A 103,781-nucleotide genomic window follows, 5' to 3' on the forward strand; every position below is an offset into this window, starting at 1 on the left:
CTTTATAGCTAAACTTTGTCCCAGGTCGGTAGCTCTTTCTCTCCATCCCCTCCGTGGGGGAGGGGAGAGCCTTTGCAGACTGGGGGCTGTTGGCTTGGGTCTGCCTTTTGTTCTTATCTAAGCCTTGCTGTGCAAAAGGAAATTGGAGAATATTTTCCTTCTTGCTAATGTCCCCTCCTTTCCTTCACTGTGCCCTTACCCCATTACAAATGAATCAGCTTTCTGCTCACCTCGATTTGTTTATATCTAAATTGGAAAAATGTCCACCTACCTTCCCAAGCACCAGCATAGACAGCTAAAGCTGTAGGGTCTATGTTTATGTTTCTCATGGGATGTGTTTCTTCTCTTGATCTCTTTTCTTGGACAGAGAATGAAGAAATCGATGTTGTGACAGTAGAGAAGAGGCAGTCTCTGGGTATTCGGAAGCCAGTCACCATCACAGTGCGAGCAGACCCCCTGGATCCCTGCATGAAGCATTTCCACATCTCCATCCATCAGCAACAGCACAACTATGCTGCCCGTTTTCCTCCAGAAAGCTGCTCCCAAGAAGAGGCTTCAGAGAAGGGTCCCCAAGAAGAGGCTCTGGAGAGAGATGCTGCAGGGGAAAAGGAAGATGAGGAGGATGAAGAGATTGTGAGCCCCCCACCTGTAGAAAGTGAGGCTGCCCAGTCCTGCCACCCCAAACCTGTCAGTTCTGATACTGAGGATGTGACCAAGAGGAAGAACCACAACTTCCTGGAGCGCAAGAGGCGGAATGACCTGCGTTCGCGATTCTTGGCCCTGAGGGACCAGGTGCCCACCCTGGCCAGCTGCTCTAAGGCCCCCAAAGTAGTGATCCTAAGCAAGGCCTTGGAATACTTGCAAGCCCTGGTGGGGGCTGAGAAGAGGATGGCTACAGAGAAAAGGCAGCTCCGATGCCGGCAGCAGCAATTGCAGAAAAGAATTGCATACCTCAGTGGCTACTAACTGACCAAAAAGCCTGACAGTTCTGTCTTACAAAGACACAAGTTTATTTTTTAACCTCCTTCTCCGCTTTAGTAATTTGCACATTTTGGTTATGGTGGGACAGTCTGGACAGTAAATCCCAGAATGCATTGCAGCCGGTGCACACACAATAAAGGCTTGCATTCTTGGAAACCTTGAAACACAGCTCTCCCTCTTCCCTGACTCATGGGAGTGCTGTATGTTCTCTGGCGCCTTTGGCTTCCCAGCAGGCAGCTGACTGAGGAGCCTTGGGGTCTGCCTAGCTCGCTAGCTCCGAAGAAAAGGCTGACAGATGCTATGCAACAGGTGGTGGATGTTGTCAGGGGCTCCAGCCTGCATGAAATCTCACACTCTGCATGAGCTTTAGGCTAGGAAAGGATGCTCCCAACTGGTGTCTCTGGGGTGACGCAAGGACAGCTGGGCCTGGATGCTCTCCCTGAGGCTCCTTTTTCCCGAAGACACACGAGCTGTCTTGGGTGAAGACAAGCTCGCAGACTTGATCAACATGGACCATTACCTCACTGTCAGACACTTTACAGTAGCCGAGGAGTTGGAAACCTTTAATATATATATTATGATGTTAGCTGACCCCCTTCCTCCCACTCTCAATGCTGCGACCCTGGGAACATTTAAAAAGCTTGGCCTCTAGATTCTTTGTCTCAGAGCCCTCTGAGCTCTCTCTTCTGAGGGAGGGACCTTTCTTTCCTTACAAGGGACTTTTTTGTTCCATTATGCCTTTGTTATGCAATGGGCTCTACAGCACCCTTTCCCACAGGTCAGAAATATTTCCCCAAGACACAGGGAAATGGGTCCTAGCCTGGGGCCTGGGGATAGCTTGGAGGCCTGGCTCATGCATGAACTTGATCCCTGCCCAGGTATTTTCCGAGGGGCACTTGAGATCCAATCTTTTCTCAAGGCAGGTGTAAGACACCTCAGAGGGAGAACGGCACTGCTGCCTCTTTCCCACCTGCCTCTCGTCTCAATCCTTGACCGGCGAGTTTGAAGTTCTGGAACCATGCAAATCTGTCCTTCTCATGCAACTCCAAGGAGCTTGCTGGCTCTGCAGCCACCCTTGGGCCCCCGCCAGTCTGCCATGAATCAGATCTCTTTTCCAGAATCTGGGCCTTTCTGAAGTTTTGGGGGGAGCTGTTGGGACTCATCCAGTGCTCCAGAAGGTGGACTTGCTTCTGGTGGGTTTTAAAGGAGCCTCCAGGAGATATGCTTAGCCAACCACGATGGATTTTACCCCAGCTGGACTCGGCAGCTCCAAGTGGAATCCACGTGCAGCCTCCGGTCTGGGGAAGTCACCCAACCTAGCAGTTGTCATGTGGGTAACCTCAGGCACCTCTAGGCCTGTCCTGGAAGAAGGACCAGCAGCCCCTCCAGAACTCTGCCCAGGACAGCAGGTGCCTGCTGGCTCTGGGTTTGGAAGTTGGGGTGGGTAGGGGGTGGTAAGTACTATATGTGGCTCTGGAAAACCAGCTGCTACTTCCAAATCTATTGTCCATAATGGTTTCTTTCTGAGGTTGCTTCTTGGCCTCAAAGGACCCCAGGGGATGTTTGGAAATCGCCTCTCTACCCTTCTGGAGCATGGTTTACAAAAGCCAGCTGACTTCTGGAACTGTCTATGGCAGACAGTTTGGGTGTAGGTTACTGATGTCTCACCTGAATAGCTTGTGTTTTATAAGCTGCTGTTGGGTATTCTGCTGGGGGGAGTCTTTTTTTTTATATTGTATTTTTGTATGCCTTTTGCAAAGTGGCATTAACTGTTTTTGTACAAGAAAAAAAACTCTTGGGCAATTCTCCCATTGCAAGGGTCTGATTTATTTTGAAAGGCAAGTTCACCTGAAATTTTGTATTTAGTTGTGATTATTGATTGCCTGATTTTCAAATGTTGCCTTCTGGGACATCTTCTAATAAAAGATTTCTCAAACATGTCAGAGTGGGGGCAGCTTATGCCACCTGAGTCCTCCTCAACCACGGAAAACTATTTCAGGGTAGCCACAAGTGATCCAGAGGGCTGTATTTCTCTAACCATGTTGCTAACCTGGTCATTCCACTCTGGGTTCCTGAAATGCCATTTCAGACATGTTGAAACAATGTAGGCTCAGTACTCAGTGAACACGGAATTCTCTTGTGAATTGCAAAGAGTGCTGAATTTGTACTTTAGAAGGCTTGAAATCCTGGCTCCACTACTTCTGCGGCCTTTAGCTTTATCTTTCTGAGTCCTAGTTTCCTTATCAGTAAAATGGGGATAAATGCTACTTCACTGGGTTTTTGCAGGTATTGAATAAAGTGGTAGACTTTAAACTGCTTTCTAAACTATAAAGCCTTATACTCTTTAGGATGGTGTTATTCTTATCTTAGTGGTATGATGACCTTCTGCAAGACGTGTTTTAAACATTTTTCTGAGAATTTATGTTGCAATGTACTTTTTTCTTACAGAAAGATAGTTCTAAAATTCTTTCTCCTGGCTGGGTGCAGTGGCTTATGCCTGTAATCCCAGCACTTTGGGAGGCTGAGGCAGGCAGACTGCTTGAGCTCAGGAGTTCGAGACCAGCCTAGGCAACATGGCGAAAATGCATGTCTATAAAAAATACAAAAATTAGCCAGGCATGGTGGCACACGCTTATAGTCCCAATCACTCAGGAGGCTGAGGTGGGAGGATGGCTTGAGCCTGGGAGGCAGAGGTTGCAGTGAGCCGAGATTGTGCCACTGCACTCCAGCCTGGGCAACAGAGCCAGACCTTGTCTCAGAAAAAACATTCTTCCTCCCTTAATTAATGAAATAAAGTTTAAGCTTCGTTTTCCTCCCACAGTTCTCATAAACTTGCTGTAAATGCAAGAGAGGGGAATTCAGTAATAGCTGTTCCTCATAGGTCGCTGCTTATGTCTGAACACTCTGCCATATCAACCATGTGTCAGGGCTACAGATGAAGAAACTGAGGTTCTAAGAGTAAACAAAGCTATGCAAATTCACAAGCTTGTAAGTAAGTTGTGATTTGAAACCAGCTCTGCCTATCTCCAGAGCAAGAGGTCTTAGTCACTACATTATGATGAACAGCTTGTTTGTTAGCATCAGGTATGTGGTGGAGGTAAACATGGAATTCTATCATTTAACTGCTCATTGAAACTCTCTCTTTGGGGCTATTGTGCCTGCCACTTATTGGGATGAAATGGAGCAAATGTCCCATGACCAGCAACTCTGAGGCATATGTGTGCTGGGTGGGATAGTCTTGCTGCCAAGGGGCCCCATCTGGGACTGAAAAGAAAACAGTTGCTGTTCAGGATGGCCATGAGCATCATGGTGAAAGACGCCTCCACTAACTCCTCCTTACAGATGGGACTTGGGTTGGTATTGCCCACCCAGATTCCTATGGAGCCTCAGTAGGGTCAAAAAGCTCCTCTTAATTCCTCACATTTACAAAGTGACCCTCTTGTGACCCTCCAACCTGGTAAGTAAACAATATCTGCCTGATGGTACTGGAGCCCAGAGAGTTTTCTTGCTCAAAGCCATGTAGCAAAATCAGGATCCCAAGCCCAGTCTCCTATCAGGTAAGCTTTTTCCACTTAGTCCCCCACTGCACATAGGTAACAAACTTAGAACCTAAGAAGCTGTTCGGTAAAACTGACATGGATTATTGGAACTCTTTTCTTAAAACTCCCAGTGTATTTATCTTCATTTTTTGAGGCCATTAGTCAAGGGTCTGGTTTGTAGGACGTATCTCCCTTTATTGGACCTTGAAAGAATTCAATAACATTGTTGAAAGCTCTTAGTACAATAGTATGGACCCATGGGTACAGGCATGAATGTTAGTAGTTTTGGGTATCTTAATTCTTTTTTTTTTTTTTTTTGAGACGGAGTCTTGCTCTGTCACCCAGGCTGGAGTGCTGTGGCCGGATCTCAGCTCACTGCAAGCTCCGCCTCCCGGGTTCACGCCATTCTCCTGCCTCAGCCTCCTGAGTAGCTGGGACTACAGGCGCCCGCCACCTCACCCGGCTAGTTTTTTGTATTTTTTAGTAGAGACAGGGTTTCACCGTGTTAGCCAGGATGGTCTCGATCTCCTGACCTCGTGATCCGCCCGTCTGGGCCTCCCAAAGTGCTGGGATTACAGGCTTGAGCCACCGCGCCCGGCCTTTAATTCTTACAATAACCTGGAGAGCAGGATGCCGTCAGCCCCATTTCACAGAGAAGCCAACTGAAGCTCAGAGACATTTAAGTCGTTTGTCTAAGCCCACACAGCTAGTACCAGCTGCCTGACTCCAAGCTTCAGCTCTTTTGAGTCAACTCTGCTGAGAAAGGAGTGGGAATAAAGCCATCTCCTGGGGGAAGGGAGGGTGTTTCTGGAATGTGAAGTATTTTAAGCTCCTTCCTAGCTCATTTCTACAGACTCCTACCTCTATCTCTGTCTGAAAATAGTCAGGAGTTTATTCCTGGATTTCAGAGGACGATTTCTACAAATTAGGTTTGCCTCTGAATAATGCACCTAAGGGATCACACTCCCAACTCGGGACATAGACCATATGGGGTGACCCAGAAGCTACACTTGGTAGCAAAGAGAGAAGGACATCATCTCTGTTAGACAAAAAAAGGCTAAAGTGTATGTTTAACTTCTGCCTCTGTTGGCAGTTATTTTGGGGAACTGAGACAGGTTGAACTATCTTAGATGTGCTGAATTTGTCTACAGTGCTCCCAAGGTCAGGATATTCCAGAATATTAACTTTAAAAGGGGAAAAAGAGGATGGGGATGGCTTTGCTGATCTGTGATAGTGATAGGAGGGAGTGTGAGAGAGGTTTCTTTTAAGGATAAGATAACCAGCTGGGAGATGATTGATGACCGGGTGACTGGGAAGGGGGAAGGAGGAGGTGTCTAAATGTGTCAGCTAGAGTTCTGTTGGTTGGTGTGTGGGCATTTCTACCGTAAGCCCAGTGGGCGGCTTTTGTTAATGTCTGTTTATTTACACTCCTGGCCAAAGGGAGCAACTGTATTAATGTTACCATTCTCTTGGCAAGGAAATGTAATATTTAAAAAAGAAAGTCTCTAATCAGGTATGTTATTAAATGATTAGGCTCAGTGCCAAGGGTCCAGGAGGTGCCCAGTAAATAATGGATTGCCTTTAAACTTGTGGGAAGCAGTATGATTAAGTGGTCACCACATCCAACAGGTCTCAGTTCCAAATCTTGGCCCTGCATTTTCTAGCATTTTCTTGACCTTGGACAAATTATTAACCTCTCCTAACCCTAGTTTTCTTATCTATAAAATAGGTAGAAATAATAGCATGCACTTCATTGGGTTGTCAGAGCAATAGTAAGTGCTCAGTAAATGATTAGTATTATTTAAACCATGTTAACAAGCCACACCTAGAATATAGATTAGTCATATGTGAAAGGTGATAGAAGGATAAGAAATCTTGGCCGGGCACGGTGGCTCAAGCCTGTAATCCCAGCACTTTGGGAGGCCGAGACGGGCGGATCACGAGGTCAGGAGATCAAGACCATCCTAGCTAACACAGTGAAACCCCATCTCTACTAAAAAATACAAAAAACTAGCCGGGCGAGGTAGCGGACGCCTGTAGTCCCAGCTACACGGGAGGCTGAGGCAGGAGAATGGCGTAAACCCGGGAGGCGGAGCTTGCAGTGAGCCAAGATCCAGCCACTGCACTCCAGCCTGGGCGACAGAGCGAGACTCCGTCTCAAAAAAAAAAAAAAAAAAAGAAATCTTCCCAGAGTGCACATATTGATGCTTCGAGAGGTGGTAAATTATTAGGGAAGAAATAGCCAGGTTTGGGGAGCTTGAGATAGGCAATGGAGGAAGGAGGGCAAAGACTGGAGCCTCAGACTAGTTCACAGCCTCCACAGCCCATAGCCAGCAGAGGTTGTATATCAGCGAAGCCATTGCACATACAAACCCTCTACTTTTCCTTACAGGGCACTGTAGTGCCTTTAAACTGAGCTACAGTCAACTGACTCCATGTAGTCATTAATGCCTATATTATTAAGACAGTGATTCTCAAACCTAAGTGTGTCTTAAGAATCTACCCACCTGGCCAGACGCAGTGGCTTATGCTTGTAATCTCAACACTTTGAGAGGCTGAGGACGGCGGATCACGAGGTCAGGAGTTCGTGATCAACATGACCAACATGGTGAAACCCCATCTCTACTAAAAACAAAAATTAGCCAGGCATGATGTCATGCACCTGTAATCCTAGCCACTCAGGAGGCTGAGGCAGGAGAATCACTTGAACCTGGGAGGCGGAGGTTGCAGTGAGCTGAGTGCCATTGCACTCCAGCTTGCGGGTGACAGAGAGAGACTCAGTCTCAAAAAAAAAAAAATAATCTACCCACCCTAGGTCAGGGCCAGGAATCTGCATTGCTAACAAGCAAGCAGGGAGTTGAATTCCTGAGTCCACACTGAGACAAACACTGATATAAGGAGTTGGAGCCCAGGTTTTGCAAAGATAAAAAGTATTCACAGAAGGTGGTGTAGATGCCATAGTTAAGAACTTGGGCCCAGGCACAGTGGCTCATGACTGTAATCCCAGCACTTTGGGAGGCAGAGGTGGAAGGATCACATGAGTTCAGGAGCTTGAGACCAGCCTGGGCAACATAGCAAAATCCCATTTCTACTAAGAAATTTTTAAAAAAAGTCTGACAAGAAGGCTTGTGCCTGTAGTCCCAGCTACTCCGGAGGCTGATGCTGAGGTGGGAGGATCACTTGAGCCCAGGATTTTGAGGAGGCTGCAGTGAGCTATAATTGTGCCACTTTACTTCACTCCAGCCTGAGTGACAGAGTGAGACCGAATCTCTAAAACAGCAACAACAACAACAACAACAACAAGAAACAAGGACTTGGGATTACTACCTGTGTGATGTTGGGCAAATCGCTCAACCTCTCTGAGTCCTACAAGTAGCCTTCTTCTGTAAAATGGAGATAATGATATCTATGCCACAGGACTGTTGTGAAGATTAAAGGAGCTGTTACATGTAAAGTGCTTAGAACAGTGCCAGTTACATAGTGAGAGCAATATGTTTGCAATGATACATGAAACTATGGTTCCTTCCTTCTGGAAGTTTATGAGCATGGAAACATGATCAGAAAATATTCTGGTCTGAAGTAATATAATAATAACAAAAAGATTACAAACATGATCACAAAATAAGGCAATATGTGTCTCAAAAAGTGCTATGAGCCTCAGAAAGGGAAGAGAACATTTTGTTTGGAGTCATCATGAAAGTTTTTGTTGGAAATTGTGACATTGACCAGAACTAGAAGTACAGGTAGTATTTGGCTAAGTGAAACGAAGAATGTTCTAGGCTAAGAGAATAGCTCTGGAGAAGAGCAGTTAAGAAGGTTGTGTCAAATCTGGGGACAGGGGAGAAATCTGGTCTGATGTGCTGGCTGGGTAGTCTCATTTTTACAAAATAAGGAGGATTGCACTAGATTTCTAAGGGGATCCTTTCAAGAGCAAACATCCTCTTTGAAATAGGGAAGTCAGGGGAAGAAACTGATTGTGGTTTGGGACATGATGAAATTAAGGTGATGGGGTCATCCGAAATGAAGTACCCAGCAAGTTGAAAATGTGATACCGAGGCTTTAGAAAGGGATTTGAATGCAAGATACAGGCTTGAGACTCATCAGGATATAAAGATGGCAGGGTAAAGTGGCTCATGCCTGTAATCCCAGCACTTTGGGAGGCTGAGGCAGAAGGATCACTTGAGGCCAGGAGTTCAAGACCAGGTTGGGCAACGTAGTAAGACCCTGTCTCTACAAAAGAAAAACAAATTAATTAAAAAGCTGTTATCCTTTTTTTTTTTTTTTCTAGACAGAGTCTTGCTCTGTCACCCAAGCTGGAGTGCAGTGGCACAATCTCAGCTCACTGCAACCTCCGCCTCCCAGGTTCTAGTGATTCTCCTGCCTCAGCCTCCCAAGTAGCTGGTATTACAGATGCCCACCACCATGCCCAGCTAATTTTTGTGTTTTTAGTAGAGATGGGGTTTCACTATATTGGCCAGGCTGGCCTCGAACTCCTGACCTCAGGTAATCTGCCCACATCGGCCTCCCAGAGTGCTGGAATTACAGGTGTTAGCCCCCCCACGCCCAGCCCTAAAAAGCTGTTATCTTGACACTGGGAGGCTGAGGCTGGAGGATCACTTGGGGCCAGGCATTTGAGACCAGCCTGGGCAACACAGTGAGACTCTGTCTCTTAAAAAAAAAAAAAAAAAAAAGGCCGGGCGTGGTGACTCATGCCTGTAATCCCAGCGCTTTGGGAGGACCAGGTGGGTGGATCACCAGGTCAGGAGTTCAAGACCAGCCTGGCCAACATGGTGAAACCCCGTCTCTACTAAAAATACAAAAATTAACCAGGTGTGGTGGCGCAGCCCTGTAATCCTAGCTACTCAGGAGGCTGAGGCAGGAGAATTGCTTGAACCCATGAGGAAGCAGTTGCAGTGAGCCGAGATCATGCCACTGCACTCCAGCCTGGGCAACAAAAGAAGACTCTGTCTCAAAGGAAAAAAAAAAAAGGATATACAGATGATTAAGGCCCAGGATGCCAAGCTAAGAGAAAGAGAAGGGGCCTGGGAAGTAAAGGAGAGAGCTTGAAAGAGCAATGAGATTAGAACTGGAAAGGATGTCTGATGCTTCTTTCCCTTTTGCACCTCCCCCACCCTGATTTTGCAGCCTTCAGGGATCCTCTGTTGGGTTGCAGGCTGTCTTAGAGGGCTGCACAGGCTAGAAGTAAGCCCCCTTTAAGAATATTCTGGGGTGCTCTGGAGCAAACCCTACAACTTAACTTTAGGTATAACACAAACCCTGTAACAAAGTGAGCTCTACCCTCTTCTTCTTCGCACTTGCTTTGAGCAATTCTGATGCTCCCCAAAATTCAAATTCAAATTGGCCAATAGCCAATGGAAATAGTAATGTAAATAGCAATTCACTGACTCAATGTAAGATATTGTGATTACTCATAGGCACTGTACTAGGGGATGGCAATATTGTCATCCCCTCCCCACCACCAAAATTCATGTCCTTGCAGAACTGTGAAGGTGACCTTATTCAGAAATAGGGTCTTTGCAGATGTAATCAGGTTAGATGAGGTCATACTAGATTAGGATATGCCCAAATTCAGTCAGTGATGTCCCAAGAAGAGGGAAATTTGAACACAGACACACATAGAGGGAAAACGTCCATGGTAAGACAGAGGTAGAGATTGGGGTTATGCTGCCACAAACCAGAGAACAACGAAAGTTTGCTGGCAACCACCAGAAGCTACAGGAAGAAGGGAGGGATTCTTCCCTAGAGGGAAGCACGGGGGCATGGCCCTGTGGACACCTTGATTTCAGACTTCTAGACTCCAGAACCACAAGAAAATTAATTTCCCTTGGTGTTTTTTTTTTTTCTGGTTTGTTTTTGTTTTTGCTTTTTTGAGATTAAAAGAAACAAAAAACAAAACAAAAAAAACCAGCCTGTTGCCCAGGCTGGAGTACAGTGGTACAGTCTCTGCTCACTGCAACCTCTGCCTCCCGGGTTCAAGCGATTCTCGTGCCTCATCCCTGCCCCTGACTGAGTAGATGGGGTTATAGGAGTGCACCATCATGCCCGGCTAATTTTTGTATTTTTAGTAGAGATGGGGTTATAGGAGTGCACCATCATGACCGGCTAATTTTTGTATTTTTAGTAGAGATAGGGTTTCACTATGTTGGCCAGGCTGGTACCGAATTCCTGGCCTCCCACTTTGGCTTCTCAAAGTACTGGAAATACAGGGGTGAGCCACCATGCCCTGCCAATTTCCCTTTTTTTTTTTAAAGTGTTAGAATTAATGTTTTATTGTCACGCAGATGGCAACTGGGTTTATGTCTTCATATTTTATATTTTTGTAAATTAAAAAAATTACAAGTTTTAAATAGCCAATGGCTGGTTATGTTTTCAGAAAACATGATTAGACTAATTCATTAATGGTGGCTTCAAGCTTTTCCTTATTGGCTCCAGAAAATTCACCCACCTTTTGTCCCTTCTTAAAAAACTGGAATGTTGGCATGCATTTGACTTCACACTCTGAAGCAACATCCTGACAGTCATCCACATCTACTTCAAGGAATACCACGTTGGAATACTTTTCAGAGAGGGAATGAAAGAAAGGCTTGATCATTTTGCAAGGCCCACACCACGTGGCTGAGAAGTCAACTACTACAAGTTTATCACCTGCGGTGTTCAAGGCTTCCTGAAAAGCAGCCTTGCTCTCGATCTGCTTCACCATCTTTGCTGCTGGGGTCTGAGGAGCGGCTGTAAGGACCGATGGAAATGGATCCAAAGCACCAGACCGAGCTTGAGTCGCCGCTTGCTCTCCCTTTATAAACGGGCACGCCCGGCGTGCGTGTGGCGGGGGCGCGCGCGCCCAATTTCCCTTGTTTTAAGCCACCCAGTTTGTAGTAATTTATGACAGGCCTAGGAATCTAATATAGGAACCACATTCATCATAAAATATCTCCCACAGGAAATATTTTTTTGGGGGGTAGATAATTAGCATGAAGATTGGGCTGCAAAAAAACAAAACAAAACAAAACAAAACCATCTTAGGTTGTATCAAAAAGCTAATGTTGGCCAGGTGCCGTGACTCACGCCTGTAATCCTAGCTCTTTGTGAGTCTGAGGTGGGCAGATTAGTTGAGGCCAGGAGTTCGAGACCAGCCTGGCCAACATGGCAAAACCTCATCTCTATTATAAACTTTTATAAATAAATTTTTAAAAAACTAGTGTTTGTCTTTGACCCAACTTTCTTCCTTACCTTGGAGATAGATGCTTCAGGCCTCCCACAGCATGTTCCTTTTTCTGTCCTAAATGTCAGCACATCCTCTAAAATTCCATCTGGAACCTTTTGGATGATCTGCTTTAAATGGCCCTTTTACTCTAATGGCTTTATCTTTTGCCTTCTCCCTGTATATTTCTTTCTTTCTTGAAAGATTTTGAATGAGTTATTTAAAGTATACAGAGGATAGGAAATACTACTGAATAAACACTCATGGGTCATCACTGAGATTTTCCTCCCTATCTTTCTGCACCCCCCACGTTCTCCTTTTCTGCCATCTTTCTGTGCCCATCCCACCCTATGCATTGCTCTCAATCTCCTAAAGAAGGTGAGGTAGGTGCAGAAATCCTAACTCTATGTCTGCCCTTGGGGTATAACTCACACATAGTGGGCGTGAGAATTAAATGACTGACTGTGGGCTTTCTGTAGGACAGGCAAGGAATTACTACTCTCCAAGTAATTAGAGTATCCCTGGTACCTCATTTCTGCATTTTAGATATGCTCTTCCAGACTGAACTTATCCTGGCATGTTTGCCTTTATTTTATTTTATTTATTTTTTTTTATTTTTATTTTTTTTGAGACGGAGTCTCCCTCCGTGGCCCAGGCTGGAGTGCAGTGGCTGGATCTCAGCTCACTGCAAGTTCCGCCTCCTGGGTTCACGCCATTCTCCTGCCTCAGCCTCCCAAGTAGCTGGGACTACAGGCGCCCACCACCTCACCCGGCTAGTTTTTTCTATTTTTTAGTAGAGACGGGGTTTCACCGTGTTAGCCAGGATGGTCTCGATCTCCTGACCTCGTGATCCACCCGTCTCGGCCTCCCAAAGTGCTGGGATTACAGGCTTGAGCCACCGCGCCTGGCATGTTTGCCTTTAAAACCAGATTTCTTTGTCCATAATAATCTGTAATGCGTGGAGCATGTTGGAGATGGGATTCTGCATCCATCACCTCTAGACATATACATACATTTTAAGTGAGAGACTCTTTCTTTTTGAGCCTCCCTTCCAGAACACAGTGAGCTACTTCCCCTCTGGCCTCACAGAAAGGGGAGGGGAGTCAGAGCCAATACCTAGGCATGAGTACAACTAGCTTCCCTGACTCCCTATTGCCTTCTTTTGTCTCTTTTTCACTCTGCAAAGCTTCCCATTAGAGGGTTTTATGTAGTTTTTAAAAGAAATACTTATTATCTCTTGGTCATAGACTTCAATTTCCCAATTTTCCCTTGAACTTAATGTCTCCAATTAGGATTTCAAGTTACAGAATATCTTTCAGGACCTATTTTTAGTATAATTTAGAGTTCAGAAGATCACTAGGGAGACAAACAAAGCTACAAATAAAATAGCCTAAGGTATTTTTAAAAATATGTTCTCATTCTCTTTTGGTAGGACTAATAGAATTACGATGAATGGAAATGGTACTTTTTTTTTTTTTCACTTCTCCTCATTTGTTTTGGACCACAGGCTCCATTCTGATTTAGGAGTCTTTCCTGCTCAGCATTTCAGTGATAATTCTCCCCATGGTCTATAGGATCCCTGTTCTCCTTGTTTCTATAGCAACAGTCCTGTGTTGCTTGGCTAGAAGCAATTTTCTGCTGCTATGGTGAAGCTCCATTTTTCCATTCCTTTCTCCCTAGTTGCCTTGGTAACGAGTCTCTTCATCTTCTGGTCTCTTGGTGGTAAATTCCACCCCCATCTTTTTTTCTCTTTCTAGTAATAGTCACCTGGTCATGACTTGGACAGTGCTATCCCATCTGTGAGTGAGCATACTCTGTCATGGTCAGATTGTCATCATGAAATCAGCCTCCCTTTTCCTTTAATTGCATCATTTCTCTGGCCTGCCATCTTTCTGGTGGTTGTCATGGTAACTGTACCCTCTGAAAGTCTCTAGGCAAAGGTTCTACAGTTAACAACCATCATGTGAGAGTGTCTGCCAATATGTGGCCATGCATCTCCATTTTAAACCCAGCCCCAGGCGGGTACCACACATTGGAGAGAACAGGACTTTTGATCAAAGCAGGCTGGATTGAGAAAAGGAGGGACAGGGGACCCATAACTGGAAACTGGTATTCTCCAAACGATATATGTGGCAACAAGGTTTAGGCTGGGTCTGCGAGAGTGGTCATTATGCCAATGGGGATTCAAGTGATTGAGAAATGTATTAGCAGTCATTCCAGCAGGCCTGTCAAGGGCTTGAAACTTGCAGGGGTCATTCCTTTGGCCCAGGGGATCCTGGTGATATGACCTGAGAGTTAGAGCCAATCTCAGTGAAAAAGCAATTCGAACTCTTAAATTGGCTAACAAGGGGTTAGTAGAATAGGTATTTAGGCACCTTTACACATTACTGAACATTTCTATGCCCGTAGGCTGCTTCTTTTACCTCTTTAGAGAGGCCGATGGGGTGTTACTATTTTAATAATACAAACTGTTCAACAAATGGTGGGTGATATGTGCCAGGGCATTGTAGCAGGCACTTTTCAGACATTACTTCATTTTCTCCTCATGGCAATCTTGAGAGGAATTTAAAGATAAGAACACTGAGGTTAAGAGGTAAAGTTAGACCAGAAGTGCTGGTTCACTCCTATAATCCCAGCAGTTTAGGAGGCCCAGGCAGGAGGATCACTTGAGGGAGGCGGTCACCAGCCTGGGCAACTTGCAAGACCTCATCTGTCAAAAAGAAAAAAAAAATAGTGGGCGTGCAGTACCAACTGGGGTGGGGTGATGGGGTGCTGAGGTGGGAGGATTGTTTGAGCTCAGGAGGTCAAGACTGCAGTGAGCTGTAATTGATTGCACCACTGCACTGAAGCCTGGGCAACAGAGCAAGATCCTGTCTCAAAAAAAAAAAGAGGTGAAGTTAATGAAGTTCACAGAGCTGATAAATGGCAGAGCTGGGATTTGAACCCAGCTCTATATGACCCCAAAGGCCTTTCTTAAACTGGTGTGGTCTCTGGAATTCTACTCCTGTCTGGTCCTAATTTTTTCCACCTCCATTTTAACCTCAGGGTTGCTACGACTTTAATCCTTCCTTTTTTTTTGAGACTGAGTCTTGCTCTGTCGCCCAGGCTGGAGTGCAGTGGCTAATCTTGATTTACTGCGACCTCCTTCCTGTTTCAAGCGGTTCTCCTACCTCCCCCATAGCTGGGATTACAGGCACATACCACCATGCCCTGCTAATTTTTGTATTTTTAGTAGAGATGGAGGTTTCACCATGTTGGCCAGGTTGGTCTTGAACTCCTGACCTTGTGATCAGCACAACTTGGCCTTCCAAAGTGCTGGGATTACAGGGGTGATCCACCGTGCCTGGCTATTTATTTATTTATTTGAGAAGGAGTTTAGCTCTTGTTGCCCAGGCTGGAGTGCAATGATGAGATCTTGGCTCACTGCAACTTACGCCTCCCAGTTCAAGCAATTCTCTGGTCTCAGCCTCCTAAGTAGCTGGGATTACAGGTGTGCACCACCATGCCTGGCTAATTTTGTATTTTTAGTAGAGACAGGGTTTCACCAGGTTGTTCAGGCTGGTCTCAAACTCCTGACCTCAGGTCATCCACCTGCGTCAGCCTCCCAAAGTGCTGGGATTACAGGCTGAGCCACGGTTCCCAGTCAACTTTAATCCTTTCTACCAGACTTCCTTTTCCCTTTCCTATTTTGCAGATTGTAGTTTACTTGCTTGTTTTTCTCTGTTCTCACCCCATCTGTTGCATTCTTTGGCCAAGGAGAGGAAAAGGTTTGCTTTCTGTTTTTTTTTTTTGTTTTGTTTCTTTGTTTTTTGGGACGGAATTCTGCTCTTGTTGCCCAGGTTGGAGTGCAATGGTGCGATCTCGGCTCACTGCAACCTCCACTTCCCAGGTTCTCGTGCCTCAACCTCCCAAGTAGCTGGGATTAAAGGCGTGCGCCACCACACCCGGCTAATTTTTTTATTTTTAGTAGAGACAGGGTTTCACCATGTTGGTCAGGCTGGTCTTGAACATCTAACCTCAGCCTCGGCCTCCCAATATGCTGGGATTACAAGCATGAGCCACTGTGCCGGGCCAAAGGTTTGCTTTGTGATTGAGTGTGAGGTTGTATTACGGGATGAAAATATTAGAGCGGCTGCCCTGGCCTGAGAACTGGGCAGACCTCATTCTGGAGAATGCCACCTCTGACCGGCAAGTCATTCTCCTCTTCATTTAACAAGTATTGGATGTCTCTTCGGTACCAGGTACTGTGCTAGGCACTGGAGATACAGCAATGATCTAGGCAGAATTTATCCCAATAAGTTAGACAAAAAAACAAGAGACCTATTTATAATTTTATATTGTAATAAGCACTATGATAAAAAATAACTTGAGTGCTGTGAAAGAATAATAGGGACGGATCTATTTAGATAGGGTTGCCATCTACTATTCAAGATGGCAGGTGGCCCGGCGCGGTGGTGCACGCCTGTAATCCCAGCACTCTGGGAGGCCGAGGCAGGTGGACTGCCTGAGCTCAGGAGTTCGAGACCACCCTGGGCAACATGGTGAAACCTCGTCTCTACTAAAATACAAAAAATTAGCCGGGCATGGTGGCGGGCGCCTGTAGTCCCAGCTACTCGGGAGGCTGAGGCAGGAGAATCGCTTGAACCCAGAAGGCGGAGGTTGCAGTGAGCCGAGATCGCGCCACTGCACTCCAGCCTGGGCGAGAGAGGGAGACCCTGTCTCCAAAAAAGAACAAACAACAACAACAAAAGAGACGGCAGGTAGTTGAGGTTCTGACACCAGCTAGTTGACTGCAGTCATGTCGCCTGGGTCCTGCAGCTCCCTCCTCCCTAAGCAACCTAGCTACAAAGCCTGAGATCCGCGCAGGCGCACAGACGGTTGCTATGGGGACAGCTGCTCCGGCGCAAGCGCAGACTGCCACAAGATGTCGTCCGTGGCGGCTGCACGAGCAGTTCCTGTGGGCCGTGGGCTCCGGGGCCTGCAACGGACCCTACCTCTTGTAGTGATTCTCGGGGCTACAGGCACCGGCAAATCCACGCTGGCGTTGCAGCTAGGCCAACGGCTCGGCGGTGAGATCGTCAGCGCTGACTCCATGCAGGTATGGCAGTGCGGCTGGCCCGGGCGCCTGGGAACCCCGGAGGCCGCGTGGACACCCTGTGGCAAAGGTCTTAAAGGGTGAACCCCGAGGCTGTAGGGGCGGAGGGAGTAGATAAAGGGAGCCCATACTTACTAAGCGCCCGCCGCATGCCAGACACAGTGCCAGAGGTTTCCCTTATCATCGTCTCATTAACTGCTCACGACGTTACTGTTTGGTAGATACTGTGATCTCGTTTTATGGAGAAGGGAATAGGGGCTTAGGAAGGTGAAACGACTTTTTCCATGTCATATAGCGAGTAAGTAGAAGACATGGTATTTGAACCTACAAGGTCGACATATAGGTATCCAGTAAATATTTTTTGAATAAAAATGATTCCAGAGCTTTTGTTATAACTCTAACTCTAACCCTAACCCAGCGAGATCAGGATAAATTGGATACCACCTATAGTGTCTGCTGGGGGAGTGGAATAGGGTTGACAGTCAGGAGACCTGGATTCTAGTCCTGAATCTGCCATAGGCCATGTGACTTCGGATCAACAATGTCGTTTATATGGACGTTATTTTATGTAACTGTGAAGTGAGGAAAATGTCACCTACCGCACAAGGTTATAGTGCTTAATAAATGGGATCATGAGCGTTAGAACGAAGAACAGAGTCCCTGTCCGGAGTAAGGTCAGACTCGTGGTAAATGGGTTTTTAAGCGGAGGTTTTAAATCATGCTGGCTGATTTAAAGTTGAAGGGGCTTTGTCCTCTTTGAACTGGGAGGCCCAGAAGGGGTGTACATCACATCTGGGAGCATTTTGCTCCATTAAGAGTGGGTAGTGGGTGACATTTTGGGTAAATCTCTGATGGAGGAACTACAGCAGCTGTTTGTTGATGATAATTTACAGTTATGAGTCTTCACAGAGTAAACGAGATGTTGAGCATGAAATAACCTGGCACTGAACATAGCACCTGATGAGTACTCAGCAAAGAAGGGCAGTTCCTTTCCCCAATTCACCCAGAAGCCTACGGGCATAGTTTCTGCTTTCATTAGTTTATTTGGCATGACAAGACCATCAGCACACATGAAACGATTGGATAATTCAACAAATAATTTGTTTGCAGTCCACTTTGTGCCAGCTTCAGAAGACAATTTACCTCAAATCCCAGCTGTCTTTTCCAGGATATGCAACTATAGCCTAACCTCTTCATGCCTTTGTTTCTTCTTCTGTAAAGTAGGACTAATAATATCAATAACATAACATTATTGTGACGATTAAATGAGATAAAGTATGTGCAGTACTTAATACAATATATGGCACATAATAAGAGCTAAAAATACAGTAGTTGCTATTTTCTGCAAGGCCCTACTGAAGAGACAAAATCGTAATTTCTGCCCTTGAGTTTTAGTCCAGCTGAACATAAAACAAGGCAGAGCTAATAAATGTTTGGACAAATATTTTAATGGATTTGCAAGATGTTGGGAGGAGAGAGGCTACAAATGCTAGATTTTATGACAAGTATTATAGAATTACTGAGACAGGAGAAATCATTGAAGGCTGGCTTAGTACAGAAAGCTCTCTGAAAAAGGGCTTGAAAAATAGGTCAAGTTGCGATAGGTAAGAAAGAAGAAAAGACTTATTAAAGGAAAACATGAAGTTGGTCCAAAGGTATTGAGTTGTCTCAGTTGATTGTTCACAGTCAGTTACAGATGGAACTCCTTTTTCTACTCTTTGGCCCCTTCTCACTGCTGTACATGACTAGTCTTTTTTTTTTTTTTTTTTGAGACAGAGTCTCGCTCTGTCGCCCAGGCTGGAGTGCGGTGGCCGGATCTCAGCTCGCTGCAACCTCCGCCTCCCGGGTTTATGCCATTTTCCTGCCTCAGCCTCCCGAGTAGCTGGGACTACAGGTGCCCGCCACCTCACCCAGCTAGTTTTTTGTATTTTTTAGTAGAGACGGGGTTTCACCGTGTTAGCCAGGATGGTCTCAATCTCCTGACCTCGTGATCCGCCCATCTTGGCCTCCCAAAGTGCTGGGATTACAGGCTTGAGCCACCGCGCCCGGCCTTGACTAGTCTTAAAAAAAAAAAAAAAAAAAAAAAAAGGAACATGAATGAAGATGAAGATTTAGAAAGTGAAATGGCCATAGTGTGTAGGAAGGATAGTAAAAGGAGACTGTTCAATTGTAGATATGGAATGTGAGATGAGTAACATGATGAAGGTAATGTGTAAGGAACATTCATTTGTGAGCAGTATGTATGGTACTTGGATAAAAAATATCCAAGAATGGTATAATAATAGATCTTTGGTCTGATACTTCAGAGACTTAAGTAATAATAGTTTCAGTAAGATGGAGTTACACTGATGACATCTAAGGTCCATGCCAATATTTATGTTCTATAATTTCTTTTTTTTTTTTCTGGAGACAGAGTTTCGCCTTGTCTCCCAGGCTGGAGTGCAGTGGCGTGATCTTGGCTCAATGCACACTCTGCCTCCTGGGTTCAAGGATTCTCCTGCCTCAGCCTCCCAAGTAGGGATTACAGGCACCTGTCCAACACCCAGCTAAGTTTTGTATTTTTAATTGTATTTTATTTTTATTTTTTATTTTGAGACAGTGTCTCGCTCTGTTGCCCAGGCTGGAGTGCAGTGGCGCCATCTCAGCTCACTGCAAGCTCCGCCTCCCAGGTTCACACCATTCTCCTGCCTCAGCCTCCCAAGTAGCTGGGACTACAGGCGTCCGCCGCCACGCCCAGCTAATTTTTTGTATTTTTTGTAGAGACGGGGTTTCACCATGTTAGCCAGGATGGTCTCGATCTCCTGACCTCGTGATCCACCTACCTTGGCCTCCCAAAGTGCTGGGATTACAGGTGTGAGCCACTGCGCCCAGCCAGTTTTGTATTTTTAGTAGGGACGGAGTTTTGCCATGTTGGCCAGACTGGTCTTGAACTCCTGATCTCAGGTGATCCATCCTCCCCACCCTCCCAAAGTGCTAGGATTACAGGCGTGAGGCACTGCACCTGGCCTTACATCTATTTTTAAGTAGGTTACTGGGTTCTGTCAGTGAGGGTTGGATATAGCTCTATAATAGCTATTATGTCTTGTTACTCATAGCTGTGTACCATAGAAATGTTTCTTTCTTTTTTCTTTTCTTTTTTTTTCGAGATGGAGTTTTGCTCTGTCGCCCAGGCTGGAGTGCAGTGGCATGATCTCTGCTCACTGCAACCTCCACCTCCCAGGTTCAAGCAATTCTCCTGCCTCAGCCCCCCAAGTAGCTGGGATTACAGATGTCCGCCACCACGCTCGGCTAATTTTTGTATTCTTAGTGGAGATGGGGTTCCACCATGTTACCCAGGCTGGTCTCAAACTCTTGACCTCGTGATCCGCCTGCCTTGGCCTCCCAAAGTGCTGGGATTACAGGTGTGAGCCACCGCACACGGCCCAATTTGTGTTTTTAACCAGTGAGAGGAGATGCTGCTTTTCAGTGACTTTAGGTTGACTCAAAAGTATTTGGTAAACATGTAAACAAAATGATATTGTAGATGTTGAATCACCAGCTACTTGAAATAACATTTTCAATTTCAAGTAACTCCACAGGCCAAGCAATAATAAATATCAGCAACTCAAATTTGCATAGCACTGTTTACCAAATGTTTAGTTTCTTCTTTTTCTTCTTCCTTTTTCTTGTTGATTTGAGGTCTTGCTCTATTGCCCTGGCTGGAATGCAGTGGTGCATACATAGCTCACTGCTCTAACTTTGTTTTTGTTGTGTGTTTTGTTTTTTTTTGAGATGGAGTATTGCTCTGTCACCAGGCTGGAGTACAGTGGCACTATCTCAGCTCACTGCAACCTCCACCTCCTGGATTCCAGTGATTCTCCTGCCTCAGCCTCCCGAGTAGCTGGGAGTACAGGCACATGCCACCAGGCCCAGCTAATTTTTATATTTTTAGTAGAGACGGGGTTTCACCATGTTGGCCACGATGGTCTCGATTTCTTGACCTAGTGATCTGCCTCCCAAAGTGCTGGGATTACAGGCGTGAGCCACCACGCCCAGACTTTTTTTTTGTTTTTCAGATGGAGTTTCGCTATTGTGGCCCAGGCTGGAGTGCAATGGCACCATCTTGGCTCACTGCAACCTCCGCTTCCCAGGTTAAGTGATTCTCCTGCCTCAGCCTCTCTAGTAGCTGGGACTACAGGCATGTACCACTGTGCCTGGCTAATTTTGTATTTTAGTAGAAATGGGGTTTCACTGTATTGGCCAGGCTGGTCTGGAACTCCTGACCTCAGGTGATCCGCTTGCCTTGGCATTCCAAAGTGCTGGGATTACAGGTGTGAGACACCGCGCCTGGCACTGCTATAACTTTGAACTCCTGAGTTCAAGCAGTCCTCCTGTCTCAAGTAGCCGGGACTATAGGCATGGAACACTGTGATGGTGAGAGAGAGAGAGAGAGAGAGAGAGAGAGAGAGAGAATTTTTAAAAAATCCTCACAATAGCCTCATAAAATGGATATTATCACTTCACAGTTAAGAAAATAGGCCTAAGGTCTTAGAATAAGTAGCAGACCTGGAGTCTGAACATAGGTTTCTGCTTTCCTTGTCCAGAGGCATATCTACTACACAAAGCCATTTCCTTTAAGATGAGCAGGAGCTGTGGGGTTCAATCAGTAGGGAGTTTTTTGTTTGTTTGTTTGTTTGTTTGTTTGTTTTGAGATGGAGTCTCACTCTGTCACCTAGGCTCACGATCTTGGCTCACTACAACCTCTGCCTCCCTTTGGCTCACTACAACCTCTGCCTCCTGTATTCAAGCAATTCTCCTGCCTCAGCCTCCCGAGTAGCTGGGACTGACTATAAGCATGTGCTACCACGCCTGGCTAATTTTTTGTATTTTTAGTAGAGACGGGGTTTCACTGTATTAGCCAGGATGGTTTTGATCTCTTGACCTTATGATCCGCCAGCCTCAGCCTCCCACAGTGCTGGGATTACAGGCATGAGCCACTGCGCCAGGCCAGGAGTTTTTAACTTGTATGCCATTCATCCTTCATAGGAGTGTGCAACATTTTGATCAGGATATAAGATGTATTTTAGGATTCATATTGTAAATCACAGTGTTAATTCATAGTGGTATCTGTCAAGTGGAGTGTTGAGCTGACTGGAAGCCACCTGATGTACTTTGGGGATAAAATTCGCTGCAGCTAAGAGATATTAATAGAATCTAATGTCAAGTTCGTATCAAAGACAGATAGTGTTTATTGGAACAAAGGGTAAACTTGGACTTGTGGAGAGCCTAGACAGAACAGTAAACTTCTTTGTTGTAACACACCAAAGGGTGACCAAATAGAAGGTGTGATCACTAGAAAGTTTTTTCAAGTTTCCAAATTGGGTTTTTTAAAACCAATATTTGCATTTTAATAATTCCTTTTGGTGTGCTGCTGAAAATTTTCTATTCAGAAGTGTACCAGTAACTCAAAAACTATTGTACAACACTATCTTAAATGTTAAATTGTCTCGTACCTTATACTGCTTTTGTCACCCCTTTGTCCTGCTTTAAACTGTAGGGTCATCCCAGGCAACACCTACCCAAGGTCAACCCTACAGCACCTACAGGGCAGTTCCTATCCAGAGAAAGTATTTGTTTTTGTAAACATTGAATAAGTGCTTTAAGCTTTGAGGTAAAACTACAACGGGGTTGTTAAAGGTATTGTGTCTATAGTGATAATTTCTTCATGTAGCCTGATATGCAGTAACTTGCTTCTGTAGCCATCTAGCAGCTGAAGGTCCTGCCTGTCCTCTTGCATCCCAGTGTTCTTTTTTTCTTTTTATTTGTTTCCTATGACACAGCCCCAGGAGGTCCTGAAAACACATGCCCTTCCATGATTCTTATGCAAGATAGTTGTGAATTGGGAAGTCAGAATTACTTTCTGAGAGGATTACCTTCTTTGGGATTTCTCTTGGGTTTTGCTGAGGATTTCTACATGGCAATTCTGACAGAAGTGAGAAACAACATTTGTGCTTTATTTTCTGAGTCTTCTGAATGCTGGTTGTTTCACAAATTATAGAAATAAAAATATTCTCTTTCAGTAGTAAGAGTCTGAATTCAAGGAGGGACAGGTAATACAATCCCTGTTTTCCAGGATGGAAAAACGGGAGGTACAGAAAGATTAAAGAGCTGTCTAGAGATCACAGTGCAAGACATGGGGAATTGGATCTGGGTCTTGTAACTCATTTGTAGAGTCTGATATATTTCAGGAAGATGATACCGAAGGTCTTCTTTTCAGTCTGAGTCTTTTTCTTGGCTTGTAAATTCAAGGTACAATGCCGGGCCTTCAGTGACTGGATGAAACATTGTACTGAGAAAATTGAAGGCCCTTGCCAAATATGTACAATGATGGCCTGGAAATACGAACTACCAACTATATGCTAAGAGAAAAGAAACAAAGTGTTCTGTTTGGGTTTATAGAGAGGAAATGTCTCTAATGCCTCAGTTTTTCAAGTCCTGTGGAGAAGCAGTAGCCATACATAGGAGCATAGTTCCTTTTGTGTTTGTTTAAATCTACAAGAGGAGAAGCAAATGATTTTTGGCAGTCTGACTAGTAAGCAAGCAGAATATGTGTCATCTTGTCATCTAATAGATGTGGAGCTCTTTGTTCTTTTTAAAAAAAAAAAAAAATAGGCCGGGCGCGGTGGCTCAAGCCTGTAATCCCAGCACTTTGGGAGGCCGAGGCGGGTGGATCACGAGGTCAGGAGATCGAGACTATCCTGGCTAACATGGTGAAACCCCGTCTCTACTAAAAATACAAAAAACTAGCCGGGCGTGGTGGCGGGCGCCTGTAGTCTCAGCTACTTGGGAGGCTGAGGCGGGAGAATGGCGTGAACCCGGGAGGCGGAGCTTGCAGTGAGCCGAGATCACGCCACTGTACTCCAGCCTGGGAGACACAGCGAGACTCCGTCTCAAAAAAAAAAAAAAAAAAAAAAAGAAACAAGGTCTCGCTATGTTGCCCAGGCTGGTCTTGAACTCTTGGCCCCAAGTGATCCTCCTGCATTGGCCTCCCAAAGTGCTAGGATTACAGGCATGAGCTACCCCACCTGGCCTCTGTATTCTTTTTGTCTGCTTTGAGACATACTCTAAGAGCCGTGTTTGTACCAAAAGACAGTCTGATCAAGGGATATGGGATGCTTCGGGGAGGGATATGAAAGGAGAGATGGGATGGTGGATCACAGTGGCTTAATAAAATGTGAAATAAAAGGCTTGAAGACCTGTGGTTTTGTTTGTTTTTGTTTTGTTTTTGTTTTTGTTTTTTTTCTTAAGACCTGTTAACCAGGAGAAATGGGGTCTATCTGGAAGCTATTTGACACAACCGACAAAGGCAGTCTTTTTTTTTGAAATGGAGTCTTGCTCTGTCACCCAGGCTGGAGTGCAGTGGCGTGATCTCGGCTCACTGCAAGCTAAGCCTCCCAAGTTCTAGCGATTCTTCTGCCTCAGCCTCCTGAGTAGCTGGGACTACAGGCGCGTGCCACCACACCTGCTAATTTTTTGTATTTTTAGTAGAGATGGGGTTCCACCATGTTAGCCATGATGGTCTCGATCTCCTGACCGCAGGTGATCTGCCATCCTCAGCCTCCCAAAGTGTTGAGATTACAGGCATAAGCCACCGCACCCAGCCAAAGGCAGTCTTTTAGAAGGACTGAGACTTACAAGAGGCTAAAAAGGAAATCTCAAAATTTTCAACTTATCATTCATATATATATACACACACACACATATAAATAATGAGTTTCTAGGTCCCTTGGTTCACTTCCATTGTAAATGAATTTAGTTTTCCTTTGGCTACAGTATTAAGCTGTGTATTTTGTACATATGTGGTCATGTTTTTGCACCTACAGGGAGAACTTTGGAGTCAAATCTGTGTTATATAAGGAAGGAGAAGTGACTACTGGCCAAATAGGAAACCACAGGAGAGAACAAATGAGGCTTGCAGATTCAGATTCATGAGGATGAGTGCTACCCTGATGTTTCAGTGCCTGGGGCAGGGTGTTGAAGCAGCTCCACTTCAAAAATAAATACATATTTGAGGAGTAAAAGTTACTTAGGGCATAAAGGAATTCACATATGTGCTCCAGTGTGGTTTAATGGAATTGGTTTTGTTTTTTTGTGTAGTTCTGGATTCCTTGGAAACTTGAATCAGACCAGGACCCTGCTTGCCTCTTGATTCCTTTGGGGCTCTGCTTGTGAGTAGCAGCCTCCCTGTACCTCCCTCATTGTGGCAGTCAGAGTTCAAGCCCTCACTACAGGAATGATCATAATAATTATACTACTGAAGATAATAGCAAGAATAATATATGTCAGGCACTGTTCTAAAAGTTTGACAAATATTATCTAATATCCTCACCATAACCTTTTGACGTGGGTACTGTTATTGTCTCATCCCTACTAAAAATTACTTTCTTAAATCCTCATCTCCATGCTGTTTTATACTTTTCCCTCTAACTCTTATTTATTTATTCATTCATCCTCCATCCCATTCTTTTCCTCTGTACCACTGTGTACATTTTATTAAGCAGAGAAGTGGAAGGAATAATATTACTGACAAAAGAACAGTATGGGCAAAGTTAAGAAAATGCATAGTATGTTTTCAAGGAATGACCAGCAACTATCTGGCATAGAAGGTACTTGAGGGACAGTGGTAGGAGGTAAAACTAAAAATATAGACCCTGGGAACAAATTTTTGAGGCCCTCAAAAGTCATGCCATGAGGTTTGAGGTTTTAAAGAGGGAAGTGATAGTAAATCTATTTTTTTTTTTTTTTTAAGACGGAGTCTCGCTCTGTCGCCCAGGCTGGAGTGCAGTGGCCGGATCTCAGCTCACTGCAAGCTCCGCCTCCCGGGTTCACGCCATTCTCCGGCCTCAGCCTCCCGAGTAGCTGGGACTACAGGCGCCCGACACCTCGCCCGGCTAGTTTTTTGTATTTCTTAGTAGAGACGGGGTTTCACCGTGTTAGCCAGGATGGTCTCAATCTCCTGACCTCGTGATCCACCCGTCTCGGCCTCCCAAAGTGCTGGGATTACAGGCTTGAGCCACCGCGCCCGGCCTTTTTTTTTTTTTTTTTTTTTTTTTTTTTTTTTTTTTGAGACAGAGCCTCGCTCTTTCGCCCAGGCTGGAGTGCAGTGGCGCAATCTTGGCTCACTGCAACCTCCACCTCCCGGGTTTAAGCCAGTCTCCTACCTTAGCCTCCTGAGTAGCTGGGATTACAGATGCATGCCACCATGCCCGGCTAATTTTTGTATTTTTAGTAGAGACGAGGTTTCACCGTGTTGATCAGGCTGGTCTTGAACTCCTGACTCGTGATCTGCCTGCCTCGGGCTCCCAAAGGGCTGGAATTATAGGCGTGACCCACTGCACCTGGCCTGTAAATCTATTTTACGAAGTAACTGGATGGAGAATGGGTTAGAGAAGGAAAAATAGTTTAGGATTCTGTTACATTAACCTGGGTGAGAGAGGCTGGAGTTGGGCTTTGGCTGGAGAGAATAGGTAACCATTTTGATATTTTGGAAACAGAACCAGTAGGATTTTGGTTATTGAATTGGAAGGACTATGAAAAAAATGAGAACAAAGCATTTTTACTGACAAATTTTACTCAGAAAAATGAGACATGCGGGGGCTGGGCACAGTGGCTCACACCTGTAATTCCAGCACTTTGGGAGGCTGAGGTGGGCAGATCACCTGAGGTCAGAAGCTCGAGAGACCAGCCAGACCAACATGGAGAAACCCCATCTCCACTAAAAATACAAAAAAATTAGCCAAGCGTGGTGGTGCATGCCTGTAATCCCAGCTACTCAGGAGACTGAAGCAGGAGAATCACTTAAACCCGGGAGGCAGGGTTGCAGTGAGCTGAGATCACGCCACTGCACTCCAGCCTGGGCAACAAGAGCGAAACTCCGTCTCAAAAAAAAAAAAAAAGAAAAGAAAAATGAGACATGCTTATTAAAAAAATCCAGTAACACTGAAAAGTACAAAGACAATATAACCATAGTCTTAGCATCCTGGAGTAACCATTTTGGTTTACATCCTTCCAGACATTTGTATATATATTTAAGCACATGTGTCATGTGTATATATGTTATTACATAAATTGACTCAGAGGTTAGATGCTATTCTATTTTCTTTTAACAGTATGTATATAGCTATATCAGTAGTCTCAACTTGGGGTGATTTGGTCTCCTAGGGGACATTTGGCAATCCCTGGAGACATTTTTGGTTCTTTTTTTTTTTTTTTTTTGAGACGGAGTCTCACGCTGTCACCCAGGTTGGAGTGCAGTGGCGCAATCTCGGCTCACTGCAAGCTCCGCCTCCTGGGTTCACGCCATTCTCCTGCCTCAGCCTCCTGAATAGCTGGGACTACAGGCACCCGCCACTGCGCCCGGCTAATTTTTTGTATTTTTAGTAGAGACGGGGTTTCACTGTGGTCTCGATCTCCTGACCTTGTGATCCGCCCGCCTCGGCCTCCCAAAGTGCTGGGATTACAGGTGTGAGCCACCGCGCCCGGCCTGACATTTTTGGTTCTAATAACTGGGGAGGTGCGTTCCTGGCATCTAATGGGTAGAAGCCAGAGACATTGCTAACATTCTAGTGGGCACAGGACAACTTCCCATAACAGAATTATTTGGCCCCAAATATTAATTGTACTGAGGTTAAGAAACTGTCCTATATTATTGTTTTTATAATTTTTTATTTATTGATTGATTGAGACAGGGTCTCAGTATGTTACCCAGGCTGGTTTCAAACTCCTGGGCTCAAGCAGTCCTCCCACCTCACCTCCCAAGTAGCTGAGATTACAGGTGTAATTTTGATTTTGAAATAGTTGTAGATTTTTATTTTTATTTTTATTTTTTTGAGACAGTTTCCCTCTGGTTGCCCATGCTGGAGTGCGATGGTATGATCTTGACTCACTGCAACCGCCACCTCCAGAGTTCAAGTGATTCTCTGCCTCAGCCTCCCGAGTAGCTGGGACTACAGGCATACGCCATCACGCCCAGCTAATTTTGTATTTTTAGTAGAGATGGGATTTCTCCATGTAGGTCAGGCTGGTCTCAAACTCCTGACCTCAGGTGATCCATCCGCCTCAGCCTCCCAAAGTGCTGGGATTACAGGCGTGAGCCACTGCACCTGGCCCGAAATAATTGTAGATTTACACAAGAGTTTCAAAGATAGTACCAAGAGTTCCTGTATACCCTTCATCTACTTTGTCCTAATGTTAATATCTTACATCATCATGGTACATTTATTAAAACTAAGAAATTGATATAGGTACAATACTATTAACCAAACTGTAGTCTTAGATTTCACTAGTTTTTTCACTCATGTTCCTTTTCCATTTCAGGATTCAGTTTAGGATACCATACTGTAGTTAGTCATCATGTATCCTTAGTCTCCTCTAATCTTTGACAGTTTTCAGTCTTTCCTTGTCTTTTATGACCTTGATACTTTTGAAGGGTACTGGTCAGCTCTTTTGTAGATGTCTCTCCATTTGGGTTTTGGTTTCTCATGATTAGACTTGGCATTATGGATTTTGGGAAAGTATACCACAGAAGTGAAGTACCCTTCTCACTGGATCACATCAAAGTATGATATCAACATAGTATTAGCATGGCTTATTACTGGTGATGGTAACTTTTGATCATTTGGTTGAGATTGTGTACACGTTTCTTCACTGAAAAAGTCACGATTTTTCCCTTTTCGTGTTATTTTTCTTTTCCATTTCCATAAAATGACAGTACCTAGTCATATTTGTTGGAAATCAGTTGCCAAGTCTGGCCCACTCTGAATAGAAGAAGAATTAAGCTTCACTTCCAGGAGGAAAGCATATCAAAGAATTTGCGGACATATGTTAAAAGCACCACAGTAATTAATAAATATTTTAGGGGAGATACTCTCAGGCTATGCAGATGTCCTATTTCTCCTTAAAGTTTCACCCTCTGATTTTAGCATTCATCGGTCTTTCCTGTCTTTGTTTTCTTCCTTTTTTCCTTTTCCTTCCTTTCCTTCCTTCCTTGCTTCCTTCCTTCCTTCCTTCCTTCCTTTCCTTCCTTTCCTTCCTTTCCTTCCTTTCCTTCCTTTCTCTCTCTCTCTCTCTCTCTCTCTCTCTGTGTTTGTGTGTGTGTGTGTTTAGTACTTCCTGTCTGGTACTACAAGATGCTTCTAGTCCCTTTCAGTGGAAAGAGCTAGGAAATGTATGTATATATATTAATCTATTTATACACACATCTATATTTATTTCTCTATCTGTATGTATATTAAAATAAGCATGGGATTATACTGGTATCTCTGACTCTAATCCAGCACCACAAGATTCATTCTCGTCTTCCCCCTTGCTTATTTGTGACTTCTTTGTAAGAAATTTAGCTCTCTCCGGGCGCGGTGGATCAAGCCTGTAATCCCAGCACTTTGGGAGGCCGAGACGGGTGGATCACGAGGTCAGGGGATCGAGACCATCCTGGCTAACACGGTGAAACCCCGTCTCTACTAAAAAATACAAAAAACTAGCCGGACGAGGTGGCAGGCGCCTGTAGTCCCAGCTACTCGGGAGGCTGAGGCCGGAGAATGGCGCGAACCTGGGAGGCGGAGCTTGCAGTGAGCTGAGATCCGGCCACTGCACTCCAGCCTGGGCGACAGAGCGAGACTCCGTCTCAAAAAAAAAAAAAGAAATTTAGCTCTCATTCTCTACAGTGTATTTATTTATTTGTGTAACCTGTAGTTTCAGTGATTACTCCTGTGAGAAACAGATTTACCAACTAGAGTACAATGTTTGCCTACAGTTTGTTTGTTTTTATCCTTACAGTATCCAGTAGTAACATTGTTTTATGAAGCTACTTAGATCAGCTCCTTTTGTTTTCCTCCCTGAGGTTATATCAGACGTTTGTTACGCAGTTAGATTTCGTTTGTTATAGTCTGCAGTCTATCCTGGGTTCCCAGATATTCTGGTTATTTTTAAAAATTTGCATACAGTGGGCAGCTGCAGTGGTTCATACCTCTAATCCCAGCACTTTGGGATGCCAAGGAGGACGATTGCTTGGGCCTAGAAGTTTGAGATCAGCTTGGGTAACACAGTGAGAGCCCATCTCTACAAAAAAAAAAAATTAGCCAGGCATGGTGGCACATACCTGTAGTCCCAACAGGAGGATTGCTTGAGCCAGGGAGGTCAAGGCTGCAGTGAGTCATGATGGGGCCACTGCACTCTAGCCTGGAAAACAAAGTGAGACTCTGTCTCAAAAAAAACATTTTCTAAATTTTTTGCATACATACAGTAAAGTGTACTTTTTAGGATGTTTAGTTGTATGGATTTTGACAGATGCATAGAGTCAGATATATACCCCACAGTACCATACTGAACAGTTCTATCACCCTAAAAAATCCCTTATAATGGCCCCTTTGTAGTCAACCCCTCTATCTCCCCCAATCTCTGGCAATGACTTACATGTTTTCCATCACTATCGTTTTGCCTTTTCCAGAATGTCTTAAAATGAAATCATGCAATATGCAACCTTTGAGGTTTGGCTTTTTTCACTTAGCAAAATACATTTTTTTTTTAAAGATAGATAGATAGATAGATTGATTGATTGATTTGAGACAGGGTCTCACTCTGTTGCCCAGGGTGGGGTGCAGTGGCACCATCTCAGCTCACTGCAGTGTCAACTTCCTGGGCTCTAGCAATCCTCCCACCTCAGCCCCCCAGGTAGCTGGGACTATAGGCGTGTGCCACACCACACCTGGCTAATTTTTGTATTTTTTGTAGAGACAGGGTTTCACCATGTTGCCCAGGCCGGTCTGGAACTCCTGAGTTCAAGCAATCCACCTGCCTTGGGCTAGGATTATAGGCATGAGCCACTGCGCCTGGCCAGCAAAATATGTTTAAAATTCTTCCATGTTGTTGCATGCGTCCAGTGCTCTTTATTGCTGAGTAGTATTTCATTGTTTGCATGTACCATAGTTTGTCTATTCACCTTTTTTTTTTATTCAAGACAGAGTTTCACCCTTGTTGCCCAGGCTGGAGTGCAGTGGTGCGATCTCGGCTCACTGCAACTTCCGCCTCCTGGGTTCAAGGGATTCTCCTGCCTCAGCCTCCCGACTAGTTGGGATTACACGTGCCTGCCACCGCACCCAGCTAATTTTTATATTTTTAGTAGAGATTGGGTTTTGCCATGTTGGCCAGGATGGTCTGGAACTCCTGACCTCAGGTGATCCTCCCACCTTGGCCTCCTAAAGTGCTGGGATTACAGGCGTGAGCCACCATGCCCAGCCAATGTTGAGCTTCTTTTCATATCCTTATTTGCCATCTGTCTATCCTTGGTGAAGTGTCTGTCAGATCTTCCGCCCACAGGAGTGGGGTTGTTTTCTTATTGTTGAATTTTAAGAGTTTTTTTTTTTTTGAGAGGAAGTTTTGCTCTTGTCGCCCAGGCTGGAGTGCAATGGCATGATCTCGGCTTACTGCAACCTTCACCTCCCGGGTTCAAGCAATTCTCCTGCCTCAGCCTCCTGAGTAGCTGGGATTATAGGTGCCTGCCACCACACCTGGCTAATTTTTTGTATTTTTAGTAGAGACGGGGTTTCACCATGTTGGGCAGGCTAGTCTCGAACTCCTGACCTTAGGTGATCCACCTAACTCGGCCTCCCAAAGTGCAGGGATTACAGGCATGAGCCACCGTGCCCGGCCAAGAGTTCTTTATGTATATCCTGGGTACAAATCCTTTATCAGTATGTTATTCACAAATATTTTCTCCCAATCTGTGGCTTATTTTTTCATTCTCTTCACACTATCTTTCACAGAGCAAAAGTTCTACATTTTTATAATGCCCTATTTAATTTATCTTTTTTTCTTTTATGAATTGTATCTTTGAAGTCATTTTAAAAACTCATTGTCAAGCCCAGGATCATGCAAGTTTTCTGTTCTTTTCTTTTCTTTCTTTTTTTTTTTTTTTTTGAGTCGGAGTCTCGCACTGTCGCATGGGCTGAAGTGCAATGGCATGATCTCAGCTCACCGCAACCTCTGCCTCCTGGGTTCAAGAGATTCTCCTGCCTCAGCCTCCCAAGTAGCTGGGATTACAGGCGCCCATCACCATGCCCGGCTATTTTTTTTTTGTATTTTTAGTAGAGGCCGGGGTTTCACTATGTTGGCAGGCTGGTCTTGAACTCCTGACCTTGGGATCCACCTGCCTCGACCTCTCAAAATGCTGGGATTACAGGCCTGAGCCACTGCACCTGGCAAAATTTTCTTTTTTTAAAAAAAGAAGTTTTATAATTTTTATAAGTTTTATAACTTTATAAGTTTTTATAAGTTTTATAATTTTGCATTGTACATTTAGGTCTGTGATCAACTTTCAATTAACTTTTGTATAATGTGGTATATCAGATACATATGGATATTCATTTGTAACACCTTTTTTGAAATACTATCTTTTCTCCATTGAATTGCCTTTGTACCTTTGTCAAAAATCAGTTGATTATATTTGTGAGTCTGTTTCTGGTATCTCTGTTGTGTTCCATTGATCTGTGTGTCTGCTCTTTCACAAATACCACATTGTCTTGATTGTTGTAGCTTTATTTATTTATTTATTTATTTATTTATTTATTTATTTTTTGAGACGGAGTCTCGCTCTGTCGCCCAGGCTGGAGTGCAGTGGCGCGATCTCGGCTCACTGCAAGCTCCGCCTCCCGGGTTCACGCCATTCTCCTGCCTCAGCCTCCCGAGTAGCTGGGACTACAGGCGCCCACAACCGCGCCCGGCTAATTTTTTGTATTTTTAGTAGAGACGGGGTTTCACCGTGGTCTCGATCTCCTGACCTTGTGATCCGCCCGCCTCGGCCTCCCAAAGTGCTGGGATTACAGGCGTGAGCCACCGCGCCCGGCCTTGTTGTAGCTTTATAATAAATCTTGAAATTGAATAGTGTTAGCTCTCCAGCTTATCTACATTATTGTTTTAATCCCTGTTATAGATGCATCATGATTTACTTAACCAGTTTTCCACTGAAGGACGTTTGAAGTGTTCAGTTTCTTGCTGTTATAAATGATGCAGAGATGAACATCTCTGCACTTACGTATTTTTGCCCTTATATGATTCTCTCCTCAGGGTAAATTTCTAGAATGATATTATTGGTTGAGAGGCTACACACATGAGTTTTTTTTCCCATCTTCTTCCACTTCAACAGCTTTAGTAGAGGGTATATTTTGTATTATTGTTCTTATTGAGGTTAAAATCACCTAACATTAACCATTTAAAAATGAACAATTCAGTGACATAGTACAATCACAAGGTACTACAACCACCACATCTATTTAGTTGCAAAATAGTTAATCACCCCAAAAAGAAAATCGCATACTCATTAAGCAGTTACTCCCCATTTCTCCTTCCATGCAGCCTCTGGAAACCTCCAGTCTGCTTTCTCTCTCTATCGATTTACCTACCTATTCTGGGTTATTCTTTTTTTTTTTTTTTTTTTTTTTTTTTTGAGATGGAGTCTCACTCTGTCGCCCAGACTGGAGTGCAGTGGTGCGATTTCAGCTCACTGCAAGCTCCGCGTACCAGGTTCACACCATTCTCCTGCCTCAGCCTCCCAAGTAGCTGGGACTGCAGGTGTCTGCCACCACGCCCAGCGAATTTTTTTTATATTTTTAGTAGAGACAGGGTTTCACAGTGTTAGCCAGGCTGGTCTCGATCTCCTGACCTGGTGATCTGCCCACCTCAGCCTCCTAAAAGTGCTGGGATTACAGGTGTGAGCCACTGCACCCGGCCTATTCTGGGTTATTTCATATAAATGGGATCAGGGATCAGACAACGTGTGATCTTTTGTGTCTGGCTGTTGCTGCTGCCTTTTTTTTTTTTTTTTTTTTTTTTTTTTTAAATATAGAGGTGGAGTCTTGCTATGTGGCCAAGGCTGGTTCCAAACTCCTGGGCTCAAGCGATCATCCGACCTCTGCCTCCCAAAGTGCTGGGATTACAGGCGTTAGCCACCACTGTGTCTGACTTCTTTCACTTACATTAGCTGTAGCATGTATTGGTACTTTATTCCTTTTAATAGTTGAATAATTTTCCATTGTATATATATATACTATAGTTAGTTAATCTGTGGATAGACATTAGCACCTTTAGGCTATTGTAAATAACACTACTGTGAACTATGTTATTACAATACTATGTTATTGTAAATAACACTACTATGAACATGAGTGTACATGTTTGTTTTAGTACGTGTTTTGAATTATTTGGGGTATATACTAGGGAGTGGAATTGCTACATCATATGGTAATTCTGTATTTAACTTTTTAAGGAACTGCCATATTGTTTTTCACAGTAGCTATACCATTTTACATTTCCACCAGCAAAGTACAAGGGTACCAAATTTCTCCCTATCTATTCTAACACTTACTATTTTCCTTTTTAAAAAATTGTAACCATCTTAGTGGGTATGAAAGTGGTATCTTACTGTGGTTTTGATTTATATTTCCGTAATGACTAACGATTTTGAACATTTTCTGGTGTGTTTGTTGACCATTTGTATCTTCTTTGGAAAAATATCTATTCAAAGTCCTTTGCTCATTTTACACGTGAGTTGTTTTTTTGTTGTTGAGTTGTACACATTATATTTTGAAAGATATTGCCGTACTACTTTGGAGACCATGAAACAGACATACCAGTAGGATGTCTGTTTCACCTCACACGTGCAGTTCTGTGTATTCCCTGTCTTTTTCATCTTTGTCAATCTGGTAAATAAGAAATGGATTTCTTTTTTAATTTCATTTCCCAGGGAGGTTAATTATCTTTTCAAGGATATATTGGCTATTTGTGTTTCTCCTTAATTTTATTTTTGTAGAGATGTTGTCCCTTTGTTACCAGGGGTGGTCTTGAACTCCTGGCCTCAATCAATCCTCACACCTTGGCGTTACAAAGCACTGGGATTACAGATGTGAGCCACTTTACCTAGCTTGGCCATTTGTGTTTTTCTTTTTTGTGTTTTCTGTTTGCTCTGCCTTTTATTTATTTATTTCTTTGAGACAGGGTCTTATTCTGTTTCCCAGGCTGGAGTGCTGTGGTGTGATCTCTGCTCACTGCAGCCTCCACCTCCTGGGCTCAAGCGGTCCTTCCACCTCAGCCTACCGAGTAGCTGGGATTACAGTTGTGTGCCACCACACCTAATTTTTTTTTTTTTTTTTTTTTTTGAGACAGTCTTACTCCGTGGCCCAGGCTGGAGTGCAGTGGCGTGGTCTCGGCTCACGGCAGCCTCTGCCTCCTGGGTTCAAGCAATTCTCCTGCCTCAGCCTCCCAAGTAGCTGGGACTACAGGCACGCGCCACCACAGCCAGCTAATTTTTGTATTTTTAGTAGAGACAGGGTTTCACCATGTTGGCCAGAACGGACACCTAACTAATTTTTGTTTGTTTGTTTCTGTAGAGATGGGGTTTTGCCATGTTGCCCAGGCTGGTCGTGAACTCCTGAGCTCAAGCGATCTGCCTATCTTGGCCTCCCAAAATGTTGGGATTATAGGCGTGAGGCACCATTCCTGGCCAGTCTTTCAAAAAATATATATATATATAGACCAGCCTAACCAACATAGACAATCCCTGTCTCTACTAAAAATATAAAAATTAGCTGTTCGTGGTGGCGCATGCCTGTAATCTCAGCTACTTGGGAGGCTGAGGCAAGAGAATCACTTGAACCCAGGAGGCGGAGGTTGCAGTGAGCTGAGATCGTCCCACCGCACTCCACTATGGGTGACAGAGTGAGAAAAAAAATAAATAAATAAAAATTAGCCGAACATGGGTGTGGTGTGGTGGTGCACACCTGTAGTCCCTGCTACTTGGTAGGCTGAGGTGGGGTGATCACTTTAGTCCAATTTAGATCAATTTAGTCGACGGAGCAACATACCATCTCAGAAAAAAAAGTCATTGATTGCTAGTGTTGCTAGTGTAAATGAACACATACCCAGGGCTTTCATGCCTTTATTGCCCCTGTTGCTCTTCCCTACGTACTTGTAGATAATTGGAGATTAACTGTGGGGTCCTGTGTTATCCAGGCATACTTAGGTCTGGATATGTTTGGTTAGCTACTCAATTTCCTTGCCTTTTCTTTTTTTTTTTTCTTTTTCTTTTTTTGGTTTACTTCTCGCTACTTAACACAGTACTTGTAATAGTGGTTTTCTTTTTTTTTTCTTTTTTTTCTTTTTTTTTCTGGTTTTTAAGAGACAGGGTCGTGCTCTGTTGCCCAGGCTGGAGTGTGGTGGTGCGATCTCAGCTGACTGCAGCTGTAACTTCCCAGGCTCAAGCGATTCTCCGACCTCAGCTTCCCAAGTAGCTGGGACCACAGGCGTGTGCCAGCAGGCCCAGCTAATTTTTTAATTTTTTTATGGAGACGGAGTTTCATCATGTTACCCAGGCTGGTTTCTAACTCCTAGGCTCAAGTGATCCACCCACCTCCGCCTCCCAGAGTGTTGGGTTTACAGGCATGAGCTACCCCCACACCAGCCATCTAACAGTGGTTTTCAACCCCAGCTTCGTATTATAATCACCTGGAGAGCATTAAAAAATACTGATGCCCACTTTGGGAGGCTGAGGCAGGCAGATCATGAGTTCAAGAGATCGAGACCATCCTGGCTAACTTGGTGAAACCCCGTCTCTACTAAAAATACAAAAATTAGCTGGGCACATTGGCGCGCGCCTGTAGTCCCAGCTATTTGGGAGGCTGAGGCAGGAGAATCGCTTGAACCGGGGAGACGGAAGTTGCAGTGAGCCGAGATCGTGTCACTGCACTCCAGCCTGGCGACACAGCGAGATTCTGTCTCAAAAACAACAAAAAAATAGTGATACCTAGGCCTATACTTAGTGAGGGTCTATTGATTAGATTATTTTTCTAACTCGAAGATGCCACTAGTCTCCTAATTTATAGTCTGTCTTTTTTTGTTTGTTTGTTTGTTTTGAGACAGAATCTCGCTCTATCACCCAGGCTGGAGTGTAGTGGCATGATCTTGGCTTACTGCAACCTCCTGGGTTCAAGCAATTCTTGTGCCTCAGCCTCCCCAGTAGCTGGGACTACAGGCGCATACCACCACACTCAGCTAATTTTTTGTATTTTAAGTAGAGACAGGGTTTCACTATGTTGGCCAACCTGGTCTTCAACTCCTGGCCTTAAGTGATCTGTCTGCCTCAGCCTCCCTAATCCTGGGATTACAGACATGAACCACCGCATCTGGCCTATAGTCTGTCTTTAAGGTCTTCATTTAGCCTGGTAGGCAGTTATATTTTTTGGGAAAACTGGGTTTTAGTTCCAGCTGTGCCACTCACTCACTGTATGTATAACCTAGGACAAGTTACTGACCCTCTCTAGGCCTTAGTTTCCTCTTTGGTTGTATTAAGCAGAGAAGACTCATTGGATTAGATCAGGTATTAGAAACTTTTTCAATGAAGAGATAGACAGTAAATATTTTAGGCTTTATGGGCCATACATTATCTGTCTTGGTGTCTAAAGCTCCTTTCAACGCTGGTATTTTGTGTTTCTTTTAGGCCCTAGCCAGGGTAACAAGAGCGAAACTCTCACAAAGAGCCAAGGAAAATCTTGTTTAACCACTACCAATTAAATATAAATAATGTCAAGCACTTACATAGTGCTTATCTGCCTGGCATCATTCTAAACATTTTGCATGCACTAACACTAATCTTCAAATAACCCAATAAAGAGTGTAGGTGCTCATATTATCCCCATTTTACAGATGAGGACACTTGAAGCAACGAAAAATTAGGTATTTAAATAATCTGCTAACTGAAGGCCACCGCTGGATGGTAGAGGCAAAATTTGAACCTAGATGGTCCACTCCATTATCCTATATTATCTCCTCATAACTTAGATATGCACCTCCAAATACTGAAGTACCTCAGCTATCATACGCTATTTGAGGTATCCTGAGATAAAATATCACTGAACTCATCAAAGATGGGCCAATCTTGAGGCTGTACAGATGGCCAAAGAATGGAAACTTTATTATGAACCTTATTTTCTCTCTTAAGCCCTTTGTTTGTGTGTCAGCATTATGGTCACATGGTGTTGTCTGTGTGTATATTTGTAGCTTTCTCTCTTGCCTACTCTTCAGAACCTTGAATGGCTGGGCACGGTGGCTCACGCCTGTAATCCCAGCACTTGAGGAGGCCGAGGTAGGTGGATCATGAGGTCAGGAGATCGAGATCATCCTAACATGGTGAGACCCCATCTCTACTAAAAATACAAAAAAATTAGCCAGGCTTGGTGGCAGGCTCTTCTAGTCCCAGCTACTTGGGAAGCTGAGGCAGGAGAATGGCGTGCACCCGGGAGGCGGAGCTTGCAGTGAGCCAAGATGGAGTCACTGCACTCCAGCCTGGGCGACAGAGTGAGACTCCGTCTCAAAAAAAAAAAAAAAAAAAAAAAAGAATCTTGAAGGGGTTCAGTGTGTGGTAACTGTCTTTTCCTCAGTTTCTGGAATTTAATTTCACCTCAGGAGGAATTCATTACTTAAAGCAAACAAACACACCAGAGTCAAATGGGGATAAAAATTCTACTAAGTGGCAGCAGAAATAGCTTGGGTTATAGGCAGAGCAGCCTGGCATTAGTCCTGTCTCTGCTTCCCGCCAGTTATATGGCCAGGGGAGCCTGAGTATTCTCGAATATAAAATGTTGGGTGTTTGGACTGGATGGATGTTCTGAATTGCTTCTCCAGTGTTTGTTTGCAGGTGGACTCCAAGCAGCCATTGCAGAAGCTCTGTGTTGCAATTTCTCATGTTTTAACTTAAAAATGTGAGCCGATTTTGCATTCTCTGCGCTGTTTAGATGTAAAAATGTTTCAATTTTTTTTTTTTTTTTTACTACCTAGTAAGATTGATACTTCAGAAGAATGTATCATATGTATGTTATACATGTCTCAGTTTGAAAACTATGGCCTTGGCCAGGCGCAGTGGCTCACGCCTGTAATCCCAGCACTTTGGGAGGCTGAGGCGGGCGGATCACCTGAGGTCAGGAGTTTGAGACCAGCCTGACCAACATGGAGAAACCCCGTCTCTACTAAAAATACAAAACTAGCCGGGCATGGTGGTGGACGCCTATAATCCCAGCCACTCGGGAGGCTGAGGCAGGAGAATCCACTTGAACCCAGGAGGTGGAGGTTGCGGCAAGCCGAGATTGCACCACTGCACTCCAGCCTGGGCAACAAGAGCGAAACTCCATCTCAAAAAAAAAAAAAAAAAAAAAAAAAAGGCAGAAAACTGTGGCCTTATATGAAGTCCCTTTTCCCTTAAAGAGAAGAGCCATAGGAAGGAATAAAAGTCGTAATCTGCATTATAAATTCCAAACCATGAGTCTCATCACACTGACTCAACAGATCAGGCACAGATTCTTCTGCTTTTTTATTTTATTTTATTTTATTTTATTTTATTTTATTTTTTGAGACAGTGTCTTGCTTTGTCACCCAGGCTGGAGTGCAGTGGTGCAATCATGGCTCACAGCAGCCCTGACCTCCTGGCTCAAGCAATCCTCCCACCTCAGTCTCCTGAGTAGCAGAACTATAGGCACGTGCCACCACGCCTGGCTGGTTAAAACTGTTTTTTTGTTTTTGTTTTTGTTATTTTTTGTAGAGATGGGGTCTTTGTGTTGCCCAGGCTGGTTTCAAACTCCTCAGCTCAAGCGATCCTCCTATCTTGGCTTCCCAAGGTGTTGGGATTACAGGTGTGAGCCACTGTGCCTGGCCTTCTGCTTTCTGAGCATCTTAATGTGTCCAGTTTATTCAGCATATCTACAGTTGAATTTCTGCCAGAGTTAAAAAGAGTAATTGCCTTGATGTTCCTGCAGCAAACTTATTAGTCCTAACCCACTGAAGTTATGTTAAAAAAAAGTTTTCTTTTAATTAAAAAAGTAAAGTTAGTCAAGAAATCAGCCTTTCCCCTACTCTTCAAAATCTCTTCAGTTGAGTTTGTTTAAAGGAAAATCAACTTCTCAGTGAGTGTCAACATCTTAATTTTTCCTTTCATCTACATATGCTAAAACCATCTTTTCTCCTGAAGCTTGAACTATTAAAACTAGAAGAAATTAGCTGGGCGTGGTAACAGGTGCCTATAATCCCAGCTACTTGGGAGGCTCAGGCAGGAGAATCTCTTGAATCTGGAAGGGGGAGGTTGCAGTGAGCCAAAATCATGCCACTGCACTCCAGCCTGGGAGACAAAGACTCCATCTGAAAAAAAAAAAAAAAAAAAAAAAAGAACTAGAAGAGATGTCAGATGTGAGAAACTTGAGGTTCCAGAAGAAAAACTTGACCGACTTCCTTCCTTCCTTCCCTCCTTCCTTCCTTCTCTCCCTCCCTCTCTCCCTCTTCCCTTTTCTTTCTTTTTTCTTCCCTTTCTTCCCTTTCTTTCCTCCCTTTCTTTTCCTTTTTCTTTCTTCTTCCTTTCCTTCCTTCCCTCCCTTCCTTCCTTTCTTTTTCTTTTCTTTTCTTTCCATTCTTTATCACTCTCTTTCTTTCCTTTCCTTTTCTTCTTTCCTTCCTTTCTTTCTTGTCTTGTTGTGCTGCCCAGGCTGGAGTGAAGTCGTGCAATTATGGCCCACTGCAGCTCGACCTCTTGGGCTCAAATGACCCTCCCATCTTAGCCTCCTGAGTAGTTGGGACTACAGGTGCACGCCACCATGCCTGACTGATTTTCTTGTTTTTGTTTTTTTTTTTTTTTTTTTTTTTTTTTTGAGAAACAGAGTCTCACAATGTTGCCTAGCTGGTCTTGAACACTAGGCTCAAGTGATCCGCCTGCCTCAGCCACCCATGGTGCTGGGATTGCAGGCGTGAGCCACCATGCCTGACGAGAATCCTTACTGTTAACCACTTTTCTATATGCTATGTTCCTCTCGATGATGGAATGTCCACTGGACAGTTGAATATACAGGTCTGGCACCACAAAAAGAGAACTGGATTGTGGATATGGATTTTGAGAGTTATCAACACAACAGTGGTTGTAGAAGCCATGGGTGTCACTCAGAGAAAGTTCATAATACAAAAAGGCAGATGGATGCCATAAAGACTGCCATTTCTCAGTATTGTTTCTGACAGATACTGCTAATAGATTGAAGGGGTGGCCTGCCCCTCCACACCTGTGGGTGTTTCTCGTTAGGTGGAACAAGAGACTTGAGAAAAGAAATGAGACACAGAGACAAAGTATAGAGAAAGAAAAAGTGGGCCCAGGGGACCAGCGCTCAGCTTACAGAGGACCCATGCGGGCACCGGTCTCTGAGTTCCCTTAGTATTTATTGATAATTATCTTTACCATCTTAAAGATAAGGGAGTGGCTGGACAATAGGATCATTGTAGGGAGGAAATCAGCAGTAAGACATATGAACAAAAATCTCTGTGACATGAATAAGTTTAAAGGAAAATGCTGTGCCTTGAGATGCATATGCAAACATCTCCATAAACCTTTTAGCAGCATTGTTTCAGCCTATCACATGGGGAGAAACCTTGGACAGTACCTAGCTTTCCTAGGCAGAGGTCCCTGCGACCCTTGGCCGTGTACGTGTCCCTGGGTAGTTGAAATTAAGGGAATGGTGATGACTTTTAACCAGCAAGGTGCCTTCAGGCACTTGTTTAACAAAGACACATCCTGCACAGCCCAAAATCCATTAAACCTTGAGTCACCACAGCACATGTCTCTTGCAAGGACAAGGTTGGGGGTAGGGTCACAGATTAACAGCATCTCAAATACAGAACAAAATGGAGTGTCTTATGTCTACTTCTTTCTATATAGACACAGTAACAGGCTGATCTCTCTTTTCTCCAGATAGATCAGTGGCTGGCCTCAGTAAAGTAGATGGAGGAAGGTCTAGTGGGATAGGAAGAAAAACCTGGAAAGAATGGTGCTCTTGAAGCCCCAAAGTGGAGTGATTTATGAAGGAGAGAGAGCTCAGTAGTATCAGATTGTTGCTTTTTCCATTACTTGTTTTGAGAGCTTTGTAGAAAAGTGTTATATTTGGCAGTTAGGGTTCATTAATTATCTCAGTGAGATATCCATAGGGCAGTGGAGGGCAGCAAGCAGTGGATGATTATACTGAGCCATAATCCAAGGTTGTGGTTTTCAAGGCAGGTGTAATCCACTGAGGCAGGAAAGTGATTGAAGGACTTTAGGATCTAATTTGAAATGGGAAGGACATAAGTGAAAAGGTGGAAGATAACTTATAGGGAAGGAACCAACAAGGGGTGGGGGCAGCTTTTCCTTTTGCTTATAGACAGCTATGTGGGGACATCACAGCCAGCACTCAGAGCTCTGGGATTTGCCCACTGCCACGGACATTGCTGCTGATTAGCACACTCAGGACCACCCTATAGCAAGGCAGCCCAAAGGGATGGAGGCTTAAAAGGATGGGATCTTTGGCTGTACACTTAAAAAACTCAGGGGAGTACCTGCAAGGTGATATTTCTTTAGATCAGGGTTTCTCAATTTCAGGACTGTTGACATTTTGGGGCCAGATAAATTTTTTTTTTGTTTTTTTGGGTTTTTTTTGAGACGGAGTCTCGCTCTGTCGCTCAGGCTGAAGTGCAGTGGTGCGATCTTGGCTCACTGCAAGCTCCGCTTTCTGAGTTCATGCCATTCTCCTGCCTCAGCCTCTCGAGTAGCTGGGACTACAGGTGCCTGCCACTACGCCTGGCTAATTTTTTGTATTTTTAGTTGAGACAGGGTTTCACCGTGTTAGCCAGGATGGTCTCAATCTCCTGACCTTGTGATCCGCCCGCCTCGGCCTCCCAAAGTGCTGGGATTACAAGCGTGAGCCACCGTGCCCGGCCTGGGGCCGGATAATTCTTTGTGTTTGGGGCTGATGGCTAGACCAGAGTGCATCATTGGATGTGTAGCAGCATCTTTGGCCTCTACCCTCTAAATGCTAGTAGCACCCCCCAGCCCTGTAGTTGTGACAATCAAAAATGTTTCTCACTGGGTGCAGTGACTCATACCTGTAATCCCAGCACTCTGGGAGACCGAGGCTGGTGGATCACCTGAGGTCAGGAGTTTGAGACCAGCCTGGCCAACATAGCAAAACTCCGTCTCTACTAAAAACACAAGCATTAGCCAGGCACGGTGGCAGACACCTGTAATCCCAGCTACTCGGGAGGCTGAGGCAGGAGAATTGCTGGAACCTGGGAGGTGGAGGTTGCCGTGAGCTGAGATCACACCACTGCACCTTAGCCTGGGCAACAGAGCAAGACTCTGTCTCAAAAAAAAAAAAAAAAGAAAAAATTTCTGGACATTGCCAGATGTCTCCCAGTGAACAAAATCACTTGAGTTGAGAACCATGGCTCTGGATTCTGCTGGTTTTCTTCTTCTAGGTCTCTGTTGTGGATTTCTTTTTTTGTTTTTTGATTTTTCCATATCTTTTGTTGTTGTTTATGGGTTTATTTTTTTTCATATCTTTTTTTTTTTTTTTTTTTTTGAGACGGAGTCTCGCTCTGTCGCCCGGGCTGGAGTGCAGTGGCCGGATCTCAGCTCACTGCAAGCTCCGCCTCCCGGATTTACGCCATTCTCCTGCCTCAGCCTCCCGAGTAGCTGGGACTACAGGGGCCCGCCACCTCGCCTGGCTAGTTTTTTGCATTTTTTAGTAGAGACGGGGTTTCACCGTGTTAGCCAGGATGGTCTCGATCTCCTGACCTTGTGATCCGCCCTTCTCAGCCTCCCAAAGTGCTGGGATTACAGGCTTGAGCCACCGCGCCCGGCCTTTCATATCTTTTTTTTTCTCTGTTGTAGATTTCTTTTGCCTTCATTAGTTCTTCCAGGCGCTTCAGCTCTGTTGATCTGGAGAGTTAAGGTTATTTCAGCCTTGCACCATTTTTCCAAATTTTTTTTTCAGTCTGGAAATAAACCATCAATAGAGGTGAAACAAAGTGGTATATTTTTCTATAATGCCCAGTTTAATGCCTAGAACATTAAATGTTTAGTGATTATGGGCTTTTATATCATGTGTCTTCTTTTATTATAGCTGTTTGTGTCTAACTTGGACTCTCTGAGGACTAGGACTCTTTTTTAAGAGACAGGGCCTTGCTCTGTTGCCCAGGCTGGAGTGCAGGGGCACCTTTTTAGCTCACTACGGCCTTGAACTCCTGGGCCCAAGCAGTCCTCCTGCCTCAGCCTCCCAAGTAGCTGGGAGGCACGTGCCACCACACCCGACTAATTTTTAAATTTTTGGTGGAGATGGAGTCTCACTATGTTGACCAGGCTGGTCTTGAACTCCTGGTCTCTAGTGATCCTCCTACTCAGACTTTTAAAGTGCTGGGATTATAGGTGTGAGCCACCATGCCCGGCCATGGGACTTTCTTAATCTTCTTATCGTAACTAACATGTTGCAGTATACCTAACACATAGTAGACGCTTAGTAAATGTTTGTAGAGATAAGTCAATTATGTTAGATAATTGATGAAGTGGATTAAACCTGGAATTTTTCAGAATATTTCAGTCATCAGGACTTACAAAGAAGCCAGTAGTTCCTTAGTATTGTCAAAATATGGTTTGTGCAGAGAAAAGCATTTTATTCCAAATCATTTCTTTGTACTCAGATCACAAGTGTCCTTTGGAAGGGAGAAGGGGAAATGGAGCAGAGTGACTTGCTGTCTTTGAAAGATAACACAGATCCTTCTGGCTCTTCCCAGCATTCAGGCTGATTGTAGGTAGAGTGATGCTGAAACTGTAATTGAAGCTGAAAAATAGGGAAAATGTAAGGCATTCAGCTACAAATCTCACATGTGAATGTTTTCTAGGCTGGTAATAAAATCATAAGCCTGATTGTGGCATTTAGAGAGCATGGATGTAACTTAAACCTCTGGACCAAATGTGGTATTTACAAAACTGATTGATTTCTAAGTTTGTTTAGATATTTATGCTTGGTACAACTGTGAAAAATGTTGTGTTTTTGCTTCTTAACTGTTCAGTATGATTTTTTTTTTGATAAATAAAGGATACCCATAAAAACACCTAATTCATAACTATACAGCTCAATACATTATCAAAAAGTTAAAATACCTGTGTAACCACAACTCAACTGAATTTCAGTTCAAGAAAAAGAGCATTACAAGAAATAGAACATTACCAGCTCTCAATAATTTTGAAAATTTTATTTCATTGATGCTATTCACTAGTTTCTTATTATGCCTAAAAGCTATCATCCAAGACTTTTTTTAATTGTGATATAACATTGACCATTAACCATTTCGGTGGCCATTTTAGCCATTTCAGTGTTTCAGTGGCATTAAGTACAATCACATTGTTCTGCAGCCATTACCACCTTCCATCTCCAATAGGTTTTTATCTTCTTAAAATGAAACTCTGTACTAGTTAAACAATAAATCCCTATTCTCCCCTCTCCCCAGCTCCTGGTAACTAATATTCTACTTTATGTCTCTATGAATTTGGCTACTCTAGGTACGTCATATACGTGAGATCATACGGTGTTTGTCCTTTTGTGATTGGCTTATTTCACTTAGCAGAGTATGTTCAAAGTTATCTATGTTGTAGGATGTGTCATAATTTCCTGCCTTTCTTTTTTTCTTTTTTTTTCTTTTTTTTTTTGAGACAGAGCCTTGCTCTCTTGCCCAGGCTGGAGTGCAATGGTGCGATCTCGGCTCACTGCAACATCTGACTCCTAGGTTCAAGCAATTCTTCTGTCTTAGCCTCCTGAGTAGCTGGGATTACATGTGCCTGCTACCATGCCTGGCTAATTTTTATATTATTAGTAGAGATAGGGTTTCACCATATTGGTCAGGCTGGTCTTGAACTCCTGACCTCAGGTGATCCATCCACCTCAGCCTCCCAAAGGTCTGGGATTACAGGCATGACCCACTGCGCCCGGCCAGTTTCCTACCTTTCTTAAGGCTGAATAATACTCATTGTATGCATAGACTGTATTTTGTTTGTCCATTTATTTGTGGATGGATACTTGGATTACTTCACCTTTTGGCTATTGTGGATAATGCTGCTGTGAACATGGATGTGTAAATATCTGTTCAACCCCCTGCCTTCAATTCTTTTGGGTATATACCTGAAGTGGAATTGCTAGGTTGTATGTTAATTCTGTATTTTTTTTTTTTTTTTTTTTGAGACGGAGTCTCGCTCTGTCGCCCAGGCTGGAGTGCAGTGGCCGGATCTCAGCTCACTGCAAGCTCCGCCTCCCGGGTTCACGCCATTCTCCTGCCTCAGCCTCCCGAGTAGCTGGGACTACAGGCGCCCACCACCTTGCCCGGCTATTTTTTTGTATTTTTTTAGTAGAGACGGGGTTTCACCGTGTTAGCCAGGATGGTCTCGATCTCCTGACCTCGTGATCCACCCGTCTCGGCCTCCCAAAGTGCTGGGATTACAGGCTTGAGCCACCGCGCCCGGCCGTTAATTCTGTTTTATTTTTTTGAGGAACTGCCATACTGTTTTTCTTCCAGTTTTTGTTGTTGTTTTTAAGTTCTAGAGATGGGGTCTCGTTATGTTGCCTAGGTTGATCTTGAACTCCTGGGTCTGCCTCAGCCTTCCAAAATGTTGGGATTACAGGCATGAGCCACCTTGCCCTTCCCGAAACTGCCATATTGTTTTCCATAATAGCTGCACCATTTTACATTCCCCTCAGCAATGCACAAGGGTTCCAGTTTCTCTACATCCTTGCTAACATTTGCTATTTTCTGTTTCTTTTTTTCTTTTTCTAATAGCCATTATAATGAGTGCAAAGTACATCCATGTCTTTTTTTTTTTTGAGACAGACTCTCGTTCTGTTACCCAGGCTGGAGTGCAGTGGCACCATCTCCGCTCACTGCAACCTCTGCCCTCTGGGTTCAAGCGATTCTCCTGCCTCAGCCTCCTGAGTAGCTGGGATTACAGGTGCACACCACCACTCCTGGCTAATTTTTTTATTTTTAGTAAAGACGGGGTTTCACCATGTTGGTCAGGCTGGTCTCGAACTCCTGATCTCATGATCTGCCTGCCTCGGCCTCCCAAAGTGCTGGAATTACAGACGTGAGCCACCACAACTGGCTGTCTTTTTCTAAATAAACTTTTTGTAATGGAAATTTCCCAACATATAAAGAAAGTAGGGCAAATAATGAAATGAACTACATATATCCATTATATATGAACTATATATATCCATATATCCATCACCTAGAGTCGATAATTATGAGCACTTGGCCAATCGTGTTTCACTTATAGTCTTGTCTCTCCTTTCCCTATTGTTGCAATGCAGGTCACAGTCATATACTTTAATTTATTGTACTTTAATATACTATTATACAGGTTGAGTATCCATTATGCAAAATGCTTGGGACCAGAAGTGTTTTGATTTCCTAGTTTTTTCTGATTTTGGAATATTTGCATTATATTTACCAATTAAACATCCCAAATCTGAAAATCTAAAATCCAAAATACTCCAGTGAGCATTTCCTCTGAGTGCTGTGTTTGGTGTTCAGAAGTTTTCAGTTTTGCATTTAGTTAATGACTATAAAACATACCCATAAAACCATATTAAATGTAAATCAGATGTCTAGTCTTTATCACCCACATCTTTATGTCCCATTTCTTTTCATCTGAATGTGTAAGAGGCAAAGAGTTAACAGATCACCCAAAGATGACAATTTATATTAGTAAGCAAGATTTAGTACTTTTGTGAGTTATAGTTTTTGTTAACTCTGTGAGTAAGAGCTCTGCTTTCTTTAAACCATTAATACTCTTTTCTTCTTCCTCATATTTGGTGGCATTTGTATTATCTATCATAAGCAGTAAAATAGGCCACTTCCTTTAGTAAATAAGGTGAGCTAGCTCTGGGTTACCTTCTGTTTGAATTATATTTGTGTGTCCATTTGTTTAAACTCACCATTTTAAGGGCCTCTAGAAGATACACCTAAAGGCAGATTACAGGAAGAAATTTTATCTAGCCTTCTAGGGTTTGTGATAGAAGGTGCTGGTAGAGATATTTATATTTTGACCTTGTTGGAAGTGTGGGTAATTGTACATTTGCAGCTATGGATTTGACACTGATTAACATTAATTAACATTAATCTCAGTGTAAAAATTTAGAATCCTTTTTACCGTAACATACTTAACAGGGGTTAGAAATCCTCTACTAGCAAAATCAAGTTGTTGCTGTGTGAGCTCTTTAAAATGTGATCATTTGGAATTCTAAGCTACAGCAGAGTCAACCAAGGGCTGTGGGAAAAGAGGGAGACAGAGAGGAATAAACAGTTATTATTAACTCTTTCCTCCCTTTAGTTTTCTTTTCTTTTTTTTTGAGACAAAGTAGTGCAATGGTATGATCTCAGCTCACTGCAACCTCTGCCTTCCAGGCACAAGGATCCTCCCACCTCAGCCTCCCCAGTAGTGGAACTACAAGTGTGTGCCACCACACCCGGCTAATTTTTGCATTTTTTGGAGAGACGCAGTTTCGCCATGTTGCCCAGGCTGGTCTTGAACTCATGAACTCAAGTGATCTGCCTGCCTCAGCCTCCCAAAGTGCTGGGATTACAGGTGTGAGCCTCTACACCTGGCCTCTTTCATTGTTTTTTTGTTTTTGTTTTTGTTTGAGATGGAGTCGAGTCTCGCTCTGTTGCCCAGGCTAGAATGGCGTAATCTTGGCTCACTGCAAACTCTGCCTTCTGGGTTCAAGCGATTCTCCTGCCTCAGCCTCCTGAGTATAGCTGAGATTATAGGCACACGCCACCACACCCAGCTAATTTTTTGTGTGTTTTTAGTAGAGATGGGGTTTCACCATGTTGGTCAGGCTGGTCTCAAACTCCTGACATCGTGATCTGCCTGCCTTGGCCTTTCAGAGTGCTGGGATTACAGGCATGAGCCACTGCATCCGGCCTCCCCTTTGCTTTTCTTAATTTGCACAGAAGACAGCAGTGTATAATAACCATATGACCTTGTATAACATTAGAAGGAAGTCTTGTTCAAGATACACAGAAAAGAATACTCTATGATTTATGATTCCATTAATTTTCAGGTATGAGAATGTGAGTCTGCTGTCAGGCACAAATTAAATGAGTTTAAAAGGCAGAATTGATACTCCTTATGGCTCTAATTTACGTTATTTTTTATTTATATGCTGTTTTACTATTTACTGATTTTATTTCATTGAAGATAGCTTATATCCTTGCTTGGTAAATGACCTCAGTCGCTAAGAGCATAGAGGCTTCTGAGTATTAAACAGTAACACTAAAATTATTTCCCTTTCTCTTTTAGTTATAGTGATAGTAGTAGTGATAATGACAGCGATTAGGTAGTAGTGACCCTCACGTGGCCCTTACAATGTGCCAGGCAAAAACCAAGTGCTTTTTAGTAGTAACTCATTTAATCCCCACAACAACCCTATGAGATAGATATTATTATTTTCATTTTATTGATGAGGGATTAAGGCCCAGAGAGGTTAGTAACTGACTTCTCCAACTACAAATAACTAGTAAGTGGCAGAGCTAGGACATGAGCTGAGGCAGCCTGGCGCCAGGGTCTTTCCTCCTAACCATTACACTGTACCGTACTTATTTGACACCCATGTAAGTAAAGGGAAACGTGAGATAAAAATGCTTTTAACATCTTTGTGGGCTCTACAGAACTTATTATTTGTTCATTCAGTGCTCCCTGTAGAATCAGTGATTACAGAGAACATTTAATCTCAAAGTATTCATCCCTATTTTCAAACTAGTGTTTTCAGATCTGTTCTTGGAGACCTTGCATTTAGAAAAAGTACACTTGAACTTTTTAGTCGAATTGGCAGATCAAGAGCCCACAGACAGGATATTGCCTTTGAGTATTGAGATTGTCCTTGCTGACCCCTGAAGCAGTAATTTTGATAGATCACAATGTTTCCACTAGAGTACAGCAGTATTAGGGGTTCTGACTTCAAAGTGTGTATATGTATGTTTTCTGTGTATTTTTGTAGACTCCTTCTCCACAAAGGGAACCAATCTTATACAAATTCTGAAGACCTTTTCGAGCCATTTAAATCCAAGAAATACCTAAGCATTTTGAAGTAGAACTATGAGCAATGAATGCAAAATGTTACCTTTCTGGAGTCTTGTGATAAGCAAAATAAATAAAACACCCTGCCCAATTTGCAGGGCTTTAACGTTCTGGCCATGCGGCATTCGTTTTTACTAATTCTGGGCATGTATTTACATATCCTTCTTACCTTTAAATCTGAGCTAATAGCTACTATTTGATAAGAAAACCAATGCTCTGTTTTCTTCTTTCTTTCTTTTGGGTTTCTTGGATCTGACTGTGCCCTCTGTTAGAATACGTCTGGTGCTTTGGGTCAGTGAAGTGTTTGGCAGGAGGGAGAAACAGATTAATATTTCTGTTCATAAGTATGCATTTTGTATGGATGTGGTTGACTTTCTCATGTAAATTTTCTTTCCCCTAGGTTTATGAAGGCCTAGACATCATCACCAACAAGGTTTCTGCCCAAGAGCAGAGAATCTGCCGGCACCACATGATCAGCTTTGTGGATCCTCTTGTGACCAATTACACCGTGGTGGACTTCAGAAATAGAGCAACTGCTCTGATATCCTTAGGAAAGGCAGCAGCTGGGTTTGGTGGGTGAAAGCAGCCCAAGCCAAGAGAGAAGTTTTCCTTCTAGTGGCAATTTCTTCTCAGAAGGGGCACCCAAGGCCTAACTACTGATAGATGCCATCCCCATCAGACTATGGACTGAAAGATACAGTGTCTTTGTCACTCAAATTCTTGTCCTTAGACTGTGGCATCATCATCCTCTGGGAACTTGTTAGAAATGCTGATTCTTGGGCCCCACTCCAGACCTACTGAATCAGAATCTGCATTGTAATAGGAGTCCCCAGTAATTCATATGCACATTAAAATTTGAGAAGCACTGTTTTAGTGATAAGAACACTGATTTAAGAATCAGAAAATTTGTGTTACAGTCCTAGAACTGACTTTTTTACCATGTGAATTTTACTGGGTAAAGCATTTCCTTAACCCCACTGAGCTTCGGTTTTCTATCTTTTAAATGGAGATACGAAGTTAATCTATAAATATAATGGAGTTATAGTTAGAATTTCAAAGGGATTGTTAGATGGGAGAGGACTGGAAAATATAGTTCTGGGTAAAACCAAGAAATTTTTGCAAAAAGAATAATGTAAGGGGGATTGCCCTTATGTCTTAACATGCAGACTGCCTTTAGTATCTGGATTGCTATATATTAAAAGATTGAAAAGTCATAATAATTATAATAGCATGGAACTTATTTAGTACTAGTATATTTGTGGCACAGAATAGAAAACCCAGATATAGATTCAAATGGAAGTGTGTAAATTTTTTTTTTTTTCTCCTAGAGACAGTCTCACTCTGTTGCCTAGGTTAGAGTGCAGTGGCACTGTCATGGCTCGTTGCTGCCTTGACCTCCTGGGCTCAGGTGATCCTCCCACCTCAGCCTCCCAAGTATCTGGGGCTACAGGTGCTTACCACCACACCCAGCTAATTATTTTTATTTTATTATCATTATTTTTTGAGACAGAGTCTTGCCCTGTCACCTAGGCTGGAGTGTAATGGCGCAATCTTGGATCACTGCAATCTCCACCTCCCAGGTTTAAGTGATTCCTCTGCCTCAGCCTACCGAGTAGCTGGGACTACAGGCATGCGCCACCATACCCGGCTAAGTTTTTGTATCTTTAGTAGAGACAGGGTTTCACCAGGCTAGTCTCGAACTCCTGACCTCGTGATCCACCTGCCTCGGCCTCCCAAAGTGCTGGGATTATAGACGTGAGCCACCGCACCAGGCTATTTTATTTTTTGTAGAGATGGATTTCGCTATGTTGCCAGGCTGGTCTTGAACCCCTGGGCTCAAGTGGTCCTTCCGCCTTGGCCTCCCGAAGTGCTGGAATTACAAGTGTGAGCCACCACGCCTGGCCCCAATCAGCCGTCTTGATTCAACAGGTGAAGGTACTAACTACTGAGGCCCAAAGGGTAGAAGGGTGATTGTTCAATATCACAGTCATTTCATGGCTTGCACAAATAAGTTAAACCTTTTCCCGTGAAGTATGTCCTATCCCATCTTCTTTCCTCTTTCCACTCTCTCCTCTTCTGGAATCTTGACATTTTTCCCTTCCCCTTTTCATTGCTCACTTTCCCTTTGTTAATCATACTACAGGTTGAACATCTGAAAATCTAAAATCCAAAAGACTCCAAAATCCGAAATTTTTGGAGTGCTGAGATGATGCTCAAAGGAGATGCTCATTGGAGCATTTCAGTTTTCAGATTTTCAGATTTGGGATGCTCAACCAGTAAGTATAATGCAAATAATTCAAAATCTGAAACATTTCCTTGATCCCAAGTATTTTGGATAAGGGATATTTAACTTGTATACAATTTCCACTTTGCTCCCTATACTTAATTTAAAGGGGCAAATAGAGAATTTGTTTTCTCTTTTTAAAACAAGTGATGTTTTCTCTTTATGATCCTTGATTGATAACATCTTTCTTCCCACTCCACCTTAACTGCTTAAGGGTTAGTGAGATTCTAGTAGAAATGAGGTGGTCTGTTTCTATGCTGGCAAGTTGGCCAACAAGGAGAAGAAGTGTGTAAATGATTATTTCCTGGATATTGAAAGTCTTTTTAAAAAAATTATTTTCAGCCAGGCACAATGGCGCACGCCTGTAACCTCAGCACTTTGGGGGGCTGCAGTGGGTGGATTGCTTGAACTCAGGAGTTGAAGATCAGCCTGGGCAAGCAACATGGTGAAACCTTAACCTCTACAAAAAATACAAAAATTAGCTAGATGTGGTGGTGCATGCTTACAGTCCCAGCTACTTGGCGGCGGGAGCTGAGGTGGGAGATAACTCGAGCCCTGGGAGGTCGAGGCTGCAGTGAACTGTTTTCGCGCCACTGCACTCCAGCCTTGGTGACGGAGTGAGACCCTGTCTCAAAAAAACAAAAATTATTCTCAGGAGCGAAGGCCTTCTTAAAGCAGATAATTATCTGTTCAATGGAGATTCTAAAGAGAAAAATGTAAAGTAGCAGAGATATAAAAACAATAGTGGCTAAAGTAAATTGAGTGCTTATTATTTTTTAGGCATTGTGGTAGGGGATTTCTGTGCATTGTCACATTTAATTCTTATGGGGATTTTTACAGATGAGAAAACTGAAGCTCAGACAGGCTGAGTAACTTGCCCAACAACTGAACCTGGAAATTGAAGTCTATTTATCTTCAGAACCTGTGCATCTCACTTAATTTGGTGAAGCCTCAAGTGGCAAAAATGTGATAGTCTCTCCTGATGGTAGAGACTGACTGAGTCTAAGAATCTTAGAGAAACCAGCTTGTGTTTTGCCTTAGAAGGCAAAGTCATGCAATGGATGCCACCTTGATGGCCTCCTGAGCAGCTGACACTTGGTTCTTTGAGAGTCCTCGGGCTTGTGCTTGTTGAACTGATTTGGAATACTAATAAAACTTTGACTTTTAGCAGCAAGACCTAGAAAGTTCTAGAACTGGAAGGAATTACCACTATGCATTTATTTCTGGTTTCTGCAAGTCCCTCCAGAACTGATTGGACATGATTCTGGAAATTTGTTGGAAACATTGAGGGCTGGTATGAATGCATTTTGGTTCCCCCCCTTTCTCCTCTGCTCTGCAGATAAATGAATGTGGTTTCTTGCTAATAGTGTCCTTCCCAAGTGAGTCAGGATTCCCTTGATATTTAATATCGTGGTATCTTTCTTAATGTTCACATTGAAGATATATTTGCTCGAGACAAAATTCCTATTGTCGTGGGAGGAACCAATTATTACATTGAATCTCTGCTCTGGAAAGTTCTTGTCAATACCAAGGTAAGTTTAGTTCACTTGTAACTCACTGAGGAAGTGGGTTGCTCTTTCTTGCTGGCTAATTTTAGTGGGAGAAAGGTTGACTCTTGCCTATTTCTTATACTCAGCAACTATAATTTTCCTACTTAATATTCTCAAGCAAATGCCACCTCCATATGTGAAGTGAGTTCCTCCAGGCTGGTCTATGGGAAGGGGCTGTGTGTGGGAAAAATGTTGCTGTGTGGATTAATTAGCATCTCCATATAAATTAACAGTGCATTAGGCCGGGCGTGGTGGCTTACTCCTGTAATCCCAGCACTTTGGGAGGCCAAGGTGGGCAGCTCACCTGAGGTCAGGAGTTTGAGAGCAGCCTGGCCAACATGGTGAAACCCCGTCTCTACTAAAAATACAAAAATTAGCCAGGCGTGGTGGCACACACCTGTAATCCCAGCTACTAGGGAGGCTGAGGTGGGAGGATCACTTGAACCAGGAGGTGGAGGTTGCAGTGAGCTGAGATCGTGCCACTGTACTCCAGCCTGAGCAACAGGGCGAGACCCTGTCTCAAAAAAAAATAATAATAATAAATAAAGAGAGAGAGAGATGTGATTCAAGATAAAATATGTATAATTCTTTATAAAAATTATATTTAAAAAAACCCAGTACATTAGCCTGATTCAGTATTTCCTGGCTGGCAGCACAGTATGTATATCAGGGAGATGTCCAACACTGACCTTATTTACATACGTGCTACTATGTAGGGTAAGACTATGTAAACTGTAATTTGCTGGCAATCCTGGTCTCCTTGTTTACCCTTGCTGAGAAGACTAGACTCCTGGATATGTTAAAATACATATATTAGCCCTGGTACCTGTTTGAACTTCTGACAAGGAAGCAAATAGCCAAGTGTTTCCCTATGTTGTAAGTCTTCTTTTTTGTTTGCTGTGGCCTCACAGCACTTACCACAGCATATTGGAATTTTCTGTTTATGATCTGTCTCTCACTGTATGGCAAGATCTTCTGATTATTCTGTATTCCTGACACTTAGCAAAGTGCCTGGCACGTACACTGTCTCAGTGTTGGTTGAATTAAATTTGCTTCTAAACCATCATTTATTAGCCCCAGCAGATGGGCACTGAGAAAGTGATTGACCGAAAAGTGGAGCTTGAAAAGGAGGATGGTCTTGTACTTCACAAACGCCTAAGCCAGGTGGACCCAGAAATGGCCGCCAAGCTGCATCCACATGACAAACGCAAAGTGGCCAGGTAAGAAAGCCTGGCCTGCTGACCCCAAATTCCTTTACAACTAGGGAACAGTCAGTTCTTCGGTTTGCCCAGGTGATGAGAGAGATTTGGTAATAGCAGTTAGTGGAGATGGATGTGTTGTTCTAACTCAGCAGGTTGGGAGGCCCTGAGTTATTGCTTCAGTTCAGCTCCCTCAATAAATAATTGCACCCTACTTTGTTACGTTTTAAATGCATAGTACAATATCATTTTCCCCTAGGGCCTATATAATGTTGCTTCATTTTCTATTTGATCTTTGCTTGTATAACAGTTTTCATATACATTTTTTCTGGCATGCAGTTTGTTTACATTGTGATTTGGATTTCATAATTGATTATGCAATGCCGTGTTCTGCCCCAGCAGCTTTCCCAGTGGGAGGTGGATTTTATAAACTGTCTCACAGATCAGCTCACCTTTGCACATGGAAACTATCTGGTAGGGAAGAAAAGTAGTGAATGAACTCACAAGGTCATGTTTTTTTAGGTTGTTTTGAAATTGCAGCCTCATGTTAGGTTTATTTTTCTGCAGAATTAGGAGTGATACCACTTCTGGCATAGTAGAACATCTAATGAAGGACCTACTCTATTGATGGTTGTGCAGATTAAATATTAAAGTAACATCTCATATTCATAGGGGTTGTGAAGTACTCCACTGAAATGAATTTGATATTTTTCATCCTGATTTTACCCCCCTCAATGAAACTCAATGTTAGAATATAGGATTTAAAACATTCATTATTATTATTACTTTTTTTTTTTTTTTTAAGAGATAGAGTCTAACTTTGTTGCCCAGGCTGGAGTACAGTGGCACGATCATGGTTCACTGCAGCCTTGACCTCCTGGGCTTAGGTGTCCTCCTGCCTTGGCCTCCTGAGTAGCTGGGACTACAGGTGTGCACTGCCATACCTGGCTAGTTTTTAAAATTTTTAATTTTTAGTAGAGATGTTTTGCTTTGTTGCCCAGGCTGGTCCCAAACTCCTAGGCTCAAGCGATCCTCCTGCCTCAGCCTACCAAAGTACTGGGATTATAGTCATGAGTCACAGTACTCAGCCAAGAAAAGGATTTCTTCAGGTAGGGTTGTCCTTTGCACGGCGAGCGGGTGGGGCACAAATTGTATTATCTAAGTTTTCTCACCCCCGTAAAGGCAATATAACCCCATTAAGAATGCATGTTTTAGATTAACGAAGTTTATACTTTTCAGTATCCAAACATTTTAAACACTTTAATAGAAAACATTCAGTTTTTTTTAAAACTTAGGAACATTATGATAAACATTCATTTTTATATTGTTTTATTACATGATTCTAGAGCTTGGTGTTTATTATTCTCTCCTTTTACTAGTCAGTTCTTTTTTATCACCTCTTCTCATTTTGCTGCTTCTAAATGAGTAATGAGTTTGAGAATTTTTTCTTAGTAAGAGTCAATAGGTTCTAAGCAAGAGCTCTAGAGTCTCATTTAGAGAATGAGAACTTTTTTTTTTTTTTTTAATCTTTCTTTTGGCTTGAGGCTGTATTTTAACTCCAGATAAGTGAGATATTATCTATTCCTACATTTTTTTCTCATAGATCTTCTTTGAGAAACCAGTGATACTGAAAGACAAGGGGTCTACACTCTTGCGTTAGGGTTTCAGGAAGTAGAATTGGGTCAGGAAGAGAAAGATCACTTTCAGGCTGATAAGTTGCAATCACCCAGAGTGGTAGAGTATAGATTGGGGAGTTAAATTACCTAGTGCTGCATAACATAATAGATACAGACAGAAGTGGATGGTGGCTTAAGAATAAGTATGTGAGTTCTTTTCTCAGTGATCTTTGTGCCAGTAGAGCACTGGATTAGCCAGGAGCATTCTTCATTAATTTGACATATTTAAAAAAGAAAGCTGATGAGCTGGACGTACAACATGCTTTTGTACTGTGGGAAAGGCACGCCAGCGAGACCAGACTTGTTGGCTTGTTACAAAGTGTCCCAAACAAGCTCTTTTACTGTTTATCTGAAAGGGAGTGAGTACCATTCTGTTTGTATAGAAGAAATCTCTTGTTTCTGAACCTATTTAACTGATTTCAGAATAATTTATGTATCTTTAGAAAAATAGAATTATTTTTTACTTTACCTAAAGTTTTCTTTAGTACCCTTTTCTAAGTAGCTGTAGGACTGGAGTAACCCTAGACCTTCATGTCTTTTGGAACTTAATGCAGTGAAAATGAGATTAAGCCTTTCTGCGTCCCCCCTTTTTGAAGAGACAGGGACTGTTGCTGCTTAGGTTGGTCTTGAACTCCTGAGCTCAAGCAGTCCTCCCAGTTTGGCCTCCTGAGTAGCTGGGACTACAGACGCGCACACTGTCATGCCTGGCTTTCAAGAATGAGGCTTTCTATAATAAACAGCCTTTCTCCTTGTTTTACCTGAGAATGAATATTTTCTATTGGTTTTTATGGGTGTGCCCCCTCCCTCCCCTTTTAAATTACTTAGGAGCTTGCAAGTTTTTGAAGAAACAGGAATCTCTCATAGTGAATTTCTCCATCGTCAACATACAGAAGAAGGTGGTGGTCCCCTTGGAGGTCCTCTGAAGTTCTCTAACCCTTGCATCCTTTGGCTTCATGCTGACCAGGCAGGTAACAGCCCTTTGATGCCCTAGAGTCCATCTGTGATGGAACTTAGAGTAATAAGTTACTGTATAGAAAATGCTTAGAACCATGGGTGGCTCGTAATAAACCCTAAACAAGTATTAGCTATTAATTTTATTATCATTATCATTATTTGTTGACTTAGGCACAGTGCCATTCCCCCTAGATATCTGTTTGGAAAGGGAGAAAGGATAGCCCTGGCACTAGGAGAAGACATCATGGGTAGAGTGGGATGGGATGGACAGAATGGGAAAGAGACTGCCATCCAGGGAAGGTCCAAAGGAGAAAAAGAAGGAAGTCTCTTGTGGAAGGTTGGCTGGAGGCTAGAATGTTCTAGAAGCAGTACGCCTTATAATTAGCTTGCTAGCCTGATGGTATTTTGTTGCTAAAGTATAATTATGCCCTGTGATAGTAGTAACTTATTCATCCAGCAAACGTTCAGTAAGCATTCAGTGTAGTGCTGGGTATTCTGTGTGGTACTTCGTTTTCAGAGTTGAAGAGGCAGTGCCTTTTCTTAAGGAATTCCCAGTCTAGTGAGACAACAGACAAGGAGATAGATACTATCTGTGTGTCTATTATTTATTTGACAAATGCTGGGCTAGATATATTTTCAGGGTGCTGTAGGGTCACAGAGAAGGGATGATGAACATTATCTGGGGGGAGTCAGAGACCAGTTTGCAAAGGTAGCCTATGATAGACCTGAAAAGATGACATCATTATGTGGAGAAACAGTAGAGTGTAGCACTGAAGAGCACAGGCTCTTGAGGCAGACTGTCTAATAGCAAATTCCTGATCTACTGGCTTCTAGTTATGTGAATTGTAAGACAAATTAGTTTACCTTTCTGTGTCCCAGTTCTCCTGTAAAATAGAGATAATAGTAATAGTACATATCTCATAGCTTCATTAAGGATTAGATGAATTAATACATGTAAAGTGCTCAGAATGTGTCTGACACATGACAGGTCCTCAATAAATGCAAACTTTCTAGGAAGGTTACTGTTGCTGTAGGCCAATAAATCACAATGGTAGAGATGTAGAAGAATATAATTAAAATGGTGACAATCTATTGTTAGATTAACTGCCATAAATTGATTTAAAAAGGGAATTTTTCAATAATGAAATTTTGTAAATAAAATCTTCTACTCTACAATTCAGCATAAAATAATGGTGTCTGATTCATAGTAAAGCTGTTTGTCACATCTGAACAATTACGACCTCTCACTCTGCTCCTTTGCTTGGCTCAGTAGTTTAGAATGTATCTAGGATGTCTTTGGATGAAAGTTCCATATTCTTATCCGAGGTGTTATCTAGGGGTTCTTAAACAAAGTAACACTGAGTTACAGTATAATGACATATTAAATTAAAAATAAGAAAGGTAAACCAGGGGATCCTCAGCCACCTCTAAAACACATTGGGATATACATTCCATGTGAGAATAAAATATTTGTCCTTCACAATTGCTGTAGTTGTATGCTTTCTCTTTTTTTTTTTTTTTTTTTGAGACAGAGTCTGGCTCTGTTGCCCAGGCTGGAGTGCAGTGGCTGGATCTCAGCTCACTGCAAGCCCCGCCTCCCGGGTTCACACCATTCTCCTGCCTCAGCCTCCCGAGTAGCTGGGAGTACAGGCGCCCGCCACCTCGCCTGGCTAATTTTTTTTGTATTTTAGTAGAGACGGGGTTTCACCGTGTTAGCCAGGATGGTCTCGATCTCCTGAACTCGTGATCCACCCGTCTCGGCCTCCCAAAGTGCTGGGATTACAGGCTTGAGCCACTGCGCCCGGCCTGTATGCTTTCTCTATATGATGAGGAGGCATGTGCTTCATTCTGGCTGTTTTTATTTGGAGCTGCAAAGTCTTAAATGTGAGTAAATAAAGTATGAATTATTACAATAATCTTTGGAATCTGAATTCTTTCTTCTATTTGGATAAATTCTCTTTTTTTTGTGACCACCTGTTCACTCATGATGTAAGTATATAGTAGGTACGTACAACTTGCTTGCTGATTGATGGGCTGATTTGTTTCAAGTTCTAGATAAGCGCTTGGATAAGAGGGTGGATGACATGCTTGCTGCTGGGCTCTTGGAGGAACTAAGAGATTTTCACAGACGCTATAATCAGAAGAATGTTTCAGAAAATAGGTGAGGATTTGGCTGTTATTCTGACCTACTGTCCATCTTTTGCCTACAGTCAAAAGACCATAATGCTAATACTAGCTTTGGGTCTACCTGTTTATCAGCCTTCATTACAGATGCAGTTTTTTAATCTTTCAGACAGTCCCAGGAGTTAACTTTTTAAGAAAGTAACCTGGTGGGTAGGGGAGGGGAAAATTTCAGAGAATCAGTAACTGCTCAGGATCTCAATTTCCTTATCTGACAGATGAAATGGTTCAACTAGGTCCATCTCCAAAGCGCCTGCTAGCTTTTAGGAGCAATGGCTCATCTGCTGATGCCCTCCTATTCCCAGCCAGGACTATCAACATGGTATCTTCCAATCAATTGGCTTCAAGGAATTTCACGAGTACCTGATCACTGAGGGAAAATGCACACTGGAGACTAGTGACCAGCTTCTAAAGAAAGGTGTGAATTCTTCCATCTGACCTAGTCTTGGACATCTTTGGGTGGCAGGGTACTCTGCTGGTATGGTCTGAGAAAGAGCCAAGGCTCAAAGCGTCCCAAGTAGCCTTCAGCTCAGAATTGAGATTTTTGTCCACCAAGTCTGACATTGTACTGCCATGACTGACTTTCTCCTGCTGGGCTGGGAGGGCCTGCCTCTCTGCAGGGTAAGGAGTGCTTACCTAGATGCTGTTAAATCTACTGTATCTTTCAGGTATCGAGGCTCTGAAACAAGTAACTAAGAGATATGCCCGGAAGCAAAACCGATGGGTTAAAAACCGTTTTTTGAGCAGTAAGTCTCATGTTTTTCCTTATACTATGGGTCTGTTTTCAATAGAATATAGATGTCCTCAGCTCACCCAGAAAATGAATTTTAGATTCCAGGCCTGTTCTGAGATTCTGGATCTGACCTAGGGGAAGTTCTATAACATAAATGATTATCCAGGGATATTTTCTTGTGATGTCTCAGAAAAAAAAAAAAAAAATTATTTGCATTGAGGAGTCTGCCTTCTGCCTTGAACAGATGGATACTGGCTGCAAACAGCTAAGAACAACAGCAGCATTTTCTTAGAAGAGTTGGTGTTCAGGGCTGATTTTTAGCTTCAGTTTCGTACCTGAAGAGCAGTCAGATTTCTGTAGGGAAGATTTCCTAATTACATTGTTTTTTGGGGGCCAGATGAGTAGTATAAAAAGACACCTTCACCATTTCTCCCAGCATCTCCACATGGTGCTTCAGATTGCTTCAAATGAAACTTTAATTGAACAGCATTTTTAAAGGAAAAGAAAGGAAATTTTTATTCATTTGGCCCTGTACTGTGTCTTTGGCACTAAATTTGGTGCCATACATATATTATTGAGTCTTCAAGGTAGGTGTTATTCTTTTCTTTTTACAGATAAGAAAATGAAGCCCTAGTGAAGTTAAATAACTTGCCAAAAATCACCCAGCTAGTCGGCAGTAGATAACTGAACTCAGGCCTGACACAGAGTCCACACTCCTTTATACTGCTACTCTTACTTCCTTAGCTGTAACTTTAGCAAGACAGCATTAGTATTGGACTGTGGGTAAAAACTATGTGGTTATGAGCGAAAGGAGATTAATTTAAGCATAAGTGAAACTTCAGTTTTATCTTGTGGACACATTTTAAATATGCTTCTGAATCATCCTGTGTTTACCTTTTGCTGGTAGACTTCTGCTCTCAATTACAGATAGGGCCAGCTGAAGCGTCTGCCCCACTCGGTGCCTCTGAAAATATATACCTTGATCTCTGCTGTTTACCACTAAACTGCTAACATTCTTTCTCCCAGCTCCCACTCTCTGCCTGAGCTCTCCAGTGGAGTTCTGGTGTGAAGAGGCTCGTTATGCTTTCTTCTACTTATCCTGTTTTCTCTGCATGTCCTGGTAGATAGAAGTCTTAGTGTCGTCTGAAGTTGAAGCTCAGTGCTGTACTACAAATTTCTAATGCAACTTCTCTTCTCCCCATGTCTGACAATAAGCCTGTAACAGAAGACTTTTTGGTAATAATTTAGAACTTCTTCCTGTAGTAAAACCACAATAGTTCCTCCATCTCTGTGGCAGGAGTTGATGGCACAGTGTGTCATATGCCTGTTCCTCATTCGTGTGTATGCCGGCATCGTCCTGGTGCTGAGTGAAAGGCACAGCTGCCCTGTAAATCAGGGAGCTGTGCGTGATTGGCCAGGGCTGGTCTGCTGGGATATGGTTCTGGCAGGAAGCCAGGGGGACTTCCCCACCCCAGCTTGGCCTTGGACCCAAGCCAGAAATAGCAGCTGGGAGCCGAGAACTTGTTGAAAGGTGCTTAGACAGGGCACAGAAACCCAACAAAGGGCTTAGAGGAGAAAGGAAAATGTAGAGTGGCCTGGAAACAGGTGCAGAGCTTAGCCAAGGCCAGGTGTGCTGTGGATGCTGCCTGCACCCTCCTAGTCTCACCTTTCCGTGTGGTGGCAGGTGCAGCCCAGTCCAGTCTATGAAGAATCTTATTTGTGGTTGGCACAATCAAAAGGCCAGCACCTGCCAGTCGTTGGCATCCCAAGGCCTTTGATGTTTTTGCCTATGGGTGATGCTCTTTGCCTTTAGGCAACTGAATTAACCTAGCTGTGGAAGGCAATTTAGTATGTACATAGGCAGGGAAGCTAACTGCAGAGACTAAACTCTTGCAACATGGTTGGCTCAGGTGGGTGAAATACCTGTAGCTGCACTCTTTGCTACTTTCAGTCTCATCTGCATTCAAAAGTATCTACTAGGGGGTGTTTCTTGAATACCCTCTAGATCAGGTTTTTAAAAGAAGTTGCTCAACTACATCAATTCCAAGGTTTCTTTCTGGTTCGCAGATTCTGTGGCTTATTGGCTGATATGATTCTGTTCCCAGCCCATGCTGTCAAAGCATTTCATGAGTCCCAGGCCGCTGAGGGAATATATGCAAACCTGAGACTAGTATCTGCTCCTAAAGAAAGCTGTGAATTCTGTTGCCACAGATCGCCATCATCGTAAGATGATACGGAACTTAGAATAGGCACTTACTTAAAGCTGTTAGTTTATTTCTTCTTATGATGTGCTGTCTTTGTGTTGTAGCCCACACAATGGTCCCTCGAGCTGTTAACTCTATTCTGGTTTCCTGGCTGATCTGGAAGATCCTGCACCCATGTATCTAGATTATGTAGCTAGTCTTATTGGCTGCAGAGCAGTTAAACCTTTAGGTCTTTCTTGGATTGTGGTTCATGTTTCAGTTAGAATGAATAGCATGGTCAGAATGTTTACTCCTTTGGCTCTGTGTATTTCCCTGGAGGATTTCAGAGTCCTGGGTGCAGAATAGATTGGGTTTGAGGCTGACCTCTCACAACCTTTCTTTGTCATCATTAGGACCTGGTCCCAGTGTCCCCCCTGTCTATGGCTTAGAGGTATCTGATGTCTCAAAGTGGGAAGAGTCTGTTCTTGAACCTGCTCTTGAAATCGTGCAAAGTTTCATCCAGGTAATTGTGAATCATGATACAGTCTATTGTCTGTTTTTCAGAGCACTTTTGTTAGCTGACACCTTTGTTGCTATACTGAAGAACCAGGCCTTCTTTTCCATAGAATAAAGCCAGAGGGCTGGCTGCTTTTCAGTACCTGGAGACTGCTTTTCTACTTTTACATTCAGAAAGGTTGTTGCTAAAATCTGGATACAACCCATCTGCTCTCTGGGGTGAGAAAAAGGAATCTTAGGAAAATCCCACTTCCCTTAATAGAGAATTATATCCAGATCTCTTTGAATTGAATATTCCCTTCCACCCTTGTTCTTTTAGGGCCGCAAGCCTATAGCCACTCCAATAAAGATGCCATACAATGAAGCTGAGAACAAGAGAAGTTATCACATGTGTGACCTCTGTGATCGAATCATCATTGGGGATCGCGAGTGGGCAGGTAGAGTATGGGGAGGGGCATGAAGAAATCTATAAGGGTGGGTTCACACTGACTTCATGAAATTCAAGGTCTTTGGCAGATTGAACCTGGAGTCTATTTATTTGTAAAGGGACAGCTAGATTCCTCTAAGAGCCTGTGCTCAAATTCACTGGAGGCTTCCCCCAACTGGGGAGTTGTTTCTGTATTCTGAGATTCAGAGGAAAATCAAATGCTCTCCATCTTCAGCTGGAATTAATATTTTATACTAAGAGATCTGCAGGTAACTTTCTAGAGCTCCTTTGACTTTGTGGTCCTGCCTTGGAGGAGTTTCTTGGCCTTTCATGTTTATAATTCAGTGGGGGAGGGATCAAGAAGTAAGGGTGTAAGGGAAGCCAGGCAGCTCATCCAGGAGACTGGAAGAAGCAGAAGCATAGCTGGGAGCGGGCAGGAAGTACAGTTACTCCTCCTCAGTGTGGTTTTTAAAAGTGGTATCTCTTCAGTAACCTTTGAGGTAATTGTTGACATAGTGGTAGTTGCTACAACTGTGATAAAAAGATGTTAAGGGAAACTGTGTGAAAGTCAGCCTGTCACACATGTATAAAGAAGGTTAGTTCCCCACCACCTCAGGGCCAGCCCCACCCTAAGGCTCTGTATCCCTGCATTAGAGCCTGGCTCTGTCTCTGCCACAGAGTTACATTGCACACACATTGTTGGATTTTCAGATTTCTGCAGTGATCCAGTCAAAGCCCAGGACTTCTCCCCAAGCCTTGAGTTTACTTGGTATTTAGAAACAGGTGTAAGGTTTGCTGCTTTCAGGCACAGTGGGGCTTGTCGTTTACTCAGCGGCTGGGATCCTTCTGTTCAGAGTACTGTTTTGCATGGGATTCTCAGAGAAGTAGATTTTTCTCCCCAAAGCAACCAATAGGATGATTAGGTCTATTAACTGGTAACTGGCAAAATGAACTCCGTTGTCAGAGACTGGGGATGGCTGTGATTGCCCAACCAGCAGAAGAAGCCTCGATTGTCGTTGGTTTATAATGATGAAAGGGGAAGAGAAAGAGAGTGTCTGATTGTTTTTTTCTAAAGGAAACTTAGTGGTTCGATTTGTTGAATGTCCTTCAGGGATAGCCTTAGAGAAGCAACATGTGTGAGCCTTTGTGAGCTTAGCTTGTATAAGCCCTTCTGTAGTGCCATCTGTCAAGTCCTTGCTCCCATCTCCTGCTGCCATGGAGAGCCAGCCCAGAAGCCCATTTTTTGCCTTAGGCTCTAGCTGGAGAACAAAGCTGACTTATTTCCCCAAGTAAACTTTTCTCTTAATTCTAACCTCTACCTTACTTATTCTTGCTTCTAAACTCTTCAAAATGATGTTTTTAATATGTATAAAAGAGAATTTAAACTAGTTGTCTATCTCTTTCAGTGTTCCCAGATGAGATTTCCTTGAAAAAAGAACAGGATAGTGAAAATAAACCTGTATAAGTTAGTCATAAGGTGGGAACTGTCTTAGGGGTGACAGGTCCGCAGTTGATAGCAGGCAACAGTGGCCCTTTAGATTGACTTCCTCCGTGAACCCTCGGAAGAAATTGTCAGTGATAAATGCACCTTCCTGTATCCCTGGAGCAGTGTGTGCCTAGAGAATAGGAATCTTGCCAGAGAGTGGTTCACATGACCTTTTTGACCCAGGCACAGGGATGCCAGACCAGGAAGGACAACAGGCAATGCCCTGCAATACAGAGGATTTGAATTTCTAACTTTTCAGCCTTACAAGTTAAAAATGTATCTGTAACAGGAAGCCCCATACTACAGAGACCTGATCTGGAAAGTGGGATCTCTTTTTGAAGCCACGGGTCTAAGTAGAAGAGTTTACCTGCTGTGTGACCTTGGACATTTTGTAAGACCTCTCTGAACTTCAGTTTCCCTTGTGTAAAATGAGCAGAATAGTACCATCTTACAAGACTGCCATGAGGATTGGTGATGTAAAGTACCTGGCAGGGAGCACTTGCTATGTGGTAGCTCACTCTCTTTTGCCAGCTCGCTGGCCATATAATTTATTCTTCCCTTAAAAATGCTAAGCAGCTATACCCGTACATGTTTTGATCTTGCTATTTATTGTTGAAGAAAAGCATTGTATAGTTAATTTTACTTGCTTCTAGATTAATTCTAGAGCATTCTAATGAGTTTTTTTGTTTGTTTGATTTGGTTTTGTCTTATCAGCACATATAAAATCCAAATCCCACTTGAAGCAACTGAAGAGAAGAAGAAGGTTGGATTCAGATGCTGCCAACACCATAGAAAGTCAGAGCATTTCCCCAGACCATGACAAAGAACCTAAAGAGAAGAGATCCTCAGGGCAGAATGAGCAAGAGTTGAAATGCAGCATTTAAGAGACATGTCCAGTGGCCTTTGGAAAGGTGGTGGGGATCCACTTCTGAAGGGAGGGGTATGTCTGTCTCCCAGTCTGGGCAGAGGAGTGCTATGCAGAATTTTGTGCATAGCAGAAAAGCTCCCACCATTTTCTTTCATTCAGTGGCGTGTTCTAAAGTCTCATGTTCTCTATAATAGAAACAGCAGGTCTTGTCAGCTCCTTGTATGGCTGATGTGTCTGGAAATGATGTCGTTCAAGAAAGCATTTTTTTTTCTTTGAATCTTAAAGGTTCTATTATTAAAAGAGGCACAGATTCCACATTTTTATACATGAGGATCTTTTTTTGTGGTGAATACCAGGACTGACTGCATCCCTTTAAAGAAGTTTTATGTCCTTGACTCTGGCTAAAATTATCTGATTTCCAGATGCTTTTGTAGATGACTGAAGTATTTGTGAGCCACATATTGGGAGTTCTAGATTTGAGTGAATGGCAGGAAAGGACCATCCCCACTGAGATGATTAAGTGAAGCAAACTAGTTCTCGGAATTCTACAGAGAAGGAGGGAATCAGACTGAGGAAGCTGTGACATGGGACTTGAAGACCAAAGACTTTGAAATTTGCAAGCTGCTCATATGTGAGTTATTATCACTGCTGTCTTTCTATTGAGTTACAAATCTATATTTTTATTGAAGTTTAAATAAAAAATTTACAAGAGCCTCTTTGATCCTTAAAAAGACATACAAGTCCATGTCTAGTTTATACACAGTATGCTCTGTTATCAATATGATATAGCTTTTTCTCAAATTTGACATTCTTCGTAGATCATGCTGTCCATTTATGTAGCAGGTGTTTATTTAGCACATTATAGTCCTTGAAGACATCTAGAGAGGGTCTTTTATTGGAGATCCATTACTTCCAGTTGAAGCCCTCTTTCTGGAGTGACCTGCGCTGCCAGCAATATTAAATAGTTATTATTTATATATAACATCACATATAGCATTTTTAGTGTATAATTCAGCAGCATTGACTACACTCACAATGTTGTGCAATCGTTACCACTATCTACTTCCAAAACTTTTTTGTCACTCCAAACAAACTTTGTGCCCTTTAAGCATTAACTCCCCATTCAAATACATTTTGTTTGTGCAGAATCTACTATATGAGAGGCCCTGAATTAGGCTAAAGGGAATGCAGAGATGAGATGTGTTCTTGCCTTCAGGGAGCTTATAAATAATTGCATGTGAACACAAACACCAGTCCAGGCAAGAGAGTATCAAAGGCCACAAGAGCTGTGTAGAATTTCAGTTTAGAAGGAAGGGAAGCGATCATGGAAGGAGGAGCATTTCTGCTGGACCTTGAAAAGCAATTGTTGGTAAATGTTTTGTTTCCTATGCATGTAAGACTTCACAGAGAAGAAGGCAGAGTAAAAAAACTATCTAACTTGATTGACCTTTTTTTAAACAGTGCTGAATTCCAGAACCTCACCCACCTTTAACTCATTTGAATCTCAAAAATAAATTTATTCTCTGGGCAAAGAAGTTTATTAACTACTTTAGGAGCTAACAAGGTGAGAAGCCACATCTTCCCAGTGGGAGTGGAGATGAGTACTTACTGTGAGCCAAGCAGTGCTAAGTTCTTTTTATACGTTATCTTCTCACATTCCCTGGGAGGGAAATGCTGTTTTCTTTGCTGTTAACTGGGGGGAAACTAAGGCTCAGCAGTGGAGTACAGCTAGCAAGTGGTAGAGCTGGAATTGAGGTGAGGCTGGTAGACAACCTTTTAAGCACTGTGTTAAGCTGGCAGTTTGTAGGGAAGAACCTTTAGTTTCTCTGAAATATTCTTCGTTCAAGTTGCTAAATATGTTTTAAAGCCTAAAAAAGTTTCAGTAGACAAGCAGGAAAAACTAGTTTTAATCATTGTACGTTAAAAAGCCTTTAATTCTTCCATCTGAAATACTTGGAGCAGTAACTTCCCATTGAACTCATTGTTATCTCTATGGCAATTGGAAATCAGGAATTTTTTACAAAAAAAAAATCAAAGTGTCTAATATTTATGAAGCACTTACTAAGTGTAAGGCACTGTGGTCGAGCCCACTGTTCATATTCTTAGAAATTGTAAATTCAACCAAATGAAATTCCTTTATCAGCAGCAAAGAGCCTGGGAAAGGCAGAACACTCACTAGAAATCTGCCTGGCGCTCTGGGCTGAGGCACTGCCCTGAGTAGATTTCCCTTTTGTGCCTGCTCCCCAATGAATGACTTTGCTGTCAAGTGTAGGGAAGGAAAATAGTTTGTCTTGTGATGGTCATAAATGTAGAGATGAAAGAATCCTTTATCTCTTGTATGGATGGGGAAACTGAGGCCTAAAATATGGATGTTCCAGTCACAGAGCACGGCAAAGCCAGGACAAACCTTAGATCACCGTTCTTACTCTATTACTAAATCTCATACCAAATCTCATTTGAGAGCTGAAAAGTACCATAGAGCTTTGGGCTATTTGCTCAGCCTGGAGTAAGAATGAGGAATGCCATTTTGTACCATCTGGCCATAGCAATCTCCAGGCAAGCAGAGCCCTCCAGTCCAGGTACCCAGAGCCTCCAGTCCGTCACACCAGTAGTGCTATCTAAATGGCTTTGGCAATTAATTCCAATACTCAATGAGCTATTAGGTTCACCTGCTTCTGTCAGTAAAAATCTTGATTAGGCTTTAGATATTTCTTACAGTTCAGGCAATGTTGTTGTAGGTGGGTAGAAAGTACTTTGATTCTGAAGAGAGATCTAGATTCTTAGACTTGAAAATACTTTGCTTGATTCTTAGGGCTAAGCAAGACAACAGCTCATCTGTATTCCAGGAATATGGCTTGATCCTTCCTAGCAGTGAGTAATTTTTTGTACTCTCTTAGCTCTCTTTAGTTCCAAATAGGATTTTTTTGCTTAAAACAAAACAAAACACACAGTATAACATTAAAAAACAACAGTCCAGAAGTGGTGGCTTACGCCTGTAATGCCAACACTTTGGGAAGCTGAGACAGAAGGATCACTGAAGCCTAGGAGTTTGAGACCAGCCTAGGCAACGTAGTGAGAGCCAGTCTGTTTAAAATAGATAGATAGATAGATAGATAGATAGATAGATAGATAGATAGATAGATAGATAGATAAGATAGATTAGATAGATAGATAGATAGATAGATAGATAGATAGATAGATAGATAGGCCGGTATGGTGGGTCATGCCTATAGTCCCAGCTACTTGGAAGGCTCAGGTAGGAGGATGGCTTGAGCCTGGGAGATTGAGGCTACAGTGAAACATGATCATGCCACTGTACTCCAGCCTGGGTGGCAGAGCAACACCGTGTTGCTCAAAAAGAAAATAAAATTAACAACCCCCTCCCGCTAGACACACATGCATGAAATCAACCTTTTATGAATGCAGTGACTTGTTAGTATCCCTAGCACCTAGAAACAGTCAAATATTTGTTAAATAAATTGCATGAAAGCATAAAAACTAAGTAGGTCTCTACATAAGTGATCTGCTTCAATAGTTAAATACCCTTTAATCAAGATGAAGAAATTTTGGGATAGCCACTGGCAGGAATTTCAGTATTTGATTACCACCTACTTGGGCAGTTAAGGCTGTTTTCTAAAATGATGGCTACCTGGTTATTTGTAAAGCTGCTCTGAATGCTTACAAAGGAAGCTGCATGTTTGCATTAGTTCAGGTAAAAGGCTACGTTGCTATAACAAAGAGACTCAACGATACAGTGGCTTAAAGAACAAAGAAGTTTATTCTTTCTCAGGTAACAACTCTGAAGGGAATTGACCTGTCTGAAGTGAGCGGTTCAGGTCACTGGGGCAGCTCTGCACCAAATGGTGATTCAGGCACACAGGTTCCTCATATCATGTTGCTTCTCCGTCCTCTGGAGCATTGTCCTCATGGGCTGCGTGCTTAAAGCTGGGTCATCATTGGTCCCAGCTAATGGGAAGGGGAAAAGGAACAGGGAGGAGGCAGACCCGCTACCTGAAGGCCTAGACCCTTCAGTGGCATGGATACTTCTGCATACATTCTCACTTTCCATTGGCAAGGACTTAGTCCAATGGCCATGCCTACCTTGCCAGGAAGGCTGAGAAACGTAGTCAAGCCATGTGCCAAGAAGGAATGGGAGGACAGGTTTTGGTGGGCAACTTACAGTCCCCACTAAATGGAAGGAGCACTCAATTCCAGGCTCATTTAACTAATTAATAAACTCTGCTAGTTTGCTAGGGGCAAATCTCTCTATTTCCCCATCTGTGAAATTAGTGAGTTGTATTGAGCTGACCTCTGAAATATTTCAAAAAGTAAAGCTTGAGAAAATCCTGACTGGTAGGACTTTAAGACAAGAATAAGAAAACATTGTAGGGAATGGGAGTCTGTATAAACCTCAGGGCCAGTGGCTGATACTGTAAAGATGGTGGGGAGGAAAGATGGAAGGTGTTTTGGTGGCATTGTTGAATAACTGAACTAATGATGACTAAACTGCCTACCTTCAGACTTTGTTTTATGTGGCAGGGAGGGGGCAGTGGGAGAAAGAAACCACTATTTGTATTTGCAGCTGAACACTTTATTTTCCAATATACTATCTGTGTGATCTTGGGAATATTGCTTAAAAGCCTGTTTCCTCATGTGTAAAATGAAGTTATCTGTATTCCACGGGACATGGTAAAGATTAAGTGAGGTCCTTTTGTAAATGGCATAGTGTTTTGGCACTGTAGTGCCCAGTAAATGGTAAGTATAAATTGGATTTATTTGCTTCATTGGGGAAAAATTGTTAATGCTACTAAAATGTTGGTTTCTGATATGGTATCATTTCTTGGAAGTTATCAGGGCAAGGTCTGACTTAAGACTGACTAGTTTGGTGGACTGTAGTACTAATGGCCAGAACTGGTGCCTCAGGCTTCATCTGCCACCCACCTAGGCTTCAGCTGTTAGGTTTGGTTTGTTTCAATGCATATGATTTCCTCCATGGGTCAGCTCATTTGCTTGGACTGTTTTCTTCCCTTGAAATGTCCTTTCCCCTGCTCTTTACCTAGTGAACTCCTGCACATCCTTCAAGGCCCAGATCTGATGTCCTCTCCTTAGAAAAAGCTTCTTCGACTCCTCTAGGGAGACTTAATTTCTCCTCCTAGGAGTTAATACGTAATAGTGTTAATATTAGCTGGTGCTTATGTAGTCCTGTGAGCTAGGCACTGCTTTAAGCACTTTTACACATATTAACTCATTTAATCCTCACAGAGCCCAATGAGGTAGTTTTGTCATTGTTCTTGTTAGCTCTGTCTTACAACTGAGGAAAGTGAGTAGAGCAGTTCGATGACTTTCCTAAGGGCAAGCTGGGATTTGAAAATAGGTGGGTGGCTCCAGAGTCTGTTCTGCCTCATTATTTTGCTACAGCTCATAGCACCTGTTATTTATCTCTTGTTCCCACTGGAAAGTAAATTCTGCCAGGATCTGAGTACTATTTTAAGATAATTGTGGAGGCCGGGCGCGGTGGCTCAAGCCTGTAATCCCAGCACTTTGGGAGGCTGAGACGGGCAGATCACGAGGTCAGGAGATCGAGACCATCCTGGCGAACGCAGTGAAACCCCGTCTCTACTAAAAAAGTACAAAAAAACTAGCCGGGCGAGGTGGCGGGCGCCTGTAGTCCCAGCTACTCGAGAGGCTGAGGCAGGAGAATGGCGTAAACCCGGGAGGCGGAGCTTGCAGTGAGCTGAGATCCGGCCACTGCACTCCAGCCTGGGCGACAGAGCGAGACTCCGTCTCAAAAAAAAAAAAAAAAAAAAAAAAAAGATAATTGTGGAACATATAGTGGGCACCCAATGTATATTGAGGCTAATTTCTGCAAGGCACACCTCCCTGTCTAAATGTAGACATGGCTTCTCTTCATTGAGTGCTTTCTGTGTGTCAGGCATTATATCAAGCACATGCATACGTTATAATGATTCCTTAAAACAAATGGACAAGATAATTTGTTATCACTATTTTATAAACACAGCTTAATAAACAGTGGTTGGCATAGAGTAAACATGCAAATATTTACCGAGTACCAGAGAGAAAGCTTGGTGAGGGCAGCGATTTTTGTCTGTTGTTCACTGCTTTATCCCTGGCACCTATAACGGCCTGCTGCTTAAAAGCATTTATTTGTGTTTTTGTTTTTTAATTTAAGTCAGCCTTTTATTTTTATCCAGATTTATTGAGATATAATTGACAGATAAAATTGTATGTATTCAAGCTATATAAAGTGATGGTTTTATATATGTATATATATGTGTGTGTGTATCTATCTATCTTATCTGTCTATACCACCATCAAGTTAGTTAACATATCCCATAAACATTTGTTGAGCTAGGATTTGAAGCCAGTTTGGGCTGACTCCAAACCCATGCTCTAACCACAACCCTCTACTTCTGCAAGGGCATTTCTTTAGGGTTTTTGAACATACAGATTTAGGGTTTTTGAATGTACAAATTATTTATATCCGATCTACTTCTAAGAAAGAATCAAAGGAAGAAAACGTAAAGAAGAAAAGATGATTGAAGAACTAAAACATGTACAAAGATGTTTATGGCAAGAATCATGGTTACAAATGGAACAACTCAAACTAACTTAAGTAAAAAGGTGGATTTATGATTGGGTTAATGAGGTGTCTCATCAAATTCAAGGGCAAGAAAGTATCTAGGCTCCAGGCACAACTTGTACTACCCAATCTGAGGCTTTAGAGACTTTCTCTTTTCTCTGCAAATCAGCTCACTCTTCTCTCACTGTAAACAGGCTTTCTCTGCATGGCAGGAGACAGGGCTGCTAGTAGCGCCTGTGTTTCACCTCTTATGGCCTTGACAACTGGAGACAGATTATGCGGATGTTCTCTCTGGTTCTAAGTTCGAAAGCCCTAGGACACCCTGTACCCATTAGAATGACTGCTATAAAACAAAACAAAACAAATAAACCCAGAAGATAACAAGTGTTGGCAAGAATGTGGAAAAATTGGAACCCTTTGCACTGTTGGTGAGAATGTAAAATAGTGCAGCTGCTGTGGAAAATGGTATGGCAGTTCCTCAGAAAATTAAAAAGGGAACCGCCATATGATCCAGCAGTCCCCCCTCTGGGGATATATCCCAAAGACCTGAAAGCAGGGTCTCAGAGAGATACACCCTCGTGCTGCGTAGCAGTGTTCTTTACAATAGCCAAGGGGTAGGAGCAGCCCAATTGTCCGTCAAGAGTGACTCTAGGCTGGATGCGGTGGCGCACACCTGTAATCCCAGCACTTTGGGAGGCTGAGGTGGGTGGATCACCTGGGGTCAGGAGTTTGAGACCAGTCTGACCAACATAGCAAAATCCTGTCTCTACTAGAAATACAAAAATCAGCTGGGTGTGGTGGCGCAGGCCTGTAATCCCAGCTACTTGGGAGGCTGAGGCAGGAGAATCACTTGAACCTGGGAGTTGGAGGTTGCAGTGAACTGAGATCATACCACTGTGCTCCAGCCTGGGCAACAGAGTGAGACTACATCTCAAAAAAAAAAAAAAAAAGAAAAGAAAGAAAGAAAAAGAAAAGCGAATCTAAGGACTGCACACAGTGGCTTGTGCCTGTTATCCCAGCACTTTGAGGGGCCAAGGCAGGAGGATCACTTGAGCCCAGGAGTTCAAGACCAGCCTGGGCAACATAGTGAGACCCCATCTCTACAAAAAATAAACAAATTAGCTGGGTGTGGTGGTGTGTGCCTGTAGTCCCAACTACTTAAGAGGCTGGAGGGGGAGGATCACTTAAGCCCAAGAGGTAAAGGCTGCAGTGAGCTGTGATTGTGTTACTGCACTCCAGATCCTGGGTGACAGAATGAAACAGACCCTATCTCAAAAATAAATAAGAGTGAGTGGATAAACAAAATGTAAGTACGTATGATGGAATATTCACCCTTAGCAAGGAAGGAAGTTCTGACGCATGCTACAATTTTGAGGACATTATGCTGAATGAAAGCCAGTCAGGCCAGGCACAGTGGCTCAAGCCACTTTGGGAGGCTGAGGTGGGAGGATTGCTTGAGCCTGGAGTTTTGAGACCAGACTGGGCAACAGAATGAGACTCCACCTCTACAAAAAATAAAAGAACTATTACCCAGCACTCGGGTATGAGAGGTGAGAGGATTGCTTGAGCCCGGGAGGGCAGGCTGCAGTGTGCCTTGGCGCCACTGCACTCCAGCATGGGCAGCAAAGCAGAAAAAAAAAACAAAAAAAAGCCAGTCACCGAAAGACAAATATGGTATAGTTTCACTTACATGAGGTATCTAGAATAGTCAAATTTATAGAAACAGTATGGTGGTGCCTGGGGGTGGAGGGGAAGGGCAAATGGAGAAGTTTAATGGGATAGAGTTTCAGTTTTGTAAGATGAAAAAGTTCTGGAAATTAGTTGCACAACAATGAATATGCTTAACACTACTGAACTATACACTTAAAACTACTTAATACACTTAAAACTACTTTAATACACTTTCATGCACTTTCATACTTTAATACACTTTATTGAACTATACACTTAAAAGTGAATTTTACCACCATTTTTTTGAAAAAGTAAAAGTCCCAGGAAAGGGATCCTTTAGCCCAGCTTGAGTCTAGTGCTTATCCTGAGGCCCATCAGCCAGTCTGGAGATGGATTCCTGAAAGGAGGGGAGGGCACCTGGGCAGACAAGCATTGGTGTCCCTGTGGAGTTGCTGTCTGCTAGTCAGTAAGACACTGGGTTTTCCAGCAGCAGGGCTGAGCTTAACTAAGTTCATATGCCTTCTGGGTGGTACTTGCCATTATCTTCAACATGAGATATCTGTAGTAGTCATTCCTTAGAAATTTATGGCCCAGTATGGTTTCAACAAAACGACATATCTTGTTAGTACTTGCCAAAAACCTTTGAGGTCGTTTCTACAAATGAAGAAAGAGACTTACAGTATTTCAGTGACTTAACACAGGGTTGGTGTTAGTTCAGATGTAAGGGACTAAAAGCCAGTTTAAACTTACTTAGGTATAAAAGAGGATTTGTTGGTTTATGGAATCTAAAAGTCAAACAACTGAGCTTCTCCTGAAGGGACAGGCAAGGTGCAGCTGGGCCTCAGGAGCAACTGCTCCCGAGAACTCAGACACTACCAGCACTGCCTCATCTCTTCTCAGCGTGCCGATTTCACGTTTTCCTCCATGCAAACCGGCTTTCTTCACATGGTCATTGGAAGCTGCCACACCTCACATCTTACAGCTTTTCTTCACTGCAAAGAAGTGGATCAAATCCCAAGTTTAAAAGCCCCAGGAAAAGACTCAATTGAGTAGAGCTGAATTCTGTTGTCTATCCTCGGATTAAGCAGGAGAGTGCACCATCTAAGAACGTGTTCCTCCCTGTAGAACAGTATGATAGAATGAAGCAAGGGACCACGAGAGTTTTCAGGAAGAGGGCAGGGATGGGATTGGTGCTGAGTAGACCAAATAATAGGTGTCCATAGCAGTGACACAGAGTAGGTGGCAGATCAGGAGAGAAGTCCAGGTCCTCTGACTACAACCCTCACTAGCACACAGTAACTACGGAGTACTTCCCATGCAAAAGGAAGGCCGTATCTCTGCAAGACCTCTGGATGGTGCATTATCAAGTGTGAGGCTGGGGTCAGACTCTGAGTCACCAGAAGTGAAGTGACAAACCACCTGAAAGGCATAAAGGAAAACCGTTTAAGTCTGTGCCTTCTGCCTGAGCCTCCTTGTTAATATGAAGGGGATTGAGGTATAAAGACTTTTTATATTTTTGAGACAGGGTCTCACTCTGTCACCCAGGTTGGAATGCAGTGGCACTCCTGGGCACAGGTGATCCTCCCGCCTCAGCATAGGGAGGCTGGGATCACAGGCACCTGCGACCATGCCCAGCTAATTTTGTATTTTTTGTAGAAATGAGGTTTCGCCATGTTACCCAGGCTGGTCTTGAACTGGTCTCAAGCGGTGCTCCCGTCTTGACCTCCCAAAGTGCTGGGATTACAGGTATCAGCCACTGTGTCCGGCTCCGAGGTATAAAGACATATATAGATGTTACTTGTGGATACAAAAATGTCTGTGTGTCTTGCTGGATCTACATAATGAAGTCAAGTTGCTTGGAAACTGGTGGGTTCCTGATGGCAGACAAAAGTGCCAGCTTACTCTCTCTGAACTTTTGCAGTCAGAATCTTCAAGTGCTTTTTAGAAACTACCTTCTTTTTCTTTTTTTTGATATGGAGTCTCTCTCTGTCGCCCAGGCTGGAGTGCAATAGCACGATCTCAGCTCACTGCAACCTCCGGCTAATTTTTGTATTTTTAGTAGAGATAGGGTTTCACCATGTTGGCCAGGCTGGTTTCGAACTCCTGAAATCTCAGGTGATCCACCCGTTTTGGTCTCCCAAAGTGCTGGGATTATAGGCATGAGCCACCGTGCCCGGTCAAACTGCCTTGTTATTACATTCATGGCTTTCTATTGTTTTCAATGTTAGCATGTAAAGGGTGCAGAGAATTCGGTGATCACGTTTCAGTTGTTTTCAAACTTGTTTTTAGCTGTGGATCCTTTTTTTCCCCCTCTCCCAAGTCATACATGAATTCCAATATATAATACATAGTGAAACAGAATGGCTTCGAGTCTGGGTGGGCTGCACAGTCTTCTGGTCCCTCTGATTTAGCAGGCCCCCCCCCCCCACGCCCCCGCTGTGGGACACACTTTGAAAATCTCTGATCCAGATTAGCCACATTATTGAGCAGATAGAGAAATTGAGTACAGAGAGGTTAAGTAAGTCACCAACAGCAACACGAAGAGTTAGTAAGTAGCAGAGCTGTGCCTGGAACCCTGGTCTCCTGGTTTAGCAGTAGTGTTCTTTTTACTGGATTATGCCACTTCTAGTTATTTTGAATTAAAAAGTAGTTGTATTTTTCATTAGGTACATGGTAAGTTGAACCAGTTCTGAACTAATATGAAGGCAAGTAGAGGACTTCAGGAGTCAAACAGCTTTATAATTAGCAATGCCTGTTAATTTATTCAACAGACTTAAATGAGTGCTTATCGTTCACTGTTCTAGGTGCTAGAGATGTATCAGTGAACAAGACAGTTCCTGTCTTCAGAGAGCTGGAGTCTTCCATGCTATCCCAGTGAATATGATAAATGCTATAATAGGTCATTTAGGGAATACACAAGATTTCACCTGACTCATTCTAGAAGAGTCTGGGAAGGCTTTCCTGAGGAAATGGCATCTGAAAAAACATGAGGTCAGGCACCATGGCTCACGCCCGTAATCCCAGCACTTTGGGAGGCTGAGGTGAGGGGATCGTTTGAGGTCAGGAGTTCGAGACCAGCCTGGGCGACATGGCAAAACCTCACCTCTGTAAAAAATACAAAAATTAGCCAGGCCTGGTGGCATGTGCCTGTAGTCCCAGCTACTCTCAAGGCTGAGGCAAGGGGATTTCTTGAGCCCAGGAGGCAGAGGTTGCAGTGAGCCAAAATCAGCCACTGTACTCCAGCTTGGGCAACAGAGTGAGACTCCATCTCAAACAAACAAAAAACCTAAGAATAATGGGCAGGAGCCAGGTAGGGGAGTGTTAGGGGAAAAGGCAGGAGGGGTCTGTAGGACCCAGGTCATAGAGGACCCTGTAAACCATGAATCCCGAGAAAACATCAGACATGTTTCCTGGAGAGATCACTCTGGTGCAATGCGGAGAGTGGATTGGCTGCAGAAAGCCTAGCGGCTGGGGGACAGTTTAGATATGTAGCAGGTAGCATTTATAGGACTTGATGAAATGTTGGAGGTGAAGGAAGGGAAGGAGTCAGGAATGAGGCTCAGGTTTCTGACTTGAACAGTTGATTGGACAGTGGCCAAGTCCTTTGGCCAAGATAAGAACACTGGAGGAAGAACAGGTTTGGGCTGAGGATGAGTTCAGTTTGAGACTTGTGGAGATTGAGGCATCTGTAGCGAATCCTCATGGAACTGGATATTCGGGTTGAGCCCAGATTGCACTCTGGGCTGGAGATAGGGATCTCAGAGTCAACAGTATTGATGGTATTTGAAGCCGTGGAAGATGAGGTCACTCGAGCATGGGGTGTAGTGAGAACAGAGACAATCTGGAGCAGAGCCTTGAACATCAACAGAGCATCTTACAGAGCTTTGAGAAGGGAGTGGTCTGCAGGGAAGTGTGTAGGGGCCATTCACAATAAGGAATGAGAAGTATCCATTGGATCTTAGTTATGACATCAGTGGTAACCTTGGTAAGAGAAGGGTCAGCTGAGGGTTAGAAAATGGAAGCCATATTCCAGTGGTTTGAGGAGTGAATGGGAGGAGAGAAAGGGTTGAGTGTCTAAGTTAGGAAAGGAAGGAGAGGGGGTTGCTAAAGGGAGGCTTTGGGTTGAAGCAGGTTTTTTTTTTCCCCCCTTACTTGTAAGAGACTTTCACATTTTAAAATGCTACTTGGAAGGAGCTAGTCATTCTTTTTACTAGAAAATGGTTTCCTCCTTTTGTGAAGGGTTTGAAAGACCATTTTTCTTAAAACGATACAGCTCTTCCTTGACACGGTCTACGGGTGGGATTACCAAGTCATCCTGTTTGGCTTGGGATTTATTGGTCTTAGCACTGAAAATCTCATGTCCTGGGAAACCCATCAGTGGGGGCAAACCAAGATGCTCAGTCACCTATGTAGAGACCTCCTTCCAGAAGGATTAGGTAAGACACAGTCTGCAGTTGCAGAGACTGTGATTTAGCTTTTCTCTGAAGATTTAGAGGAGTACCTACCTCTAAAAAAGACCTGTTGCAAATAATAAAAGAAAGTGTAGGTGATACCTGATTGAAGTTTCAATAGGATTCAAAAGATGGTACATAATTCACTTAGAATCAGCAATTCTGTCAGTGGAGTAATCTGGGATAAGAAGAGATTAGGAAGAGATTGAAGACATGGCTGTTGAATTAAAAACTGCATGGAAGCAACAAATGCCAGGTCCAACACAGAAGATCAATTTAGTAAAGAAAACAAACTTCAGATGGTCTCCCAGAACACAGGAAACTGATAAAAGACATGAAAATAAGATAAAAGAGGAGCTATGGAGGGCAGGACAATGAAACATGAATTTTGATAATTCAACTGAGTGGACTCATGATTAATAGTGAATAGTAAGAGTGAGGACATGTTGAGTGCTTGCTCTGTGGCAAGCCCTTTCAAACCCTTTACATGTGTGAACTCATTTAATCCTCATAACAATACTAAAGGATGGGTACTGCTATCCTCCCCCTCCACCCCATTTTCCATATGGCAAAACTGAAAGACAGATTAGTAAGACAATGTGTGCAAGTTTATGCAGGCAGGAGATGGGGAGCTGGTGAACTCAGGTGGTCTGGCCCCAAAGTCTTTGCTCTGAAGTGCTACACTGCACTGCCTCAGTATAACATTGAAACCAAATTGTTCAGGCATTCATTCAAGTGTTTTTTTGGTGTCTACTAAGTGCCAGGCTCAGCTCTGCTGCTGGGAAAATATCAGATAGACAAGGTTTCTGCCCAAATGCAGCTTACATTCTCATAGGGAGAAAGAAAAAAAATGCAAGTCACAAACAATGAAGAAAATTTCAGTAAGTATGAAGTCCTATGAAAAACGGAAAAACAGGGTAGAGAGTGATTGGTGTGTGTGTTGAGGTGGGCGTTCTCACTCTGTCGCCCAGGCTGGAGTGCAGTGGCGCCATCTTGGCTCACTGCAACCTCTGCTGCCTTTCAGGTTCAAGCGATTCTCCTGCCTCAGCCTCCTGAGTAGCTGGGATTACAGGTGCCTGCCACCACGCCCGGATAATTTTTGTATTTTTAGTAGAGACGGGGTTTCGCCATGTTGGCCAGACTGGTCTCAAACTCCTGACCTCAGGGGATTCGCCCACCTTGGCCTCCCAAAGTCCTGGGATTACAAATGTGAGCCATCGTGCCTCGCCTGAGGTGGGGGTTCTACTCCAGATGGGTTGCTCAGGGAAGATCCTCTGAGGAGGTGGCATCACCTGAGTCTGGAATGATGTGGAGTTGGCCATACAAGAAGGTGGAGCAGAGGGAGCAGCAAGTACAGAAGCCCTGAGATAGGAATTGGGCTGGGCATATTTACAAGTTAGAAAAAAGGCTAGTGGCTACAGAAGAGTGAATGACGGGGTGATTTGTAAAAGACAAAGTCAGAGAAGTCACCAAGCACTAGATAAGGACTTTGGATTTTATTTTATTTTTTAACTAAAAAAAATGTTTTTGAGACAGAGTCTCACTCTGTTACCCAGGCTGGAGTCCAGTGGCACGATCTCGGCTCACTGCAACTTCCACCACTTGGGTTCAAGTGGTTCTCCTGCCTCAGCCTGCCGAGTAGCTGGGACTACAGGCACCCGCCACCACGCTCGGCTAATTTGTTTTTGCATTTTTAGTAGAGACAGGGTTTCACCACGTTGGCCAGGCTGGTCTCGAACTCTTGACCTCAAATGATCCACCCACCTTGGGCCTCCAAAGTGCTGGGATTACAGGCGAGAGCCACTGCACCAGGCCTGGATTTTATTCTAATTGCAAAGGAAGGAGTTAAAGAGTTTTCTGGCTGGTTTGTTCATTTAGAGAGAGGAGAAATATGATCTGATTTACATGCTAACAGATAAGTCTGGCTGCTATGTGAAAACAGACTGTAAAGGCATAGCAAGGATGTGGACAGTGGAAGCAGGAAAAAGGTTAACAGGATGTTCTCGCTGGAACCAGGGCCTGGAGCTCGAAGTTTTGAGCCGTCTCTCTGCCTCGGGGCATCCCCTCCCCGTCTTATCCTATCTCATTCACTAATTTATCTTCCTGTGGAAAAAGGAATCAGAGATCATAACTTCCTAAAGGAATAACTACCCTGTCCCCAGGGTTCTAACTTATTAGACCAGCGGAGGGCCGGCCAGGCCAATCACACTCCTCCCAGGAATTTCAAATCGCAGCTTAGTCCTAGCCGGGTACACTTGAACAGAGAAATACAAGAACCATGTTTGGTCATACACACGAAATAACTGTTGTTATGAATGGGTGCATTACAAAACAGAGAATGCTGATCTTCAGAGAAGGAGAAAAGCAGACAGTGCAGGAGGGAAGCCCAGATGAGGAAGGGAGAGATTCCTGTTGACTTCCCAGTTCCTCGTTCCTGACCCTCCTGAGACCTAGTGTGCTTCCTTGGGTTCCTGAGATACCTCTATTTCCTTGTAAAACTCTCCATTTTTGCCTAAGTGCATTTCATTTATGTTTACCCCCAAGGCTTCTTGCCCCAGGGTGTGCCCTTTCTGGGCTCCTGGTCTCCATGGCTACACTGCTCTCATCTGGGGCTACTGGAGCCCTTGCTTCCCCACAGCCTCTCCAGCTGGGAGCCTTGTTGCCTTGTTTTTTCTAGTTGCATGGGTCTATAAGTTTATCTTAAAGGAAACTGAATTTGCATTTGTTTTATTTCCTGGTCAGACTATCATTTTCCTAAGATAACTTTATATTCATGTTGTTTACATTTTAAGCCCTTTCTGGGTAGAATCCAGTTTCATACTTAAATACTCAATTCAGTTTATTGGATAATAAGCATGTATCTTTTTTTTTTTTTCTTTTTTTGGTTTTTTAATCAACACGCATTTTCCCACATTCTCTTTCTTTCCTTTGTTTTGTTTTTATTTTTGTTTTTGTTTGAGACAGGGTCTCACTCTGTCACCCAGGCTGGAGTACAGTGGCACGATCTCGGCTCACTGCAACCTCCGTCTCCTGGGGTCAAGTGATCCTCCCACCTCAGCCTCCCAAGTAGCTGGGACTACGTGTGCCACCATGCCTGGCTAATTTTTGTATTTTTTTGTAGAAACAGGGTTTTGCCATGTTGCCCAGGCTGGTCTCGAACTCCTGACCTCAAGCGATCCTCCTGCCTTAGCCTCCCAAAGCTCTGGGATTACAGATGTGAGCTACTACACCCGGCCTCTTTCCTTTTTATATTCTACAGAAGATAGAATAGAAATGAATTCATTCATCAAGCATCCTTTGAGTTTTTACTGTGTATCAGCCCTGAGTATATGAAGATGAGCATGTCAGGGTCCCCTTCCCTCACTTTGCCCATCCTAGAGAAATCGTTTTCCTGGACCCTCCTCTGCTCTTGGGCCGCAAGTCCTCCCTGAATGATCTCATCTGCTCTCAGGCTTTGGCTCCCACCTGTTCTGCAGGATGAGCAGGCTTTTTTGTTTGTTTTAAAATGATATGTGACTATTATCCTGTGCCCTTTGTATTCAGTGCTTGCATGTTCAGTTTGACCCATGGGAAATTCCCCTAAGATATTTCTGTTACTATCAGAAATACCTTGGTGCTACCCACAGGTACAGCTTGAGTTAAACTGGCTTACACACTGAAAAGCATCTTCGCATGCACCAGTGGGACAGGGGTGGCTCTTCAGGAGCCAGCAGAGCTTACCCAAAAGCAACTCAGCAGCGCGGATCTACCTGGACCTTTGGCCTGTGGGCTGCCCTGCATGGCCCTGGCAGGAGTGAGGCTGCCTGTCCCAGAAGTGACACATGGGTACTCCTTGGAAGAGTGGATTTGGCTTCTGTTCACTGCCAAAGAGGGAAGTGTGTAAGGAGGGGTGCTAGGAGGGTTGTTTAAGTGCCCAACAGCTACATTTAGGAGAGACTTTGGTCACACCTCACAGAGTATGAGCTAAAAAGGGAAACCCATGTCCTTGGCCACATGTTCTCCCAGCAGTTCTCAGATTGGAGCCTGTGTGCACTCATCGCTCTCAAGGTCTGCCCTAGGTTCCAGACCTTCCTTCTGGATGTCCCATGCCCACTTCAAACTCACCATGTCCAAGACAGAACACATTACTGTCCCACCATTCCCCAAACTGCCCGCTCTTCACTATCCGCAGTCCTGATTGTATTGGTCTCACTGCCAGCCCCATCACCCAAGCCAAAATCCTCACCTCTTGCTCAACCCTTTCTGGGACCCCTCCCTTTCCTTTTTTGATAACTACCTGGTCACAAGGTCTTAACCATCTGTACTGGCTTCCTATTGTTGATATAACAAATGCCATTGACCCTTGAACAACAAGGCTTTGAAGTGCATGGGTCCACTTAGACAGATTTTTTTCAACCACAGATCGCAAATACAGTGTTTGCAGGATGTGAAGCCTGCATATACAGTGGATTATTCCACATGTACCTGCCATTACTTCAGGACTCAAGTATATGGATTTTGGCATACTTAGGGGGTCCCGGAACCAATCCTCCATGGATGCTGAGGGACAACTCTAACCACAAACTTTGTGGCTTAACAGAACACAAATTTAGTATCTTTCTTACAGATGTGGTGGTCAGAAATCTGAAACGAGTTTTGTGCACTAAACTTAAGCTGTCGGCGGGGCCAGTTCCTCTGGAGGCTCTGGGTGAGGGTCCACTCCCCGTCCTCCAGCTTCTCCAGGCGGCCATTTAGAGTCCTCGGCTTATAGCCGCATCACTTGGATCTCCGCTTCTGCCGTCATGTTGCCTTCCTCCTACTCACTGTTGTGGAGGACCCCTGTGATTACATTGGGCCCCTGGACAACCTAAAATAATCTCCTCATCTCCAGATCATTAATTTAGTCACATCTGCAAGGTCCCTTTTGTCATTTAAAATGACAGTCACAGGTTCTGGGGATTAGGATGTGGACATCTTCCACACCATCCTGACCACTTACCATTCCTGAGCTCACCTGTTTCAGCTGTTACTGCTCTTCAGGCCCGGTCATCTCCCTCTCTTCTAGGCTGTTAAAACAGCCTCCTAATTGGTCTCTGCCTTTGGTCCTACCCCCTTCAACCCATGACCCTTCTAATAGCATCTTCTGTGTCTCTCTCTTAATTCTGAGTTTGTACTGACTCCCCGTTATCATCAGGATCCAGTCTGAGTGCCTTAGATGGTGTGCCAGGTCTTCTGAGGTCTTTATCCTGCTCACTCCTTCAGCCAAATCCCCCACCTGCCATCACAAAGCTATTTTCCATGCTTCAAGACAGAGAATAGTGTGGCTTTTAGAGCTTCTGAGGCCACACTTCTTTTTTTTTTTTTTCTTTTTGAGACGGAGTCTTGCTTTGTTGCCCAGGCTGGAGTGCAGTGGCATGATCTCGGCTCACTGCAACCTCCACTTCCCAGGTTCAAGCGATTCTCCTGCCTCAGCCTCCCGAGTAGCTGGGACTACAAGCACATGCCACCAGGCCCGGCTAATTTTTGTATTGTTAGTAGAGATGGGGTTTCACCATGTTGGCCAGCCTGGTCTCGAACTCCTGACCTCAGGTGATCCACCTGCCTTGGCGTCCCAAAGTGCTGGGATTACAGGTGTGAGCCACCACGCCCAGCCTTGAGGCCACACATCTCAGGCCTGAGTCTCAGCTTGCCAAACTGGAATTCTTGGGCCAGTAACTTAACATGCCTGTGCCTTGGTTTCTTTTTTCTTTCTCTCTCTCTCTCTCTTTTTTTTTTGAGATGGGATTTCACTCTTTCACCCAGGCTGAAGTACAGTGGCAAGATCTTGGCTCACTGCAGCCTCAATCTCCCAGACTCAAGCAATCCTCCCACCTCAGCCCCCCAAGTAACTGGGACTACAGGCACACACCACCAAGCCCGGATGATTTTTGTATTTTTTGTAGAGAGGGGGTTTTGCCATGTTGCCCAGACTGGTATCAAACTCCTGAGCTCAAGCAATCTGCCCCCCTCAGCCTCCCAAGGTGCTGGGATTACAGGCAGGAGCCCACTGTGCCCAGCACCCTGTGCCTCAGTTTCATTTTAAAAGTCCCACAAAAGTTGTGATGATTAAATTAATACTTTAAGAGTACCTATGAAAACAGTGCTTGAGACAGGTGCGATGGCTCACGCCTGCAATCCTAGCACTTTGGGAGGCCGAGGTGGACAGTTTTTTTGCTTGAGCCTTGGAATTCAAGACCAGCCTGGGCAACATGACAAAACCCCATCTCTACTAAAAAAAACCAGTAATTAGTTGGACTTGGTGGCGTGTGCCTGTAGTCCTAGCTACTCGGGAGGCTGAGGTTGGAGGATCACTTGAGCCTAGGAGGTCAAGGCTGCAGTGAGCTATGATTGCACCACTGCACTCTAGACTGGGGACACAGCGAGACACAATGTCAAAAAAATAAAAATAAAATAAATAAACCAAACAAACAGTGCTTTGCACATTGTTAGCTTTTCCTTCTTTAGTCCTTGTTCTTTCAGTCCCATTGACACTGCCCGGAGTGCTCTGCCCCAACCCACCTTCTCGTTTCCTTGGAAATTGTTATCCATCCCTGCCAGGCCTAGCTCAAGCATGACCTTCTCTGCACTGGCCTCCACGCTGTCCCCCACACCACAGCCAGGCGAGTCCGCTGCTTTCTTCACTGCAGCCCTTAAACTCCATCACTCCTAACCAGAGATCCTACTACACTGTATTTTCAATTATTTGATTATGTGTAGTAGGAAAACATCTTGAAATCCTAGTATTTGTCCTTTTCTTTTCCACACTTCCTTGTATGTGGCCCTTTCCCTCATCAGCCAGAGGCATTCTGTTGCCTCAAGAATTAGTATTTTTATAGTAGGAATGCACAAAGGAAGGGGAAAAAACTACATTTAGTTTTTCAGCTTCTAAACTGGACTTCAGTGTGGTCACCTGCATGAATAATTTTGAAAGCCAAGTGTTCAGCTTTATGGAGAGAGGATTTTGAGAACCCAAAGAATGTCCCTGAAGGAGGCAGAGTGTAAAGTTAATGTCTTAGAAGTGAGCTGGAAGGAGCCTAGAGGTGTGTCTCCCCCATCCTGCTCACAGGGAGGCTCGTTAGGGATAGCTCAGGCTTGGAACAGGGACACAAGTTGATTTTGGAAGAGATCAGAGTGGCCTGAGATGGAAGCAAAGATGTGGCGAGGAGCAAAGTCAGCCTCAAGAGACGCCCAGCAGCAGGGCCAGTGGTGTGTTATGGCAGCCAAGCAATACCAGTAACCATCCGTGGCCTCCAGTTAGCACAGTCGTTACCTGAGCTGAGGAGCCACAGTCGCCATCCTGCTCCTCACTTGCTGAGTTTTTCTTTTTCTTTTTTCTCTTTTTTTTTTTTTTGAGCCCGAGTCTTGCTCTGTTGCCCAGGCTGGAGTGCAGTGGCACGATCTCAGCTCACTGCAACCTCTGCCTCCCAGGTTCAAGCGATTCTCCTGCCTCAGTCTCCCAAGCAGCTGGGATTACAGGCACGCACCACCTCGCCCAGCTAACAATTTTTTTTCCTTTTTGTTTTTTAAGTAGAGATGGGATTTCACCATGTTGGCCAGGCTGGTCTCGAACTCCTGGCCTCAGGTGATCCGCCCACCTTGGCCTCCCAAAGTGTGGGGATTACAGGCACCAGCCAAGTTCTTCTTTTGTCAGCTGCACACTGTTGCCCTTCAATCACCCAGCAGAGGTGATGCCCACCCATGCCTGGCCCCTTCAGAACCATTTCCTGTGGACACTCACTTTTTCTCTTTTCTTTTCTTCTGTTCTCTTTTCTTTCTTCTCCCTCCTCTCCCCTCTCCTCCCCTCCCCCCTCCCTTCTCTTTCCTTCTTTTTCTTTTCTTTTTTTGAGACAAGGTCTCTCTCTGTCACCCAGGCTGGAGTGCGGTGGCACCATTTTGGCTCACTGCAATTTCCACCTCCCAGGTTCAAGGATTCTCTTGCCTCAGCATCCGAGTAGCTGAGAATACAGGTGCACGCCACTATGCCCGGCTAATTTTTGTATTTTTAGTAGAGACAGGGTGTCTCCATGTTGACCAGGCTGGTCTTGAACTCCTGACCTCAGGTGAGGTCCTTGAACTCCTGACCTCACCCGCTTCGGCATCCCGAAGTGCTGGGATTACAGGCGTGAGCCACCGCGCCTGGCCTAGACACACTTTTCATAACAGCTCTGGAGTCTTGTAAACTTCATAAAGAGTGGGACCTTGACACTGTCAATGCTGTGGGAAACAAAGTCTCCAGCACCTGAGTTTGGGAGAAAGCAGACATGGAGGCGATCCATTTCACATGACCACATGCCAAGCCAGACTGAGCCTCTGCCGAGGCAGCAAGCACTGAGTTGGATTCATCTCTATCCTGAGCACATGGCTGGTACTTGGTGATTACTGTATTGAGAGAATGAATGAAAATCACAGTCTAGTGAGGAAAACAGACACATAAACAATTATAAGACACCCTAAGTGCTGTGACAAGGGACTATAGGAATCACAGAGTGAACAGAAGAGGAAAAGGGCCCAGCGACACCGGGGATCTCCTGCGCGACACCAGGACTAGCACACTGGTCTCTTCGCTGCCCAGAGCACCATTGGAGCAGATGCCCCTGGGGATGCCTGCCCAGCCCATAGGCTCTCCCTCGGCACCAAGGGACTGGTCCCTGGCGGCCCCTCAGCCATGGGCTGTGGGTGCATGACCCAAATTGGGCAATGGGTTCCCTGTCTGACGATCTTGCTGTTGGGATTCAGAGAAGCCGGTGTGCTTCCTCTGCTTACTTGACCTGAGACCTGAGAGCCAGCCATGTTTGGCCATGAGAGAACTGGGGAAAGTCGAGCTGCTAAGAGGTATAAGAGTGAAGCCGACTTGCAGAAAGAGGGTGGATAGGAGACAGTGAGGCCCAGAGAGAGGAGCTTCCGGGCTTCTCATTCTTCAGATCCTCGTTCTCAGGCCTCTTGAGGTCTGGCTGCCCCTACCCTCGGGTTCCACGTGCCATCTCTGAAGACGTGATTAAAAGCTCTCAGCTGGAGCTTGCCTGAGTGTTTCTGTTCTGTGCCACTGATTCTTGGTTAGCATTGTTCCCACTGATGGTCCATTATGCTCATGATCGCAACAGACGTTTCCATAGCCCTCACCACGTGCGAGACTGTTCTGAGAGCTTTACGTGTAATGACCCATCAAATCCTTGTAATAGTCCCGTGAGATAGGACAACTATCGTCCCCATTTTTCCATTTTCTTATTCTTTTGTCCCTGTTTTTCAGTAAAGAGATGGAGCTACAGAGAAGAATAGTAGTAACTTGTTCATGGACATACAGCTAATAAGTGTATGAACTCATATCCAGCATTGCAGTTTTATCACATTTTATTGAGCAAAAGTGTATATGTATTTTTTAACTGGAAGAGTGCGGTTCTAAATGCCAAGCACCATGAGGGCCCCCGAGTGAGTCCCTTCTCCTGTCTAGGCTCAGGATCCTTGCCAGAAGCATGAGGCCAGGTGGGCTGGGAACCAGCCTGCTCTGCCCACCCCACACATCCTCCCTCTCACTTTCGCGGGCCTGGCAACAGAAGCACGGGAAGGAGCTGCTGGGCCAGGTACAGGGCTTGGCAGCAAAGTGGCTTGTGCGGTGGGAGACCAGAGCCGCGCCCTGGTACCTGGCAGGCAGCCCAGCCCCACCGTTGAGAAAATACCTGCAACAAAGGCGTCCTCCCACCACACTGGCCACCTCTCCTTGTCCCTGCAACTCCGTGACTGAGGAATCTGACCTCTGGGCCAGGCCAGGTTGGGTCCTTACGTGGCCTCAGGAGGCTACAGAGAGGCCTCGGGGCCCAGCCTGGAACACCTTCCTATCTGTCCTGGCTGGGCATCCCAGAAAGTGGCCCTGGTTCACCCCACATTGCATGGACTCCAGGCCAACTGCCACCCACGCACGGTGCTGCGCTTCCTGAGCCTCCGAACACTGCCATCCTCCTCCGTGGTGTCCGGGACAGGTGGTTTCACAGATCTAGGTCCTGGAATCCCCCCAACCAGGAGGTCCCCCTCAGAGCGGTGGCTTGTCAGATGTGCACACTGGACACAGGTGTGTCTGTGGTGAACAGAAAATGGCCCTGCAGAGGAATTTGGACATAATCCACAATGGGCATTTGGGAGAGTCAGTCCGGACTGGCGCCTGGGAGAATGAACAGTCAGGAGCCCCTGAGATCCCAAGAGTGTTGGCGTGGGTCTTGGCGGACATATCTTAAGCAAAGCACTAGAAGCTCCTTTGGGAGGTCCAGCCTCCTGAGATGGTGGCCCATGGCCAATTCCATCCCTCCTTCTCCTGAGCAAGACCTCAGGGCCATGGATTTGGGGAAAAGACCAGCTCACTGCAGCTCTTTCATTCAAATAGCAACTGGCCCTGGAGCTCCAGGCCAACGTCAAGCCTTGCTCCAGCGCTGCGCTTTAGGGACTGTTGCCATCAGGGCATTGCCAACCTATGTGGTGCCCATGATGACTCAGAAAAAGAAACTGTTTCCTCTAGGCTGATACAGCCCTGCTCCAGCCCCCAGCAGTGCCAAGTGGAGCGGGGTGTGGACTGGCCTTCAACCCTGTCGCCTCTCATCTATGCGGTCTTGTGCAGACCCATCCTGCACTGTCTTATGCAGATGCAACGCCTGTTAGGATAATCCCAAACATGACCCTGGCCCCCTGATCCCCAGGCCAGACCCCACCCCCTGACCTGGATATTCCCTGGGCTGGACAATGGGAGGTTGGCCAGGGAAGGCTCCTCTTCACTGGCCCAAACCAGCTTCAGACAGCGGGGCAAGGATGTGGGAACCTTCTTCCCGGCAGAATCCCCGGCCCTGGAGTGGCCCCAGATGAGGGAGCTCCCATCTGTGTGGGAAGCCCCAAGGCTATCCTGAGGGTAGGATGCTGTACAGGGGAGGAACAGACCTCCATTATGTGATTCTGGGAGGAAGATAAGCAAGCCCTGGTTAGGCAGAGGTGGCACAAGCCCACACCCTTGGGCTCAGCCTTCTGTCCCCCAAGCTTACTGCTCAGTGCCCAGTCCCAGGAAGCCCACAGGCTCTAGGCCTAGCCTGCCTCAATTTCCATTTGTTCTGCCCCCTCATCCACCTCAGGGCCCAGGCTGGCACCAGTGCCCACCACAGAACCAGGTTCAGAGCGCAACTGGCACAGATGTTCATGTGATGGATGACTGACTAAAATAATCATCCAGGCTGGGCACGGTGGCTCACGCCTGTAATCCCAGCACTCTGGGAGGCCAAGGCAGGAGGTCCACTTGAGTCCAGGAGTTCAAGACCAGCCTGGGCAACATAGCAAGACCCTATCTTAACAAAAAATTTAAAAATTAGCCAGGTGTGGTGGTGCATGCTTGTAGTCCAAATACTTGGGAAGCTGAGGCCGAGAGGTCAAGTCTGCGGGGAGCCATGATCGTACCACTGCACTCCAGCCTGGGCGACAGAGAAAGACCCTGTCCATAAAGAAGAATCGTCCAAGGGAAGAGGCCCTCCTGAGGCAGGTGTGGGCATGGGCACCACAGCCTGGAGCTGCAGCTCCTCCTCTCCTGGCTGTGGGCCTCTGAGCCTCACTTCCTCTCCTGTAAAACACGCATGAGACACACCTGCCTCACGTGGGCCTGGGCAGCTTGCTATTACTAAGAAAGCAGCAGCAACCACAGGACAGCTTCACTTCCGGAAACTCCCTCTGTCATGTGCTTTGCATGAATCCTCACCTCGTCTCACCAAGAGCGCTCTCCCTGTGTCACCAGTGACTTGGTGACACCTAGCCTTGCTCAGGAAGCGACAGTCGTGTCCTTTCTGTATGCAGTGGGGTGTGGGTTGTGTGGAGCCACGGTGTCTGTGGAGTTCACAGGCTGGGGTCAGAATTCATGGCCCCCGTCGCCGCTGCCACCCACAGGTGCTGGGGTGACCTGAACTGGGGCTGGGGTCCAAGCTGCTGGGGGGTTGGAGTCTTGGGCTCTGGCCCACGTCCGCCTCTGATTGGTTCTGCCACCTGAGCTGGTCACTTTCCCTCCATGAGCCACAGCTTACCCTATGGTAAAGTGAGAACTAGGGGGTCAGACCCCTTGATCACCAAGATCTCTGACCACAGCCAAGGCTAAGGGAAGCGCAGGAAAACGTGGGTCCCGTTCAAACGCTCGGCCTCTCTCTGCCCCCTGGTGGACACAAGCAGCCTAGCATCCCGGGGGAGATGACGGTGGGAACCAAGTGATTCCCAGGGACTTGAGGACTGGCTTGTGACCTCTGCTAAGACTCTTACCGCTGAGTCGCAGTCCCCATCTGTTAGATGGGGATGACAATAGAACCAACACTATTAGCATGTTTGGAGGATTAAGTGCTATGACAAATGGGAAATGCTACTGAATGCACATAAAAAGTGCCCAATAAATGTTAGTCACCATTATCACCCCTCCCTTGCCCTAACCTCCATATCCTGTCAGTCACCAAGCCCTGCTGCTTTTTGCCCCTCTCACACCCCCTACATCCCTAGATGAGGTTGCATCATCTCCCCCGTGGATTCCTCCAAGATTCACCACCTTCTCCCCAACCTCTCCGGCCATCCTGTATCTCCACTCAGGGACCTCATCTGTCTGCTCCACAAGCCCAGACCTCCAAATGCCCCACTGTAGTCAATTGTCCAAGTGCCTCAGCCCTGCCCTCAGGGACCCTGCCCCCACCCCCATTCAGCCTCGGTCACCCTGCGCCTATCTGTTCCCTGTATTCTGACCACACTCAGCTCCCAGCACCCTCTGCTCAGGCCCAGTGCCCGCCTCCCAGGCAAGTCCATTAAAGAGATACCCGATTAGTCTTTGCTTCCTTCCCCCTTCCCTGGCTCTGCAGGAGCCCAGAACCTCCCTAGGCCTCAGTTTCCTTAGCTGCCAAATTGGACTGCAGGAGGATGAACAGAATATGCCGAAGTACCTGGCTTAGAGTAGCCACTCCACAGAGGCAGGTGCCTGCAGCTGGGATGGAGGGTTCAGCTCTGTCACAGCATAGCAGGGAATCATAACTTACTGTTTAGAAGGTGAGGGGTGAGATGTAAAGAGAGCTCCAAGGCCCCACTGCAGACAAAACCCTGGCAGTAGGTGCTCTAAGCAGAGAGCACAGACGCAACCTCTAGGCAGAGAGCACAGAGCTGAGTTAGCCTCCTCCATGTGATTCTCTCTCCAGGTGGAGAACGGGTGGAGAACAGGCCCTCTGGCTCAGGGGCTCCAGGGAGCAGGACACGGACTGAAGTGCTGACAGCCCTGACTGATTTAGGAGGAGGGAGGCACACAAAATGAGGCAGACCCCTTCTGACCCTCTGTCAGGGCTGCGGTCAGAGATGCAGGCTGGAGTCCTAAGGGCCTGTACCCAAAGTCTGGGAGCCAAAGAGGGGTAGCCCTCAGTGGTCCTCCAGTTTATTTGGGGAAACTGAGGTGGGAATTGGGAAAATAAGTTCCTTAGGGTTACACAGAGCCTTCATTAACTCAAGGCATTTTTTATTCTACTTAATATTTTGGCTAAGTAATATATTTGCATCATTCAAGAAATCAGCTATAGAATTGATATCCTTTAAGAAGTCTCAGCTGGGCATGGTGGCTCACACCTGTAATCCTAATAATTTCAGAGGCCAAGGTGGGAGGATTACTTGAGTCCAGGAGTTCAAGACCAGCCTGGGCAACATAGTGAGACTGTGTCTCTAAAAAATGAGCAAAAAATTAGTCAGGTGTGGTGGCACGTGCCTGTAGTCCCAACTACTCAGGAGGCTGAGGTGGAAGGATCGCTGGACCTGCGAGGTCAAGACTGTAGTGAGCCACGATCGTGTCATCGCACTCCAGCCCGGGCAACAGTGAGCCCTTGTCTCAAAATAAACGAAGTCTCCCCTGCTACTTCTCCGCCTATCTTTATTCCATTGTCCACCTCATCCATCCACTCTAAGTCAATTTTATTAGTTTCCTAGGTATCTATTTCATGTAAATAAAGCAAATAGAAAATTTTATTCCACCCTTTTACTCAAAGGAGAGTATACTATGTTCTGCATCTTGCCTTTTTCATTTAACAATGTATTTTGTAGCTTATATCAGTCCATAAAGAGCTTTCTTTTGTGTGTGTGTGTGTGGGGGGGGTTTGTTTGTCAGCTGCCTGGTATTCCATGGTGAGGATGTTCTGTAGCTAATTTAGCCAGTCCCTTCCTTAGTAATAGACACTTGAGTTGTTCCCAGACTGATGCTATCGCAAACCATTCTGTGATGAATAACCTTACGTACACAGAGCTGATGACTGGGCAGAATATCAGAGCATGCTGCACTAGCTTTTGGGTTTTTTGTTTGTTTTTTTGAAGACTGGTCTCACTACATAAGAGTCTGATCTGCTGATGTAGGAGTTGTGCCATCTCATTGGATGTGGTAGCTAAAGGAAAGGAGAGACTTGCTTTTTGTTTTTTTTTAGACGGAGTCTCACTCTGTCGCCAGGCTGGAGTGCAGTGGCGTGATCTCGGCTCACTGCAACCTCTACCTCCCGGGTTCAAGTGATTCTCCTGCCTCAGCCTCCCGAGTAGCTGTTCATCGAACAGTATTCTTAAGGCAGGTGAATTTTCTGGTGTGTAAATTATACCTCAATAAAACTGTTAAATAAGGTAAGCATTCAGTTTAAGTTGGCGAAAAAAAAGCAATAAAACAAATGCCTAAACAGAAAGAAAGAACGTAATAAAGTCAGAAACCAAGAAAAGAGAATAAAAGAAGGAAAAATATTTTAAGCATTTTTTAAGAAAAATTTATGAAATACATAAGGCAGTTGAGTTTATTTATCCAGAGGTGGGATAATTATCCCAGGGACTATGAGTTCATTTACAGCTTAAGTAAACAACTCTGGTTTCCAGTAACAGACAGGTCATCTAAGCTTGCAGTCATTACATTCTTCACTGATGACAGGACTCGCCATCCCCATTCTAGGATCTGCCTTCTGTTGAGTGGCTAGTACCCATCCCATCCAAGCACTTTTCATGCATTATCTCCTTGCCTCCTCACAGCAGCCCAAAGAGGTAGCTATTATAATCATTCCTATGTAACCCATGGGAACTGGGGCTCAGAGGGATGGGAGCCTTGGCAGAGGTCACACAGTGTGGGGGTCATCTCCCCCCGGGTGCTAGGCTGCCGGCTTCCACCAGGGGGCAGAGAGAGGCCGGGAATTTGGACGAGCCCCACGTTTTCCTGCGCTTCCCTTGGCTGTGGTCAGAGATCTTAGTGATTAAGGGGTCTGACCCCCTAGTTCTCACTTTACCATAGGGTAAGCTGAGGCCCACGGAGGGACAGTGACCAGCTCAGGTGGCAGAACCAATCAGAGGCGGACGTGGGCCAGAGCCCAAGACGCCAACCCCCCAGCAGCTTGGATACCAGCCCTGGATCGGTCACCTTCAGCAGCTGGGGGGTGGCAGTGGCGACAGGGGCCATGGATTCCGACCCCAGCCTGTGAACTCCACAGACACCGCGGCTCCACACAACCCACACCCCACTGCACACAGAAAGGACACGGCTGCTGCTTCCTGAGCAAGGTTGGGTGTCACCAAGTCACTGGTGACACGGGGAGAGCCCCCCTGGTGAGACGGGGTGAGGAGTCATGCAAATCACGTGACAGAGGGAGTTTCCGGAAGTGAAGCTGTCCTGTGGTTGCTGCTACTTTCTTAGTAATAGCAAGCTGCCCAGGCCCACGTGAGGCAGGTGTGTCTCATGCGTGTTTTACAGGGGAGGAAGTGAGGCTCAGAGGCCCACAGCCAGGAATGGAGGAGCTGCGACTCCAGGCTGCGGCGCCCATGCCCACACCTGCCTCGGGAGGCCGTCTTCCTTTGGAAGACGGTTTTACTCATTCATTGCGTGAGCTGGGCCCTGTGTAATGCTGTTACCCTACCTCTCTAGGCAGGTACAATTATGGTCCCATCCAACACACAAGGAGTCAGAGGCCCAGAGAGGTTCCAGGTCATACGGCCCATGTGGAGCTTTGATGTGAACCCCTCTGTGTGACTGCAGAGCAGGTGCTCTTTTTTTTTTTTTTTTTTCCCCAGACAGAGTCTTGCTCTGTCACCCAGACTGGAGCGCAGTGGCACCATCCACTGCAATCTCTTCGTCCCGGGTTCAAGCAATTCTCCTGCCTCACCCTCCCAAGTAGCTGGGATTACAGGCATGCACCACCATGCCTGGCTAATTTTTGAATTTTTAGCAGAGACAGGGTTTTGCCATGTTGGCCAGACTGGTCTTGAACTCCTGAACCTCGTGATCCGCCCTCCTTGGCCTCCCAAAGTGCCAGGATTACAGATGTGAGCCACCATGCCTGGCCAGAGCAGGTGCTCTTGACTTAACCATCGCTTCACCCTCAACCATCCACCACCCTCTACCACAGGACAGGAGGGGTAGAAGGAATGAATAAAGGCTTTGGGTCACTAGGACGTGTCCATATGCGTAGTTATTGGACTGGAAGATGTCAGAGGTGTTCTGTACCTGTGCCTGCACTCTGCTTAGTCCATTCTAGAGAGTGATTTGAGTACAAATGTCAAAGCCAAGTTTGTCCAACCCGAGGCCCACAGGCCACATGCAGCCCAGGACGGCTTTGAATGCGGCCCAACACAAATTCAGAAACTTCCTTAAAGACCATGAGGTTTTTTTGCAATTTTTTTTAAGCTCATCAGCTATCATTAGTGTTAGTGTGTTTTATGTGAGGCCCAAGACAATTCTTCTTCCAATGTGGCCGAGGGAAGTTAAAAGATTGGACACCCCTGGTAGGCATTACTCTTGATCATTTTATTTTATTTTATTTTTTGATATAGGATCTTGCTTTGTCACCCAGGCTGGGGGGCAGCGGCATGATCATAGCTCACCAGAATCTTGAACTTCTGGGTTCAGGTGATCCTCCCAACTCAGCCTCCCTACAGTCATGTCTCACCATGTCCGGCTAATTAAAAAATTACTGTTTTTGAAGAGATAGGATTTTGCTATGTTGCCCAAGCTGTTCTCGAATTCCTGGCCTCAAGTGATCCTCCCACCTCAGCCTTCCAAAGCACTAGGATTACAGCACTTAAAAAAAATTATGAGTCAAGCACAGTGGTCCACACCTATAATCTCGGCATTTTGGGAGGCTGAGGGAGGAGGACTGCTTGAGCTCAGGAATTCAAGACCAGCCTGGGCAACACAGTGAGACCTCATCTCTACTAAAAATAAGATTTTAAAAAAAACTAGCCAGGCCTGATGGCATAGCTGTAGTCCCAGCTAATCAAGAGGCTGAGGCGGGAGGATTACTTTAGCTTGGGAGATAGAGGCTGCAATAAGCTATGACTGCACTCCAGCCTGGGTGACAGAGTGAGACTCTGTCTCAAAAAAAAATTAAAATATATAATTACAATTTTAACTATTTTGAGGTGTACAGTTCACAGCATTAAGTTCATTCACATTGTCTGCAGCCATCGCCTTGTCCATCTCTAGAACTCTTTCATCTCTCCAAACTGAAACTGTGTACCTATTAAACAATAAGTCTCCATTCTCCCCTTTCTCTAGCCACTGGCAACCACCATTCTATACTTTCTGTCTCTATGAATATGACTACTTTAAGTACCTCACATGAGTGGAATCATACAATATTTGTCCTTTTGTGTCTGGCTTCTTTTATTTAGTATAATGTCTTCAGGGTTCATCCATGTTGTAGTGTGTGTCAGATTTTCATTTCTTTTTTAAGGCTGAATAATATTCTCTTGTATAGCCATACCACATGTATTTATCCATTCATCTGTTGATGGACATTTAGGCTGTTTCTACCTTTTGGGTATTGTGAATAGTGCTGCTATGAACATGGATGTGTAAATATCTGTTCTTTTTGATTCCCTCCCTCCCATTCTTGTAAGGCAAATCTATAAAGTATCTATAGTTTACCCAATGGTGAAACTGCTGGATCATATGGTAATTCTATATTTAATTTTTTTTTTTTTTTTGAGACAGAGTCTCACTGTGTCGCCCAAGCTGGAGTGCAGTGGCATGATCTCAGCTCACTGCAGCCACCGCCTCCCAGGTTCAAGTGATTCTCTCACCTCAGCCTCCCAAGTAGCTGAGATTACAGGTGTGTGCCACCACGACCAGCTAATTTTGTGTATTTTTAGGAGAGAGAGGGTTTTGCCATGTTGGCCAGGCTGGTTTCAAACTCCTGACCTCAGGTGATCCACCCACCTCAGCCTCCCAAAGTGCTGGGATTACAGGCAGGAGTCACTGCACCCGGCCCTATATTTAATTTTTTGAGAAGCTGCCATCCTGTTTTCCACAGCAGCTGCACTATTTTACCTTCCCACCAGCAATGCACAAGGGTTCCAATTTCTCCATATCCTCACCAACACTTGTTACTTTCTGTTTAAAAAAGAATAATAGCCACCCTAATGATTATAAAGAGGTATCATTGTGGTTTTCATTTGCATTTCCCTAATAATTAGTGAGATTAAACATATTTTCATGTGCTTATTGGCCATCTGTAGATCTTTTTTCGGAGGAATTTTTAAGTATTTTGCCTATTTAAAACTGAGTTGTTTGTTTTATTTTTGTTGAGTTGTACGAGGTTTTAAAAAATATATTCTGAAAAAAGTAAATATATATATTCTGGATATTAATCACTTATCAGATATATGATTTGCAAATATTTTCTCTCATTCTGTGGGTTGCCTTTCACTCTGGTGATAGTGTCATCTACGAGGCGGGCGGATCACAAGGTCAGGAGATCGAGACCATCCTGGCTAACACGGAGAAACCCCGTCTCTACTAAAAATATAAAAATTTGCTGGGCATGGTGGTGTGTACCTATAGTCCCAGCTACTCGGGAGGCTGAGGCAAGAGAATCATTTGAACCCGGGAGGCAGAGGTTGCAGTGAGCCGAGACTGCTCCACTGCACTCCAGCCTGGCGAAAGAGTGAGATTCTGTCTCAAAAGAAAAAGAAAACAAAAAATGGGTCCCTAAAAACATTGGACTTTTCTTAGGCAGCACAAGCTGGAGGAGGCCCTGCTGTTTTGGGGCCAGTTCATGGATGCTTTGCAGGCGTTGGTAGACTAGCTGTACAAGCTGAAGCTCTGGGCCGGCTGAGAACCAGGCTGTGTATGGGGACTTTGACCTAGGCATGAACTTCAAGGATGCCCTTACCATGAGGGGCAGGCTCTGGGCTGCATGGAGGGAAGGGCTGCTTGGCTGCAAACTGAAGTGTGCCTTCTGCTCTGCCAACCCTCTAGGGAGAAAGGACGCCATGAAAGATCCTGTAAGCTGCTGGTCAGAGAGGCAGCTCCTTACTCTGTGTGTCTAAACAAACTGTTGCTGGGATTCTGCATTGGTCACAAAGATTTTACCAAAATTGTTTTGATTTGATTCCGATTTGGCAATGTGTAAATTTCACTTTGAGTTTCCCTCCACTCCCACCCCTGCCCCACCGCTGATCTATTCTCATTTGGTTCACAAAATACATTTTTTTTTTTTTTTTGAGACAGAGTTTCACTCAGTCACCCAGGCTGGAGTGCGGTGGTGCCATCTTGGCTCACTGCAGCCTCCGCCTCCCGGTTCAGGTAATTCTCCTGCTTCAGCCTTCCAAGTATCTGGGACTACAGGCACATGCTACCATTCCTGACTAATTTTTGTATTTTTAGTAGAGACAAGGTGTCATCACGTTGGCCAGGCTGGTCTCGAACTCCTGACCTCAAATGATCTTCCTGCCTCAGCCTTCACAGTGCTGGGATTACAGGTGCGTCACAAAATGAATTTAATTCCAGGTAGAAATCTTCAAAAATACCCATTTCCACTGGCTTTTAAAATAAGTGTGAGAACATTGAAACCACTTTGAAACCATACACAGCAATATTTAGTGCACTCTGGGCCTGTCTTATTGTGCTACATAATGTCCTCCTGTTTCAGTAGGATGCATTCTGATGAAATGAATCCATTTTTATCTCTGCTAATGTTCTTTATGTTGAAGTCTAGTTTACCTGATATTAATATTGCCACTCCAGGCTTCTTCCTCCTTTATTTGCATGATATATCTTTTTCGACTCATTTACTTTCAACCTGTGTATTTATATTTACAGAACATCTCTTACAGAGAGCATGTCATTTATTCTTGCCTTTTTTTCATTAACTAATCTGACAATTTCTGACTTTTTTTAAAAAACAGGGTCTTGCTGTGTTGCCCAGGTTGGCCTGAACTCCTGGGCTTAAGTGATTCTCCCAACTCTGTCTCCCAAGTAGCTGAGATTATAGGTGCATGTCACCTCACCCATCTTCTGACTTTTTTTTTTTTGATGGAGTCTTGCTCTGTTGCCCATGCTGGAGTGTAGTGGTATGATCTCAGCTCACTGCAACCTCCGCCTCCTGGGTTCAAGTGATTCTCCTGTCTCAGCCTCCCAAGTAGCTGGGACTACAGGTGCACGCCACCATGCCGGGCTAATTTTTGTATTTTTTGTAGAGATGGGGTTTCAGGCTGGTCTCGAACTCTTGACTTCAAGTGACCTGCCCCCCTTGGCTTCCCAAAGTGCTGGGATTACAGGAGTGAGCCACCATGCCCGGCCCATCTTCTGACTTTTAATTGGAGCATTTAGTCCACTAACAGAAGGTGACCTGACCCATTGACTAAAGACCCCCCCATGAAGACAGGACTGCCTCATTATGTTTATTTGTTTCTTTATGACCTGTCAGCACACCCTGGGAACATGATGAACTGGAATTTTCCCAGCAGCACCCAGCCGGGAAGGCAAGTGAGACACCCTTTGGGCCCTCAGCAGTCATTTAATGAGGCGTTACAATGCACCTACCTCATGGTGGTCTCTGGAGCTGACACAGTCATGACCTAGAACCTCACTATAGGATCTTGTAATAGAATTAAAAGGTCCTCAGATCACAAATGCAAAGGTTAAATGTGTCTCTGTTAACATGAGATAATCTCCATTCCTGTAGCATGTTTCTCTTTCTTTCCTTCCTTTTCTTTTCTTGTCCCTCCCTCCCTCCCTCCCTCCCTTCCTTCCTTCCTTTTTTTTTTTTTTTTTTTGAGACAGAGTCTTGCTCTGTCACTCAGGCTGGAGTGCAGAAGCACAATCTCAGCTCACTGCAACCTCCACCTCCCAGGTTCAAGTGATTCTCCTGGCTCAGCCTCCCAAGTAGCTGGGATTACGGGCGCCGCCACCATGCCCAGCTAGTTTTTATATTTTTAGTAGAGACAGGGTTTCACCACGTTGGCCAGGCTGATTCCGAACTCCTGCCCTCAGGTGATCTGCTGCCTCAGCCTCCCAAAATGCTGGGATTATAGGCGTTAGCCACTGCGCTCAGGCTTTCCTGTAGTACCCTTCTTATGGAAAACTTTTCTCTGCTTTTTAAAATTGTTTCTTTTCATATTCTATGTGTAGTAGGTATTAGCAGTCATGAATTTAACCTTATGGTTTCAGTAATGAAAATTCATGGATTTGCATTTGTGGCTGTTGTGCAAGAGAGCCGGTCACACAGCGAGAGAGTGAGCCTTGCTGGCCACTGACGCCTCCTTCAACACAGCTTGGTGCCTCTGTTCTTCATCCCTGTGAAATAATGAGCACTTCTTAATGGAAGCACTTCTTAGTGAGTTCATGAAGGTTGCGAGATCCGAGATCCATTCCTTGAAACTGTTGAGAGACTATTGTTTTCAGAGGCTATTTCAGAGAAACAGAGGCTACTCTGTTTCACGGATACTTACTGAAACCCTAAATGCAAGCCTGGCACTGGGATCCAAAGGTAAATTAAGATGATGGTCCCTGCCTGCAGAAGCTCTCAGCCTAGTGCAGGGAACAAACATGTGAATACATGCCCTTCTATTTGGTAAAAGAAGTGGTTGAGAGAGTGAGGGAAGGAAGAAATGGCTCTGCTCATGAAGGTGAAGAGGGCATCAGGAAAAGCAGGTGTTACTTAACTGCATCTTAAAGGGAGGTAACACCTGACCAGACAGGGAAAGGGATTTCCCTTCTTGGTACAGGAAACCACATGTTCAGGTGAACAGAAGTGTCAACAGCAGGACAAGTAGGGGCACCACAGGTATTCCTATGGGACTGCAGCCAATATATGGGGTTAGCGGCCAGATAAGACCATGGAGGTGGGTCAGCAGCAGGGGCCAGGTGATGATGCCCGACCACTGGGTCCTGGGCACTTATCACATTGTGCCTTGCTGGTCCCCGAGATATGGTCCTCAAAAAACTAAAAAGCCATAGTCACATGCATTTGGAAGAAGCCGACTTAAGGCTAAGCAGGTATTTATTTATTTATTTATTTATTTATTTATTTATTTAATTTACTTATTTATATTTTTTACTGCAGGACTTCTGGAGCTTACAAAGTGCTAAGTGCATGAGGGCTCTCCCAAGGGGGCAATAGATAGTGCAGTGTGTCCTGAACCCCTTTTGTAGGAAAGCCCTCAGAATCTCACCTGGGGAAATTCTGCTATAAGCAATGAAAGACCATGGAAGGATTCAGATTTTCATTTGGAAATGCATTCTGCAGAATCAGTGAGGGCTGGGTGGGGTGGGTGGTGAGATGAGAAATAAGGAGACCCGTGGGGAGGAGGTGCTCCATGAAACACCTGAGTGCAAGGGGGCGTGCACAGGCTCAGGGATTCAAGAGGCATTCGAGGTAGAATCAATAGACTGAACTGTCCTCGGGAGGGAGGGACCTACGTTGGTGCCAGGGTTTTGGTTCCCAGCCCTGGTCGTGTCTAATCAGATGTTGGATATAACCTCTGGCATCCAGCAGGAAGGCCTGCCCTGCTAATACATTTGGAGTTGGGTGTGACTGTATGGTGGCACTGAAGCCTCAGTGGGTGAGGTCATCAGCAGGTGGAGTCTAAGAGGGAGAACGGGACTGTGGACAGATCCAGAGGACACCCATGTTTTGGAAGTGGGCGGGGAGGAGAGGTCAGCAAGGGAGCAGGCATCCTTGAAGCCAGGGGAGGACAGGGTTTCAAAACCAAGAGAGCAGCGTGTAGTAACCCTCCACGTGCAAGTTACAACAGCGGAGAGATGCTTTTATCTGTCAAACCAGCAGAGATTTATTTATGTATTTAACAGTTATACCTAGTGTTGGTAAGGGTTATAGAAAATAAGCACCCTCATGCTATCGGGGAAACAGATATGTATCAAAAACCATAAAAAGTGTATATGCTCTTTGATTCAAATATTCCATCTCTACACGCCTGTAATCCCAGCACTTTCGGAAGTTGGGGTGGGCAGATCACCTGAGCCCAGGAGTTCGAGACCAGCCTGTCCAACAGAGCAAAACCCTGCCTATACTAAAAATACAAAAATTAGCCAGGCATGGTGGCGCATGCCTGTAATCCCAGCTACTCAGGGGGCTGAGGCACAAAGACCGCTTGAACCCAGGAGGCGGAGGCTGCAGTGAGCCAAGATCATACCATTGCACTTCAGCCTGGGCGACAGAGCAAGACTCCGTATATATAAAAAAAAATCCATCTCTAGAAATTCATCCTAAAGAAAATCACCATGGATGAGCACAGATTATTCTACAAGATTGTTCATAAAACATTGTATATAATATAAAAATATAAAAATATCCTGTAACATAAGCTTGATTAAATAAATTATGACAGCAATATGATGGAAAAATACCATGAAGTCAGTAAAAAAAAAAAGTGCAATAATTAATGGCATAGTGAAATACTGCAATATAATGTGAAGAGAATAAAGCAAGTAAGATCCTGTTTTTTGTATTAAAAATATACACATACGTGTAAGAAAAAGATACATCAAATATTACCAGTGGTTATCTCTGGAAACAGGGATTTGGGTGGTTTTAAAATTTGTTGGGGGTAATATTTTTACTTTTCTATATTTTCAAAAGTTTCTACAATAACCAAGTTACCTTTGTAATCAGGAAAAAGCAGTTCTTTTAGTGCTCTGAATAGTGTAATAATAATTTTTATTTTATTTCATTTTATTATTTACCTGGCCTTGCAGAAATTTACCTCTTTGGTAAAAGACAGACTAAGCATGTGCTTAAGGTGTCAGCAAATGACTATTTACATTAATAATTTATTTAATATAGAAATTTTTATTGAAGTGATGACTTCAAAATGTGATTTTTGGGGGCATTATACACTTGCTTGGAGGTTTAATCCTCAATCCACATGGTGGGGGGCACCATAATCACTGGTGCCCAGGGCCCTCGAATAGCCCCTGTGAGGCCCTTTGCTGTCCCTCCTTTGCCAGCTCCTCCAGCCTCGGCCATTTGTCCCCTGGGCTCTCCAGGTTCCACAGAGCAGCTGCCCCCCTGCCCAAGCCCAGCTCCAATGCTGTGTGACCTTAATTCCCTTAACCGCTCTGTGCCTCAGTTTCCTCATTTGTTAAAAGAGGAGGTTCCAATGGTATGTACCCTCTGACCATGTGCGAGCGTCACAGAAATGACACGGAACACGCACTCAGAACATGCCTCGCGCGTGGCAAGTGCTAACTGTTACCTGCCATTATTAGGCTCCCCGGCCGGGGTCTCAGAGCCTTGGCACAAGCTCTTCCCTCTGCTTGGAGCACTTTCCTCCACTGACCTTTCCTGGCGCTCCAAGTCAACTCCAGGGGCCTTCCCAGTGTAGTCTAGGTGCCTTCCCCTTCCGCAACGCCTGAACCACACAGGAATAAGTAAGGCGAGAGCATGCCCAGGGAAGAGCAGGGTGTGCAGAAAGGGTCTGAGTTAGTCGAGGCATTTCCGCGAGGATCCTTCTCCTACCAGGCCTGCACCGGGGCCGCGGCGACTGAGAAGACGTGCACAGGTGGCTCCCGAGTGCTCGGGAAGGGCCCCAGAGCCCCTGGCCGGGTTAAGGCAGGATGCGGGTGCGCGTCTCCTCCGCGAAGCTGGATCAGTACTGCGGGCGCAGGGGGCGCAGGGCGCGCAGCGAGGGCTGGCGGGGGCGGCCCGCCCGGGGCGCTGCCCGGGCGCACTCGGGAACCAGGTGGGGGCGCGGGGAAGAGCAGCCGAGCAGGTGCCGGGAAGGAGGCGCCTGCCGCAGCGCATGCAGGGGCCTCGGGGAAGGCGCCAGGAAGCGGCGAAGGGCCGCAGTGGCCGGAACCCCGGCCGGCTGCTGCGGGCAGAGGAACGTGCCCTACCCTCGGGGCTTGGCTGGCACCGCCCAGTCCTCCAGACCGGACTGCGGCT

General features: G+C 44.6%; 3 protein-coding genes across 17 annotated transcripts in view; 2 read left to right on the forward strand and 1 right to left on the reverse strand.

Annotated features, from left to right (window-relative positions):
- The window catches only part of MYCL (MYCL proto-oncogene, bHLH transcription factor), a 6,613-nt gene extending 3,694 nt beyond the window's left edge, over positions 1 to 2,919 (forward strand). For both annotated transcript variants that reach the window (XM_005543858.5, XM_045373818.3), the window contains exon 3: positions 368 to 2,919. In XM_005543858.5, coding sequence (XP_005543915.3) covers positions 368 to 966 — 599 coding nt within the window. In that variant the 3' untranslated portion in view covers positions 967 to 2,919. The remainder of the gene's footprint in view (positions 1 to 367) is intronic.
- Positions 2,920 to 10,777: 7,858 nt separating this feature from the next.
- LOC135966304 (thioredoxin) lies at positions 10,778 to 11,377 on the reverse strand. Its single transcript, XM_065524647.1, has one exon. The coding sequence runs from the start codon at positions 11,239 to 11,241 to the stop codon at positions 10,924 to 10,926; it is 318 nt and encodes a 105-aa protein (XP_065380719.1). The 5' UTR covers positions 11,242 to 11,377; the 3' UTR covers positions 10,778 to 10,923.
- Positions 11,378 to 16,650: 5,273 nt separating this feature from the next.
- TRIT1 (tRNA isopentenyltransferase 1) lies at positions 16,651 to 69,246 on the forward strand. 14 transcript variants are annotated; one of them, XR_010579538.2, is made up of 12 exons: positions 16,651 to 16,837; positions 50,221 to 50,361; positions 53,538 to 53,636; positions 54,729 to 54,874; positions 57,355 to 57,497; positions 59,533 to 59,644; positions 59,970 to 60,082; positions 60,333 to 60,410; positions 62,994 to 63,103; positions 63,416 to 63,533; positions 65,724 to 66,508; positions 68,690 to 69,246. XR_010579538.2 is itself a non-coding variant. In XM_045373827.2 (11 exons), the coding sequence occupies exons 1-11, from the start codon at positions 16,664 to 16,666 to the stop codon at positions 65,891 to 65,893; spliced, it is 1,404 nt and encodes a 467-aa protein (XP_045229762.1). In that variant the 5' UTR covers positions 16,651 to 16,663; the 3' UTR covers positions 65,894 to 66,608. The 14 variants fall into 14 exon arrangements, 1 of the variants encoding a protein (XP_045229762.1); XR_012422050.1 differs by lacking the exon at positions 62,994 to 63,103; XR_012422058.1 differs by lacking the exon at positions 68,690 to 69,246 and having other exon boundaries at positions 59,883 to 60,082; positions 65,724 to 66,608.
- Positions 69,247 to 103,781: the final 34,535 nt, after the last annotated feature.

This window comes from Macaca fascicularis, chromosome 1, assembly GCF_037993035.2.
Source record: "Macaca fascicularis isolate 582-1 chromosome 1, T2T-MFA8v1.1".
Taxonomy (NCBI): domain Eukaryota; kingdom Metazoa; phylum Chordata; class Mammalia; order Primates; family Cercopithecidae; genus Macaca; species Macaca fascicularis.

What these genes read in the sequence shown, in the direction of transcription:
- LOC135966304 (XM_065524647.1), bottom strand. Translation starts at nt 11,241, where the DNA reads ATGGTGAAGCAGATCGAGAGCAAGGCTGCTTTTCAGGAAGCCTTGAAC.
- TRIT1 (XM_045373827.2), top strand. Translation starts at nt 16,664, where the DNA reads ATGTCGTCCGTGGCGGCTGCACGAGCAGTTCCTGTGGGCCGTGGGCTC. An exon ending in GAAATAGAGCAACTGCTCTG is followed by an intron (nt 50,362 to 53,537) that starts ATATCCTTAGGA and finishes CTTAATGTTCAC; the next exon opens with ATTGAAGATATATTTGCTCG. An exon ending in TGGGGATCGCGAGTGGGCAG is followed by an intron (nt 63,534 to 65,723) that starts GTAGAGTATGGG and finishes TTGTCTTATCAG; the next exon opens with CACATATAAAATCCAAATCC.